We start from the raw sequence: 121,896 nt of genomic DNA on the forward strand, positions 1-121,896 counted from the left end.
CTGGGAGCGGAAGCAGGCAGAGCTCTATGGAAACCGAAAGTTTGCGAGGGTAAACGTCTCTGCCTCACATTTTCGTTTAGTTTTTGTTTGTTAACTAAAACGGAATTTAGTTTTGTCAGTGGACGAAAATGTGGTGAACTTTTCGTTTCGCTTTCGTCACTGTAAAAAGGCCACTGACGAAAATTTTGACAAATGTTTTTGTCAACTAAATTAACACTGGTTGGAAGTTTATGATATTTTTACACTTTAAACAAACCCTTGTGCCGGATGATTTACTACCCTTGGATATACATGTGAATTCTGCAGTTAGTTCCTGAACTGGATGGAGCTTGATTTCTATTTGGTAACTATATGTTTTATGTTCATTCTAAGGATTTGACTTTATGATCAATTCAGTATAAAATGCCTGATGCAGTCAGACTTTTTGCCTTGATGTTAAAGCAAAAAACTTTGACCCTTCAATTTTGCCTAGGTCAGCTCTGCTTTCTTCTAAGATGGCATTCATTAGGAGCTATTTTGAGATCTGCTTTACACACTGTCAAGACTTTAAACCATGCCTCTAATTTTAGAGGAGTCGGACTACTTTGTTTCTTGGGTTTCTGACTTTAGATTTTCTAATTTGACAAATATATACAATATCTGTGTATTCCTAACTTCATACAAGAAGTTACATCTTGTAAAGCTAGAACTATTTTTTTTTACATTAGGACTTCTGACATGAGAAGGTTAAACAAGCCCTTTTTTAAGACAAGGTAATTTCCCAAGAGCACGAGGAAAGACTCCATTAGGTGAATATTTATTTTCCTGAAACCAGATTACTACATCAGCTGGTTCACTCTTTAGGGTAAATTTCTCAAACTTCCAACTCAGAAAGTATTTAAAAATTTACTTTAATTTTCCATTTAAGCATCAAACATTGCAGATGATAATTTGGTTTAGGATTGTAAAATAAAGATAAAGCTTTATTTTAGCATGGAAAGTTTCCATTCTTACTCATCTGTAGTATGAGATTTGCATATGTATGCATTTTGTGATCCTCCTGTGCACGATGTTTTAAAACTGGCTCTGCAAGGTATAAAGATAACTTCAAATTAGAAGAAACAAACAAAAAACAAGCTAGATAGGCCAATTGTGGTATGGTTGAAAACTCAATGTAAAGAATTCAAAAACCTTCTTAGAAACCTAAAGGAAAATCTGATATACCTTGCCATAATTTTAGACAAAGATCCACACACACACAAAAAAAAAAGGAAATAGCCTTTTATCCAGTCAAAATGTGATGTATTGCCTTTTATCCAGTCTGTGATATATTTCCCTGAAGAAGACTTGTGAAATATGTATGTTGAAACGCGTTGGAATTCCACTACTCCACACCACGGTTGTCATCTGTGGTGACCCCAATGGGTAGTGAGATACATCACCTCTTCTCCTACACTCCTTCTTTATGGAATCATTGTTATTCAGTACAGATAATATTTTTACAAAAATTTTGAATTGTTATTATCTATCGATGTGTTACTATTGTAATGATTTTGTATCTTTTTAAATTCTGATTTGTATCAATAAATTGATTTTTTAATTTTCAATCTATATTTCATTGCCTTAAAAATCCCCTTAGAGGTTTCAAAAATTTCAAAAAATTCTTATATGGGATGACGGCAATGACACTTCCATACCACCGAGGTCATATGTATATACAAAATTTTTCAGACCACTTATTCAATTCATTTAGAAAAATGGGTGAATCTTGTTAAAAGTTTTATGAATTTGTGCGAAAAATATAATAGACCCATATAGATTAGATGATAATAGTTCACTGGCACATGAAACATTTAATAATTTAATAGATGGAGATTAATCATCAGACATTTAAAAGCCAGCTATAAATTGCCCATAGACCATTTATTGTACTTTAAAAATCTTTTTTCTCTGAGGTGTGCCCTGAGTATGCTGCTTTTCACCCAGATCCAACGTGTTTGGTGTGGTTTTGCACAATAAAAATGTCATTATGGAAGACATCTGTTTGGTTCATGGACATAGCTACATGTTCCACCAAGTCTTTTACCTGTTATTAATTTTTTTTTTTAATAGCATATATGGCCTGAAGGATAAGGACAAGAAGGAAGAAGGATAAGGACAAGAAGGTTTTATTGCCAATGTTTGGAGCTGTAATAGTCTTTATGATAAAATGGCAGCTGTATGTGAAGCACTGTAGACTGCTGTCCTCAGAGTTTAACCAGCTCTGTAAAGAAGACAAGAAGGAAGGAGAAGGGGAAGCGCCACTAAGTGCAGTATCACAAGAAAGATTTAATGTGCTCCTACTGTTTTTGCCTATTCAGTGCTGCAGAATTAGCATTGCTTACAACTGATATTTATGGTTCTATACCCTTAACAGAACTGTTAACTGTTGATTGCATGCACCCCTTGTGCCTGAACCTCTTGACCCTGTGAAGGAGAAGGACTTCTTAAAATATGAACACATCTTCCAGCTGACTGAGGAGTGTGGACAGTGGAGACAGGCGTTCGGACAGCCCTTCTTTCTCCTCTTTCTTGTTCCTTTTGCTTTCTTTGTTTTTTCTTCCCTTTTTGTTCTCCCCTCTATTTTTTCTTGCACTTCATTTTCATTTAGTTATGTTGCTTACACTTTTTGTAGTGCATTTCGTATACTCATGGCCCGTACCGGCTAGCCGGTGGGTGGTGGCGAAGTATACGTTCTAATATTTCCCCTAGCAGGGTTTTCTGAGTAGGATTGCTGTATGCTTTACAAGAACTTTACAAGAACTTTTATCTTTATGTTGAATGTATACTTTATATTGTTACCCTTTGTGTTGAAAATGACTGGTGGTATAATATTTGGATCCTTTTTATATTTTTTCTTAATGTTTTTGTCTCCTATTCCCTATGTGGACCATATTCTTGATGTCATTCTTTGCCTACAATTTGTGTCCTCTTTGAAAAAAAACTTTAAATAAATATATTGAAACAGAAAATATGAACACATGTCTTTGTTCGTTATTGAAAATGGAACCCATTTTGCGTTGGATAAAACCACTACATCTCTAGATTGATGACATCAAATCGACACTTTTCAAACTCATGATACTTATCAAACTTTATGTTAAGAGACTTAATATATTACCTACCACCATGATTACATCCTCAAAAGAATGGGAAGAAAATTAGAGGTATTCTATTCTAAAAAAAGGTGGGGTATGGTGTGTTTTTCTGGTTTTATAAAATTTTTACTGTGGAAATAAAAGTTCAAAAATTACAAAAAGATCATAACGAAGCAGGAGAGGGAATTCTTCCCCTCCATTTTTATTTCTGTCTGTGCCTCCGTTAGGGAGATTCACCCTCTCTATTTGTCCTGTTGGCCATTATTGAAAATGAAAGTAAAAGAAAATCCCAAATTTTGGGTTGTCCCCAGAAATCTTCCACAGGGGACACCGATTCTGGTTACCTGGAGGGCCCCAAGAAATTCACTTAATTTACAGGGATTTCCTCTCACTTCCTGTTTGAGCTATGGGACAGAAAGTGGAGGGAAATCTTAAAGGAAAGAAGGAAAAGAAAAACCTGACGTGTATAACTCTCCCTTACTCTTTCCAAAATTTAAAAAAAAGTTATATAGTTATATATTTCTCATTTAACCACTTCAATGCGGACACTTTAAACCCCTTCCTGCCCAGGCCAGTTTTCATATTTCAGCGATGTCACACTTTAAATGCCAATTACTCAGTCATGCAACAATTTCCACAAATACAATTTTTGTCTTTTGTTTTATTTTTTAGACAGGGTTTTTTTGGTGGTAATTAATCACCACAGTTTTTAGCTATATAATTGAAAAAATACAGAACATTCTGAAAATTAAATTAGTTTTCTTTCACATACTGTCAGCAGTGCAGTACAGCATCATCATATGACTGTTGATCAGGTGATCATGGACACTGACTGGTGTCAGTATGTAAAACAAAACATTTTTCTTTTTTTTTAACAATTTATTTTTTTATATACTGGGGAGGTAATCAGGATTTTTTTTCTCACTATGATTGCTTATTACAGTAATCATCTGATCACCATTATAAGCAATCATTTATATGAATGGGATTCATTCATGCACCATTGTGTACTATGATTGGCCACAGCTATCACATGGTACAGGTCCCCTGTGATTGGCCCCTGTACCATGTGTTCACTGTAACCAATCGCAGAGATCACAATAGTACACAATGAATGGCTATGAATGAAAGCCATTGTGTACTATTGACATGTGATTGCTGTGATTGGTCACAGTGATCACATGATATTAGGGTGGGCCTGGTACAACAATCTGTCTTCTGGACACAGCAGGTGACAGATCGCACCACTGAGTGGCCCCTAGGGCAATCACTAGGCATGCACCTGGAGGGCATCATATGATGTCCACCTAGGATAGTAGTGCTCCCGCCTGGCCATCATTTTACAATCGGTCGGGTGGGAAGTGGTTAGGCTGTTTGCTGGTAGTTTTGCTTTAAAGGGTTACCACTTCCATGGGAAAAAAGTTTGCAATTAAAAAATAATAATATAGCGTATACAATTGTGACACAAGTCATATTGTGATTGAATATTTAATAAAAATGTGCCTTTCCTTTTCAATCTGCAGCACTATAATTTGCTGTAAAATGCAATGCAATATGGCTACCTGGAGGCATTCTGTACACAGATGGTATACAGAACGCCCCCCAGAAATGTCATTTCTTGCTTGTGTGATTGGCTTACCAATTTTCCCAGAAGTCTGCACTAAGATATAAATCAGATTTTGGGCATCCCCTGCAACGAAAATGTCATTTTTGGTGTGGTACTCTCAAAGGCAAATCACATCTAAAGGGATACAGACCCAGCAGTTTTCCTCATTAGAGCCCTGCAGGTGCAGCAGCTGATTAATGATTATAAAACCACTCCCATAAAGACTCACTGAACATATGGACAAAGACAAACAGCTTTTTCTTCAGAACAAACAAACAAACAATGTTTGTAAAAATCATTGCAATGTACATAGATCACCCAGAGGGGAATGTTTTTTTTCTCAACAAAAGTGGAGTTACTCTTTAAGTTTCATTTATGTCATATTTATTGTGGTTACCTGTTTTTGATGACTAACATACAATCTATAGACTGCAGCAGACACTGTCACATTTTGTACAAATATGTTTATTGACATATCAATCAAAGAATAAAAAAAAATGGCATTTTGTTATGTACCGTAGTATATGTGATTTCCTGAATTTACAAACAATTTACAGTTTTTATGGCAAAAACCTGCATCATTGTTTCATAACCCAGTTTTCTTCTGTATCCCATTGTTCTATTTATGCCACGTAAAATATTTATATGCAAAAAAATAACAAATAACAAACAGTATGCACAAATCACAAATACAATTTAATTATATATAAAACTCCTACAAAAGAGGAATATGTGAAAAGGAATATAATATAAACAAACATTAGGTGGTAGTGACTATAGAAAATAAGGTCACATTAAATTCTTAATTCTCTAAGAATCCTATATATGGACTAAGAATCCTATATAATCAAGTTGTATGTTAGGTTATATATGAAACACATGGTTAATATGATTAATAAATATAATAATGGGAGGGTCATTATAACCACACAGACACACCAATACACAAGGTTCACACCTATCATTTGTTTACAAGAACCTAATTTGGTAATCACTTTCTTTACTTGCATATCACTAGTGATTTTAAGCTTAAAGTGGTTGTAATGTCACTAATCACAAATCCTGGAATCCCCTCTATTACAGAAAGATATAATGTGCAGTATCTATGCTTTTCAAAAATTATGCAGTAAAAAACCTTATTTCAGAGTGCCGCTGTGCGTTCATGTGACCTTTCGGTGCTCTCCTTCCCTGATCTAAGGACTACAGTCGGAGGGGCTGAGATTCTCCATTGGCGTCAGCCGGGAGGAGAGTAGTGGGAGGTCACGTGAGCACACAATGGCGCTCTGAAATAAGGTATTTCGTTGCATAATTTTTTAAAACACAGATACTGCACAGTATATCATTCTGTAACAGAGGGGCTTCCGGGATTTGGGATAAGTGATTTTACAGCCATAACGGCGGGAGAGGAGGAAATGGCTGACACACAGACTCCTGTGCAGGCATGGAGGGAGGGGGAGAGAGAGAGAGACTGACAGAGGCATGTAAACTGACCACGGAATCACGGTCGGCAGCTGTGATTTCCGTGGCCAGGACACTAAGGGGGACACAGGAACAGGCAGGATCAACCAGGTATTTTACTGGGTAGAGAGGGACAAATGACACCGCACAAGCACTATGCTGTATATCCTGAGGAACAGGATCCTTTTTTTTTTTGGTTACAACCACTTTAAAGGAAGTTCAGCTTTATTGCACTGAAAATAACAATTTAACTGGAACTGTGCTAAAGCAATTAAATGAATTTACCAAGCTGCCCTCATTAACATATAAAAAAATAGGGGGCACTGCCCTAACCAGACTGTATGTCCTCCTATATTGAGAAGGGTTGTAGAAATTCTATCAGTGGTATATTATGCGGCGTAAAAACGTCTCTGGGATATAAACACGCACTGCACTTTGGAAATATGAATTCATTAATACTAACATTAAGGTAATAATTATTGACATCACCATTGGTTTAGTACACTACTGAGGCCAAGAAAACATACTGTAAATAGCACAAAGAATTGTGCTCTGCTACTAAAATATTGTTAGCAACAGACCACCGTGCAAAAATACTTTCCGGTTTGTTTTGATTCATCACATCTATGTACTGCAAGGCTCTAAACCTATGTGGCCATATTAGGTTAATGATGTCATCAGCAGGTGCAACTGGGGAATGTCCCAACTGCAGCTGACTGGCCCAGGAATGACAGCGGCCCTCCAGGGTTGGCCACACCCAAGTTTGTAGCAAACTCAAGCTCATCACTAATGTATGTAGTATGTTCACAGTGCCTGATAGTCTTCTATAGTATTACAAATAGCAGCCCTTGTCAGGGAATGCATCTTAGACCTTCTATATTCTGTATGTTGACCACTGCAGCTCTAAACAAGCCAGTCAATGAGCATCTAATTAGGCAGTTGTTGGTGAAAAAAAATAGATGATAAAGGGATGTAAGCTGTGGATACACCCACATTTTTTAACATTTTTCACAGTCAATTTATTAACATACAGTGGGACGGAAAGTATTCAGACCCCCTTACATTTTTCACTCTTTGTTATATTGCAGCCATTTGTTAAAATCATTTAAGTTCATTTTTTTCCTCATTAATGACACAGCACCCCATATTGACAGAAAAACACAGAATTGTTGACATTTTTACAGATTTATTAAAGAAAAACTGAAATATCACATGGTCCTAAGTATTCAGACCCTTTGCTGTGACACTCATATATTTAACTCAGGTGCTGTCCATTTCTTCTGATCATCCTTGAGATGGTTCTACACCTTCATTTGAGTCCGGCTGTGTTTGATTATACTGATTTGACTTGATTAGGAAAGCCACACACCTGTCTATATAAGACCTTACAGCTCACAGTGCATATCAGAGCAAAGGAGAATCATGAGGTCAAAGGAACTGCCTGCAGAGCTCAGAGACAGAATTGTGGCAAGGCACAGATCTGGCCAAGGTTACAAAAAAATTCTGCTGCACTTAAGATTCCTAAGAGCACAGTGGTCTCCATAATCCTTAAATGGAAGACGTTTGGGACAACCAGAACCCTTCCTAGGGCTGGCCGTCCGGCCAAACTGAGCTATCGAGGAGAAGAGCCTTGGTGAGAGAGGTAAAGAGAACCCAAAGATCACTGTGGCTGAGCTCCAGAGATGCAGTTGGGAGATGGGAGAAAGTTGTAGAAAGTCAACCATTGCTGCAGCCCTCCACCAGTCAGGGCTTTATAGCAGAGTGGCCCGACGGAAGCCTCTCCTCAGTGCAAGACACTTGAAAGCCTGCACGGAGTTTGCTAAAAAACACCTGAAGGACTCCAAGATGGTGAGAAATAAGATTATCTGGTCTGATGAGACCAAGATAGAACTTTTTGGCCTTAATTCTAAGCGGTATGTGTGTAGAAAACGAGGCACTGCTCATCACCTGTCCAATACAGTCCCAACAGTGAAGCATGGTGGTGGCAGCATCATGCTGTGGGGGTGTTTTTCAGCTGCAGGGACAGGACGACTGGTTGCAATCGAGGGAAAGATGAATGCGGCCAAGTACAGGGATATCCTGGACGAAAACCTTCTCCAGAGTGCTCAGGACCTCAGACTGAGCCGAAGGTTTACCTTCCAACAAGACAATGACCCTAAGCACACAGCTAAAATAACGGAAGGAGTGGCTTCACAACAACTCAGTGACTGTTCTTGAATGGCCCAGCCAGATCCCCAACTTAAACCCAATTGAGCATCTCTGGAGAGACCTAAACATGGCTGTTCACCAACGTTTACCATCCAACCTGACAGAACTGGAGAGGATCTGCAAGGAGGAATGGCAGAGGATCCCAAAATCCAGATGTGAAAAACTTTTTGCATCTTTCCCAAAAAGACTCATGGCTGTATTAGATCAAAAGGGTGCTTCTACTAAATACTGAGCAAAGGGTCTGAATACTTAAGACCATGTGATATTTCAGTTTTTCTTTTTTTAATAAATCTGCAAAAATGTCAACAATTCTGTGTTTTTCTGTCAATATGGGATGCTGTGTGTACATTAATGAGGAAAAAAATGAACTTAAATGATTTTAGCAAAAGGCTGCAATATAACAAAGAGTGATAAATTTAAGGGGGTCTGAATACTTTCTGTCCCCACTGTATGCGTGGATTGTACTCAACCTTAAAATTTACATCTGCTCAAAGGAAATGAGCAAAACACTGACCTAAATGTTATATTAGTCAGAAAATATTTACAGTTGCACAAAAATAAGCATACCAAAAGCAAATGTTCTCATGTTTTTTTTTTTTTTCTTCATTTTCTTAAGTCTTGATTCACCAATATAAACATTTTGATGTGACAAAATCAGAAGTAGAATTACCACATTTCAGGGAGTGGATGTACAGTGCCACATCCCATATATAATTCGGAAGCAACAAAAGAAGGATCACCTTCAAAAACGAGGGGACTTGTGAAGCACCATACTAAAGTAACAACGCAAGTAAATACAACAATGTATTTATTAAATCCTGTTAAATTAGTGGTGGGACAATACATAACCACCGCAGACAGATTATAAATTAAATTATATGCCAAGGTCATTGAAAGCTGTACAAATACAAATTCTGAAGTGACAGAATCAATATGAGACTGTTTCTTGTGTCCTCTTCCAGCATCAATAGATAGAACAAGAAGAAAGAAACCTCTGACCTCAAATGCTTCCAGCCTTCCTCGTTTTTATATTATAGTCCTGGGCAACAAAGCAGATAGGAGGGTAGGAGGTAGGTGGATACTGGCAGCAACAGCTCACAATCTAAAAAAATGGAGGAAGTGAGGCATGAAGAACAAGTGAACTGTACACAAAGACCCTGCATACTATGGTATGATACCAGAGTAGTGTCGGGGGCTGCTCAAAGTGAGTGCACATATGGGAATGTGTATTCATTTACTCTAGGAAGGGACTAACTCCCGCATTAAACACTTTTGAGTTCCTGTCTCAATGTAACCAATTTTAAGAAGTCGAATAATAATAGTAATGGTGCTAATAATAATAATTATAATAATCATAGTAATTCTTTGAATGTAATAAATAATAGTCATAATAATTCCTCCAGAATAATAATAAATAATCATTTTTATACATTGAAAAAAGAAAAGATCACATGATTTGTTAGATGTAGCATAACTGTACACTTGTAATAATGTATTAAAATTAATTTTTATGCTTGTTTTGAAAAGAATGTGGAAGGGTTAAATTCTCTGTTAGTTTTTTATTGTCTGTGTCTCAGCTGGAAATATTCATCCTCTGTATTTGTCCTAGTGGCCAATGTCTTTGGTACAAAAAGTAACCAAAAGAAACAAAACATGTTGGCTGAGCATATAGTGCTTTATTTTGACCTTGTCAGGTATAAGAAATGTATCTATTGCATTATTTATCAAGTAATATGGCTTGGTTTCTATTACTTCTTAGCTGTTAAATTGAGTACAGTTTTTGATCATTCTCTTTGTATTTGAAAGTTTCGAAGTTATTGAATTGCACAGAACACATTGTAGTTGTGTTTAGAAAATGTATGAGTGCAGTGATTTGTAAGATGTGTTTTGCCCCTCCATCCGTAGAACACAGTCAATCAGTAAGCTTGCCAATTGCATAGTCCTTTCCAAGGTCACATATTTTTTCTCTTGTCATAATACAGGGACACCAGATTAAAAAGCATATTTTTTTTTTGTATTTATATAGGTTTGTATTTTTTTATGAGAGTAATGGGTTTTTGCGTCACAGCATAGCCCATGGCTGGAGCACTGAAGAAACTAGGGTCACAAAAGGTGCTGTGAAGCTAAGGCCTGGTTTATTGCTGGACCATTTTATGTAAGGGACAGCTTTGGCAATACTGCAATGTACAATTAATAATTTGCTTTATTGGGTCACACAAAGAACTTATTTCATTGATCTGACTATCTTGCCATATACATTTAGCCTAGGTTCACACTGGTGCGATGTGGGAACCAGCTAGGTTCACACTTATGCAAATTGATTGCGGTTTTCCCTGCAACCAATTCGCATGACAGGAGATTGTGACCGGCTCTCTATGGAGCCGGTTCACATATCTCCGTTGCGGCTGTGGAGTGGCTTGCACAGGAGTCCTGTGCGTCTTTGGCTCCGTTTCAGCCAAGGTTCACACTGGTGCGATGCGTGAACCAGAGCGATTTCAGCGTCAGTTCTCGCATCGCATCTCTCTCGCATTGCATCTCTCCCGTAGGCAATTCACACTGGTTTCTGCGAACAGCTGTGGGCATCAATACTATGTCAATGCCACCCCCAGATCGGTGCACAGATTGCAGTGTGAACTGTGGATTCGTATAGGAATCTGATCGCATAGGTGAGAACACCCATGTGATCCGATTTCAATGTGGGGAACAAGTCCCTGCACTTTTTTCTGTGCGAATCCAATGCAAGTTCAGCCATACAACTATATGGCTGAATTCACGTTGCTCAGACATCGCATGTAAGCGTCACCTGTTGTGCGAGTACGAATCACATGCAATATCTGAGATCGCACTAATGTGAACCCAGGCTCAGGGCCAAATTCAGGCAAAAACTTGTCCCTGAAAAGAAGAACAGGGATGCACCACTGCTGCATGCCGCATCCATCGGAGGTATGAACCCAGCCTCAAAGGGGAAAGAATATGCTGAGTATAATGCACATGGGCTGTTTATAAAACAATATGAAATTAGCACTTATCTCCATGTTGATATTAAACATTGTTTTCTTCAAAAGGCCATTTTTACTAGCATAAGGAGACTCCAGCTTGGAGAATAGGCAGAAAGAGGGGCAGAAGAAGAGGCCACGGCGTACAAAGGGAAAAAATGCTCGTTCCGCCACATGTCTCGAGTTTGTCTGTAGAATAATAAAGAATAGTCAAAATGCTTTGTTTAGTTCAATGTAAGTGCTTACATAGAAACAGTTTGCTCGATACATGCATTGACGTGCTATACAGTATATAATCAGAAGCATCAGTAAATCAAGGCACCCAATGCCCAGCTCAACTCATCATGATTAATCCACTTTTGGAGTTGGGAACTGTCAAAAAATTGTGTGAATGTTAACTTCAGTTATCCAAAAATTTGTGAAAAGCAAATTTGTGTTCTCTTTGAACACCCTTTGATGCTTTTCACATGATTAGATAATCGAAGTTAAATTATATGTGAACCCTTACCTTGTAAAACAACCCTTTCAGTTTATTATAGTAATGAAAGGCAAAACATTTGTGTGTATATGTATGAAAAAACATTACAAATACCCTTTTATTTCCTTTTTTTATAAGTGATCACGTGCCCTCTGTTCTTAGCTCCATAATGAGCTTTGAGAGCTAGGGGAGGAAAATCAGCAGCACACAGGTCTTCTGGTCTTCCCAGTGAATGACTGAGCAGGGGAAATGAGGGGGAGGGTCAGGACAAGTCTAATCACTGGAGTAGAGCAGGCCAAGTTCCCAGCTTATCCACTAAACTGACTACACTGCCCTTTGATGCCTAGTGTGGTCAGTTTTTAATAGAAAAGCAGAGTGACTGTCAGGAACATGGAATATGAAGTGTTGGGTTAAAGTGTTACTAAACCCACAACAGTAAAATCTGTTTGAATATGCAGCATAGCATGCATGTTTTTCTCACCGTGGAACTTAAGGGGTTATTCATCATCATTGTGTAAAAAGGCTGTTTTATCCTGTATGAGCCTTCCATTCTTACATTGTCTACCTTGGGAAGGCATCACACATGTGGGCGTGTATAAAGGATGTAGTGGAAATCTCCTCCCACCTGACCTCTCAGCACTGGAGAAACTGTGCAGTTTATCACTGATCGTGGTATACAGATCATCTAAAAATGTATATAGTGTCAATGTTTTCATGTAAAAAGAAGATTTATTATCAGGAACCATGAATCAGACCGAGACAGAAGTATAGTTAAATCACACTTGTTTAATAATAATAATAATGTACACAGAGTAAGCGTAGTCAAAACAAGCCAGAGTTCAGTAACCGGATCGGGTAGTTAGCCAAGCAAAAGTCAGAGAGCCAGAGATAAACGTAGTAGTACAGCAAGCAGGATCAGGAGCCAGAAGAAACTTCAGCCGAGCACGTCTTCAACAGGAATGCAAGAGAAAGTCTCTGTGATGTAGACAAAGGCGAAGGCAGAGATCAAGTGAGCTGGATGACTTTTAGTAGGCAGGACTGACAAGCAGAATCAACAACAGCTGGGTAACTGTGGAGAGAAATGGGAGCTGGCAATTAGCCAACAGCTGAGCGGCCAGCTCAGAGATGGAAGGGCTGAGCCCAGCCCTGACAGTACCCCCTTCTCAACGACCCCTCCCCCTCGGAGGAGCACCGGGCTTGAGGGAAAAATGTCAATGGAGATCATGGAGGACGACAGGGGCATGTACGTCCAAGGATGAGACCCAAGAGCATTCCTCCGGACCATACCCCTTCCAATGCACCAGGTACTGTATGCGCCCACAGAACCTACGGGAGTCAACAATGGATTGTACTTCATACTCCTCATGGTTCTCAACCTGTATAGGGTGAGGACGTGGCACCGAGGTTGTAAAGCGATTGCAGACCAAAGGTTTCAATAAGGAGACATGAAACACATTTGAGATGTGCATACTAGGAGGAAGGTCCAAGGCGTAAGCCACTGGGTTAATCCTGCGAAGGATACGGAAAGGCCCAATAAAACGAGGTGCGAACTTCAAAGAAGGAACACGAAGTTGGAGGTTGCGAGATGACAGCCAGACTCTGTCCCCAACGTGGTAGGAAGGTGCAGGCAGGCGTCTGCGGTCAGCATGGAGTCTGTACCTATCGTTAGCATGTTGCAAAGCCTCCTGAACTTGTGCCCAAGTGGAACGAAGACCACGGAGATGCTCCTGTAACGCAGGAATACTCTGCAGAACAAAAGAGTCAGGCAACATGGAAGGTTGGAAGCCATAATTCGCCATAAACGGGGACAATCGGGAAGCTGAATTTAAGGCACTGTTGTGAGCAAACTCTGCCCACGGTAATAGGTCTGACCAGTTTTTATGATGGTCAGAAATATAGCAATGTAAGAATTGCTCCAAAGACTGACTGGCTTGTTCTGCTGCCCCATTAGACTGCGGGTGATATGCAGAGGAGAAAGCAAGCTGAATTCCCAACTGTGCACAAAAGGCTCGCCAGAACCGGGAGACAACCTGACTACCCCTGTCCGAGACAATCACCTTGGGTAGCCCATGTAAGCGAAAGATCTCCCGATCTTTCGCTTACAACTCTCCCGAGTTGGGTAGCTCCACAATGAAATCCATAGACAGGTGGGTCCAGGGCCTCTCTCCATTAGGTATGGGTTGTAGGAGGCCCACTGGAAGGTGACATGGAGTCTTACTCTGAGCACACATGGAACAGGCAGCTACGAAGGCAGTTACATCAGCTCGTAGACTAGGCCACCAAAATTGTTGGGAAATGGCCCAAACGAGTTGATTCTTCCCAGGGTGGCCAGCTGCCTTGGGAGAATGGTAAGTCTGAAGCACGGCAGTACGGAGACTCTCTGGGACAAAGCAGCGGTCACAAGGTTTCTCAGGAGGAGCATGGACCTGAGCAGCAAGAATTTTGTCACCCAAAGGAGAAGTAAGACTTGTGCGAACCATAGCCAGAATACGATCAGGAGGAATCACAGGAACCGGAACCGACTCTAACTTGGAAGTGGAGGAAAATTGTCGTGACAAGGCGTCAGCGCTTACATTCTTAGTCCTGGGTATAAACTTTACAATGTAATTAAAACTCGACAAGAAAAGAGCCCATTGCGCCCTTCTGGGAGAGAGGCGCTTAGCCTCAGACAAGAATGTGAGATTCTTATGGTCAGTAAGAGTGAGAACCAGCACAGTGATACCTTCAAGGAGATGTCTCCATTCTTTCAGAGCTAAAATGATCACCAACAACTCTCTGTCACCAATCTTGTAATTGCACTCTGCAGGTGACAATTTCTTGGAAAAGTAGCCACACGGATGCATAGCGCTCTCAGAGTTAGGACGTTAGGACAGAAGGGCGCCAACTCCAGTCTCAGAAGCATCAACTTCTAGGATAAAAGGCAATGTAGGATCAGGATGTGCCAACAGAGGAGCAGAAACAAAAGCAGCCTTGAGACTCTCAAAGGCCTTAATGGACTCCGGAGACCAACTCTGTGGGTTACCATCCCTTCTGGTCATATCAGTCAGGGGCGTGACCAGAGACGAGAAGTTACCAATAAACTTCCGATAATAGTTGGCAAAGCCCAGGAAACGCTGCAGAGGACATAAACCCACGTGTCGGGGCCACTGTAGGACTGCCTAAAGTGTCTCTGGGTCCATCGAAAAACCAGCAGTGGAAATGACAGGAATTTAACCTGTTCACGATGGAACTCGCACTTCTCCAGTTTACAATAGAGATTGTTTTCTCTTTGTTTCTGAAGCACACGACAGACATCTGTGTAGTGGCTCTCCAGGGACTTGGAAAATATGAGGATATCATCAAGATAAACCACCACACATAACTGCAACAAATCTCGGTGGACATCGTTAATAAATTCCTGGAAAACTGGCGGGGTGTTACAAAGGCCAAGAGGCATTATGAGGTACTCATAATGGCCTGTTCTGGTATTAAACTCAGTTTTCCACTCGTCGCCCTCCTTAATCCGCACGAGATTGTATGCCCCTCTCAAATCAAGCTTCCTGAAAACCATTGCTCCCTTGAGGCGGTCAAATAACTCTGTAATCAACGGAATCGGGTAGGCATTCTTAATCGTGAAACGATTGAGACCCCTATAATCAATATAAGGTCTCAGTTCACCACTCTTCTTCTTCACAAAGAAGAAACCAGCACCAGCAGGAGACAAGGATTTGCGAATGAAACCTCGAGAAAGTGCGTCTGTAACATACTCCTCCATGGCCTTATCCTCCAAAACCGACAAAGGGTAAACCGGGCCATGAGGTGGTATGGCACCAGGTTGAACGTCAATTGCACAATCATAAGCCCAGTGTGGAGGCAAACTACCGGCTTGACCTTTGTCAAAGACATCGCTAAGATCGCGGTACTCCTCCGGCAGGGAGGAGAGTGAAGAGGTGCACAGGACCTTGGCTACCTTCTGGAAGCATGTCTCACTGCATTGTGGTAACCAGGAGAGAACCTCAGCACGGAGCCAATCAAAAAAAGGGGTTGTGCCTCTGTAACCAAGGCTAACCAATAACCAGCGGAAACCTAGGTGAGGAAATAACTTGTAATTGGATTATCTTATGGTGAAGAGCCCCTATGGCCATGGACAATGGAACTGTCTCATGAGTCACATGGGCAGGCTGTAGAGGTCTCCCGTCAAGAGCCTCAATGGCAAGTGGAGTGTCACGCAGCTGCAGTGGAATCGAGTGCTGCAATACAAAGGCAGCATCAATGAACAGGCCTGCAGCCCCAGAGTTGATTAGATTCTGTATCTCGATGGACAACTCAGCCCAAGAAAGGGTGACCGAAACCAGGGGCTTATTCTTCTGGATAACTGGGGACGAAACAACGCCACCTAAGGTCCGTCCATGACAGGACCTTAAGGTTCGGGCGTTCCCTGGACAGGTAGGACAAGACTTCAAAAAGTGACCTGCCTGGACACAATAAAGGCACAATCTCTCCCTCCTCCTAAAGGCTCATCCGCAGAGAGACGCGTGAAGCCCAAGTGCATGGGTTCATCTTCACTGACCGACTCGGTACCAGGAGGCAAGGGAGGTGAGGGAGGCACGGGTGGGACTACAAAGCTCGGAGGCAAACGTACAGGAGGCTTCCTCATCTGGAGTCAATGAGGATGGCAAACGTGATCAACCTCTCCAGCTTAGTGGGTATATCTCGGGCTGCTACCTCATCCTTGATGGAATCCGAGAGACCATGAGAGAAAGCAGCCACGAAGGCCTCATTGTTCCAAGCAACCTCTGCTGCCAGAGTACGGAATTCAATGGCACAGTCGGCAACAGTTTTCATACTCTGTTTGATGGACATGAGGCACTTGGCAGCAGAAGCGGAGCATGCGGGAACGTCAAATACCCTTTTAAAGGAGGCCACAAAGTCAGGGTAACTCAAGACAACAGGTTTTTGCGTCTCCCATAGAGGGATTGCCCAGGCCAGGGCTCTCTCAGAAAGCAAAGATATCACAAAACCTACTTTGCTTCTGTCCGTGGGAAATGCCTGAGACAGCATCTCAAAGTAAATCTCAACCTAGTTGAGAAACCCTCTGCATTGAACTGGATCTCCCCCAAATCGGAACCAGACATACCTCTTATAGAAGTAATACTCGAGGCGGGTGCCTGCACAGAGACTGGCGCAGCAGCAGAGACGGCCTGCAACTCAGGTTGTACCGGAGCAGCCACAGTGGGAGGTTCCAGGGGAGCCGTGCAACTCAGGAGCATTTGTAATGCTATGGCAAAATGATCCATGTGGTGATCTTGCTCATCCAATCTGGAAAAAATATTACCAACAAGTGGATTGACTGTATCTGCTGAATTCATGGCCTTCGCCTACTATCAGGAACCATGAATCAGACCGAGACAGAAGTATAGTTAAATCACACTTGTTTATTAATAATAATAATAATAATAATAATAATAATAATAATAATAATAATAAGGTAAACAGAGTAAACGTAGTCAAAACAAGCCAGAGTTCAGTAACCGGATCGGGTAGTCTGCCAAGCAAATGTCAGAGAGCCAGAGATAAACGTGGTAGTACAACAAGCAGGATCAGGAGCCAGAAGGAACGTCAGCTGAGCAAGTCTTCAACAGGAATGCAGGAGAAAGTCTCTGTGATGTAGACAAAGGCGAAGGTAGAGATCAAGTGAACTGAACAACTTTAAGTAGGCAGGACTGACAAGCAGAATCAACAACAGCTGGGTAACTGTGGAGAGAAATGGAAGCTGGCAATTAGCCAACAGCTGAGTGGCCAGCTCAGAGATGGAAGGGCCCAGCCTTGACATTTATAAGCTGTGTGGGGTAGATGAACTATTTTCATATTACTGGGTTTAGTAACACTTTAAAATATTCTTTAATATACATCCTGATGCTCCACTCACCATCTTTTGCTTTAGCAAGGAAAGAACATGTTACCTGCAAGCCTTGTAGAAACCTGTCCACACTTCCATTCAACGGAGAGCCACCTAGTGGCACTCTATCCCTACCTTTCTGATTTCTGTGTTCATAGTTAAAATGTATGTTCCAGATTAACAGCAATAATGTGTGTAGATATAACCCATCATTGTGCAGGACTACAAGTGATTTGTCACTGGCAAATAAACACACAGTATGAAGAATCCAGCAGTACCTGGGTAACTGTGCAAAATATGTCATTATTTACATATACAGTAGCCATGTTCTGCTTTAGGCAACATATCTACAATTTGTATCTGTTGCTTTAGCAGGATTCTTATGAATCATCTTTAGGAAAGCATTTATTGCCTATGCAGGGCAAACCAACAACTATCTAAGGCTAAAAACAAAAATGTAATATAATGCAGCTTACCAGTCCTCAGATGTGATGGCTTCATTAGTTTTCCCTTTTCAGGATTAGAACATTTTTAGCAAGAATAAAAAACACCTGCTGATCTTGCCAGTAATGCAGTGTGATTTTACCTTCCTTAAGAGAAGAGGAAAAAAAGGGCGCACCAGACTTGTGCTTTATCCTTTGGATATACAGTATTTTATTAAAAGTAGATTAAAGGAAAACTACTCACAAACATCTGTAGAAATCTTGCAATGCAAATAGTCTCCGAATAACAGCAAATGGTCTAAGACAAATGATAAACTCCAGAGGTCACAGAGGAGAAAACAAGGGCCACTGCTGGCTGACGCGTTTCGAAGGAAAACCTTCTTCTTCAGAGCCCAGCAGTGTAACCTCCTTCAGCAGTCCTTATATACAGACAAATGCACCCTCAATCAATCAAGAAAGTCCCAGAGGAGCCTAGAAGCCCCTCCCACTTAAGTGGGCGGCCTGAAGCCAAAAGAATACGCCCACTGGAGATGGCGTTGCCCTTACTACAAGCAGATGCACAACTGATACAGCCGATTGAGAAATGGTGGGCAGTGGATCATTACCATGTAGGCTCGACAATGTAAGGGCATGTAAATACAAAGCCTCATCTACTCGAATTATGGGGCGAAAGGGAGGACTAGTGAGAAAGCTACAATTGGCCTCCAACAAAAGATCTCCCTGGCCATGTCACCATGGCACAGCACACCACCAACAGTAGCCAATCTTACCAGTCGGAGATAGCTGAATCCATAGTGTGGGATCTCCCCCCATATCAAAACTGTCTCTCCTGGCCTGTTCCTAAGTAATTTTTCCTTTTTTCCTTGTACAATAGGAGATGATGGGACGGACCATCGTCAAACACCCCATACAGGCGTACAAGCCAACAGCAGTTAGCACTATAGGGGGAGGGAAGGGAGAGAAATACTCCCCTCATCTCCTATTGTACAAGGAAAAAAGGAAAAATGACAGGTATTGACTTCATTTGGCCTCCATGGTTTTGTCTACAACAAAATGGCGGTGATTTATCGTCCCCGCTAACGTCACCTTTGAGCGGCGGCCGACGCGCAGGAAGTGACGTCAGGCCCGCCCTTCATATTATCTGGACACGGCAGCGTGCGCTCCAGACGTAGGAACTGGCCAGGAAAGACGGTTTTGATATGGGGGGAGATCCCACACTTGGCGCTATGGATTCAGCAATCTCCAGCAGGTAAGATTGGCTACTGTTGGTGGTGTGCTGTGCCATGGTGACATGGCCAGGGAGATCTTTTGTGGGAGGCCAATTCTAGTTTTCTCACTAGTCCTCCCTTTCGCCCCATAATTCGAGTAGATGAGGCTTTGTGTTTACATGCTCCTACATTGTCGAGCCTACATGGTAATGATCCCCTGCCCACCATTTCTCAATCGGCTGTATCAGTTGTGCATCTGCTTGTAGTAAGGGCAACACCGTTGAGGGTGCATTTGTCTGTATATAAGGACTGCTGAAGGAGGTTACACTGCTGGGCTCTGAAGAAGAAGGTTTTCCTTCGAAACGCGTCAGCCGGCAGTGGCCCCTGTTATCTCCTCCGTGACCTCTGGAGTTTATCATTTGTCTTAGACCATTTGCTGTTTTTCAGAGACTATTTGCATTGCAAGATTTCTACAGATGTTTGTGAGTAGTTTTCCTTTTATCTACTTTTAATAAAATATATCCAAAGGATAATGCACAAAACTGGTGCGCCCTTTTTTCCTCTTCTCTTTGACTGTTAGGATACTCCTATCCTTGAGGGCAGCAAGGCCTGTGACATATATCATCACGACACATAGACTGTCTGGTAATCCACTCGTGCACAGGAGCGTTTTTTTTCTGCTATCAAAGTACCTTCCTTAAGACCCTGATTACCTTTGTGTAAACTACCAGTCCCATCAATCCACCATGTAATGTAAATGAACAAATGCCTGAAGGATTGACGTCCTGAGAACCCCCACATGAAGAGAAATGTCTCCCATGGTGACAAAAACCTTTTATAAGTTCTAACCCTTCTCTTATCTAACCAAAAGTCTGTAAAAAAAGTTTTGCATGGAACTGGGGTTTAAAGTGAATCTGTGTCCAGGCTATGGGTGTTCAGGTATTTAAATACTTGAATGTCCATAACGAACAAGCACCAAACGAGCTTTAAAACATGCCCGTACAAGCTCTCTCTGCCCTCTGTAGCTACAGGCACTATAGAGCAATTAAAATTAAACAAAACTCTGATTGAAAGGGTTTTTTGCTGCTGTGATCCAACTTACTGTTAGAGGGTGGCTTCTCTCCTGAGATGGACTAGGGACTATGGACTATTGTACTGTGCAGAGAGCAGTGCACATGACTGTGACTAACGTGCACTGCTCATTCCAAACAAGCGAAAGCGATCGGGTAAAAGAAGAGGTTTGGGAGCTTACCGTGAACTCTACAAGGAGGGAGAAAAACACAGTAAGAAACAATTTCAGGAAAAATAGATGTGAATGTGTATGGAATATTTTGGGGGAATTGGGATTACATGGGTATCATATTAATCCTTTCACAGTGGAAGCAGTTCAAGTCATTCTCTGAGGCTGCATTCACACCTGAGCATTTTCAGCTCATAAAACGCTCGTAAAACGCCCGAAAAAATGCCTGAAAAATGCCCAACAGGCAAAATCCCATTCATTTTAGTGGCACCTGTTCACACCTGAGCGTTTAGTCGCCTGAAGCAAAACGCCTGAAAACGCCTTAAGCTCAAAAAAGAACTTGAGCTTCTTTGTGGCAGATAACAGGCATTTTTCTGCTTTTTACATTGGTGACCTGTACAAATTTGTGGCAAAATCTCAGTAAAGACGCAGTAAAAATAGCGGCAAAATCACAGTAAAAACGCTTGACTTTGAAACTCTCAGGTGTGAATGCAGCCTTAAGCCCATTCTGGCCTTTTAGAGACCCAGTTCTTTGCTGACGTAGCACCCTGATGTTTAGGCAGGGTTGCTATTAAATTTATTTGCCAAGTGATAGTTGCCTTGGCCAATTGTTAGGAGGTCAATTGATTTCACCCCAATTCTGGAATTGCTGCACTTCTCTCTTCTGTCGCTAGATGGCTGGGTATATGGTGACATTAGATAAGACAAGGGCATTGCAAGGACAGATTAGGAATAAATGGGGTGTCTCAGCCAATGGGCAGGGATTTTCTTGGGTCCCTTGGCCTGCTTGAAGAACCTATTTATTTGGGTGGAGTCAGGTGATTGGGTTCTGTGCCACCTGGACGGCTGTCTAGGTGGACGTGTGTTGTATTGCCCCAGGCTGCTAGGCCAGAAACCTGAGGCCTATCCCAGGGACATCTGGCTGCTAGAAGCAGCACAGGGTTGGGATTGAGGGCTTGTAGACCAACCAAAAGTAATGGTTCCACCACCCAGGGAACCAGTTGTGGTTGGAGGTAGAGGAGAAGCTGTTGCCACTAAGGTACCATTCACCTTGCTACCGGAGATCACAGTGAGTAAGCTGAGGCCAGTACCAGAGCAGACTTCTCGCCAGCCGGGGACGGTGAAGATATGGGAAAACCTAATTTGTCAGCAGGGGTGAAACTTGAAGAGTATCTGTGAGTGCCAAGCCAGGGATCCAGCAGGGAAGAAGGGGTGACGTTTGAGGAAGATACTGAGTGCTAACAGTGGAAGCGCTCAGGGGGTCCAGTGGCTAGTGGATCTGAAGTCTAGTGAAATAGACTGGGAGCTCATTGAGTGAAGACACAAGTGAGTGAGTGTGAGGTAAAGAGAACCGTTCGTGTTGCAGATAGTTGAATACCTTTACCGTTAGTAACAGCTACAAGATTGTTGCCATAGGAGACAGCGGTCCTACCTATACAGAAGTGGTGTCCGGGTGGAGGCCTTCACCTGTATAGCTGTCTACCTATAGAAGTCTCTGAGTCTGCTAATTATCTTTGCATCTACCTAAGGGTGTCCTGGTCCTAACCCCTCTCTCCTACAGTTCTGTTTAGGAGACAATAAATCTCTTTGCATTCAAAAAGTGTCTGGCGCCGACCTGTTCATCTTGCATTACACCCACCATGCCTTATAACCCACTCTACACTGAAGGATGTCAGCTCTCCCTAACACTGGAGGTAACTATTAGGCCTAAAGAGGTCTGAGACTTTGCTACACTTACATTAGAGATTAGAAAGCCGGAAAACTGACAAGTGGCTGCTAGAAAGAGGAAACAAGGATAACTGAGCTGCTGTGAAAGCTGACTTGAATGAGTTTGGTGCTTCTTCTGTGAATTTTGAGAGTGCATTGCTTAATAGTGCCTGCCGCTACAGAGCTTTGCAGAAGCTTCTAAAATATATAGATATCTGAATGTCCACAGCCTGGCAACAGGTACACTTTAAACTGTAGAATGCTTTACACATGAAGTAGCAATGTTAATAAATAGTATAAGCTACTATAGCCATAGTAATGCAGTGAATTGATTTGACTGTCCATGGAAAGACTGGCAGGTTTTGTTCTCCTAAAACTGCCATAGTTTTAAAAAGTTGAACCTGACTGACACTGGTCTTTTTTCAACTTTGTTAAACATGTAGCTATTGAACAAGCAGCAGAAGTAACTGCCTCCAGTCCAGCAACTAACCACCCATTACAAACATTAATGCTACCCACACCCTATGTTGGTGCCACCTCAAATTTAGCAGTGCATGAGTGAGGCCTCCTGCACATGGGCAGAAAACAAATGCTGTTTTTAGAAGTAATTTTTATGAAACAAGCTCTATTTCAGTCTATGCACACTGTGGTATTTACATTTGTATTTTGAAGCAGCGTTCAGGGGCATTAAAACAGCCCCATACTGCATACATTCATTTATTCTACTGAATATAATAATAATCTAGCCATTAGAATGAGTTGACACATTCTAAAAACCATGTGCCTGTAAAAGCAAAAAACTAACATTTTTTTTTTTTATGCCAAGTTTTTCTGGCAGCTACTGGCAGAATAATCCAGCATAGATAGGAGAATTTTAATACCTCATGTGCAAGAAGCCTAATGCCGCGTACACACGATCGGAATTTCTGACAACAAATGTTCGATGTGAGCATAGACACCACACCACAAATGCTCCTGGTCACCAGCAACCCCTTTTCAAAATATTAGAATTTCCAGATTATCAGTCCAGACATGATCTGTGAAATGATTGCATTTTTATACATGTTTTCATAATTTCATGCAATTCTCTAACAGCGTTCATCATCTCACCTTTTTGGACACTGATCTTGGCTGTTTGGTTGACAGTGAGGTCATTAGGAATGTTAAGAGTACAATAATATAGGCCAACGTCAGAGGCATTGAATCGCTCAATGTGCAGCTGAACAAGACCACGTGCTGTATAAATAGTGGCTCGGTTGTGATACTTGTCAGTGAAGAAGTTAAGGTTTATTGTAGAAAGAATGATCTCAGGCTCTTTATTACGTTTCAGTTTGAATTCATATTTTAAAGGATTGTTTGTAACGTTCTGATATCGGCAGTCAATCCTTAGTTTTGGACCACGTCCAGTTAGACATGCTGTGAGTCGTGTGATTTTCTGCTCATTGGATGCCTGCAGTACTAAAGAAAAATTTATATCTGTGAATAAACAAATAAAACCTCCTCCAGTTAGCAGAAAGTACATAATGAGATTTACCTTGAAAAGAGCACCTTCCATATATCATGTAACCATCCATACCCCCCAGTGAGAAAGAGGGACATGATAGCAAAAGTGTGTAGTGAAAGAACACACCTCTGCCTCACCAACCTGACCCCCCCCCCCCCCCCCCTTTGCAGTTATGCAGGTCACAAAGAATTTTTAAACAAAAAACCCTGATTAAACCAGGAGACCCCTTAATAAGGGTTAGTTTTAATAAAGTTTTAGGTTGTTTATCAATTTTCAAATATTTATTGTAAGAAAATAATTTAAGCAATACTAATTTAACTAATAATACTGTAAACTATAATAGTAATATGTATTTGGTAAACTTAGTTATTACTACATTACATTACATTACTACAATTTCTAAATATTCTTGTGAGCACTAGCAACTCCTCCTGTTGTATTTAGCGGCTGCCATTATGGTTGTTACAATGCAGATTTTTTTAAATAAATGCATTGAAATTAAATCTTTGGTGCCACTACTATTGCTATGGATGTTGAAAATGCACCATAGTTTGAGGTGGATGTACTCAATGACTCTACAACGGAGCATGAGGTGAGGAAACATATTCAATATAGGAAGTGAACACATAAATATATAGTTCGGGGAATAGGCAGTTTGGCAGGTCACAGACAGGTAAAGAGTGCTAGTAAACTAGGCCAGTAACAACACAGAGCTGATAGAGAGAACACAAGGCAGCTTTTGCTGGTGGCTGACCATCCAACCCTGGGTAACACTATCTTACATAGTTACATAGTAGGTGAGGTTGAAAAAAGACACAAGTCCCACCTATGTGTGTGTAGAAAATAAATAAGTGCAGCGCTATGATTGCAAAAAAAAGGGAAAAATTGTATGTGATTCAAACATATATGTGACAAAATGACACAAACTCTAACATAATAGATGTGAATGGATATTAAGCAATGTGCTAATATAGTGACTGCACTACACACAAATGTCCAAGTTGAACGAAATGATGAAATACAGTCCAATTAGGTTTGCGATCCAATACACATGTGAGAAGTTCAACACTTCTGACCCCAGATGACGGCTGTGTAGTTGAAACGCGTTGGGTGGACCTTCCGCTAACATCGCCTCATGCTTTTACATGCTGTATCAATTTCTTCCAAAGTGTTGAATTTATATTTTTAATAAACCACCTCCTTTTTAAACAGTATCACGCTATGTCAGCCCCCTTTTTCTATTACAAGATACTCTTCCTGTGACAATAAGTTTCCATGCTCCCCGAGACTCCTGGAGCCTCCAGCTAACATCTCATGACCATCTAAGACTGATTGACTGATGGAGTTCCAGGATCTGCTGTCCCCCATTGGGTGGTTTGAACCCAACAAGCCTTGTTGACTTGGGTGGTATATGCCCGCCAAGTCAATATTATCAGGTAAGCCTCCTCCCTCTTTCACGGTGGTGGTGTTTGATTCCATTTTTTTCACTCCAAGGTTCCCAGGAATGCCAGGAACTTCTCACATGTGTATTGGATCACAAACCTAATTGGACTGTATTTCATCATTTCGTTCAACTTGGACATTTGTGTGTAGTGCAGTCACTATATTAGCACATTGCTTAATATCCATTCACATCTATTATGTTAGAGTTTGTGTCATTTTGTCACATATATGTTTGAATCGCACACAATTTTTCCCTTTTTTTTTTGCAATCATAGCGCTGCACTTATTTATTTTCTACCTACTTAGCTCCTTGTCTAGAGCCGTGCCGGCTGCTGGATTGCGGGGTCACAGCGCAGTATACACTTTTTATTATCCACCTATGTGTGTGATTTTATATCAGTGTTACATTGTGACTCGGTTAAATTGATGATAGGCAACTCCTATCCTCATATTGATTAGTGGTTCCAAATTAATAATATCTACTGCAGTAGGGAACAGACACAAAAGATACGCTCAGCATCTTTCCAAATTACTGTTCTGCTTTATTATGACGCAATTGAAGGTTTTTATGCACATGATTACGTAGGTATCACATTAATATTACAATTGTAGGTTTATCATAACAAGGGGCGTTACATAGGCAGGCTTATTCTAATCAGGACTCGAAAGAATGTAAACATTTACTGAAAACATTATTAGTGCTGTTGCACAGTGAGGGCAGTGTGCAATACATACAAAATACAATACAATTATATACAGAACTTAAAAATTTCCATTACAGTCTCCCCTCTTTTGATCAATATTTTGATCACTAACCATACCTGCTATCACCTTTAACCTGGAACCTCCACACGCTTAGGTGGAGGTAGTCCTGGCCAAAGAGGCAAAAAACTCCATTGTGGAGAAAATAATAGCTGAGCAACTTTTTCATTACAAAATGACTTTTCATTGTGAAAAACAAATGATTGATAAGACATATTTACAGAGTACTGGCTGTACACTCCTGTGGCCAGAATGGCCTTCTAGCTTAATTGTTGGCATGCTGACTTATCAGCATATGTAAACACAGACAATTCTACATAAAATGGAAGACACACAAAAGACAAATATGACTTCAACTCGGCTGAACTACTTTTCAAATATATATATATATATATCCCTTACAATTAAAGTAATTGAATAAAAAAGTACCCTAGACTGTGATCACAAGAGGGAAACAAATCAAACACAGAGATTTCTTTAATTAAGTCATTTTTGCAGTGTCTGGTGTGGATCCAGGTGACTTTTCCTTCAAGTTTTGCAAAAACTGTAAATGAAATAGATGCTGTATTGAGTCTCCAAACATTTCCTTATATATAAATGTCTCTTAACAATCCACAAGTCACCTGGCTTTAGTTTTAGATCCTTCCAAACTTTTAGGATCTGGAATTAGGGAGAAAACACATAAATGAGTTTGTCAAAAACCTTAAAAGATCAGCAACATTCTCTGTGAGATCCAAATGGAGGACTTCATTTGCTGAGACAAAATATAAGCAAGTGAGTAACACACTCCCAAACCAAATCCCATAGGGAGAGAGTTCAACATCCCCCTTAGGGGCTTCATAAAATATAAGAAAACATTCAGGCAAAAGTTTTCTAGTTTCTTACTCTACTTTGTCCGCTACATTGTAGACAGTAAGGGGTGTAAAAATAAAACCTCAAAACTTCTATTAAGGACTCTCCTATAAAAAATGATTTCCTCTGTTACTCTCTGTACTTTCTGCACTCTGTACTTACAAACTACTTCTGATAACACTTTTTACTGTGGCCTTTGCAGTAGCATTTGCCACTGGACATCCAAAAAACATGTCCATACAGACAAAATGCATACTCGTAAGATCCTGACTTGGGCATCTGGATATATCTTTTATGTAATCTCTGGGAGGGATGTTCAGCTTTTGGTAACACCTTTGGTAACAGGTAAAACAAGAAGTGGTGTGTTATAAAAACAACTGTGGTGAACCCTGGCTCTATCCGACGCTCATTTACTAAGGCAGCCATAACTTCTTGTGACTGATGACACGGTCCATGTGTCAAGCTGAAGGGAAAAGAGTGGCTGGCAGACATAAATGATCACCTTTTCCAAAGTCCTGTTTCATAAGAAGTTGCCCCCTGTGGACCACTTGTTCTTCTCGTTCTGGGGTCCTTAAAGTTGAATTATTAATCCCAGCTATACTGGGCCAGAACTAGGGTGGAATCTGTGAGTTGCACAGACCCATCAAGTGTCCGGGGCTGTAAATGCAGCATCCTTAGAGTCACCTGGTCTGCTTCCATGTGTGAAAGTTAATATGGCTACCTCAGCAAGAACCTGGAAGGCTGAAAACAGCCGATCAAATTAACTTGGCATGCTTGGTTGGTTTACCTGCCGAAGTAAAAACAAACTTCTGGCCCTTTAAATGGAACCAAAAGCTCTCTATATCTTGACTATCTATATAAATATACACTCTTTTTATAGCTCACAGGCTTTGCTAAAACATGGAGCTCTGCTTCTTGAGCTGGGGAAAAAGGATCCAATGACTTTGAATACAGAGTATCCTTCTGGGTGATAAACTGCATACTCAAATCTACAAAAAATGTAATATCTGGGTCTTCAGGGAGTGTGTCCTGCACTGGGCTCACAGCAGCTGATTCCCACATCAATTTAACACATGTGTCTTTTCCTTTCTTTTGAATAAATGTACGCATTTTTCATTGTTAGATTTGTACATAAACAAACTCATATTTTAAACCTTTCATTAGACAAACATTTAGTTAGCTGTAAATTTGCTGCACAGAATGTCGGACCATTAAAAATTAAATGTTTGACCAAAACAATATCTAACTTTGTCTAATAGCACCTTTGCATAAAAACTGCAGCTCTGATATATCGGGATGAACCCTTCATTACTGGGTCCAGCTTGCATAAATATATTACAATGTCTTGTTTTCTATCACGCTATTTGTGTAAGAACTCCAGTTTCATGTTTCAAAAGACAACTTTTTCCTGGCAATATTATAATAAATGATAACAATACCCTGCGGTCATGCAGAGATGTCCATAAATCCAAAACTATTCTTCTGCTTATACCACTGTACTTACAAGAAAAAGGGGCACATCATTTCACAATCCATACATTCTGCTTTGGATTTCAAAAATAAAAATAAATAAAAACAAAAGGACCAACAATCTGTATGATGGACCAGAAAGCATCAAAAACTATAAAACAACTGGCTGCAGGCGGCATCTATCCTAACAGGGTGTGTGGACTTGATGTGATGGGTCTGTTATATTTAAATTTTATTTAATATTACTCTTACATCATGGACCGCACATCAAGTTTTCATCAAAAACCTTACAATATCATTTTTATAGAAGAACTTCTTATGTATTCCATCCATCTTGGCTTTGTTAAATATTATGGCAGCTTTATTCAAAATAACAACCTCATCTTAATCTTTTTTTCTCTCAATAAGAGCTTATTGTATAAATGTAAAATTACAAAATTGTTATCTTAATCTAAACTAATCCCATTTATTACAAATTTCCCCATTAACCTGGACTTCATTTCCAACCAAAGGTTGTCTAAACCAGTTTCAATATATCTATATTATTAATAAAATTGTTAAACTCATATTAGAAATTAATACTCATTACTACTTAATTTTACTTAATTTCCCTTTTTTTAAATGCACTGTTTCCACTATCAAAGGATATTCAATTTGTGTAATACACAGTTAAATGTAACCTTCATTTTACCATGTTTGGAAAACAGATTCAAAATAATTGTGATCACATTGTTTACCATTAGATTCGTTAACCCTGCACATTTTGTTATAAATGTTTTGTCTAAAAAACAGAAATTGGCAATGGTGTCCTTCCAGCTTATCACTAACCTCTCATCCCAGCCACATTTCTTTCATGAGAGCACAAAGGAGGGGGTCACATCTGCGTACATGACACACACAAGCAATAGAACTAAAGGTTCCAGCATTCGCACACACATACACCAACATACACTAAAATCGCTTACATTTTTCCCATTTGTACACAACACATGCATATCATTCTCTCACTTTCTTTTAACTCTTTAATATTTCCCTGCCTAAATTCTGCTTTCCTTATTTTGTTTAAATAACTTTTATATCTAGCTTCTATGATTCTATGATCAGATGGGGAGCCACAGTGCTCATCCCATCTTCCCTCTCTGACAACATATAAAGTATTCTGTTTTACCTCTCATTTCTCTGTTTCTGATTCTAATAGTTGTAGTGCCTGACCCCAAATTCATCCCACAACTTAACATGAAAATGTCCCTTTCTGTCTAGTGTTAATGTCACCCTTGATCCATCCTGCTCACATTGATAACTGTTTCTTTAGCTATTTACTCTGCACGATTCTTAGTCCCTGTGGACCTTGGTAACCCAGTTACCCAATGTGGATCTCTGTCCACTCTAACCATTAATCTAGGGGCTCAGTATAGGCGGAACCGCACCTTTGGTTCATATGTAGCGCTCCTCTTGCGCTGGGCATTTTTGAGGGTCTCTTACCCTTCATTCCCTTACTTAATTCAATGCCCATAATGACTGGCCAGTCTTTTCTCTTCTCTACGTGTGCCTATACCCTCTTGCCTCTAAACTACTTTATCTAGCAGATGTACTACATATACCTGTGAACAGCACTATTCTTCCCTTTCTTATCTATAACACTCCGATGGACAATAGACAGGGACAACATAACATATAACCACCAATCAATACAGTTCGATTAAGGGGAGTAAAATAGGTACCCTTTGTCCCGAAAATGCCTTACCGATCAAGGAAGTCTGATAACTCAAATGTAAGCAAAAGGCTTACCTCAGCCGGCTGATTATCAGAAATTCCCGGATCGTCTCAAGCTCCTCGTTTCGAATACTCAGGGTCACCTGGAATCCCCTCCTAAGGCAAAGCTCGCCATGCTTGACTCGGTTAAATTGATGATAGGCAACTCCTATCCTCATATTGATTAGTGGTTCCAAATTAATAATATCTACTGCAGTAGGGAACAGACACAAAAGATACGCTCAGCATCTTTCCAAATTACTGTTCTGCTTTATTATGACGCAATTGAAGGTTTTTATGCACATGATTACGTAGGTATCACATTAATATTACAATTGTAGGTTTATCATAACAAGGGGCGTTACATAGGCAGGCTTATTCTAATCAGGACTCGAAAGAATGTAAACATTTACTGAAAACATTATTAGTGCTGTTGCACAGTGAGGGCAGTGTGCAATACATACAAAATACAATACAATTATATACAGAACTTACAAATTTCCATTACACATTGTATATCCCTGTATGTTGTGGTCGTCAGGGGCTTATCTAATAGTTTTTTAAACTATCGATGCTCCCCGCTGAAACCAGCCTGTGGAAGGGAATTCCACATCCTTGCCACTCTTACATTAAAGAACCCTCTACGCAGTTTAAGGTTAAACCTCTGTTTTTGTAAGACAGTGGCCACATGTCTTATTAAACTCCCTTTTGCAGAAAAGTTTTATCCCTATTGTGGGGTCACCAGTATGGTATTTGTACATTGAAATCATATCCCCTTTCAAGTGTCTCTTCACCAGAGGGAATAAGTTCAGTGCCCGTAACCTTTCTTCATAATTAATGTCCTCCAGTCCCTTTATTAGTTTTGTTGCCCTTTTCTGTATGCGCTCCATTTCCAGCACATCCATCCTGAGGACTGGTGCCCAGAACTGGACAACATACTCCAGGTGCGGCCGGACCAGAGTCGTGTAGAGTGGGAGAATTATCGCTTTATCTCGAGTTAATCCCCTTTTTAATGCATGCCCCATAATGTTCTTTCTTTGGCAAACGGGCGAACACCCGATGTTCGAGTCGAACTTATGTTCGACCCAAACAGCGAGCTCATCCCTACCCATAAGGATTCCACCTCCCTAGCTCCCTTAGTGATGTCATCTCTCACATTCACTTGTACGTTATTCTTGATATATAGGCTTACCCCTCCCCCTTTTTTACCCTCTCTATCCCTGCGATAAAGGGTATACCCTTAAATGGTTGCCAGCCAATCTTGAGAGCTGTTGAACCAAGTCTCTGAAATTCCCACAAAATCAAAATCCTCCTCGTACAACAGTATCTCTCAGATAGTCCCCTCGCCTTCAGAACCATTGCCTATCCACTAGGGATGTGGTGACTGTTAAACTACATTTCTCTGTATATGAGGGATTTCTTTCACTTTCAGAACCAGGGACAGTTGTGGAGCTCTACATAGCCCTCAAAAAAAGAATTGCATGCAATCACCTTCTATTATTAATTAACTACCTATTTACCCTCAGACATTTGCTGACACCATTTTGACCTCCAGCCATTTATCAACCCCTTGGATTGTTCAATCAACCATTGGAGGTTAATACTGACCACTTTGGGGAACCCTGAGTTAAACACACTAGAGATTTTTTACCGCTACATTTCCTTTATAATGCTATATCAAAATAGCATAAAAATTATTCAAAAATATAAAAGGTGCCAACCCTGTGCAAATAAATGTGACAGCTGCCCCTTAAAGCGTGAACCAGACTAATGAATCCAAAAATTAATATAAAGTAGGACTAAACTAGATTAAAACTACATACATCCTAAAACTAGCATGTGCTCTTACACACTGTAATAATCACTATTGTGCAATACATTTTTCTTCAAATAAAAATAAAAAACAAAAAAATGCACAAACAATGCACCAAAAAATCACATTAAAAAATGCACAAAAAATTCTGTGAAAAAATCAACAGTTATTAATACCAACATCCTATTAGTGATAGTGCATATATATTCAAAATAAGATGTGTTGTAAAAATGTACAAATTAAATAGGTTTTAAGTAGGTTAAATAGCACCTACTTCATAAAAATTTTGCATATCAAAATAGCAAATGCAATAATTTAGCGGTTGGATGAAAAGTTTAGTGCAGTAAAACACTTTACACTTTTTAAATAAAGGTCTCCATAGAAGACCAAAAAACTGAGGAAAAGAATAGAACAAAGGAATTTAATTTCAATAAAGAACAGCCCCTTCAAATAAAGGACAACTGTGAGCTATGAATTGATACTACTGTTACTGTTTAGCAATAATAGCTGAATTATGTGTTGTGTAAAGGGAATTTGTAAGTTCTGTATATTATTGTATTCCATTTTGTATGTATCGCACACTGCACTCATTGTGCACACGGCACTAATAATGTTTTCATTACACTTTTGCATTCTTTCGAGTCCTGATTTGAATTAGCCTGCCTATGTTACGCCCCTTGTTACCATAAAAGTACAATTGTAATATTAATGTGATACCTACGTAATCGTGTGTATAAAAACCTTCCAGTGCGTCAAATTAAACAGAACAGTAATTTTGGAAAGATGCTTTTAGTTTCTAGTGGAGCTTCATTTTCTTTGGCTTTGGGCCCAAGACTTGCAGGTGACACAGAATGGAACATATTAAATAAAGATAATTGTTAAGGTTTTCAGCCTAATGGCAAATGCTAATGTTTTTTCTTTGCCATGAACCGAAGATTTTTTTTTAAGAGTACCGTGTTTACTTTCAGTTTACTATGGTTTTTCATTGCAGTGCAGATATGAACAATTATAGAAGAACCAGAGTAAAGTTTAATGTTTTTTTAAAATGAATAAATACTTTTATCACAGTTCTGATATCATGTGTTCATGCTCCGGTGTTTCATTTACAGCTGCTCTGAATTCCAGTGATGGTTGTCTAAGCACTATGTAACTTTACTGTCTCAGCACAGTGGCGTAGGGGTTAGCACTTCCGTCTTGCAATATTGGGGTGCTTGGTTTGAACTCAGGCCAGGACAATATCTACAACTGTGTTTTGTGTGAGCTTCCTCCCACACACCAAAGACTTGCTGGTAGGTAAATTGGCCCGAGAATATGAGTGTGTATTTATTGATGGCAGGGGACCTTAGACTTTAGGCTCCTTGGGGTCAGTTACGGATGTAAAAGAATAGTATGTAAAGCATTGTGTAAATTGTTGATGCTATATAAATGCCTGTAAGAAATAAATGTACAGTATCTCACAAAAGTGAGTACACCCCTCACATTTTTGTAAATATTTTATTATATCTTTTCATGTGACAGCACTGAAGAAATTACACTTTGCTATAATGTAAAGTTTTGAGTGTACAGCTTGTAAAACAGTGTAAATTTGCTGTCCCCTCAAATTAACTCAACACACAGCCATTAATGTCTAAACCACTGGCAACAAAAGTGAGTACACCCCTAAGTGAAAATGTCCAAATTGTGCCCAAAGTGTCAATATTTTGTGTGGTCACCAGCACTGCCTTAACCCTCTTGAGCATGGAGTTCACCAGAGCTTCACAGGTTGCCCCCGGAGTCCTTTCCACTCCTCCATGATGACATCATGGAGCTGGTGGATGTTAGAGGCCTTGCGCTCCTCCACCTTCCGTTTGAGGAAGCCCTACAGATGCTCAATATGGTTTAGATCTGGAGGCATGCTTGGCTAGTCCATCACCTTTACCCTCAGCTTCTTTAGCAAGGCAGTGGTCATCTTGGAGGTGTGTTTGGGGTCATTATCATGTTGGAATACTGCCCTGCGACCCAGTCTCCGAAGGCAGGGGATCATGCTCTGCTTCAGTATGTCACAGTGTTAGCATTCATGGTTCCCTCAATGAACTGTAGCTCCCCAGTGTCGGCAGCACTCATGCGGCCCCAGACCATGACACTCCCACCACCATGCTTGAATGTAGGCAAGACACACTTGTCTTTGTATTCCTCACCGGGTTCCTGCCACACACACTTGACACCATCTAAACCAAATATGTTTATCTTGGTCTCATCAGACCACAGGACATGGTTCTAGTAATCCATGTCCTTAGTCTGCTTGTCTTCAGCAAACTGTTTGCATGCTTTCTTGCGCATCATCTTTAGAAGAGGTTTCCTTCTGGGATGACAGCCATGCAGATCAATTTGATGCATTGTGCGGCGTATGGTCTGGGCACTAACAGGCTGACCCCCCACCCCTTCAACCTCTGCAGCAATGCTGGCAGCACTCATACATCTATTTCCCAAAGACAACCTCTGGATATGACGCTGAGCACGTGCACTCAACTTCTTTGGTCAACCATGGTGAGGCATGTTCTGAGTGGAACCTGTCCTGTTAAACCACTGTATGGTCTTATCCACTATGCTGCAGCGCAGTTTCAGGGTCCTGGCTTGCAATGAGCTTTGAGTTCGAGTCGAACCCACGTTCAACTCGAACATCGCCTGTTCGGATGTTCGTTGGAATTGCGAACGTTATGGGCCGTTCGCGCCAAATTCGAGTGGCGCATCATGGCCCATAATTTACTGCGCCATCACAGTGCATTGCTGGCTGATGATTGGCCAAGCATGCACTATGACCCGCATGCTTGGCTAATCACAGCATCGTCTGTACAGAGAGCCGTAATTGGCCAAAGCCAGGGTGGAATATGTGGATCGGAGCTTGTTGTCGGAAATTCCGATCGTGTGTGGGCTCCATCTGACTTTTTCCATCAGAATTTCCGACACACAAAGTTTGAGAGCATGCTATAAAATTTTCCGACAACAAAATCTGATCCTTTAAATTCAGATCGTGTGTAGACAAATCCGACGGACAAAGTGCCACGCATGCTCAGAATAAATTAAGAGACGAAAACTATTGGCTATTGCCTCGTTTATAGTCCCGACGTACGTGTTTTATGTCACCGCGTTCATAACGATCGGATTTTCCGAGAACTTTGTGTGACCGTGAGTATGGAAGACAAGTTTGAGCCAACATCCGTTGGAAAAAATCCATGGATTTTGTTGTCGGAATGTCTGATCAATGTCCGATCCTGTGTACAGGGCATTAGTGTACTGTGTCCTCTGCACAGTGTGCACCTAAAGCTACCTGAAGACAATTGCTGGTATTCTTCTGCTCCTATTAATACCACAGGCAGGCAGCTGCAGGATTTACAGTTAGTGTACTGTGTCCTCTGCACAGTGTGCACCTAAAGCTACCTGAAGACAATTGCTGGTGTTCTTCTGCTCCTATTAATACCACAGGCAGGCAGCTGCAGTATTTACAGTTAGTGTACTGTGTCCTCTGCACAATGTGCACCTAAAGCTACCTGAAGACAATTGCTGGTGTTCTTCTGCTTCTATTAATACCACAGGCAGGCAGCTGCAGTATTTACAGTTAGTGTACTGTGTCCTCTGCACAGTGTGCACCTAAAGCTATCTGAAGACAATTGCTGGTGTTCTTCTGCTCCTATTAATACCACAGGCAGGCAGCTGCAATATTTACAGTTAGTGTACTGTGTCCTCTGCACAGTGTGCACCTAAAGCTACCTGAAGACAATTGCTGGCTGTTCTTCTGCTCCTATTAATACCGCAGGCAGCTGCAGTATTTACAGTTAGTGTACTGTGTCCTCTGCACAGTGTGCACCTAAAGCTACCTGAAGACAATTGCTGGCTGTTCTTCTGCTCCTATTAATACCACAGGCAGCTGCAGTATTTACAGTTAGTGTACTGTGTCCTCTGCACAGTGTGCACCTAAAGCTACCTGAAGACAATTGCTGGTGTTCTTCTGTTCCAATTAATACCACAGGCAGGCAGCTGCAGTATTTACAGTCAGTGTACTGTGTCCTCTGCACAGTGTGCACCTAAAGCTATCTGAAGACAATTGCTGGTGTTCTTCTGCTCCTATTAATACCACAGGCAGGCAGCTGCAGTATTTACAGTTAGTGTACTGTGTCCTCTGCACAGTGTGCACCTAAAGCTACCTGAAGACAATTGCTGGTGTTCTTCTGATCCTATTAATACCACAGGCAGGCAGCTGCAGTATTTACAGTTAGTGTACTGTGTCCTCTGCACAGTGTGCACCTAAAGCTACCTGAAGACAATTGCTGGTGTTCTTCTGCTCCTATTAATACCACAGGCAGGCAGCTGCAGTATTTATAGTTAGTGTACTATGTCCTCTGCACAGTGTGCACCTAAAGCTACCTGAAGACAATTGCTGGTGTTCTTCTGATCATATTAATTCCACAGGCAGGCAGCTGCAGTATTTACAGTTAGTGTACTGTGTCCTCTGCACAGTGTGCACCTAAAGCTACCTGAAGACAATTGCTGGTGTTCTTCTGCTCCTATTAATACCACAGGCAGGCAGCTGCAGTATTTACAGTTAGTGTACTGTGTCCTCTGCACAGTGTGCACCTAAAGCTACCTGAATACAATTGCTGGCTGTTCTTCTGCTCTTATTAATACCACAGGCAGCTGCAGTATTTACAGTTAGTGTACTGTGTCCTCTGCACAGTGTGCACCTAAAGCTACCTGAAGACAATTGCTGGTGTTCTTCTGTTCCTATTAATACCACAGGCAGGCAGCTGCAGTATTTACAGTCAGTGTACTGTGTCCTCTGCACAGTGTGCACCTAAAAGCTATCTGAAGACATTTGCTGGTGTTCTGCTCCTATTAATACCACAGGCAGGCAGCTGCAGTATTTACAGTTAGTGTACTGTGTCCTCTGCACAATGTGCACCTAAAGCTACCTGAAGACAATTGCTGGTGTTCTTCTGCTCCTATTAATGCCACAGGCAGGCAGCTGCAGTATTTACAGTTAGTGTACTGTGTCCTCTGCACGGTGTGCACCTAAAGCTACCTGAAGACAATTGCTGGTGTTCTTCTGCTCCTATTAACCACTTCAGCCCCGGAAGGTTTTACCCCCTTCCTGACCAGAGCACTTTTTACAATTCGGCACTGCGTCACTTTAACTGCTAATTGCGCGGTCATGCAATGCTGTACCCAAACGAAATTTGCGTCCTTTTCTTCCCACAAATAGAGCTTTCTTTTGATGGTATTTGATCACCTCTGCCGTTTTTATTTTTTGCGCTATACACGGAAAAAGACCGAAAATTTTGAAAAAAAATGATATTTTCTACTTTTTGTTCTAAAAAAAATCCAATAAACTCAATTTTAGTCATACATTTAGGCCAAAATGTATTCGGCCACATGTCTTTGGTAGAAAAAATGTCAATAAGTGTATATTTATTGGTTTGCGCAAAAGTTATAGCGCCTACAAACTAGGGTACATTTTCTGGAATTTACACAGCCTTTAATTTATGACTGCCTATGTCGTTTCTTGAGGTGCTAAAATGGCAGGGCAGTACAAAACCCCCACAAATGACCCCATTTTGGAAAGTAGACACCCCAAGGAATTTGCTGAGAGGCATGTTGAGCCCATTGAATATTCATTTTTTTTGTCCCAAGTGATTGAATAATGACAAAAAAAAAAAAAATTACAAAAAGTTGTCACTAAATGATATATTGCTCACACAGGCCATGGGCATATGTGGAATTGCACCCCAAAATACATTTAGCTGCTTCTCCTGAGTATGGGGATACCACATGTGTGGGACTTTTTGGGAGCCTAGCCGCGTACGGGGCCCCCGAAAACCAATCACTGCCTTCAGGATTTCTAAGGGCGTACATTTTTGATTTTACTCCTCACTACCTATCACAGTTTTGAAGGCCATAAAATGCCCAGATGGCATAAAACCCCCCCAAATGACCCCATTTTGGAAAGTAGACACCCCAAGCTATTTGCTTTGAGGCATGTTGAGTCCATGGAATGTTTTATATTTTGACACAAGTTGCGGGAAAGTGACAAATTTTTTTTTTTTTTTTTTGCACAAAGTTGTCACTAAATGATATATTGCTCACACAGGCCATGGGCATATGTGGAATTGCACCCCAAAATACATTTAGCTGCTTCTCCTGAGTACGGGGATACCACATGTGTGGGACTTTTTGGGAGCCTAGCCGCGTACGGGGCCCCGAAAACCAATCAGTGCCTTCAGGATTTCTAAGGGCGTACATTTTTGATTTTACTCCTCACTACCTATCACAGTTTCGGAGGCCATGGAATGCCCAGGTGGCACAAACCCCCCCCAAATGACCCCATTTTGGAAAGTAGACACCCCAAGCTATTTGCTGAGAGGCATGGTGAGTATTTTGCAGCTCTCATTTGTTTTTGAAAATAAAGAAAGACGAGAAAAAAAAATTTTTTTTTTCTTTTTTCAATTTTCAAAACTTTGTGACAAAAAGTGAGGTCTGCAAAATACTCACTATACCTCTCATCAAATAGCTTGGGGTGTCTACTTTCCAAAATGGGGTCATTTGGGGGGGTTTTTTGCCACCTGGGCATTCCATGGCCTCCGAGACTGTGATAGGCAGTGAAGAGTGAAATCAAAAATTTACGGCCTTAGAAAGCCTGAAGGCGGTGCTTGGTTTTCGGGGTCCCGTACGTGGCTAGGCTCCCAAAAAGTCTCACACATGTGGTATCCCCATACTCAGGAGAAGCAACAGAATGTATTTTGGGGTGTAATTTCACATATTCCCATGGCATGTTTGAGCAATATATCATTTAGTGACAACTTTGCGCAAAAAAAAAATAAAAAAAATAAAAAATTGTCTCTTTCCCGCAACTTGTGTCACAATATAAAATATCCCATGGACTCGACATGCCTCTCAGCAAATAGCTTGGGGTGTCTACTTTCCAAAATGGGGTCATTTGGGGGGGTTTTGAACTGTCCTGGCATTTTATGCACAACATCTAGAAGCTTATGTCACACATCACACACTCTTCTAACCACTTGAAGACAAAGCCCTTTCTGACACTTTTTGATTACATAAAAAAATAATTTTTTTTTGCAAGAAAATTACTTTGAACCCCCAAACATTATATATTTTTTTAAAGCAAATGCCCTACAGATTAAAATGGTGGGTGTTTCATTTTTTTTTTCACACAGTATTTGCGCAAAACACACTTTTTTAAATTTTAATGCACTAAAACACACTATATTGCCCAAATGTTTGATGAAATAAAAAAGATGATCTTAGGCCAAGTACATGGATACCAAACATGACATGCTTTAAAATTGCGCACAAACGTGCAGTGGCGACAAACTAAATACATTTTTAAAAGCCTTTAAAAGCCTTTACAGGTTACCACTTTAGATTTACAGAGGAGGTCTACTGCTAAAATTACTGCCCTCGATCTGACGTTCGCGGTGATACCTCACATGCATGGTGCAATTGCTGTTTACATTTGACGCCAGACCGACGCTTGCGTTCGCCTTAGCGCGAGAGCAGGGGGGACAGGGGTGCTTTTTTTTTTTTTTTTTTTTTTTTTTATTTATTATTATTATTTTTTTATCTTATTTTTAAACTGTTCCTTTCATTTTTTTTTTTTTAAATCATTTTTATTGTTATCTCAGGGAATGTAAATATCCCCTATCATAGCAATAGGTAGTGACAGGTACTCTTTTTTGCAAAAATTGGGGTCTATTAGACCCTAGATTTCTCCTCTGCCCTCAAAGCATCTGACCACACCAAGATCGGTGTGATAAAATGCTTTCCCAATTTCCCAATGGCGCTGTTTACATCCGGCGAAATCTAAGTCATAAAATGCTCGTAGCTTCCGGTTTCTTAGGCCATAGAGATGTTTGGAGCCACTCTGGTCTCTGATCAGCTCTATGGTCAGCTGGCTGAATCACCGGCTGCATTCTCAGGTTCCCTGTTGAGACAGGAGAGCCAGAGAAAAACACGGAAGACGTTGGGGGGGGGGGCATTCCCTCCCACTGCTTGTAAAAGCAGTCTAGAGGCTAATTAGCTGCTAGGATTGCTTTTACATGAAAGCCAATCGCTGGCTGAAAAGAATGATACCAAGATGATACCTAAACCTGCAGGCATCATTCTGGTATAACCACTCAAAGTCGTGAATGGCGTACCTGAAGACAAAAAAATGGTTAACAATAAAGCACAGTAAACGGTAAGGTATAAAAAATTGCATATCTGAAAAGCAAACATGATAAAACATAACAACAATAAAACATTGCAGAATAGAATACAGTAAAAAAGAGCAGAACAATAGAGAGAGAATAGAGAGAGAGAACAATAAAACGACAACTATTTTTTTTTTATTTTATATTTTTGTTTGTGTTTTTTTTTTTTTTTTTACACTTTTTTTTGTAACTAACTTTTATAACTGTAACCGGTTCCAGGTTCGGGTCTCTCAAAATGCGATGGCATCTTGGGAGACCCTGTGAAAGTGTGCCTAGTCTGTGCAATGCTGTACCCTACGCTAATACTCAACTAGTGAATGGTAGTGTTCAAAACATTCACCAATGCAAAGACCAGGATTGTCAGGACAGGAGGGACAATAATAGCGAGTGTCACGCCTATATCCGCGCTTGCTGCAGACACGACATCTTTTTTGGGGGGATTCGTTGGGTAGGGGTACTCGGGAGGACATAAAGAAAATGCCTCTCATGCAGCCGACTGCATTTGGTTGGGGATGTGAATGGGGGAAGTACGGGCGCTGCAGAAGTGGTGGGTTCCCAATTAGGATTGGCGAATGCAGCAGGAAGGGCACTATGGACACGACGGGCCTGTGTTTGTCTTCTTGGTGGCAGCGGGACACTACTTGTGCTTGCCACCTCACCAGCTTGAACTGCATTTATGGGACTCGCCATGTCACCAAGTGTTACTGCAGTGCTGGTTTGACTACGACCGGGGTGTACTAGGCTGCTGGTGCTTGCCAGTTCACCAAAACGCTACCAAAAAAACTGTTAGCGATCGCAGGGATCAGGCCTGACTCTGCGAACGCTGCAGTTATGCGTTTAGTGTTTTGTAAGTGTCAGTGATCGATCGATACTGCACTTGGGTGGGCTGGGCTGGGCTGGGCCGGGCGGAGGGGCAAAACGCAGGTGCTAGCAGGTATCTGGGCTGATCCCGCTAACACTGCGTTTGTGGGAACCCTAAACTGCTGGGGACGCTAGTATAGATCTGATCAGATCAGATATTGATCCGATCAGATACTATACCACTAAGGGAGGTGTACGGTGCGTGCGTGGGTGTTAGCGGTACTGGCGCTAACCTGATGCTGCCTGGGGCTGGCGCTTGCCAGTTCACCAAAACGCTACCAAAAAAACTGTTAGCGATCGCAGGGATCAGGCCTGACTCTGCGAACGCTGCAGTTATGCGTTTAGTGTTTTGTAAGTGACAGTGATCGATCGATACTGCACTTGGGCTGGGCCGGGCGGAGGGGAAGAACGCAGGTGCTAGCGGGTATCTGGGCTGATCCCGCTAACACTGCGTTTTTGGGAACCCTAAACTGCTGGGGACACTAGTATAGATCTGATCGGATCAGATATTGATCAGTACAGATACTATACCACTAAGGGAGGCGTATGCTGCGTGCGTGGGTGTTAGCGGTACTGGCGCTAATCTGACGCTGCCTGGGGCGACACATATCACCGCCGGGCGATCAGGGGGCTAAACCTTTATTAGGTAATAAACGGCGGGTCCCCTGACACTATAAAAAATAAACGAACTAACCAGCGTCACCCGTAACGGTTATACGGTGATCAGTGGTGAAAGGGTTAACTAGGGGGCAATCAAGGGGTTAAAACATTTATTAGGTAGTATATGGGGGTCCCTGTCACTATAAAACGCTGACGGCGAACCTAAATATTTACGTTCCTAACTAGCGTCACCAGCGACACTAATACAGCGATCAGAAAAATGATCACTTAGTGACACTGGTGACAGGGGGTGATCAAGGGGTTAAAACTTTATTAGGGGGGGTTAGGGGGGTATCCTAGACCTAAAGGGGGGTAATATTCACTGCCCTAACACTGTAACTGTCACAAACTGACACCATGCAGTAATCAGAAAAAAAAAAAAAAAATACTGCTTGCTGTCAGTTTGTGACGGGGGGGGGTGATTGGGGGGGGGATCGGGGGGCGATCGGGGGGGATCGGGGGTGTAAAGTATGCCTGGCATGTTCTACTGTGTGTGTTTGTGTTGTGTGCACTTACATGTCTTCTCTCCTCGGCGCTGGGACGGAAACTGGCAAGCCGAGGAGAGATGACATCACATCCTCTGCCTGTGTGAAACTACACACAGGCAGGGGAGGATTCCGATTGGCTGGGAGCGATCGCGAGGGGGGGGCCACGATCGGATGGTCTCCCCCTCGCCTCCCGACGCTCCCAGTCAAATGCCGACCGCCGCTGGCACCGGGGGGGGTCCGATCGGACCCCCCGCCCGCGGGAGGCAGATCACGTACAGGTACGTGATTCTGCCTGCCCGTGCCATTCTGCCGACGTATATATACGTTAGGCGGTTGGCAAGTGGTTAATACCACAGGCAGGCAGCTGCAGTATTTACAGTTAGTGTACTGTGTCCTCTGCACAGTGTGCACCTAAAGCTACCTGAAGACAATTGCTGGCTGTTCTTCTGCTCCTATTAATACCACAGGCAGCTGCAGTATTTACAGTTAGTGTAATGTGTCCTCTGCACAGTGTGCACCTAAAGCTCCTTGAAGACAATTGCTGGTGTTCTTCTGTTCCAATTAATACCACAGGCAGGCAGCTGCAGTATTTACAGTCAGTGTACTGTGTCCTCTGCACAGTGTGCACCTAAAGATATCTGAAGACATTTGCTGGTGTTCTTCTGCTCCTATTAATACCACAGGCAGGCAGCTGCAGTATTTACAGTTAGTGTACTGCGTCCTCTGCACAGTGTGCACCTAAAGCTGCCTGAAGACAATTGCTGGTGTTCTTCTGCTCCTATTAATACCACAAGCAGGCAGCTGCAGTATTTACAGTTAGTGTACTGTGTCCTCTGCACAGTGTGCACCTAAAGCTACCTGAAGACAATTGCTGGAGTTCTTCTGCTCCTATTAATACCACAGGCAGGCAGCTGTAGTATTTACAGTTAGTGTACTGTGTCCTCTGCACAGTGTGCACCTAAAGCTACCTGAAGACAATTGCTAGTGTTCTCATACTAATAATACTACAGGTAGGCAGTTGATTCTGCTAGCTGCAGTATAATCAGTATATATATATATATACATCCCAGCTTTGTGCAGCTACATTGCACTGCAGGCCATTAGTATGTCTGGAAGGCCAACAAGGAGAGGCAGACAGTCACAAGCCAATAAAAGAGGGCAAGCAGGCTCTGTGTCTAGAGGCAACAGTGCTGGTCGTGGACACGGTGCATCCTCATCAGCACGTGGCCGTGGGACACGCTTGTCCTTTTTTTGTCAGCTGGCCGTGTTGAGCCGCAACATGCTGAAAACTTGGTAGAGTGGATGACCAAGCCGTCTTCATCCTCCTCATCCTCTCTCACCCAGGCTCAGGGTACTTTGTCTGGCAAAGCAGTTGCCAACGTGGCCTCTTCCCTCGGCTCAATGGCATCAGTCACTCCTTCCCTAGCCCCACCATGTCCTCTTGAGGAGTCCCCCAAACTGTTTGACCACAGTGTTAGGTACATGCTCCAGGAGGATGCCCAGCGTTTTGAAGGGTCCGATGATGGTACCCAGCTGGAGGAAGGCAGTAATGTGAGCCCAGAGAGGGGGTGTCCAAGAAGGACAGCAATCTGGCAGTCATGTTCCCCCAGCTGCAGAATACTGCCAGGTTTGCTCCAGTGATGAGGAGGGAGGGGATGATGAGGAAGTCACTGATTACACGTGGGTGCCTGATAGGAGAGAGGAGGAGGAGGCACATCTACAACGAGGCAGGATGCCCTCCAGGGGCCAGCTTAAGGCAGCACACCGACTGCATGACACCGCAGAGCTCCGCATGTGCAGGGCGCTGCTGTCTCTGCGCTTTATTTCAAAAGTTCTTTGGTGTGGGCCTTTTTTGAGATGAGTGCATCAGATCGCACCGCTGCTACATGGCAGGTCGACATATGTCTTATCAAGCATGTGGTGCCCAAGCGGGTCATGTTTTGGCCATGCGAGATATGTTTGCCAGGAGAAGGAGGCACATCTCCAACGAGGCAGGATGCCCTCCAGGGGCCAGCTTAAGGGCAGCACACCGACTGCATCACGCCGCAGAGCTCTGCATGTGCAGGGCGCTGCTGTCTCTGCACTTTATTTCAAAAGTTCTTTGGTGTGGGCCTTTTTTGAGATGAGTGCATCAGATCGCACCGCTGCTATTTGCAACATATGTCTCAAGCGTATCTCACATGGCCAAAACATGGCAGGTCGACATATGTCTTATCAAGCATGTGGTGCCCAAGCGGGTCATGTTTTGGCCATGCGAGATACGCTTGCCAGGAGGAGGAGGCACATCTCCAACGAGGCAGGATGCCCTCCAGGGGCCAGCTTAAGGGCAGCACACTGACTGCATCACACCGCAGAGCTCTGCATGTGCAGGGCGCTGCTGTCTCTGTGCTTTATTTCAAAAGTTCTTTGGTGTGGGCCTTTTTTTGAGATGAGTGCATCAGATCGCACCGCTGCTATTTGCAACATATGTCTCAAGCGTATCTCGCATGGCCAAAACATGACCCGCTTGGGCACTACATGCTTGATAAGACATATGTCGACCTGCCATGCAGTTCGTTGGCAAGCGTACCTAAAAGACCCACACCAAAGAACAAAGCGGACCTCTCCTTGCTCCTCATCAGCTGGGATCTCCAACCCTACTATACCTTCAGTCCTCTCTGAAACCTGCACTGAGAGGAATGAAGGTGTAGAATTATGTGTGCCACAGCCAAGGTACACCGATGTCAGATTGTACTAGGCAAATTTCCCTGCCCCAGCTGCTGCACCGCCGAAAGAAGTTCACTCTCAGCCATCCACATGCCCAGCGGTTGAATGCTAGCTTGGCTAAATTGCTAGCACTTCAACTGCTGCCTTTTCAGTAGGTAGACTCTGCCCCTTTCCATGAGTTTGTGGAATGTGTGGTTCCTCAGTGGCAGGTTCCCAAACGCTTTTTTTTATGGAAGGTGATTCCAGCATGTGGAAGGCAATGTCTTGGCCTTGCTGGACAGGGCGGTCAGCGGTACGGTGCATATTACCACTGATTCATGGTCCAGCAGGCATGGACAGGGACGTTACCTATCTTTTAGCAGAGAAAAAAAATCGCTCCTGCACACAAGTGGATAAACAGACAAGTAGTGCAAAGACACAGGCCTTGCTGTCCTCAAGAATGGGGAATCCTAATAGATAACAAGAAAAAAAGAAAAAAGGGCACACCAGCCATGTGCATTATCTTTTGGATATAAATTTATTAAAAACAATGATAAAAAGGAACTACTCACAAGCAGTTGTAGAAGATTACACAATGTGAATGTTCATCGACTAGCAGCATGCAGTCTAGGATGAGCTGAACCCTCCAGAAGTCATAGAGGAAGTCATAGAGGAAATCACAAAAATCACTGCCACTGACGCGTTTCAAAGGAAACATCCCTTCTTCCTCAGAGCTCAGCAGTGAACACTCCTTCAGTAGTCCCTATATATGTATGCCTAAATGCACTATCAATGAATCAGAGAGAGCGCTTAGGGCCCCTTCCCCTTATGCCCCTCAGCCCAAACAGTGAATAAATATAATAATGCTAGTAGTAATAATAATAAAAAAAAAACGCCCATTATAGGAGCATAGCTAGACCTTAGTTGCAGGCTGTGGCATACCATGCATATGGTGTGTACAGATGGTTTATAAGAGGACCCTCCTAGTCCATGGTGTCAGGGTGGAAAAAAGTCCCTTCAGTAGCCGCTCATGGCTTCCATAGAATATGAGGAGCCATGCCGTCAGGTCTACAGCATGATCTCTTCCTAGTAGGTGTTGCGTCCCGGAACGCACGCCAGCGTGTTTGCGATCCAGGTGGGAGGAAGGGGTGGGCTAAGCGGCATCCATCACCCGTCAGTGACGTGGGCGGTGGAGGGCTGATCAGCACCATATTGCTGGGGGAAACATTAAAGAGGTCAGAGGAAGACCTGCCATAGCCGTATGAGCAAACCGCTCACCAGGCTGGATGAAACACCATAGCCACCCGGCATCAGCCTAACCACTCGGCCGCCGTGCAGGCAGCAACATGAGCGGGACAGAGGACAATATGGCCCCCGCGAAAAACAAATAAAAAAATAAATAATAAATAATTAATAAATAATAAGTGACACCTGAACACCAAAGGAAAATGATGCCGACGTGAAACGATCACACTGAAGATACACACCGCACATGCAAATCCCCATGCCTGCATGCCATACATGTGCCCACACTGCTGGCCCACAACTAAATCGACCTAAAGCTGTCATATGGGAAGATATCCATCAGAATGTGCATAGGAACATCATGGGCAGGAATGCACCTAGGTAGGGATGGTGCTGAAGGAGGTGAACACATGTTGCACCAAACAATAACATAAAAAACAATAGCTAATAGATATATTATGCTGGAAAGAGATATACAAAAAAAAAGGGAGACATGCAGTATATAATATAATACTAATGATATTAGACCGTGCATATACACTCGTGCACATGTATACATATACACAGACACACACACACACATATATATATATATATATATATATATATATATATATATATATATATATATATATATATATATATATATATATACACACATATACACATACATACGTACATATACATATATATAAATATCCCTCTCCAGTTACTGTGTGCAACATATGATTGTGGAACTGACAATATTGTCAGTAGCAAAAGGATAAACATATTTCATAGAATTGGGAGAATATCATAAATGGTGTCACAATAACAATAACATTAAAAAAATAATATAGTAGTAAAGCATAAAATAATATACTATCATCATAAATATCTTAAAACTTGCTAAAGAGCATACGTAAACGCATAAAACAGAGCAGAGGAAGATTGGAGAGGTGGGTAGGGGAAGGAAAAGTGGGGAGGGAGGAGGAAAAAAGGGGGGATATTGGAGAATCACTAGTGGGCTCTACAATATTAAGTGATTTTGTGAACCTCAGGATCCTCATTAAGTCCCTCGGGGGTCATGCTTCCGAGGGTGAAGATCCAATAGGCCTCGTGTTTGCAAAGCCTTTGGTGTCTTCTACCTCTATCAAGATCGCCCCCAATGGACTCAATCCCAAACACTCTCATACCTGATGGATCTCCATGGTGGGCTTCCTGAAAGTGCAGAGGGACCGGATATTTGACTCGTGTATTGGTGATGTAACATTTGTGTTCGCCAATACGCACTCTCATGGGACAAGAAGTACGGCCCACATATAGATGCTCACACGGACAGATAATGCCATAAACCACGGGGTCCGTCCCACAGTTAATAAATTGCTTCAAATGGTGGACCCTGCCATCCTTACCAGTGACTGTCTTTTTTCTGTGCCACATGTATTGGCATGTGCCACAATTCCTGACACTACATTTATAACTAACTTTCTGGTCAAAAATAGTAGACCACGCACTGGTAGACCTACTCGAAGATTTCCTCACCATACTGGGAGCTATCAAGCTTCTTATATCTCAAGGTTTCCTGTACACTATATTGGGTCTATCCGGAAGGCGCTTACTCGGCACTGGATCGTGCTTGAGAATGCCCCAGTTCTTCCTTAAGATGCTTTGTATTTCAAAAGCTTTGTTAGTGTACTAAGTGGAAAAGCGAGTTTGTATAGTGTCCTGATTGGCAGTGGAGGCAGATCATGGATCATGTAGGAGAGGCTCATTGTACAGGTTGGCATATTTATTTAAGGCAGTCTCAATTAAAGTGGGATCATAACCATTATCTAGGAATTTATTCCGGAGGGTCTCACTCTGTTCCAGGTAGTCACTCTTCTTAGTGCATGTGCGCTTTAGACGGCAGAACTGTCCATACAGAACGTTCCTAATCTATCTAGGATGGTGATTGCTGTCAGCATGCAAAAAGGAGTTACCACTACTGGGTTTAAAATGTGTTTTGGAGAGGATGTTACCATCAGAGTCACTCCTGAGCTCAAGATCTAAAAAAACTAGGCAATCATTACTGATGACGTGGGTGAACTTGATCCCAAAAGGGTTGTCTCTACAGTACTCGAGAAATAGGTGCAATTCCTGATCAGTGCCATTCCAAATGATGAGAATATCATCAATGTATCTGGCAAAGAGGACCAGATTCACCCCATATGGGTTATTGTTCCAAGTGAACAATTCCTCCCAATAACCCATAAAAATATTGGCAATGCTGGGGGCAAACCTGGCCCCCATAGCCGTGCCCTTAATTTGCAAATAGTGCTCTCCAAGAAAAGAAAAGTGGTTATGCGTAAGGGAGTAGTCAACACAGTCAAGCACAAATTTAGCCTGCACAGAATTGAGTGTATCTTCTTTGGACAGATAATGGTTGACTGCCCTTAGGTCATAAATGTGGTTGATTGATGTATAGAGAGAATCTACATCCAGGGAAAGCCATCTATACCTGGGCTGCCATACGTAGTGGGATAGAATCTCTAGCATATGGCTAGAATCCCTAACAAAGGACGGGAGACTTGTCACTATTCCTTGCAAGAAATGATCAATATAGCATCCCACATTACTTGAGACGCTATCGATCCCTGCAATGATGGGTCTACCCGGAGGATCTACTTTGCTTTTATGCACTTTGGGAATATGGTAAAAGTGCGGGGTCAGTGCATGTCTATTATAGAGAAAGTGATACTCATTTTTGGTAAGAACTGCATCAAGTAGAGCTTGATCTATGAGTGATTTCAGATCTTTTGTGTACTCTATAACAGGGTTTCCTTTCAGTTTGATATAGGTATCTGTATCCCCCAGTAGTCTCATTGCTTTGGCTATGTAGTCTTCTCTGTTTTGAATGACTAAACTTCTGCCCTTATCGGCTTTCCGAATGATGACGTCCTGGTTCTGCCTACGGCTATTGACAGATAACCCCAACGGGTCAAGGTGGTTATTGAATTTATTCACTTTGGTATTGGCATGATGAAATGTCGTTCTAAAAGATTCAAGGACCACATCATAAAAAGTCGAGATGTATTTACCCTTAGCCCAATATGGGAAGAAGGAGGATTTTGGTGCAAAGCAGGTATGGACTGTAGCAATGTCACTAGGATGCTCACAGATAGATGATGGCAAGCCACTATGCTCGGCCCCTGTGTAAAGTTCCTCTAAGATATTAAGGGCAGAGTCATCATCTGCACTTGTATCCAAAGAGGAAAAGGGCAATGGCTCTACAATGTTAGTGGTAAGAGAGGGCTTTCTGGTGTCCTTCAATATGTAATACTGTTGAAGCATAAGTTTCCGTACATACTTATCGAGATCAACAAATAATTTGAAAAAGTTAGGGGCACTAGGAGGAGCATAGTTAAGACCTTTCCTAAGTAAATCAAGCTTGGTGTCCATAAACACAGAGCTAAACAAGTTGTAAATTTTAATAGTAGCATGAGTGTATTTTACACTTTGCCTCTTTTTGTGCCTCTTACCTCCTCTTCTTCCTCTTCCTGTTCCTCCTCCCTTTTCCTTGACTTATTTGTTGACAGAGTGCATGGCAGAGGGTTCAATATCTCGTTCTCCATTGCAATCCCCTCTATTCTTGCAACTTCTGTTTCTAAAAAAGTCAATGGCAGTGTGATGTTGGCTATACTACCATTACTAAGATCAGATTCTAGATTCTCTGGAATGGTAAAGGGATTATGAACTGCTATAGAGGGACCCAAAATAACCTCAGGGTCAGTGGCTGAAGTAGTAACCACAGGCCTAGTACTAGGAAGCGGTAGAGAGCCTGCAAGGGCTGTTGGACAATCCCTCCCAAGGAGTGAGGAACTAACAGGTCCTCTACTACGGTCAACTATGTTGGATGGTAATTCTGAGTGAAGGTGCACATTCCCATTCATTCGATCCCTAGTAGAGGGTCGACGTCTGTTATGTGCACCTTTGTTCCTCTTTTTAAATTGATGTTTACTACTCTTATTGTATGATCGACCATTCTTAACGTGGCTAGAGTCATCAGTATAAATAGTACACTGAGGCTAAGATGAACAAACAGCCTGAGATGAGTTGGTGGGATGTTTAGGCTCATTGATGGTGTAATCATTTCTGTTCACCGTATATACTCGCGTATAAGTCGTTCCGAGTATAAGTCGAGGCCCCTAATTTACCACAAAAAACTGGGAAAAACTTATTGACCCGAGTATAAGACGAGGGTGGGAAATGCAGAGGGTCAACAATGCCCATTTGCAGCTGCATGCCTCCCTGCGTCCTGTGCAGCCTACCTGTACCCTGTACATGTGTCCTGTACATGTGCATGTGTCCTGTACATGTGTGTCCTGTACATGTGTGTCCTGTACATGTGTCCTGTGTTCCTGTGTCCCTGTGTGCATGTGCCCTGTATGCATGTGCAGCCTACCTGTGTCCTGTGCAGCCTCCCTGTGGCGATCTCCATCCTCCCTGTGGCAATCTCCATCCTTCCTGTGGCGATCTCCATCCTCAGATGGCGGCCGGCGTGTGATGATAGTGTTCGGCGGCCATTCCACAGTTCATAAGCCGCGCCTCCTCCTCGTCTGTGATAGGCTGACCGCTGACTGCCTATCATGGACATTCTCTCATTCTCATACCACGGACGAGGATGAGAGAATGTCCGTGATAGGCTGTACACTGACAGCTGTTCAGCCTATCACAGAGGAGCAGGAGGCGCGGCTTTTGAAAGCTGGAATAGCCTCTGAACACTATCATCACACGCCGGCCGCTGTCTGCCTGCATGACACGCTGATCATGCAGACAGACGGCGGTGACTCGAGTATAAGTCGAAGGGGACACTTTCAGCCCAAAAAAAAGAGCTGAAAAATTCGACTTATACTCGAGTATATACGGTATGTCTTTATTTTTATTATTATTATTGCTTGACCTATTCTTAGAGTCCTTCAAACCTTTAGCCTTATCGGTAGGAGTCTTGGGCTTTTTCCAGTTGAACTCCCTATTGTTAAGGTAATTCAACCGGTCTCGCTCCAACTTTCCTGATTTTTTACTGATAAGGTTAGTTTCATACACCATCATCTGTTCATTGATTTTAAGATCCCAACTGTCAAATGTTGTGACATCCAAATATGAAGACAGATTCTCTTGTAAAGTACTGATATCAGCATAGATTTTAACTAGGTTGCGTTCCCTCTGGGCAATAATGTATTGCAACCATAGTTAATTACATTCATGTAAACAAGCGATCCATTTAACTTTGAGATCATCGTCAAGAAATGAGCACAATTTAGTGATTCTTAAACCTCTAGGAACTTGTTTGAATTCCAAATATTTCTGTAAGAGCAAAATGTCCCACCATTGTAATATCTCCTTCTCCAGTAGATCTTTCAATTCATAAAACAGTGATATCATTTTGTCCTCTCTCGATGGGGTCAGCTCAACAACACATGCTACATTACTTTCATTGGTTAGAGCCTCAGCTTCAAAGGAGTCAATGCTTGTAGTGAATCCTCTAGCCAATGAGGTTCTTCTTAACTGTCTTTCTTCAATTGATTTGACCATTGTCAGTAAGTCAACTTCCAAAATACTGGTGAAAAACCCACTCTGCAGCTGGAGACCCCAACAAAAGCAACTGATAGCAGAGAAAAAAAATCACTCCTGCGCACAAGTGGATGAACAGACAAGTAGTGCAAAGACACAGGCCTTGCTGCCCCCAAGGATGGGAAATCCTAATAGATAACAAGAAAAAAAGAAAAAAGGGCGCACCAGCCATGTGCATTATCTTTTGGATATAAATTTATTAAAAACAATGATAAAAAGGAGCTATTCACAAGCAGTTGTAGAAGATAACACAATGTGAATGTTCATTGACTAGCAGCATGCGGTCTAGGATGAGTGGAACCCTCCAGAGGTCATAGAGGAACTCACAAAAATCACTGCCAGCTGACGCGTTTTGAAGGGAACATCCCTTCTTCCTCAGAGCTCGGCAGTGAACACTCCTTCAGCAGTCCCTATATATGTATGCCTAAATGCACTATCAGTGACACTATCTGACACACACTATCACTATCTGACACACTCATTGATCCATTGGCCACTACATTTGATACTTGATTGAGTTTTCATAAAATTTTCTTGGTAAATCCAATGGGTTTTCTTATTTTTTAGAAGCACGTGATTAGAGCCAGAGGCTCTAATAGGCTTAAAAAAAAGGGTGGGCTTGGCGACGGGTGTCTTGTTTGCTGCCCCCCCCAGGTTCCCAGATTTGGTTTTTCTCAGTTCTTCCCAATTGCTTGGGTGTGGGAATGGCATGTAGAGTACAGTGACACACATGCATGGGCAATTTAATTGCACATACTGGGGTCAGTGTAGACAAGAGCCAGTTAGCCTGCCAGAATGTCTTTAGAGTGTGGGAGGAGACTGGAGTACACAGAGGGAACACACATTAAGTAGTTTGAAGTTGGGCCTATAGTTTGCGACAGTTAAATTTAGCTGCAGAGCAGTGTAGAGTTCAGAGTAAAGTACCTGTAATAATATTTCACCTTTAACAAAGAAAGCTGAGTTTTCCTTTAGTGTTACTTAGTGATAAATGATTTGCCTGCTTGGCAATCTATAATGGGCTATATGGGCATTGTTCTTAATTATGGAATGTTGGACTGACAGTTGTGGTAACACCTGCCTTGACGTTAACCAGAAGCATGTTGGAGAAGAAGAAACCCTCTATAAAGACTTTGGCACTTATCAGCAGATGAACTGTTTGTGCAGGTTCGTAACAAAGTGTTGAAGATGTAAAAGCTGTGCTTCTTGCATTGTATGATAATGAGAACAGACCTCGGACAGACCCACTATAAAGCCGGGTACACACTATTATTTTCTTTTGTTCAACCCCGTGGGTTAAAGGAAAAAAACTGTCAGCTCCGGTCGGATCCGCTGTACTAACTATGCAAAGTGATCTCTCTGGCTGAGCTGTTGTGTTCTGACACAGAGACGCCCCCCTCAGATGCCCCTCAGGCATTGGCTGAGAGCGCTGAAAGGGAGTTGGTTGGCTGCTGGTTTTCCAGCATGCACGTCTGACAGAAGCTGGCCAGCTTCTGTCGGACAGACTGACTGTCAGGTCTGTAGTGTGAGTCCGGGTTGCTGAGAGGGCGTCCCTTGCGGCCGAGTGCAGCGCTTCCCTGGATTTGATACAGGGGATGCGATGCCCAAAAGGTGCACGGGTTGCCAGGGATACTGCAAGCTGGCTGGTAGGCTGTAAGTAGCTAGAGTGCATTGTGGCAGCCGTGCGGAGAGAAGACTTGAGTAGCAACAGCAGGATAAACCAGGAACAGGGTCCGCAGCCAGGCCAGGGATCAGATACCAGAAGATAGTCTGAGAGAGGTACAGGAACAAGCCAGGTCATACACAGAGGGCAGAGGATTGGAGAGTAGTCAGCCAAGCCGGGGTCAGATTGGGCTTCAGAGGACCACAGGAAACTAACATGTAGGCGGGTCACTTGGGTTATGGGTGAAATGATGGAAGAAAAGTTCCTTATAATCCTTCTATAGAAGTTTGCAAAGCCTACAGACCTTTGTACCCCCTTCTTATCTGATGGAGATGGCCAATCTAGGGTTGCCTGTATTTTGTGGATCCATAGCTTCACCACCGATAGAGATGATGAGCCCTAGGAATTGTATTGATTTCTTTTCAAAGTCACACTTCTCTGCTTTTGCGTAAAGTCCGTGTTTCCTTAGTGTGAGTAATACTGTTTTTACATAAGTCCGATGGAGCTCCAAGGTGGCTGAGAATATAAGGATGTCATCCAGATAGATGATGACGAAGTAGTCAAGATATTCCCGGGAAGATGTTGTTTACGAAGTGTTGGAAAGTAGCCGGAGCATACAAAGCCCAAATGGCATCACCAAATACTCAAAGTGCCCGAACCTCGTTCTGAATGCCGTCTTCCATTCATTGCCCTCACGGATGCGAACGAGGTTGTAGGCACCTCGGAGGTCGAGTTTGGTGAATACTTGGGCTGAACGAAGTCTCTGGAAGAGTTTGGGGACCAGTGGAAGTGGACATCATTTTTTTTTATGGTGATCTTATTTAGTTCCCTATAGTCCACACATGGTCTTAAAGTCTTATCTTTTTTTTCGACAAAGAAAATGCCGTCACCGACAAGAGAGGAAGAAGCCCTTTGCCAGGTTTTCGTCTATGTATTGTCGTAGTGTTCCTAATTCCACTTCAGAGAGGGGGAATATACGTCCAAATGGAATCTCGGCCCCTGGAAGCAGTTCAATAGGACAATCATATGGCCGATGTGGTGGTAGAACATCGGCTTTTCTCTTATCAAAGACGTCCAGGAATTCGTGGTATACCCGGGTTACATCCTGGTTAATGGGGGATACAGACTGGACTGTCAGACAACTGGTGGTATTTCTGGACTCAGGGATGAGACAAAGTTGTTGGCAATAGGGGGAAGTGAACAGGACTTCCTTCTTGATCCAATCGATCTGGGGGTTATGGGCTTGGAGCCAAGGAATACCCAAGATAATTGGAGACATAGGTGAGCTCAAGGCGTCAAAATGTATGAATTCCCGATGGCCATCGGGAGAAGTAATTAGGAGAGGAGTAGTCTCTTGAGTAACAAGGCCAGAATTAGGTAATGTGCCATCTGCTAACGGACTTCCAGACCCCGTTTCTTGTGAAGGAGGGGCAACCTAAGGTTTCTTGCCAGGTTCAAGTCCACAAAGCAACTGCATGCTCCAGAATCGATTATGGTCTGGAGCTGGATCTCTTCTTCTCCCAACTGCAGCGTGATGGGGAGAACAAGTTGTGAGGGAGAAGTCCCGGAAACCGGGAAATATACTGGAGAGTAGGTGGGTGGCTTCTTGGACTTTCTGGGACAGTCACATAGGTAATGCCCGTTTCCTCTGCAATAGAGGCAGAGATTGGCTAGGATACGACGACGTCTTTCATCAGGAGTTAGTGCGGAACGTAACAGTCCAATCTGCTTAGGAACTGATCCAAAGGTGGATGTACTGGCGGGTCTGCAGGTTCGTGATCGTTCAGACTGTCTCTCCAGCAAACGTCGATCCAGTTGGATGGATAATTGGATGCGACCCTCAAGTGTAGTCGGAATCTCGATCTTGGCCAACTCGTCTTTGAGGGATTCAGAGAGTCCTAGGAGGAACTGGTGTAGTAAAGCTGCCTCATTCCAGGCTGTGTCTGCGGACCACCGACGGAAGTCCACGGAATAGTCCTCTACTGGTCGCCTACCCTGCTGCAGAGAATGCAGGGCGGCTTCAGCGGTGGCAGTATGCTGGGGATCCTCATAGAGTTGTGCCATAGCCGCCAGGAATGCGTCCACCGTGCAAATGACTGGACTCTTTTGTTCCCATAAGTTATGGGCCCAGGCCTGAGGTTCATTGGACAGCAAAGAGATGAGGAACCCGACTTTAACAGTCTCTAAAGCAAAAGTCTGGGGTTGCGGGGCTAGGTACAATAAGCAGGCAGTCTTGAAGGATCTGAACTTTTTCCGGTTTCTGGAGAATCGCTCCGGAACGGGAACTCGGGGTACTGGAGGCAGGAACATCATCAAAGGAGCCGCAGAGGATTGTTCATGAGCAGATGACTCTGACAGGTTTTGCAACTTATCCGTTAGTTGAAGATAGCCCTCCTGTAACTTCTGAACTGCTTGGGTCAGAATAGTGGCTTGTTGACACAAAGTCTCTAACGGGGATGCACCTCTGCCGGTCTCAGTCATGGCTGGATTATACTGTCAGGTCTGTAGTGTGAGGCCGGGTTGCTGAGAGGGCGTCCCTTGCAGCTGAGTGCAGAGCTTCCCTGGATTTGATACAGGAGATGTGATGCCCAAAGGTGCACGGGTTGCCAGGGATACTGCAAGCTGGCAGGTAGGCTGTAAGTAGCTAGAGTGCGTTATGGCAGCCGTGCGGAGAGAAGTCTTGAGTAGCAACAGCAGGATAAACCAGGAACAGGGTCTGCAGCCAGGCCAGGGATCAGATACCAGAAGACAGTCCGAGAGAGGTACAGGAACAAGCCGGGTCATACACAGAGGGCAGAGGATCGGAGAGTAGTCAGCCAAGCCGGGGGCAGAGCGAGGAGATAAACAGGAACACAGGTCAAGCCAAGCAGAGGTCAAACCAGGGGTCTTCAGAGTATACAAAGCACAGGAACACAGGAAGCTGTTTGATAATCCAGCAAACTGCAAGTGTCAGTGGCAGGTTTAAATAGGCCGGGGGGTGTGCCCACAAGATCAGGGTGTGTGCGTGCACGCTGACTGCCGAGGTCTGGCTGTCACGCATCTGCGTGCGTGCAGGCGCACGGAAACTCGTCTGGCGCAACCATGACGGTTACTGGCGGAATTGCCCACAACACGGCCATTTCCCTAACACTGACATACACACAGGCCGAACGTCTGCGTTTTTTTTTTAACCAGCCGTTGTCTCCTGACATTCGGCCCGTGTCTACCTGGATTAACATTGTTCTAAAAACCTTGCAGTCAGCCATTATAGAGGAACATATTAAAATTAGGAAATATGTTTTAAAAAATTGTTTAGGCATACTGTGTGAATGGGAACACATAACAAACACAAATCTTTCTAAAACCGAGCTAATAATCTCCCACCATCCCCCAGCTTGTGCGCTCCTCCATGACTTTTTCATCAAGCTCAATAATACAACCATCAGTCCCAAGCCTAATGCCAGGGTACTATATGTAATCCTAGGCTCTGACCTGTCCTTTCAGCTCCAAATCTAATTGCTGTCAAAAGAAGTTAATCTTCGGCATGCGCGGGTGCCTGAGGGAACGGTAATACCGCCTTGGAGCTCAGCTCCTCGGGAGTTCGGACCGGGGAACTACAGGTCCCAGCGGCATGGAAAACTCTACAAAATTGTAGGTAAATCACCCCAGCGCCTTACTCCACATAAAATATGGTACTAAAAGGTCCAAAAAACAAAATTAAATCCGTTAGCAAGTCGGAAGCGGCTCTCAGACTGGCGGCTAAGATGGCGGCGCCGTCCTCCTCCTCACAGCATAGCGCTTCTCAGGCTGGGAATCCTCAGCCTCTCAGTCAAAAAGCACAGGCTGATAAAAACAAAATATGACCATGATATTTATCCTGCTAAAGCTGGGATACAGTCTGACATGTTTGCTACATTTGAAGTTATGTTACAGAAAGCACTGAAACAAACTTCTGACCATATCAAAGATAATTCTGACAAAGAGATTAAAGAAATAGGTCAGAGAACTGGAACTGAGGGTGGATGATATTGACAGTCAAACACAATATTGTATTTCTGAGTTAACAGCTCTTAAAGAGGAAAATACCTTATTACAGACACGTTTGGAAGAACAGGAAAACAGAGACAGACGATCTAATTTACGAATAAGAGGTATACCTGAATCCATTCTAGACCTGCAGGCTACCATTACCACACTTTTTCAAGAATTACTCCCTGACATTCCTATTGATAGGCTTGAAATGGATAGAGTGCATAGAGCTTTAGCACCACGTAAAACCAACGGTCCTCCTAGGGACATAATAACTAAATTGCACTATTACAAAACCAAAAAACAACTGTTATCAGCTGCTAGAAGAAAAGAACCTCTCAGCTTCCAGGGACATACCTATCAGATCTTTACGGACTTGTCTCCTCTTACAGTGGCTAAAAGACGTGCCCTCAAACCTCAATTGCAGGTACTTCTGAATAATCAAATTACCTATCATTGGGGTTTTCCTTTTTGCCTTCTATTCACCCACTTGGAAACTAGATATGTCTGTCGCTCTTCAGAGGACTTACAATCACCCTTAATGGAACTAGGTTTAGTTGAAACAGCCTTACCTAAAGATCAACCTCGCAGACGTTCAACTACTCGCTTACCTCAGCATAAGAAAGACTCAGGCTCCAACTCTTTCTTCTCTTCATATCAAAATCTCCACAAGCGCGGCCGATATGAACAGTCACCGCCTAAAAACAACGATTCAATGGACTGACCTAAAAACTACCACTAATAACCTTCTCTCATTACAGGTTCTCAATTACCGAAGTTCGCTTCTCGGCCTTTTGGCTAAGATCAAGTGTAGTATCGACTTTAGCCCTTAGGGGTGTCTCTGCTTCACAGCTAGGAGGTTGAGAACCACTTGCATCTATCCAAGCTAATTGGTCCTTGTGGGGTACCCTCTGCTCGGCCTGGTAGGATCGTTGATTAAATTCAGCTTCACCTACTTGCTGCTATTGGGTTAGAGGCTTAGCCCCCACAGGGAACGAGATTGCGGTCTTCCCTCCTCCCCCACTCCACATTACTACCTCCGGGCAGTAGATGCTAGAGCCTTTGTAAAGGCTACGAAAAGAGCGAAGACGTCGAGGAACCAGAAGGAAGCCGCCTAAGAACACCTGAAGCGACATCCAACTCCTTGACGATGGGGAAGAGCGAAAAGAAGACCGGAAAAGAGAAGAAGAACCCCATTCCAGCCACTTCCTCCGAGCCCGGGAATGCCGCTGCCTCAACCCCGGCCCCTACCCCGGCCGGCACCAGCCGACCAGGACCAGCCAAGCCAGACCAGCCTGCAGACGGGCTCCCAGCTTTGGAGCCATGGATGAAGCAGACGGTCGTGCTGCAGCTGAAGGAGGTGGACGGAAGAGTCTCCGACATGACCCCGGAGATCTTCGGAAAGAAGATGATCCTGGAACAGGGGTTCAGCAAAGCGGAGACGCTTTCTGTGCAGGCCTTCACAAGAGGTATATTCTTTATAACTTTTGTGTCGTTTCAGGTCTGCAGAAGATACTGGGAGATGGTGAAGACCAGTGGCCCTGAATCCCCTTTCCGGAAGTTCACCGCGAACTGCCCCATAACACAGGACGAAAAGCGGTGACAGTGGCCATGAGGAACCCCCATACCAGTGGAAAGGACATAGCCACCTACCTCCAGAGGTTCTGCACCGTGGTGAAGGACCCGATCCAAATCTTCGATGCCAACGGCTTCTGAATAGGTAAGTGGTCTGTGCTCTGCAAACTGAGGAAAGACCCTTCGGGGGACATCCAGCACCTGCAGCCTTTCTTCTCCCTGGGATCCTCCGCAGGAATCCTTTTCTATCCCGGCATACCCTACAACTGTAACAAGTGTGGGCAGCCGGGACACATAGGTAAGGATTGTACAGAGCTTGCTTGCAAGTTCTGTAGGGTGACAGGCCACGAGACCAAGGACTGTCCGAGGTCCAAAGCCTGCAACCTTTGCGGATTGGGAGAGCATGTCTTCAGACACTGCCCCCAGAGAACCCGGACCTACGCTGGAGCTGTAAGCCAGGGTAAGCCATCCGGGAGGAAGCTGCCAGAAAAACCGAAAGAACCTCGAAAGGCCAAAGGTAAGTCCACCCCCGCCCCTCCTGCCCCTGCCCCTCCTGCCCCTACCCCTGCCCCTGCCCCATCCCCTACCTCCAGCACACCCCCACCCACCCCCTCTGTGCCGGAGGAACCCCTCCCCACCCCTTCCCCCCCAACCTGTCCTCCCTGGAGGACTTCCCCACCCTCCCACCCCCCTCCACCCCCACCAATGGCCCAAGAGGAAGCCGGAAACGTAAGCCAGAGAGCCCAACAGCTGAGGAACCCGCCACCTCCACCAAACGGCCCAACGGGGTCCAACGCGACAGCGATGGACCCGAGCAAGTAGTGGAGGACCTAGAGTCTGCAGGAGAGGAGGAGGAAGGGGAGGAGATCGTGGTCGACCCTGAGCATGACCTCCCCCCCAACGTCCACATCAGCCAGCAGATGATGGAGTCTGACCTTGAGGAGCTGGGCCTGGCCCAGGACACAGGACAGGCAGAAGACGCAACGGAAGAACCACCCCCCCTCCGGGGAGGTAAGTTCGGACCCTTGTTAACTAGACCCTCATACCCTTTTTCATTATGGCTGAGATCTCAATCTTTTCCATTAATGTGAGGAGTATCAAGGATACATCTAGAAGGCAAGTGGTCCTGACCTTTCTTTCAAGTCAGCAGAGTGATGTCTACATGCTTCAGGAGTGCGCCCTTCCTCCATTGAGGAGGTACACTCATCTGTCCTCCCAGTGGACCCTTGGTCCCTCCTACTGGTCCGGGGGTGGCGATTGCAAGTCTGCAGGAGTAGCCATTCTGGTCAGGGGTGGGCGCTTCACGGTTGACTCTATCCTTGAGCTAGTCTGTGGCCGTCTTTTGGTCATAGATGGCTCGTGGGTGGAAGAGCCAGTTAGGCTCATCAACGTGTACGCCCCCCCAGACAAGAATGCGCGGCTGGAACTTTTCCAGACCCTGCGGACCCAACTCGTCACCACCAGAACAGTAGTGATCGGCGGTGATTTTAACTGTCCGATCGAGGAGGATGGGCGCAGCTCCAGCATATACGCAAAACTTGATGCTACTTCTAGGCTGCTCAAGGAGATGATCTCGGAGGCCTCCTTGCAGGACGCCGTGGGATCCATAGGGAAAGGGACCATGAACTATTCGTGGTGCCGACCCGATGGATCTGTGCGTTCCAGGATTGACTTCGTGCTCACTTCAAGAACAGTCAAGCATCGTGAGTTCTCCATGGTCCCCTGCTTTTTCTCTGACCACAGGGCTATTCACTTTCGGGGTGACCTGGGCGAGGGCTTTGCCCGCGGACTGGGTTCCTGGAAGCTGAATAGCACCCTGCTGGAAAACGAGGAACTGATGGGGGAACTCCGGGAGGCCTATGCCACCTGGACGGGGGAAAAGAGATTCTTCGGAAGGGTAAGTGACTGGTGGGAGTTTGTGAAGGTTAAGCTGCGTAGCTTCTTTCAGGCAAGGGGACGCCAGCGTGTGTGCGCCAGGAGGAGGGAACTCAGGAGACTGCAGCGTCAGTTGCAGTCCCTGCAGGACCTTCATCACTGCGGCTGGGACGTTAGGCAGGACCTGGAGGACACCAAGAAGAGCCTGAAAGGACACTTCGAGGAAGAATCCAGGCACATTGTCTTCCGTGCCAAGGTGGAGAATCTTGAGAAAGGTGAGAAGTGTAATTCTTTATTTTTCAGGAAACTTCACTCAGGACACACACCCTTGTCAGAGCTGCGTGACGAGACCGGAACACTCCAGAAGGGGAAGAAGGCTGTGATGCAAGTGGTCAGCGACTACTACACCAACCTCTACTCCCCGAAAGAAACGGACACACAGGCGGCCGACAGGTTCCTGTCAGGTATCTCTAACCAAATTGATCCTGCAGGTTCATCAACCGTCAACGCCCCCTTGGTGCTGTACTCTGCCGCTAAATCCTTTAGGCGGGGTAGGACCCCGGGCTGCGATGGTCTCGCAGTTGAGCTCTATGTAGCACTGTGGGATCTCGTGGGCCCGGACCTGCTTGAGCTGTACGAGGAGATGGTGGTGGAGGGCAGAATGCCTCCGTCACTGAGGGAGGGGATGATCACGATTTTGTATAAGCGGAAGGGGGAGAGATCGGATCTTAAAAATTGGCGTCCGATCTCTCTTCTGAACGTGGACTACAAAATCCTCGCCAAGGTCCTGGCCAACAGGCTGAAGTCTGTCATCGGACAGATCATCCACCCGGATCAGACTTGCGGCATTCCTGGTCGCAGGATTGCGGACAGCCTTGCGCTTGTCCGGGACACGGTCCAGTACATTCATGACCGCCGTGTGCACGCGGCCCTGGTCAGCCTTGACCAGGAGAAGGCCTTTGACCGTGTCTCCCATGAGTTTATGTGCAGAGCTCTGCACAGGTTTGGTCTTGGGGAAATGTTTTGTTCATATGTAAATGTAATGTACACTGACATTTCTAGTTTGGTGCTGGTAAATGGCTGGAAAACTGACCCCTTTCCAATCTTGTCTGGGGTCAGACAAGGCTGCCCTCTCTCACCTCTGCTTTTTGTTTGTTGTATAGAGCTCTTCGCCCGAAGCATCAGACGGAACCCAGAGATCAGAGGGATCACCGCACCGGGACCGGACAGACGGGAGGTCAAGTGCTCACTCTACATGGACGACGTGACGGTGTTCTGTGCTGATCGGCGCTCCATCGACACACTCGCCCAGACCTGTGAGGACTTCGGCCAAGCTTCAGGGGCAAAGGTCAACTGCGGGAAGTCAGAAGTCATGCTCTTCGGAAAGTGGTTCCTGCCTTCTTCTGCACCAATTCCTTTCAGCATCAAGACAGACTTCATCAAAATTCTTGGGGTCTGGTTTGGAGCTGAGGGCACAGCCCTGAAGTCCTGGGAAGAAAGACTGTCAAAGATGCGACAGAAGTTTGGACTTTGGAGCCTCAGAGAACTCACCATCGAAGGAAAAACACTGGTACTCCGCAGCGAGATCCTCCCTGTGTTGCAGTACCTCGCCCAGGCCTGGCCCCCTCGGGTTAACACCTGTAAGGCCATCACCAGGGCGGTGTTTCACTTCATCTGGAGCTCCAAAATGGACAGAGTGAAGCAGGCGGTTATGTTCAAGGAACCCCTCAAGGGCGGTAAGGGCGGGCCCGACATCGCTACACTATTGAGGGTGTGCTTTGCTTGTAACTGCATCCGCAGGACATTGGTGGACAGAACTGTGGACTCTGGTGGTAACTCTATGTCCCGTTTTTTCCTCCTGCCTCTATGGAGGACCCTTGGCTGGGACAAATGGGACAGCTCCATCCCCTACAACTGGGACACCCCTTGGTACTACTTGGACACCTTCAAGTTTATTAAGGAGCTGGGGCTACATGGAGTGAAGCCCGACTTGTGGAAGCCAAAAACTATCCACAAGTTGATCAGAGCATCGGACATTGTTGAGACTGTTCCAGGCCTCCCTTCAGCCACCTGTAAAGTGGTCTGGAGGAATGTTTCTTCAAAGAGACTCACCAACAGGCACAAAGATCTGGCATGGATGGCAATCCAAGGGGGGTTGCCACTCAGGACATTCATGCATGCCAGAAACCTGTGCAGATACAGGCACTGCCCCTTTTGCATCATCCAGGAGGAAACTGCTCTGCACAGGACCTTTGCACAGGACCTGTTGAGGCCCCTGGAACCTGAACTCAAAGACTTTGTGCCACAGACTGCAATCACACACTTTGGTGTGTTGAACGGACTCTTCTGTGGAACTCATTCACAGGAGGACATTGACGGTGCCTGGCGGGTGCTGTGTTGCTTTAAGGACGCTTTATGGTGCGCCAGAAAGCGCCTCATCCACCAGCGGGAGAGGATGTCCATCGAGGACTGTCGCAGACTGGTTCACAGTCTGCTCAGAGACTATCACCTGATGGACTTCAAGGAGGAAGAGGAGGTCTGAAGATTTCCCCATCCCCCCCCTCTCCCCCGTGTATCCTTTGGCAGTTCAAATAAAGCTTCGGGCCTGTGAACTCTTTACTCCCTCCCCTGCCCCACCTTCTCCACCCCCCCCCCATCACACCCGTTGCCCATTTTGAATGTTATTTGACTGTATGACTGGACTTTTTGTGAAATGTTTTTTTAAGTACTGCTTTCAGGGTAATGCGGCGTCATGCATGATGTGATGTTTCGGGGTATTACTACTCTGCACAACACATTAGGCATCATACCGCAGGATGAATGTAATTTATTTGTATGCTTGGCAATGTATTGTTATGTAGTGTATTTATGCGCTGCGTCGCAGTACAGAATGTACCCTGTTTAAGTATCTGTTTTTTGTATATTTTCTTGCAAAATAAAGTATACATTTTCTCAATTACCGAAGTTGGTTGTGGTTTTTTTTTTAACATAACCATTTGTTTTGTTTTTTTTTTAATAAGTTGAGCTTTGATGTGATGGTTATGTTTTACTTAAAAAATCTATTTGACTTTTTTCTCTTATGTCCTTTTTTTTACATATGACATAATTATAAAGCAAAGCATTAAACATATCTCTGCTGGTTTTTTTTCGTTTTTGGTTCCTGTAGTTCTCCGGGGCCGTCCTTCCCATAGGAATTTCTTCCTGCCCCTTTGTTTTTTCCACTTGCAGACTCCTGTTATTTTTATGGCGGACTCTGCTGGTGGACTTGGATCCTCTCAGGGAGTTTTGAAAGCTTTCTTGAGATGCTCCCAAACCCTTCTACTCTGTTTTTTAATTAAGATGTACTACTTAAGTAATGGGTTGACTCGATTGTTCTATTTATTTCTTTTTTTCGTTTTTTTATTTTTTCCTTGCACCTCTATTTCCTTCTGATTCTCAGATTGGTGGTTCTGGCTCACAGTAATTACTGTTTATACTATGATAGATTTATTACCCTGGTTGGTCTATGGCTCCGATAAATGTTTTATCTTTAAATGTACAGGGATTTCATATCCCACATAAACGCACTAAAGCGTTACGATCATTTTCATCTAAAAAGGCTCACATTATATGTTTACAGGAGACTCACTTCACAGGTAAAGCTCAACCTAGATTTCTATCACCCTCATATCCACAATTTTATACTGCCTCCGCTGCAGTTAAGCAGAGGGGTACGCTTATTGGTTTCCATCGTTCCACTCCGTTTAACCTTAAAACACAAGTGATAGATCCGGAAGGACGATATCTACTTTTATCAGGTTATATTTCTGATAACCCTATTACCATTGTATCCTACTATGCTCCCAATAAACGCCCAACGGCGTTCCTTTCTTTTTCAAGTCGAAGAGATTCATAAATTTGAAACAGTTGTCATATGTGGGGATTCTAACGCAACAATCTTCCCGTTTTTAGATAAATCTCCTCCTGGGCCTACAACGGGCACAACAAACCTTACTTTTCAACGCTTACTCACTTCTCATAGTTTGAATGATACCTGGCGCGAAATAAATCCTACTGATAGACGATTTACTCATTACTCCTACCCGCATAAATCCTTTTCACGGATCGATCATATCCTTATCCCATCTAGCATGTTACCAGAAATCATCTCAGCTAAAATTATACCATTCCCATAGACTGATCATTGTGCAGTATCCATTAATATAGCTTCTACGCTCCCTAGATCTCATGACACAACTTGGTGTATGAAAGATTTCATTTTGACTCATCCAATTCTTAGTAAAGAGATTGAGAAATCAATCTCTGATTATTTTATAGATAATGACACAAAAGACATCTCTGCCCTCACACTATGGGAGGCCCATAAACCTGTCATTAGAGGTAGAATGATACAACAAGCTACTAAATTCAAAAGAGAACGCAAATTAATGTTTTCAAAGTTGGAAACTAACTTTAATGACTGTCATCAGGCCTTTCAATCTTGCCCAACAGCTATTAATAACTCTAAACTTGAAAAAGCCCGCCTGGATTTAGATCTTTTTTGACTGATTCAGCTGATAAATCTTTACGCAAACGACAACATACTTTATATCTTAAGGCTAATAAACCGGATACACCTTGGCAAGAAGCTTGAAAATCACACAACACGAAAAGAAACCTATCCTTTTGAAAATATCTAGAGAAGCGTACACCAGTAATCCGGTTAAGATTCTAGAGATTTTTCGTACTAATTTGGCTAAACTATATTCCCCTGCCCCAACATTTGATAAGTCAAAAGCTGATACTTTATTTTCTAGCATTAAACTTCCTTATCTCGATCAAAAACAACGAGATCTTCTTGAAAGCCCTATTACTAATACAGAGGTTTTGAACACTATAAAACTTTTAAAGCTTCACAAGAGACCGGGTCCAGATGGGTTCTCGGCGGCATACTACAGACAGTTTATCCATATTTTTTCACCAATTTTAACTAGGGCCTTTAATTCAATTCTTGAAGGACATTCATTTAGAACAGAGACACACATCTATTGTAGCTATGATTCCCAAACCACATTCTGACTCTTCTTCTTGGTCTAATTATCGTCCCATATCGCTTCTTAATTTAGATATTAAACTATTAGCTAAAATCCTGGCTACTAGATTGAATAAAATTATAGGTCATATAATCCATAAAGACCAAACAGGTTTTTTTCCGAAACGCCAGGCGGGCGATAATATAAGGCGAGCACTCTTACTCATTCATGCAGCCAAAACCAGACATATTCCATCCTGCCTGGTTTCATTAGATATAAAAAAGGCATTTGACTCTGTCACTTGGCCTTATATGGAATATGTATTACAAAAAAGGGGTTTTGGTAACCATTTTCTTACCTGGGTTTCCTCACTATACAACAAACCGAGAGCATATATTAAATATTCTGGGTATAAATCTACAATGTTTGACATAAATAGAAGCACTAGACAAGGTTGTCCCCTTTCCCCATTACTTTTTGCCTTATTAATAGAACCCCTAGCACAACTAATTAGAACAAACCCAGATATTAAAGGTATTGAATTGGGTGGTCATCTGCACAAGATATGCCTTTTTGCTGATGATATTCTTGTTTTCCTGTCTCATCCTCATATATCTACCCCAATTCTACTTAATTTGCTGCATAATTTCGCTCATATTTCTGGACTTCATATCAATCCTTCTAAATCGAATGCCTTAAATATTTCTTTATCACAATCTGAAATTCAACATACAAAAACTGCTTTACCTTTTACCTGGGTTTCAAAACAATTGCCTTATTTAGGGGTACAACTCACCATCTCTCTCAAAGATCTGTTTACAGCTAACTATTTACCTCTCCTGAAACGAACATCAGGTTGTATGAAGCAATGGGCCTCTCTTCCACTTTCATTTTTAGGTAAAATCAATGCTATAAAGATGTCAATATTGCCAAAATATTTATATCTATTTAGAGTGCTACCTATAACTTTACCATCCTATTTTATAAGACTTACTCAACGAAGAGTCCTATCGTTCATTTGGGGCACTACTAAACCTCGTATACCCAAATCTACACTTTACCTTAATAAATTAAGAGGTGGTTTAGGATTACCCAATTTTCTATCTTATTATAATGCTGCTCAAATGGCTCTTCTCCCTAAATACCATGCTACAACCGAAAAACCCCTATGGGTGGCTATTGAAGCAGTGGATACTGACCCTATATTGGTTGCCAACATGTTATGGCTTCGCCCGGTTGACAGAACAAACATATCCAATCCCATAACTAAACACACCTTAGCTATCTGGGATAAGTTAAAAAATTCGCAAAATCTCTAATCCTCGCATAATCCTCTACTTTCATTCCTTGGTAACCCAGCTTTCTATCCTGCATGGAAATTTCCAAGATCTTTTTCCATATGGTCCTCTATGAACCTGAATTGCTTATACAGATTAACTTCTGCTACCACAATCTATTCCTTTCTTGATTTGTGTGAAATCTTTGACATTCCGAGAAACGAAATATTTTGTTATCTACAGATCAAAAATTTCTATGAACCACTCCTTAGTACTGGTTCATCCCTCAATCAAATGATTCAATTTGAACGAATTTGTATGAGCGACCCACACATCAGAGGACTGATTTCATTATTATATCAACAACTGATTGGTAATTCGGAGGATAATTTAACCTCATATACTGCTAAATGGGCACATGATATGAATTGGGTGTTTGATACTAAAGATTGGTCGAACATATGGTTAGCCACTAAAACTTCCTCTCCAAATAGTTATGCTATAGAAACAAATTACAAAGTCCTTACACAGTGGTACCTAGTACCAGCTAGAATAACAAAATTCATTCCTACATACTCACCTAAGTGCTTCAGAGGATGCGATTCGCTTGGAACTCAGTTTCATATCTGGTGGCAATGCCCGATAGTCCAGGAATTCTGGAGGAACATATTTTCAATGGCCTCTAAAGCCCTTGAGGTTTCTATTCTTCCAGATCCTGTTACAGCACTTTTAATTCTCAAGCCCAATACACGTTCTCACACTCAATTCCAATTACTCATTCAAATTACTACTTCAGCCAAACAAACAATTGCCAAAGCGTGGAAGTCTAAATCTCTAATCTTGGCTGAAGCAAAACATAGAATTAATAGAGCATGTGTATTTGCTAAGATGACAGCTATAGCTGATAACAAGATCAATAAATTTCGTAAAATATGGCAACCATGGGTTAAACACCACTACCCTAATGACTTTGACCAATCTTTGTTATTACCTCACTAGTTTGAATATATAACATAAAAATTAATTGTGTAATTCACGAGCCAGACCACCACCACCTATACTCCCCTCTCCTTCCTTTTAGTTTTATTATATACCGGTATATATATATATATATATATATATATATATATATATATATATATATATATATATATTATTCCTATTCTTTATAAGATACATATCCTATTATTGGAAAATGTCATTTTGACTATTTGTCTATGTATTAACTTTCTCCTTCATGATCACATCAATGTATTTTTATAATTTGTAATATTCTTATAGTAATAAGATAAGTTCATACCCCTACTATGTCACTACTTATCTAATCTTGATGGTATACTATGTATTCATATTTTACATTCCTATGTTTATTTCATTTCTTTCTTTATTTATTTAATTATTTACTTTTAATTTATGAAAAATTCAATAAACATATTCAACAAAAAAAGAAGTTAGACTTCACCTCTGTAACATCTCTGAAATTTGACCCTTTTTAACTAATGAAACCACCAAGCTACTCATTTACTCTCTTGTTATCTCTTGCCTTGACTATTGCAACTCCCTTCCTATAAGCCTATCTCTATATAGGCTATCACCTCTTCTGTCTATTATGAATGCTGCTGCCAGACTCATCTACCTTACCAACCACTCAGTGTCTGCCGCCCCTCTCTGCCAAGCTACTGGCTTCAAAATACTAACAACATACAAAACCATTCACAACTCTGCTCCGAGCTACATCAACAATCTTGTCTCCAAATATCACCCAATGGACAATTATTACCCACTCATACATGAGGACTGTGGATAAAAAAATTTTGGGAAGATATCTCCCTGTGGCTTTCAACTCTGCATTTAGTCCCATTAATGCTTCATGCAAAAAGGACTGTATATGGTTAAATGACAAGTAAAACACTTTTTTTTTATTTCAGACATTAACAAAATATATATATATATGTTTTAGGGTACTACTTCAGACTGTTCAAGCAGGCCTAGCACCACTTGAGAAAAATGCATCACTTTTTAATTAAATTCGTTTATGGAAATTAATCTAAAAAAGGTAATCAGGGTGCTGTCTGTAAGAAAAGAGAATAAAATTTCACACCCAAATATGCACTACCAAAGTACACTGTTGCCGAAGTTGTTCTTTAGAACTGTGGTGTAATAGTATGTACAGCTTTAGGTGGTTGTAAGCCTCATGATGAAAAATGAACAAAGTGGGGGGGAGATGGGCGGAGCCTAGCGGAGCAGACATGCATTGTTAGAGCTCCGCACCGCTGAGGAGAGAAGAGAAGGACAAAGCGGAGCCTGCAGGCTCAAAAGGTATCCATTTGAACCTTTTTGCCCCAGGGAACAAACTGTGAAAGTTTGGGCAGGAAATATGGTACTGGGAGGAAGCCGTGGCAGAAATAAAAATCACCTCACAAAGAGCTCACAGGCACTCACTGCAACTAAAGCAGCTCCAGTCACCTCACAAGATACAGCATCAGGGCGCTCTCACAGACAGAAAATGTCACATCAAGACTCTCCATTTGAGTCAGATACAGAACAAATCCTCTCACAAACTTCTCCACAAGCCTCCTCAGCATCCCCAGTAATATTATTACAATTTGAAAAGATGCTTCATAAGGCTTTAAACCTCAGACCAAATAACAAAAAGCCTAACCAAAGAAATAAGAGAGCTGGGAAACCGCACCGCAGCCTTAGAAATAAAAATGGATGAAATTGAAATTACAACCCAAGAAAATATAACAGAATTGGAACAATTAAAAGAAGAGAATTTAATACTTCAAACTAAGCTCGAAGATTACGAAAATAGAGCCAGACGTTCAAACTTGCGCATAAGGGGAATACCTGAAACTGTGACAGACCTGCAATCTACTATTACTGCTCTATTACAAGAACTAAAGCCAGATATCCCTATTGAACGTTTAGAACTGGACAGAGTACACAGAGCCCTCACAGCCAAAAAGAAAGATGGACCCCCACGTGATATAATCACAAAATTTCATTATTACAGAACGAAAGAACAAATACTAATTGCTGCAAGAGAAAAAAAGGAACTTAATTTTCAAGGACACAATTATCAAATTTTTGCTGACCTATCCCAACTTACTATTACTAAAAGACGATCCATGAAACCCCAACTAATGGAACTGCAACGCCACAACATTATGTATCTATGGGGCTTCCCCTTTTCAGTCAGATTTAACTACCAAGGTACAATTTACAGAAGCAGATCAGCAGATGAACTACAACAAACCCTTTTAAAATTAAATCTGACAGAACCCACAAGCAGCAACTCTCCCACACGCAGAAGAATGGCATCATCTTCACCTTCAGGCAGCACCCAAAAAATTTCAGAACAAAATGGGAATCATCATTCTCATAAAAGAGGCCGTTATGCCACATCATCCATGGACCAAGAAGATTCAATGGACTGACATGCTAATTCTTGATATCTCTTCATTTATTATACTAAGAGATGGTTCTCTATAAAAAACCTGTATTTATAACTGAATGTGACTGCATTCTGATAGTCACACACTGTGTGGGATCATGTTACATTCCAGTTATATTTCTTATTACTTCTGATTCATATAGCCTTAGAATATATAAGTGAAATAAGGAAATTCTTGTTCAGTTATATATTTTTAGGTAATAACAATAGATTTATTACTTTTTAGGACAAATATGTTCAATAATCCAGAAGTAATGGAAGCTTTTTCTTTCTTTTCTTAAAACAAATATATTATTACCTAACTAGTTCCTAGAATTATGTTTTTGTTTATTCTAATCTGAAGCAATACAACCTCAATTTTATGAGTTAACATATCTAAACAGTTACATATGAATAAAATATGTAATTGTTTACTCTAAAAGGGTTAAAATCCCAAAATAATTCAAACTATCTTCATCAATACCAAAGTTATTAACAGTACCTTTCTAACTGAATTATTTAGCCTAGGGCAAGACTAACCATATACAACCACCCTGGAATAAATAATTTCAACAAAAACCATATTCTGCACTCCAATTAATGAAACATCATTTTGATGTCTTTTGACATAGCACTTCTCTCCTGTAAGCGGAAGATCCATGTACCCCCATTAGCCCTCCTCATTCTCCCAACCATATTATGTGGGAGTGTGACAAAGGCACTTATTCCCCTGAGAGAGATATTTATTCTCTTTCACGGGCAAATTGTGATTACTTGCAAAAAATAATTTATACAATGTATCATCTAATCTCATATGTTTTTTGTTTCCACCTTACGATTAAAGCTCATTATCAGAATTTATTTGACCTATATACACTCTACCTGTAAACAATATGTATAGTAGGTATAAATCATTTAAATACCTACAAAAGTAACTAAGGAAATGATATATATCTTTAATTTAGGTTTACGTGAACCCAATGTTTAATATTTGAAATTTCATGATATTTACCTATATAAACCCCACTCTAAAACAATGAGCTTACTTTATAGATCCTTGTAAACTTACTTTATGTATCTTTATAATATTGTATACTCAATAAACTTCTTTTGACAAGGAAAAATGAACAAAGCATATCCTTCTATAGTGTGTACTAGCCTGAATCCTAAGCATGGAGTCTGGTTCTTTGATCCCTAGGTTGTCTGAATGAGTCACTGTTAGAACTCTACGCAGACACCTCAGCCTCCAGGGAGGCGGCCACCTCCAGCACAGAACATGTCACTCAGCTCAGTTTTTCTCTACAAGCCTGATAGCTGATTGGATTTCAGTAGCTCACCAGTAGGGATGAGCTTCAAGTTCGAGTCGAACTCATAGCCGCTAGTAGTTTTAAATGACTTTTTTTCCTTTGAAATGTCATTTTGCTGTCAGACTGTTCTAAACACGGGAAACATGCGCCCCTTTACAGGCATACTATTGACACCCCCCAGGTACGAAATTTAAAGGAATATTACACTTTTATTGATTCACTTTAAGCTTTATTAAAATCACTGCTCCCGAAAAAACGGACGTTTTTAAAAATTCTTTTTGCATTAATTCATGTCCCCTGGGGCAGGACCCAGGTCCCCAAACACTTTTTATGATAATACCTTGCATATAAGCCTTTAAAATGAGCACTTTTGATTATTCATGTTTGTGTCCCATAGACTTTAACGGTGTTCGTATGTTCGAATAAATTTTTTGCCTGTTCGCAAGTTCTGCTGCGAACCGAACCGGGGGGTGTTCGGCTCATTCCTACTCACAAGCCTCTATCAGATTTCACAGAGCTCTGTGCTTTAGCTCTGCAGTGTGTGAAATCAGATCCCTGCCTTCTCACTGCTACGAAAAATCCTTTGATCTGTGTATTGTGAATGGCTGTATAGAAGAGATACAACCACTTAAAGGTCTCATGCATTTTTTATGCCTGTAAAAGCACCTCTATGTTAGCCTATGTGACCATGCAAACATAGGTGTTAGGCCTTATGCACACGAGACGCCGGTGCAAACTCTGCTGAACACGTTTTTAAAAGCTGAAACTGGCGTTTAGAAACGCCCATTTTGGCGCGTTTGCATGCCGCGTTTGGCCGCGTTTTACCGCGTTTGCGTCTAGAAGCGTCTGCAGAGCAGAGAATGACATATCTCGGGGCCACTTGGTGCTAGGAACCCCACTAACACAGTGGAACTAGCACTACAACATATCCAAATTTCGGGTTCCTAGCACCAGGTGGCCCGAGATATGGGGCCCCAAAGTTGGGTCGCAAAATGTCAAGCACTTTTCTGCAGCAGAGAATTACATTTTCCGACCTGACTTTGGGGCCCCATATCTCGGGGCCACTTAGTTCTAGGAACCCCAAATTTGGATATGTTATATTGTTAGTCCAACTGTGTTAGCACACTAAATTTGGGGTTCCTAGCACTAAGTGTCCCCAAGATATGGGGCCCCAAAATCAGGTCATAAAATGTTCCTTTAAAAACACTTATAAACGCAAACGCGGCTAAACGTGGTACCAGCGTTTAGCTGCGTTTAGCCACGTTTAGCCGCGTTTGGCGTATGAAATGCGGAAAACTTTTGCGTCTGAACCCATTTTTTTGCTTCTGGAAAAACGAGGTTAAACGCAACTGCCTAAAAACGCCAAAAAACGAGACTGTGTACATGGATACATAGGATAACATTGAATGGGTTCAGGGGCAGTTGAAAAAAGTGTCCAACTGCCTCTGAACGCGAGTTTAACAGCGTCTCATGTGCATGAGGCCTTAACAGGTGTACAATATTTAATAAGAAGCATTTACAGGCTGGAAAAAAAAAGCACCAAAGGCATGTTCTGAGAGAGCTTTTGAGTAGAAAAATGCACGTACGCGTGAGTCTAAATACATGTGTATACTTTTAAAACTATTCCACTAGCCAGAATAAATAATATCTGGCCGGTAGAATACATTTATGCTCAAATGCCATATGCGTATATACATGCGTAAATATGCACATAAACGCCATACAGACTGCCAAACCCATCGGCCTAAGGCCCCACTCACGCTTTGTGCAGTGGGAACGTGTGTTTATGCTTGTCCCCCAAACCTGCAAATAAAAAGATTTCTGTATTTCCCATGCCATACTCAAAACCTTACAAAAACAAAAAGGATGCTTCACTGTACCAGGTTTTTTTCATTATCAAATATCTGGTACAGCAGTGGAGGCTTCCTATATCATATGGGTGACACTGGCTTGCCATCCAAAGGGCCAAAAATGACCATCAAAACTTAGCCCTCATTGAATTCAATGCCATTGGCTCTGGCTAAAGACATCAGCACCAGAACTGCCAGGTGACCATTGGGTGTACATTATTCCACTTAAGAATACTGAACTGGACTGGATTTTATGTTTAAAGATATTTTACGCTTTTAGTTTCCTCTGCGTACATTTGGGGATTGTTAGTCCTAATTTGTGTACTTTATTTGTAGAGTGTAAGTAATCTCTTTTGGGACTTATAAAAACACAAAAGATGCAGCGCTAGAAATAATATGTGAAAACATTGTGATTGGTTTAGCTTACCAAGCTAAACCAATGAGTGAAACCAAAACGAGAGCAGCAATAAGCTCATGATTACCAGAAAAGCTTACTACATGTGACCCAATGCCTTAATTTACGTTCATTGATAAACTGGATAGATCAAACCACTCTCTGAATCATTGAGGAAAATCATTACAGCCATCAGCTGTTGCCTAGGTAGAGGTACTGACTCGTGCCAAGACCGAAAATACTTCTAACAAATCACAGGGGGATTGGAAAACAAGGATTCCAGTGCCAGGTTTACAGCTTTGTACTGTAGTTCATAAAAGATGCCATGAATTTGTCACCTTTGAATGCCCTGGTGCCGGTAAAGGACCACAACCAGATCTTTTGCTCCAAAGTTTGGCAAAATCAAGAACTAGAGACATGACACCAAGTTTTTTGTTTCATATTCCCGAGAACTATCCACCACTAGCTGCTGTTCCGGTATTGTGCCTTTGGTTTTGGGGAGACCGATTTCCCTGAGCTGGGCGAGACTGCCATAACAGCAGTCATTGCCATCTGGTAAGCGGATTATATTACTCACTTAGGGTGTGAAACTACACGGAACATTGCCCTTTCTTTTTTCTGGTTTCTTGCATCTCCACGGATGGGTGTTTTTTCCTTGTTCATTCATGGACTGGTACTTTGATGGGACTTTTCCTTTTTGCATTTTTCACATGTAAAGTTTTATATATGTCTTTGTATTATTGTTCACTAGATTATGTCTCATTCATGGGCTGGTACTTTGATAGGACTTTTCCTTTTTGCATTTTTCACATGTAAAGTGTTATTTATGTCTTTGTATTATTGTTCACTAGATTATGTCTCATATGAATTTTTCACCATTGATCACATGCTGATATGCTTATGAGACTCTGCCTTAGTTTTCTTCAGTCACAATTTTTTCACATATTATTTCTAGCGCTGCATCTTTTGTGTTTTTATATGCACCTTTGGAGTTTGATACTAGACTTTTTCAGGTGCTGGCAGCTTTAATCAATTTATTTTGACACTTATTCACTATTTGTTATTTTTTTATTTCTAGCGCAGCTTCAGCCTTTGGACTTTTTGTTTTCTCTTTTGGGACTACCAATGTATTTAGGGTTCGCATGTAAAGTTCTCATTTGTGTTGTTGCCTAACCTCAGGTCTACATGTTTATACTACAGTTAATGAACTGCAATTGTTTTGCTTTTACACTTACCAAAAAAGAAAATCACCGCTGGCAGCAAGTAATTCATTTTTCTTCTTTGTTGGCACCTGTTTATAATAAGGAAATTAGGATATATTATATTAAATTTTGGTGCACCCCTTAATTGTGTATCAACTTAAATACCTGTAATACAAAGGAGGATGTTAAGCATTGAAATGTAAACATTAGCTGGATTGAATAAATGCATGGAATCAGACTTGGGCTGGCAAAAGAGTATTCTCCCATCATGCCACTATACTCCAAAACAGGGCTCATTCTCAGAGGATGGAGGGACCTCATTTGTTGCATGGTCTCTATACCTATAGAGCTTTTTCACTAAAGGCTGCCCAATATAAGCAATCATTTACATTTTATGGACGGTTCTGCAGGAGCCTTCATTATCCATTATTTTGTATAATGCTTTGTTACTGTAAGGATGTTTTTGGTGCAACACCTCTATAAGTGGCCCCAATTCCACACATTGTCCTCCTGGTCAAAACCAGCCAGCACTCCACTGACAAATTCCTGTATCTCTTCCTTTTCCTATTCCAGAATAGTCTGGCTGAGGACCTTTCCCTGTCCCCAAGTGAAAGCATCAATGACAGTAATGACCAATCGCTAGAGTAATAAATAGGGGTTATGGCGTACTAGTATAAATTCAGTTGATGCAAATATGTATAAAACATTTGTGTATAGAGTATGGAGAGAACAGGTGTGGGACTTTATACAAGGCACATGGGAACAGAGGTATGAGTTGGGTAAAAATTGAAATTTATTAATGAGAAAAAAAGGTTTTACAAAAATTCATACAGTACATAATTGAGCATAAATAGTACATAAGTAATTTTACAAAAATTCATACAATACATAATTAGGCACATGGCTCTGCATATGTTGGCACTCAGCTCTAAGGTAGTATATATTAGATATTAAAAGTGTAATCGAAAACTAATGCATCAAAAATGACAAATATAAATAAATGGATACAAGTAAATAGGAACGTTATATGCATATGGGTTCATGTAGTGTACACCTAGCGGTAGATTGGAGCTCTACGTCGTTACGTCGTTTCGGGGCCTTAAAGCCACTCATCAGGAGCGATACCGAGGTGGTACCTATGAGTTGGGGAAATAGCGGTAATGAATGGTGGGAAAATGCAAGGGAAAAAAAATATATAAGTCATGGATATCATGTTATTGGTAGTAGCTCTAGACTCACAGTAGTGTCTGCGCAAAGGCGACGCGGCCCAAGGTGCCCCGCCAACCATGGATGCCCCGTCCCGAAGCTGAGGGGGCATGGTCCGACAGGCGAGACCAACACAACGAACCCCCCAGGTGGGGTCAAAGTGTGGAGACAAATGTGTGGGTGGGGGGTGGTCCCAAGATGAGGGAGGATAGGCGCTGGGTGTCTGTGTAAGAAGAAAGAAAAATAAAAAAGTAAAAAAGTGTGAGGTTGAATGGAGTGAAAAACTGGGGCAAGGTGGGGTGTGGGGTAAGACAAAAAAAGTGTGGAGAAAACCGGAGAGGGGAAGGGGAAGGGGGGAAAGAGAGAGAGAAGGAGGGAGGAAGGGGGAAAAGGATAGGGGAAAAAGGGAATAAAGAGGGAGAGAAAAGAGAAAAGGAAAAGGGGGGGGTTTTGCAGCGGGGGACTGAAAGTAGGGACAGAAAGTGGCAAGGACAAAAGAGGTAAAGTAAGACAAGGGAGCACGATGAAGGAGAGGGGGAACACAGAAGAAAAGTGAGGAACAACATAATGAGAAGAATGAGAGGGAGAGAAAAGGAAAAGGGGGTGGGTGTTAAAGGTGCAGAAGAAACATACCTGAGCAAGTGCAAGTAGGGGCATGATTGCCGGCTGTGAGATGTGCGGATGGATGGTGAGGGCAGGAAAGACAGAGGAGGGGACCACAACCAGGGGGGACGATGCCGCGGTGAACGCCGCCAGAGAAGGCCCCCAACGTCAGGCACCAGCAGCCCAGAGAACCGGGGGGAGAGCCCCAGACCCCTGCAGCTGGACACAGAGACTGGCCAGCCGTGGGGCGACCCCCTAAACTCATCGAGCGCTGGAGAGTGGAAACCCAGGCATCAGCTGATAAGGCGTCACGCTGGACGCCGAACAGCTGGTGCGGGAGGTGTGACGTCGACGCGCAGTGGGGGAGCCCCCGCCCACCTCCTCCCAAGGAGGGAGGGGAAAACCACAGTGCGCGTCACAGCTTCGGGGAGGGACAAAACAGGCCGGCAGGGACAAACAAAGGGCCCCGTCGAAAACACGCACACACACTGGGAGCAAAAAAAGTTAGGCTGTGACGCCAGGGAAATCCTGGCACAGTATAAGTGACTTAAACAGAAGCTGTAAGTGTGTGGGTATAGAGTCTGGTCTGTCGTATTAAAATGAAATGGGCAAATAGGATTAAGAATTATACTTGGGAAAGATGGAAGTATCAGAGGATGTTTAGAGGAAATGTGTATTGCTCAGTATAGCGCCCATGTGCCTCCATCCCTAATTGTATGGTAAAAGTGAGAACAGCAGGGTGGGACTTTGCATGAGGGTGTAGGGGCCGTTCAAAACCCCTCCTCCATCCCATATAAGTAGTGGAGTATGGAGAGAACAGGTGTGGGACTTTATACAAGGCACATGGGAACAGAGGTATGAGTTGGGTAAAAATTGAAATTTATTAATGAGAAAAAAAGGTTTTACAAAAATTCATACAGTACATAATTGAGCATAAATAGTACATAAGTAATTTTACAAAAATTCATACAATACATAATTAGGCACATGGCTCTGCATATGTTGGCACTCAGCTCTAAGGTAGTATATATTAGATATTAAAAGTGTAATCGAAAACTAATGCATCAAAAATGACAAATATAAATAAATGGATACAAGTAAATAGGAACGTTATATGCATATGGGTTCATGTAGTGTACACCTAGCGGTAGATTGGAGCTCTACGTCGTTACGTCGTTTCGGGGCCTTAAAGCCACTCATCAGGAGCGATACCGAGGTGGTACCTATGAGTTGGGGAAATAGCGGTAATGAATGGTGGGAAAATGCAAGGGAAAAAAATATACAAGTCATGGATATCATGTTATTGGTAGTAGCTCTAGACTCACAGTAGTGTCTGCGCAAAGGCGACGCGGCCCAAGGTGCCCCGCCAACCATGGATGCCCCGTCCCGAAGCTGAGGGGGCATGGTCCGACAGGCGAGACCAACACAACGAACCCCCCAGGTGGGGTCAAAGTGTGGAGACAAATGTGTGGGTGGGGGGTGGTCCCAAGATGAGGTAGGATAGGCGCTGGGTGTCTGTGTAAGAAGAAACAAAAATAAAAAAGTAAAAAAGTGTGAGGTTGAATGGAGTGAAAAACTGGGGCAAGGTGGGGTGTGGGGTAAGACAAAAAAAGTGTGGAGAAAACCGGAGAGGGGAAGGGGAAGGGGGGAAAGAGAGAGCGTGTTTTCGACGGGGCCCTTTGTTTGTCGCCGCCGGCCTGTTTTGTCCCTCCCCGAAGCTGTGACGCGCACTGCGGTTTTCCCCTCCCTCCTTGGGAGGAGGTGGGCGGGGTCTCCCCCACTGCGCGTCGACGTCACGCCTCCCGCACCAGCTGTTCGGCGTCCAGCGTGATGCCTTATCAGCTGATGCCTGGGTTTCCCCTCTCCAGCGCTCGATGAGTTTAGGGGGTCGCCCCACGGCTGGCCAGTCTCTGTGTCCAGCTGCAGGGGTCTGGGGCTCTCCCCCCTGGTTCTCTGGTCTGCTGGTGCCTGACGTTGGGGGCCTTCTCTGGCGGCGTTCACCGCGGCATCGTCCCCCCTGGTTGTGGTCCCCTCCTCTGTCTTTCCTGCCCTCACCATCCATCCGCACATCTCACAGCCGGCAATCATGCCCCTACTTGCACTTGCTCAGGTATGTTTCTTCTGCACCTTTAACACCCACCCCCTTTTCCTTTTCTCTCCCTCTCATTCTTCTCATTATGTTGTTCCTCACTTTTCTTCTGTGTTCCCCCTCTCCTTCATCGTGCTCCCTTGTCTTACTTTACCTCTTTTGTCCTTGCCACTTTCTGTCCCTACTTTCAGTCCCCCGCTGCAAAACCCCCCCCTTTTCCTTTTCTCTTTTCTCTCCCTCTTTATTCCCTTTTTCCCCTATCCTTTTCCCCCTTCCTCCCTCCTTCTCTCTCTCTTTCCCCCCTTCCCCTTCCCCTCTCCGGTTTTCTCCACACTTTTTTTGTCTTACCCCATACCCCACCTTGCCCCAGTTTTTCACTCCATTCAACCTCACACTTTTTTACTTTTTTATTTTTGTTTCTTCTTACACAGACACCCAGCGCCTATCCTCCCTCATCTTGGGACCACCCCCCACCCACACCCCACACATTTGTCTCCACACTTTGACCCCACCTGGGGGGTTCGTTGTGTTGGTCTCGCCTGTCGGACCATGCCCCCTCAGCTTCGGGACGGGGCATCCATGGTTGGCGGGGCACCTTGGGCCGCGTCGCCTTTGCGCAGACACTACTGTGAGTCTAGAGCTACTACCAATAACATGATATCCATGACTTATATATTTTTTTCCCTTGCATTTTCCCACCATTCATTACCGCTATTTCCCCAACTCATAGGTACCGCCTCGATATCGCTCCTGATGAGTGGCTTTAAGGCCCCGAAACGACGTAACGACGTAGAGCTCCAATCTACCGCTAGGTGTACACTACATGAACCCATATGCATATAACGTTCCTATTTACTTGTATCCATTTATTTATATTTGTCATTTTTGATGCATTAGTTTTCGATTACACTTTTAATATCTAATATATACTACCTTAGAGCTGAGTGCCAACATATGCAGAGCCATGTGCCTAATTATGTATTGTATGAATTTTTGTAAAATTACTTATGTACTATTTATGCTCAATTATGTACTGTATGAATTTTTGTAAAACCTTTTTTTCTCATTAATAAATTTCAATTTTTACCCAACTCATACCTCTGTTCCCATGTGCCTTGTATAAAGTCCCACACCTGTTCTCTCCATACTCCACTACTTAATTGGGATGGAGGAGGGGTTTTGAACGGCCCCTACACCCTCATGCAAAGTCCCACCCTGCTGTTCTCACTTTTACCATACAATTAGGGATGGAGGCACATGGGCGCTATACTGAGCAATACACATTTCCTCTAAACATCCTCTGATACTTCCATCTTTCCCAAGTATAATTCTTCATCCTATTTGCCCATTTCATTTTAATACGACAGACCAGACTCTATACCCACACACTTACAGCTTCTGTTTAAGTCACTTATACTGTGCCAGGATTTCCCTGGCGTCACAGCCTAACTTTTTTTGCTCCCAGTGTGTGTGCGTGTTTTCGACGGGGCCCTTTGTTTGTCCCCGCCGGCCTGTTTTGTCCCTCCCCGAAGCTGTGACGCGCACTGTGGTTTTCCCCTCCCTCCTTGGGAGGAGGTGGGCGGGGTCTCCCCCACTGCGCGTCGACGTCACGCCTCCCGCACCAGCTGTTCGGCGTCCAGCGTGACGCCTTATCAGCTGATGCCTGGGTTTCCACTCTCCAGCGCTCGATGAGTTTAGGGGGTCGCCCCACGGCTGGCCAGTCTCTGTGTCCAGCTGCAGGGGTCTGGGGCTCTCCCCCCGGTTCTCTGGGCTGCTGGTGCCTGACGTTGGGGGCCTTCTCTGGCGGCGTTCACCGCGGCATCGTCCCCCCTGGTTGTGGTCCCCTCCTCTGTCTTTCCTGCCCTCACCATCCATCTGCACATCTCACAGCCGGCAATCATGCCCCTACTTGCACTTGCTCAGGTATGTTTCTTCTGCACCTTTAACACCCACCCCCTTTTCCTTTTCTCTCCCTCTCATTCTTCTCATTATGTTGTTCCTCACTTTTCTTCTGTGTTCCCCCTCTCCTTCATCGTGCTCCCTTGTCTTACTTTACCTCTTTTGTCCTTGCCACTTTCTGTCCCTACTTTCAGTCCCCCGCTGCAAAACCCCCCCCTTTTCCTTTTCTCTTTTCTCTCCCTCTTTATTCCCTTTTTCCCCTATCCTTTTCCCCCTTCCTCCCTCCTTCTCTCTCTCTTTCCCCCCTTCCCCTTCCCCTCTCCGGTTTTCTCCACACTTTTTTTGTCTTACCCCACACCCCACCTTGCCCCAGTTTTTCACTCCATTCAACCTCACACTTTTTTACTTTTTTATTTTTGTTTCTTCTTACACAGACACCCAGCGCCTATCCTCCCTCATCTTGGGACCACCCCCCACCCACACATTTGTCTCCACACTTTGACCCCACCTGGGGGGTTCGTTGTGTTGGTCTCGCCTGTCGGACCATGCCCCCTCAGCTTCGGGACGGGGCATCCATGGTTGGCGGGGCACCTTGGGCCGCGTCGCCTTTGCGCAGACACTACTGTGAGTCTAGAGCTACTACCAATAACATGATATCCATGACTTATATATTTTTTTTCCCTTGCATTTTCCCACCATTCATTACCGCTATTTCCCCAACTCATAGGTACCACCTCGGTATCGCTCCTGATGAGTGGCTTTAAGGCCCCGAAACGACGTAACGATGTAGAGCTCCAATCTACCGCTAGGTGTACACTACATGAACCCATATGCATATAACGTTCTTATTTACTTGTATCCATTTATTTATATTTGTCATTTTTGATGCATTAGTTTTCGATTACACTTTTAATATCTAATATATACTACCTTAGAGCTGAGTGCCAACATATGCAGAGCCATGTGCCTAATTATGTATTGTATGAATTTTTGTAAAATTACTTATGTACTATTTATGCTCAATTATGTACTGTATGAATTTTTGTAAAACCTTTTTTTCTCATTAATAAATTTCAATTTTTACCCAACTCATACCTCTGTTCCCATGTGCCTTGTATAAAGTCCCACACCTGTTCTCTCCATACTCCACTACTTAATTGGGATGGAGGAGGGGTTTTGAACGGCCCCTACACCCTCATGCAAAGTCCCACCCTGCTGTTCTCACTTTTACCATACAATTAGGGATGGAGGCACATGGGCGCTATACTGAGCAATACACATTTCCTCTAAACATCCTCTGATACTTCCATCTTTCCCAAGTATAATTCTTCATCCTATTTGCCCATTTCATTTTAATACGACAGACCAGACTCTATACCCACACACTTACAGCTTCTGTTTAAGTCACTTATACTGTGCCAGGATTTCCCTGGCGTCACAGCCTAACTTTTTTTGCTCCCAGTGTGTGTGCGTGTTTTCGACGGGGCCCTTTGTTTGTCCCCGCCGGCCTGTTTTGTCCCTCCCCGAAGCTGTGACGCGCACTGTGGTTTTCCCCTCCCTCCTTGGGAGGAGGTGGGCGGGGTCTCCCCCACTGCGCGTCGACGTCACGCCTCCCGCACCAGCTGTTCGGCGTCCAGCGTGACGCCTTATCAGCTGATGCCTGGGTTTCCACTCTCCAGCGCTCGATGAGTTTAGGGGGTCGCCCCACGGCTGGCCAGTCTCTGTGTCCAGCTGCAGGGGTCTGGGGCTCTCCCCCCGGTTCTCTGGGCTGCTGGTGCCTGACGTTGGGGGCCTTCTCTGGCGGCGTTCACCGCGGCATCGTCCCCCCTGGTTGTGGTCCCCTCCTCTGTCTTTCCTGCCCTCACCATCCATCTGCACATCTCACAGCCGGCAATCATGCCCCTACTTGCACTTGCTCAGGTTTGTTTCTTCTGCACCTTTAACACCCACCCCCTTTTCCTTTTCTCTCCCTCTCATTCTTCTCATTATGTTGTTCCTCACTTTTCTTCTGTGTTCCCCCTCTCCTTCATCGTGCTCCCTTGTCTTACTTTACCTCTTTTGTCCTTGCCACTTTCTGTCCCTACTTTCAGTCCCCCGCTGCAAAACCCCCCCCTTTTCCTTTTCTCTTTTCTCTCCCTCTTTATTCCCTTTTTCCCCTATCCTTTTCCCCCTTCCTCCCTCCTTCTCTCTCTCTTTCCCCCCTTCCCCTTCCCCTCTCCGGTTTTCTCCACACTTTTTTTGTCTTACCCCACACCCCACCTTGCCCCAGTTTTTCACTCCATTCAACCTCACACTTTTTTACTTTTTTATTTTTGTTTCTTCTTACACAGACACCCAGCGCCTATCCTCCCTCATCTTGGGACCACCCCCCACCCACACATTTGTCTCCACACTTTGACCCCACCTGGGGGGTTCGTTGTGTTGGTCTCGCCTGTCGGACCATGCCCCCTCAGCTTCGGGACGGGGCATCCATGGTTGGCGGGGCACCTTGGGCCGCGTCGCCTTTGCGCAGACACTACTGTGAGTCTAGAGCTACTACCAATAACATGATATCCATGACTTATATATTTTTTTTCCCTTGCATTTTCCCACCATTCATTACCGCTATTTCCCCAACTCATAGGTACCACCTCGGTATCGCTCCTGATGAGTGGCTTTAAGGCCCCGAAACGACGTAACGATGTAGAGCTCCAATCTACCGCTAGGTGTACACTACATGAACCCATATGCATATAACGTTCTTATTTACTTGTATCCATTTATTTATATTTGTCATTTTTGATGCATTAGTTTTCGATTACACTTTTAATATCTAATATATACTACCTTAGAGCTGAGTGCCAACATATGCAGAGCCATGTGCCTAATTATGTATTGTATGAATTTTTGTAAAATTACTTATGTACTATTTATGCTCAATTATGTACTGTATGAATTTTTGTAAAACCTTTTTTTCTCATTAATAAATTTCAATTTTTACCCAACTCATACCTCTGTTCCCATGTGCCTTGTATAAAGCCCACACCTGTTCTCTCCATACTCCACTACTTAATTGGGATGGAGGAGGGGTTTTGAACGGCCCCTACACCCTCATGCAAAGTCCCACCCTGCTGTTCTCACTTTTACCATACAATTAGGGATGGAGGCACATGGGCGCTATACTGAGCAATACACATTTCCTCTAAACATCCTCTGATACTTCCATCTTTCCCAAGTATAATTCTTAATCCTATTTGCCCATTTCATTTTAATACGACAGACCAGACTCTATACCCACACACTTACAGCTTCTGTTTAAGTCACTTATACTGTGCCAGGATTTCCCTGGCGTCACAGCCTAACTTTTTTTGCTCCCAGTGTGTGTGCGTGTTTTCGACGGGGCCCTTTGTTTGTCCCCGCCGGCCTGTTTTGTCCCTCCCCGAAGCTGTGACGCGCACTGTGGTTTTCCCCTCCCTCCTTGGGAGGAGGTGGGCGGGGGCTCCCCCACTGCGCGTCGACGTCACGCCTCCCGCACCAGCTGTTCGGCGTCCAGCGTGACGCCTTATCAGCTGATGCCTGGGTTTCCACTCTCCAGCGCTCGATGAGTTTAGGGGGTCGCCCCACGGCTGGCCAGTCTCTGTGTCCAGCTGCAGGGGTCTGGGGCTCTCCCCCCCAGTTCTCTGGGCTGCTGGTGCCTGACATTGGGGGCCTTCTCTGGCGGCGTTCACCGCGGCATCGTCCCCCCTGGTTGTGGTCCCCTCCTCTGTCTTTCCTGCCCTCACCATCCATCCGCACATCTCACAGCCGGCAATCATGCCCCTACTTGCACTTGCTCAGGTATGTTTCTTCTGCACCTTTAACACCCACCCCCTTTTCCTTTTCTCTCCCTCTCATTCTTCTCATTATGTTGTTCCTCACTTTTCTTCTGTGTTCCCCCTCTCCTTCATCGTGCTCCCTTGTCTTACTTTACCTCTTTTGTCCTTGCCACTTTCTGTCCCTACTTTCAGTCCCCCGCTGCAAAACCCCCCCCTTTTCCTTTTCTCTTTTCTCTCCCTCTTTATTCCCTTTTTCCCCTATCCTTTTCCCCCTTCCTCCCTCCTTCTCTCTCTCTTTCCCCCCTTCCCCTTCCCCTCTCCGGTTTTCTCCACACTTTTTTTGTCTTACCCCACACCCCACCTTGCCCCAGTTTTTCACTCCATTCAACCTCACACTTTTTTACTTTTTTATTTTTGTTTCTTCTTACACAGACACCCAGCGCCTATCCTCCCTCATCTTGGGACCACCCCCCACCCACACATTTGTCTCCACACTTTGACCCCACCTGGGGGGTTCGTTGTGTTGGTCTCGCCTGTTGGACCATGCCCCCTCAGCTTCGGGACGGGGCATCCATGGTTGGCGGGGCACCTTGGGCCGCGTCGCCTTTGCGCAGACACTACTGTGAGTCTAGAGCTTCTACCAATAACATGATATCCATGACTTATATATTTTTTTTCCCTTGCATTTTCCCACCATTCATTACCGCTATTTCCCCAACTCATAGGTACCACCTCGGTATCGCTCCTGATGAGTGGCTTTAAGGCTCCGAAACGACGTAACGACGTAGAGCTCCAATCTACCGCTAGGTGTACACTACATGAACCCATATGCATATAACGTTCCTATTTACTTGTATCCATTTTTTTATATTTGTCATTTTTGATGCATTAGTTTTCGATTACACTTTTAATATCTAATATATACTACCTTAGAGCTGAGTGCCAACATATGCAGAGCCATGTGCCTAATTATGTATTGTATGAATTTTTGTAAAATTACTTATGTACTATTTATGCTCAATTATGTACTGTATGAATTTTTGTAAAACCTTTTTTTCTCATTAATAAATTTCAATTTTTACCCAACTCATACCTCTGTTCCCATGTGCCTTGTATAAAGTCCCACACCTGTTCTCTCCATACTCCACTACTTAATTGGGATGGAGGAGGGGTTTTGAACGGCCCCTACACCCTCATGCAAAGTCCCACCCTGCTGTTCTCACTTTTACCATTTGTGTATAGAGTTCAGCAGGAAAACCAAAAAGTCCTCAAATGGAAACTCCGGGGTGAATTATTGCTGATATCCAAACACTCTGTGTAGCACCTCTATGAGACTGAAGAATCTTTGGGAGTACAAATAAAAATAGCAGACGGCGCCACCTGAGAGTAGTAAGTAAGGTACTGTATATTTATTAATAAAAACAGCAGACTGGCAACCCACATATAGCCAGTAAAGATTCGCTTATAATCATAGTTAGGTTTGGGTGGTGTAGATCTCAGCACAGTAGTGAGCCTGATTCCAATCTAGGATAAAGTGTTCAGGGCTGTCATCTGGGTATACCTATAAGGCTAAGAGAACATTACAGTGCGCTAGACTGAGTGTAGAATATAAATCCAGGTCTTCAGCTCAATATTGTCTGCATCAGGTGTGTCCTGTCCCAAAATTCCCAGTTAGGTAGTGATTGTGTTGGTTAATACCAGATACTGGTGGAATCAGGAAGCAAGAAGTAGCTCTTTTGGTTTTGGCCTGAGAAAGAGGCCAGACAGCCTTGAAACATGTTGCAGTTTTCATTAATATTATTAATAAATGTACCTTACTACATTCAGATTGTGTCCTCTTTTTTTTTTTATTTCTGTGACCAATCACTACTACTGTAATGAGGAAAGGGGATGAATCACATGCATTCCTATCCTCTAAATTATTAGAAAGTATTCATTATTTTGGGTGGCTAAATGTAGTAGTGACAGTGAACAGATAGTGAGTATGTGCCGTTGCTCTGAGCCAGGCATTAAAGCAAACCTTTTGCTTTGTCCTGCACTAGGAAAGCACAGCTTTGGTTTATTTGGTTATCTGGGCATCAGTTTCAGATCAACCACAGCTTTCCACAATTTACTTTGAATAGCTGCTTCTCTGGCGAAAGGGTTTCCATTTTGGTAATTTTCCAAAAATGTTGGGCTACTTTTAATAGCTATTTGTTGTTTTCTTTCAAAAAATAAAACCAAAATATTTCTGTTCCTATTTAAATAGTCATTGCCTGACCTTATACAAGCAGTAGAGCTCTTTGTGGTCTTCTATACAGTAGTATGTTTCCCATGCAGCATAATTCCCATATGTTGAGTACACCAGAAACCTGCTGCCAAATGCCTTGGTGTTCTTTATACAATGTACTAGCAAATGTGTGCTCATTGCAGAATGGGAAATTTGAATTAAATGTCTATGTTCTTACAGATGTGTTACAATTAATGAAGAAAAAAACATGTTTTCGAATGCAAGTTGCCAAGCAGGTTGTGAATGCAGATTGTCTGAAGTGATGAACTGTATGTGGGTTTTTTTATACTTGTCGCTGGGAGGGATGAACTGTCATCAGGATGTAGATGGGGAGGGATTTACTATGAATAGGGGGTTACTACAGACTGGCAGGACATGTAGAGTGAGCAAGGGTGAATGCAGGTTAAGGCATGTGTGTGTGTGTCCTGTGTGTGTGTGGGTAATTTGCACTGTTATTATGTGTGTGGGGGGTAGTGGGAGGCAGAGGCGAATGCAGGTTGGGGGAAGGGATGCGTTGTGAGTAAGAGTGTTTTTTGCAGCTTCCCGTGAAGAATGAACTGTTGGGTTGAATGTAAGTTGCCTGGCAATATGTGTTGTAGGAGAGGGAAAAAAATGCAGTCAGAGTGGCGGGTGGTGTGGTCAGGGAGTGGTGAGCTGTTATGGGTGTTAGGTAGCCAGGGAGGAATGCACTGTTACCAGAGGGAGAGGTACCCAGAGGGAGATGTATTTCGTTCAGAGGCTAAAGTGGCTGAGGATGGATACATTGTGATAGGTGGATGAGGCCACGGGGAGGATAAAATGTATTTGAGGAGTGTGGTGTTTTAGGATTAGTGTACTGTTAGGGTAGGAGGGTGGTGAGGTAGCTGGGAAAAGAAGTCCTATGAGCAGGGGATGAGGTGGCTGAAAAAAGATGTACTGTGATTAGGGGTGGAGTGGCTTCTGGGGGTTGGTTGACTGGTGACAGATGTACTGTGATTGGGGATAAGGTGGTGAGAAAGCTGGCAGAGGTTGTACTGTGAGGGGGGCTGAAGGTCCAAACTAGGATGCGTAGTGAATAGGAAGTGGGAGGTGTGGTGGTTGCAGGCAATGTACTCTGAAAGTGAGATTGCCAGGGTGGAAAGCACCTTCAGAAATAAGTGAGGTGATGAGTGAGGGATGTACTATGATGGGGGGGTGGCTGGGGAGGGTGGGTGAGGTGGCAAGGAAGGGGTTGTACTGTAAGTGTTGGGGGGTGTGATTTGGCTGGGGCGGGTTGTAGTGTGAGTAGGGTGAGCTGTTGGGGAGGCTACCCTTTGTCTCTCTTCTCCCTGCTTGTCTGAGTTAGGCACCCCCCACCTTTGGGGGCACCTCTGCTGTGTACAGCATACACATGGGCCCCTGCCAGCTGATGGAGCATCCACGTAGATAAATGGCAGATAGCTTGAAGGCAGAGAGTGGTACAGTGCCTTGAAAGAGTATTCATACCCCTTGAAATTTTCCACATTTTGTCATGTTACAGCCAAAAACCTAAATGTATTTTATTGGGATTTAATGTGATAGACCAGCACAAAGTGGCACATAATTGTGAAGTGGAAAGAAAATGATAAATGGTTTTCAAACATTTTTTGGGGGTATCATTACACGTGGGGGCTCGTATCCAGGATTTTTCGCTACCCTGCAATCAACTCCCCTAGACAGCATCCCTACAAGCACCAGGATGGACCACTGCGATCCAGTGGGATGAGGAAGAAGGCGCCCACTCACATTTGAGCGTGGTGATTGAACTCCCTGGGGAGACCTGGGCTGAAGAACAAATCAGCCAGGCAGTGAAGACGCTGTCCCCAGACAGGAAGGTGTGGGTGATTGCTATCAAAACAGACCATGGGACCTCCCGCACCTATGCACTGTTAGAGTGGAGACAAGGAGTCCCTGAAAGCTTCAAAGGTGCCAGTATGCAATTGGCCAACAAGACCGAGCTTTGTATAATCCATCTGAAGCCTCCAGATGAGGGTCCTACCAGCTCCAGTCAAGCTGTTTTAACTACGGAAGAAGTTCCCTTCCCATCACCTCTGGCCACGATTGGACAAGAATTCTTTGCTGCCCTGGGGGACTTTGTGTCAAAATGTCAGAAAGACCCTCCAACATACTCTGGAACTGGTTATCGGAAGCTCGGGGCTTTCTCTGGAAGACAACCATTGCCTACAGGGGAGGACAACTTTAAAGAGTGGCTGGACCAGGCCACACAAGCCTTGGATGAATGGGAAATTCCTGAGGCCCACAAGAAACAGAGAATCACAGAGAGGGCCTGCCTCAGAAGCCATCCGCAATTTGAAGCTCAGCAAGCAAGATTGTGTTGCCCAGGACTACCTGAACATCCTGCTGGATGTGTTTGGGCAAACTGAGAAGGTTTCTGACCTCATGTACCAGTTGGAGCACACTTACCAAAATGAGGGAGAGAAGCTGTCGGAGTACATGAGACGTTTGGACAAACTGATGCACCAGATCTTGCTGAAAAAGGACCCCCGGAAGGTGAATAAGGTCCATGCCCAGCAAGTCTTGAGGGGTGCCCAGCCCTTGGACCCCAGCACCCTCCTGTTGAGAACACGGCAAGATGGTGGCATCTTTAAGTATCCAGATCTGATCCGGATTGTGTGGGAAGAGGAGGCCATGCTGGAAAACAAAAAAAAAAGAGTCAGAGGTCAGAATCTGTTGTTGGGGTCAGGGTGGCCAGTGCAGCTGAGGGCGACCCCGATGTCGAGCTCCTTAAGATTCAGGTGTCGCAGCTGATAGAGATGATGGCCCTGTTGACCGGCAAGCCCACTGTTCTACCTATCGATGAAGTTTTAGTGCCCAAGAAGTCCTCAAGCTCTACGGTTGCTCAGGTGGAGAAGCCTGCAAACCAAGGAATCTGCTTCAACTGCGGAGGAGTTGGCCATTATCGATGAGTATGCCCAAGCCCAGTGAAGCACAGCGCCAAAAAGACGTCAGGAAACTCCAAAGGGCCCCGGTGAAGGAGTCAACCGGGTGCCCATCTACATTAGCTAGCTCGAGAAAAAGCAACGAATCAAAGAGACCGCAGCAGAAGTCCAAACCCTTGCAGAGGGCTACTGTTGATGCCTCCGAGCGACCCAGTGACCCGCTCCCTTTGACACATGCTACTTGGCATTGGAGAGTACTAATGTACACCAGACTCCCAGAGCTCAACGGAGACTCAAGCCGGATCAGAACTTCTACAAGAAAGGAGTGCGGATACAAGCCACCGAACAGGCCAAGGTTATCACTTCCCACAAATTCCCTGCCAAGCTAGTGGTACCCTCTCTGGCTGTCTCCATCCAAGTAGAGGGAATCTACACCAAGGTTCTCCTGGATACCGGAGCTCAAGTGACCCTCCTCTACAGAGACTTCTATGACCGGCACCTCAAACACAGAAGTTGGAAGAGCTAGAGATATGGGGCATTGGGACTCAGAACTTCCCCTATGATAGCCATCTACCAGTCAAGCTAACCTTGGATCCCTCCATAGCTGGGAAAGCTGAGACCTTTGACACTTTGGCAGTGGTCTGCCCTCATCCACCAGGGGCCAGTAAGAGTTCTCTCATCATCGGCACTGATACTGATTTTGTCAGAAGACTGTTGACACCTCTTGTCCAAGAGCCGGACACTTCAACTACAAGTGTGAACCCCATGTTGAGACAAGCCTATCAGCGCCTGGTACAAGAACAGAAGGCCCCAGCTGAAGGAGTGGGAAAGATCTGGCACTTGAACCAAAGTGAGAAGGTGTTACAGCCTGGTGAAGTGGCCTGTTTACGGGCATCTGTCAAGCTAAATTGGAAACAACCAGGCCCTTTCATTGTCCTTGAAGCGGACAGAGAGAAGTCATGGGAGTGGAGATGATTCCCAAAGTGGTTTCAACCAAAGCATTGCAAAGAAGTCATGGGAGGATCTTGGTCAGTGTTTGCAACATAACAGCCTCGCCAGTGAAGATGCCGGCTCGGATGTTGCTGGGAAAAGTGAATCCGGCTACCCCAGTCTCACCGTCTGATTTGGTGGGGGGAGAAAAGGATGGGATACCTGTCGAGGAGTTTTATCCAAAGAACACTCCTCTCTCACCTGATTGGAGAGAAAGAGCCAAGACTCAGCTCCTGAGATGGCAGGCTGCATTCTCGAAGAGTGAATTCGATGTGGGATGTGCAAAGAGTGCCAACTACCGAAGGATAAGCCGATCAGAGAAAGAGTTTGTCGGATTCCTTTAGGAGACTTGGAAGAACTGCGTGAATAATTGGCAGAATTGAAGAGAGCAGGTATCATCCAAGAATCCTGAAATCCATATGCTTCTCCGATAGTGGTGGTATGGAAGAAGAATGGGTCACTGAGGCTGTGTATTGACTACAGAATGCTGAACCGTTGGACCATTCCCGACCAGTACACCACCCCAAGAATAGAGGATGCCTTGCAGAGCCTATCAGGGGCAAAATGGTTCAGCGTGCTGGGCCTGAGGATCAGGAGAGGACTGCCTTCATTACCCCAGTGGGGTTCTTTGAATTTGACCGCATGCCTCAAGGCTTGTCCGACGCCCCAGCCACTTTCCAAAGGCTCATGGAGAAGACGATGGGTGACATGAACCTGATAGAGGTGTTGGTGTATCTAGACGATGTCATTGTCTTCGGGAAGACCTTAGAGGAGCACGAAGAGCGTCTGGAGAAGGTCCTCAAGAGACTTCATGATGAGGGGTTGAAGCTGTCTCTGGAGAAGTGCCAGTTTTATCAACCCTCGGTCAACTACCTTGGTCACATTGTGTCTGCCGTGTCCACTGATCCCCAGAAGCTGGAAGCCGTCACCTCCTGGCCGAGGCCTACTAATGTGACTGAGCTCAGGTCATTTCTGGGATTCTGTTCCTATTACAGAAGATTCGTCGAGGGATTCGCTAAAATAGCATGCCCACACAATGAGCTACTGAAAAGCAAAGAGGAAGACGACCCAGATCCGACGAAGCTTGTCAGGCCAGCCAGAGGGCCCAGAAAACCCAGAGAGTCTATTCAGGTACAGTGGACTGCCCAATGTGAAGAAGCCTTTAGGCAGCTGAAATGGAGCCTAACAACTGCCTGACCTACACGTTGACGCCAGTCGAGATGGGTTAGGCGGGGTGGTGTATCAGGAGCACGACAGCTACCTACGGCCTGTTGCCTATGTGAGTCTGAGCTTGGCACCCTCCGAGAAGAACTAGCCCACACATAAACTCGAGTTTCTGGCCTTGAAGTAGGCAGTAGTGGATAAACTGAAGGATTATCTATATGGAGCAGAGTTCGTGATTAAGACCAACAATAATCCTCTCACCTATATCCTCACCACTGCCAAGTTGGACGCCACTGGTCACAGATGGTTGGCTGTACTATCAAGGTTTACTTTCAGCCTGGAGTATCGACCGGGGTTGGGAACAAAGAAGCAGATGCGCTGTCAAGAAGGCCCCATTGCTCCACTGACCCTCCAGAAGAATGGGTCTGGCTGACACCGGAAGGGGTACAAGCCTTATGTCAAGGAGCAGAATGCTGCGCTGGAGGAGGATCCAGGGCTGAAGACATTGGAGTTTCAGCTGCTGGTGTCCCCAAATGTTATTGCAATGTCACCCAAGTTGGGGGTGAAGGTCAGCCAAAGCTTTCTAAGAAAGACTTGCGAAGGGATGAGTTTGAAGACCCTCTCTGTAGTTTGTCACTGACTCCCTGAAGGAGGCCCGTCTACTGCACCAAAAGTGGGATCGTCTGCAGCTGCATCAAGGGGTGGTCTACCGAAGGGGCCCCTCTGATGATCTCAAAGAAAGATGGCAGTTGTTCCTACCGGAAAAACATAGGAGAACAGTATTACCTGCCCTACACGACAACCATGGCCACCTAGAGCCCGAGAGGACTTTCCACCTGATGAGGGACCGATTCTACTGACCCTGCATGCGGGCTGAAGTTGAGGGCTATTGCCACTCCTGCATCAGATGTCAGGGACCCATGGAGCTGGTCTTCAGAGTCAGGGACCCATGGAGCTGGTATGTTTTGACTTTCTGTGCTTGGAGCCTGATCTGAGTGGACAGGGAAATATCCTGGTAGTGACTGACCACTTCACTTGGTACGCCCAGGCATTTCCCACAAAGGATCAACAGGCATCCACGGTAGCCAAGAACTTAGTGGATACGTTTTGTACACTATCGTCTTCCCCAATGTATCCACTCTGATCAAGGGAGAGACTTCAAGAGCAGTCTCATCAAGAGACTTTTAGACCTGTTAGGCATTAAAAAGTCCAGAACCACCCCGTACCATCCTCAAGGGGATCCTCAGACAGAGAGTTTCAACCGAACCCTCCTAGATATGCTTGGGACTTTGAATTCAGAACAAAAGCAGCACTGGAGCAAGCAAATAGCCGCTATTGTGCATGCTTATAACAGCACTGCACACAATGCCACAGGATACTCTCCCTATCGCCTGATGTTTGGAAGGGAGGCTGCCAGTAGACTTGGCCTTTGGCACGTCCTTAGACTATACTTAAACAACCTCCCACAGAGGATATGTAGACAGGCTACGGAAAAGTCTGAGGCCTGCCTATGACAAGGCCCAACCTGCCTCAAATGCCCGAGGACAGAGGAACAAAAGAAACTTTGACCTTAGGGTACGAGTGCAGGACTTGCAACCAGGTAACAGAGTACTGCTGAGAAGCCTGGGTGTTCCTGGAAAGGACAAGTTGGCTGACCGCTGTAAGTCACAGCCCTATGTCATTTTCAAGCAGCTGCCAGGACTCCCGGTGTATCAAATCAGGCCAGAAGGAAGTGCAGGACAGCTGAAGACTTGGCATCGCGACCATCTGGTGCCTCTGTCAGAAGTAGTTCATGTGCCACCCCAGACAGATTCGCAGTCCACACCCATGGCCTCTCAGAAATCATAAAAAGTGACTAGGTCTCAGTCTGTGCCTCTAGATGAAGAGTATGAGGACAGTGAGGATGAAGAGATGGGAATGGATTGGTTGTGGCCATCCCAAAGATCAAGGCATGCCACCCCCCTTTTTCTCCTCCCAAGGTGACTGACACCTGGATGCTTAGGCCAGAAGCTTCTGAGTTCATGCCTCTGAGTCTACCTCTTGAAGAGTTGGAAGACCCCCAATCTTCTCTGCTGACAGTAAATCCCGGAGACTTCCCCTCCTTTACTGACGAGGAAGCTGAATCTGCTTTGCAGGAAGAAGAAGATAAAGCTGTTGATGAGGAAGAGACCAGTGTGCTTGCAAATGCAGAGCCTAAAGAACAGCGAGAGTGAAGGGTTATTCACCCACCAAAAAGACTAACATACGACATTCTGGGTGAAAACTCTGAGGAGGTCATCCTCACCTCTCAAAAGACTCTTGAGACGCCTGGATCTTCCACCACAGATTTGGTGGAGGACAACCTCAACTCACCCCCTGGCACATCTATGCGGGTCACACCAGTATCAGTGGCTTTTGTACAGAACAACCTCCCTTCCACTGACAATTGGTGGGAGGTTCCTCTGTCGAATTTATGTCAAGACATGAGCTGTTTGAGCTCTTCTTATACAAATGAAAACTGTTTGATTTCTTGTTTGACTTAACCTACTTTCTCCGCGTGTAACTGTAAAGTCTGTACCAGGTACAAGACTGTCATTTCCTTTGGAGGACCAAGGGTTCTCTAGTGGGGGGAGTGTGTAGACATCCTTGCTGTATTGCCAGGCTAGCCAGGACTTTCAATAAAAAGACACAGTCTGTCAGTTCTGTTGGAGTGGGTTCCTCCCTCCCTTTCTTTTTTCTTCTCACTGTGAGATGAGTCACAGGCAAGACAGCCTACTCTGCCCTTTCCCCTACTTCTTCATTGGCAGAGGAAAGACAGCCCATCAAGGGAAGACTATAGGAGGAGAAAGGAACTGTGGGATATGAAGTCCCAGCACAAAGCAGCCTGACTGACTTTTAAGGTGACAGGACTGCAAATCCCAGGCTGCACTGCAGAGAGTCAAGAGAATTGTGGGAGAGACTATAAAAGTACAGGGCGGACTAGGCCCAGGGCTCTTTCCTGGTTCCCCTCATGTGGACACCATCCTGTCGCTGTGAGAGGGTGATTGCAGCCTACCACGTGGTGTACCACGTTCCAACCTGGATGAGAGGGGTCTGGCTCTGCTTGCTGTTCATCTGACATCCACCCAGTACCACTCCGGTCACCTGTCAACCTGTGTACTGAGCTTCACATCAGGAGATCGATACGGCTGTTCCGAATGTCGCTACATGAGCTACTGTCCGGAAGGCATCGAATCGGCCTGATCGTTGGTGAGAGGGTAGTCGCCCACCTTTACAAATCCTTTCTCACGGTTTCACTGGGACACTTTGCACAGACATCTGTAACTTAGGAATACGTTGCTGAACCTACTTTGAACACTGTGCAGAGACACCTTTAGCTTTCCTCATTTCAAAAAACCTATCGCTTGCTACTACACCTTCTTGGATAAAAGTTAATGAGCTCCTCCATGTCGGTGAAGACCATCAGATCTGCAACGGGGACATTACTGTAATTTCTGCTATAAGGGCCCTTATACCATTGCCTTTAAGTCAGACCTCTCATCAGAGTTAACAGTTAATAGTTTGGCCTGGGGTTCGCCTTTAGTATTGGTAATATCTACAAGTACTCAATAGTTTTAAAGAAGGTATTTACGGATTATCTGTCACTGACTGTATTTATGTCTATTTGCATATTTGTTTGAGTACTATAAAAATCACTTCAACCAAATCCTGGTTGTTTGTCCAGGATCTGGCTGACCAATACCATTTTGAGTTCTTACTGCCGAAGTAAATAGAAAGAAAACATTAATACTTGAACTGTGTCTGTGTGTCATTACTGAGGTATTCTATTAATCACATTAAAAGGTGTGCCAGAGGGTCTGAGGCCATTCCTGGGGTTGAGAGGCAGTGTAACGGACTGAACCAATTTAAGCAGCTCCTTTGGGGGTAGCTCTACACGTGCATTTGTATTCAGTCCCCCTGAGTCAATACTTTGTAGAATCCCTTTCGCTGCAATTACAACTGCAAGTCTTTTTGGGTATGTCTCTACCAGCTTTACACATCTAGAGACTGAAATTTTTGCCCATTCTTCTTTGCAAAATAGCTCAAGATTTGTCAGCTTGGATGGAGAGCATCTGTGAACAGTAATTTTCAAGTCTTGCCACAGATTCTCAATTGGATTTAGGTCTGGACTTTGACTAAGCCATTCTAACACTAACAATATGCTTTGAACTAAACCATTCCATTGTAGCTCTGGCTGTATGTTTAGGATCATTGTCCTGCTAGAAGGTGAACCTCCGCCCCAGTCTCAAGTCTTTTGCAGACTCTAACGTGTTTTCTTCTAAGATTCCCCTTTATTTGGCTCCATCCATCTTGCCATCAACTCTGACCAGCTTCCCTGTCCCTGCTGAAGAAAAGCATTGCCACAACATGATGCTGCCATTTTCCTTCCACTTTACAATTATGTGCTACTTTGTGTTGGTATATCACATAAAATCCCAATAAAATACATTTACATTTTTGGTTGTAAGATGACAAAATGTGGAAAATGTTAAGGAGTATGAACACTTTTTCAAGGCACTGTAAGTATCTGGGAAAAGGTGGATATTACAGTAGACATTTAGCTGTGGGACTACAGCAGGCGCATTGCCATGGTAGTGCGGGGGCATTGCCATGGCAGCCCCAGTGCCTTTAAATACAGTACCTTCCCCAACAGCTGCAGCAGAGCCTCTTCTCATGCCAATCTGTTTATTAACACTCTGATGCTCCATATGTAAGTTATGGATTGGGAACTCAGGACATATCAGTGAGGGCTCTGCCTCATTTCCTCTTGAGTACTAGGCATCTTCAGTGAAGGGAGTGATCACAGTGAGATATGCAGCAGTAGAGGTGTGGGGGTACCTAAGAGTGGAAGGTGAGTCCAAAAATGGGCTTGGTTGTGTTGGGAGTGGAGTTCCTGGGCGTTGGGTATGCAGCATGTTTGTTTGAGGGTTCACTACACTGTAAACACCATACCTGGATTGCATAATACATTCAAATATTTACGAACATAGGTGGCACTACAGATATTTAGGGCCCCATTCACCGAGGGGGATCTCCGCCTATTCCAGAGTATGTTATGCATAGAACACACTTATAAATAAAATATTAAATGGAAGTATTTACAGTGATACCACTCTCCGTTTTAAATAGACCCCCCTTTTTGGATATGTAAGAGGTGCATCTGGCAATGTTATGTAACATGTTTTGTAGGACGGCTGTACTACTCTGTAAATATACTACTGCATAACTGTGTAGGTCAGGGGTGCCCAACATGTGGCCCGCACCGCCCTCTGATGTGGCCCGCCACGTCTTGCTCTGAGATGGCGGGTTAGCAAGCCCAGATCGCGGGTTCCAGACCCGCCATCTCCGAGCATCAGAGCGAAGAACGAAGCTGCCGCTAGAGGAAGCAGAGCCGATGCTTCCTGTATAGCGCCGGCTCCTTCACAGGCGGAGTGACACCAAATGTACTTCCCCTTTGACAGGAAGCATCGGCTCTACTCTCTACAGCAGCCGCATACTTCTGTCACACTAATGCACGGGAACCCGCGATCGTGGACAGCAGTGCCAGAGCCAGCAGTGCCAGTCACCAGTACCAGCCACCAGTACCAGCCACCAATACCAGCCACCAGTACCAGTCATCAGTACCAGCCACCAGTACCAGTCATCAGTACCAGTACCCGCCAGCAGTACCAGTACCAGCCAGCAGTACCCGCCAGCAGTATCAGTACCCACCAGCAGTACCAGCCAGCAGCACCAGTACCTACCAGCAGTACCAGTACCCACCAGCAGTACCAGCCAGCAGTACCTGCTAGCAGTACCAGTACCCACCAGCAGTATTAGTACCCACCAGCAGTACCAGTACCCACCAGCAGTACCAGTACCAGCCAGCAGTCCCAGTACCCACCAGCAGTACCAGTACCTGCCAACAGTATCAGTACCCACCAGCAGTACCAGTACCCACCAGCAGTACCAGTACCAGCCAGCAGTACCAGTACCAACCAGCAATCACCGCCAGCAGTACCAGTACCCGCCATCAGTACCAGTACCAGCCAGCAGTACCAGCCAGCAGTACAAGTACCAGCCAGCAGTACCAACCAGCAGTACCAGTACCTACCAGCAGTACCAGTAACAGCCATCAGTATAAGTACCCGCCAGCAGTATCAGTACCCCCCAGCAGTACCAGTACCTGCCAGCAGTACCAACCAGCGGTATCTACCAGCAGTACCAGCAGGCAGTACCCAACAGCAGTACCAGCCAGCAGTACCAGCACCTGTCCGCAGTACCCAACAGCAGTACCAGCCCTGGAGGACAGCCAGCAACAGCCACCAATTATAACCACCTGGGGGACAGCAGCAACCAGCTGCAGGAATCCTGAAGGAGAAGTGAAGATCAAGGTCAGTTGAGATGCAGGCAAACCGCTGTGCATCAGTGTGAAAGCAGCCTTGGGCCCCTTTCACACGATCAGTCCGATCGGGTCTGCCTGTTTGTTTTTCAGGTGGACCCAATCAGACCCTCCATTCACCTCTATAGAGCGGCAGATGTAAACAGACTCGTGTCTGCTTACACCCGCCTATCTGCAATCCAATCTGCTTAAAAAAACAGAAGGGGATCTGTCCCCTTCTGTCTGGGCAGATCAGAGGGCCCTTAGGGTAGAGCGGGCCGCATCTGTGTCTGCTCTATATATGCAGACACAGACCTGTCATCCGCCCGCTACATTCATTGTGGCCTGCGACCTGTTACCAAGTCGCTTAAATGGCCTTCACTCCTCAAAAGGTTGGGCTCCCCTGGTGTAGGTATTCAAATATAAAGCAGAGCTCCATCCAATTTTTTTTTTTTTTGTTCTAAGTAGAGTGGGAAAGGATTGGGACCTTTGTCAGGATTTTGCTGCTCTCTGTATTCCCATTTAGGAGAAGTCGCACTTCTTGTCCTGGTAACTACACAGGAAATAAAAGAAATTCATCCCACAGTCTGGGATAATCCCATGTTTTGAAATCAGTCGTTTTACCAAATGTCTCCATTGAGAGAGTTCCTCTTTGTTCCTGTTCCAGCATCTGTAGAATTTTAGCTATGATCTAACCTTTTGACCCTTTGGTAATAAGGGTAACTCTTATGCCCCGTACACACGGTCAGATTTTCCGATGAAAAATGTCCGATCGGAGCGTGTTGTCGGAAATTCCGACCGTGTGTGGGCTCCATCTGACATTTTCCATTGGATTTTCCGACACACAAAGTTGGAGAGCAGGAGATAAAATTTTCCAACAACAAAATCCGTTGTCGGAAATTCCGATCGTGTGTACACAAATCCGACAGACAAAGTGCCACGCATGCTCAGAATAAATAAAGAGATGAAAGCTATTGCCCACTGCCCCATTTATAGTCCCGACGTACGTGTTTTACGTCACCGCGTTCAGAACGATCGGATTTTCCGACAACTTTGTGTGACCGTGTGTATGCAAGACAAGTTTGAGCCAACATCCGTCGGAAAAAATCCTAGGATTTTGTTGTCGGAATGTCCGAACAAAGTCCGACCGTGTGTACGCCCTATAACTCTTCCTCACCTTACGTAAAACTAAAAAATCTGGTCGGAGTCCCACTTTGATGCTTTTAGTAAATAATTACTGCCTTTTCACAATTTCCTTAAGATAAAAGAAAACCGTACATGGCTCAAATTTTGGCCAGCTCAGCAAAATCAAGCAGTGAGCGGGTGTCCCCAGTGACCTCACCTGGTTTTAAAAATATCAATTGACAAATTCAAGAAGCCAGGTGGAAAATTGTCATTCTATGAGAAGCAGTTACTGTTTGGGTGTTCAGCCACCCGCAGTCCTGCAGTTGTCGGAATGCAATATCAGGCAGGGGAGATTCCTCCATCCCTGCTGTTTAGCAGGGAAGGAGGAATCTATTTTATTTCTATTAGAGGCCATACACTGGGCAAATGTCTGCTATATCCCGAGGACAACCTATGGGACCAGGTGTCAAAATACAAGAGGCACAGCAGGTGAAAAAAAAAAAAAAAAAAAAATATATATATATATATATATATATATATACATTTCTAATTAGGTAAATATGGCATTTATGTTATGCAGCAGTTATGTGGGGCTTTAGATTCTGTCTTACATTTAACATGTTTTTTTTTTATAAAGAAAAAATGGTGAGATAATCAGTGTCAGAGGGCTCTGCTTCTGAAAGGGAGCTACTTCTTCTGTGCTAGTTTTTCAGGTAATTCATTGTGCTCAGGGGATCCTTTGCCATGCATCAAATATTTATTTGTAAAACAAGGACTGTTTACATATAGAACAGATACAACAACAGTTTAAAATGTATTAGCTTAAAATAATATAATAATAATCCCATAATAATAAAATATTTTTCAGTTTCCCTTTAAAATTCCACAAAGGAGAATCTGTAGAATATGCATAAGCCTTTCCTGTTTTGATATTCCATCCACATACTGGTGCATAATCAGAGCATGGATAATGAACACATGCTAGTAATAAAATTACATTGGTCTATAGAAGCTGAAAGATTCCTACAAGCTGATACATTTCACATAACATTGTAAAAGCATAATGTAAAAAAAAAAAAAAAAAAGCACGTAACAGCTGTTTATGACACTAATCGATTGGAAAATGGTATTTTTTTTACAGACTTAAAAAAAAAAGACATACGAAGAATGCCAGGTGAAGTGCTGGTAGGGGTTTACTGCCCACATTGATAGTACCAGGGCCCTGAGTTTTTCCAGCTACGTCCCCATTTGTGTTAAATCTGGAGGAACCACACCCAATCCCCCCCACTTATTCATTAAATATCCTTGGACAGATAATGCTAGGATTTCTGATGAAATCAATACAGTACATGAAATGAAAAGGCTCATTCATACTTGTGGTTTGAGGGGCAGTGAAAACACACAGTTCAGCCAAGTTTTCACTGCTGCCCCTTAAAGAGGAATTGCAGTCTGCTCACATAATTTATAATTAAAAACATCTTAGTCATTAGTCATTCTGATGCTTCCCTCCAACCACTTTTCATATTATTTTATATATACTGTGATTCTGTACTTGCCAAATATGCTGCAGAAATCTCCCTCCACTGAGTCTGGATGCAACCATTTTAACTGTGGGCAGCTGAAGCTGCTGCCTGTTAACTTCCTGGATTTACACAGACACATAGAGGCACACCCCGCCCTCTGCAGCTCTCATTGGCCCTCTTATGACTCCCCCCCCCCCCTTCCTGGCAAACTCTCAGGAGAGTGAGAGAGAGAGAGCTGTGTATAATGTCCTAATCCTAGGCTAATGACTAGACAAGAAACAGGAAGTGGGCTGTATAAGGTATTTACTGGCAGAAAAAAATGTTTTACTATCCAAAGTTAAAACAACAAAGGCAGAATATTTAATAGATGGAAAGTTGAAAAAATAACTGAAGGTCCGCTTTAAGCTGAAATCACCCTTCAGAGGGGGTAATGCTAGTGTAAACTAGTCCTCTGGAAACGGTGAAACATACACAAATAGGAAGATTCAATATTGCACCAACAGTTTTTAACATTAAAGCGGTATTAACCCCAAAACCAAAAATGTAATATATTGCAGCTTACCAATCATTAGATGTGGTGGCTATATTAGTTTTCTTTTTGTTTTGTCTTTTTTTCCTTCTGTTTTCACCTGTTGATCTGTCCAGTAACACACCTCCTGTATTCGTGAGACAACAATTGGAGGAATGAGAACAGGAGGCACGGCAGACAGCAATATTGTCAGTCTGGGAAGTGGAGGGAGGGTAGTGTTAAATGTATTAGCAGATTTAGATACTGTAACAAATTGAAGCCAAACTCCGGCTCACACTTTATAATCAGTTACAGCAAACAGTTTTTTTTTTCCTTTTGGGATAAAGGTTTTGCGTGAATAAATAAAAGCTGATCATTTTAATGACCCCTACCAGTGTTAGGTGGTTGGTCTCATCCATGTAAACTGAAACATTCTACTGGAGAGCTTGTGAAAAAAACAAAAAAACAACAGACTTGCTAGCTGGATCACCAGAGGAAAATTAAAGAAAGAAAGCCTAAAAAAGGAAACAATGCAGCCATCACATCTAAGAACGGGTAAGCTGCAATATAATAATTGTTTGCTTTTGGTTTAATACTGCTTTAGATCAATTCTCAAAGCTAACATATCAGGACAAGAAGCCTTCATTTCCAAAAACAGGGTCCAATGCAATCTGAAAATTACAGTCACATGGCTAAAATAAAGCTTTTTTTCCCCCTTTTGTTAAAGCTTTGCAAATTGAACTAAATTTGTCACTTCCTGGCTGACAACTGAAATTGTCTGAAGAAAAAAACATTAATGATACTTAGCAACCGGATTGTCCCTTTAATGCTTCATGTTGAGTTATGGGACACTGCAGGGGAGACTTGGAAGAGAAATGGTTCCTTCATGCTATTGCAAGTAATGTCACCTTAGAATGACATTTATCATTAAACAAATCTTCTTCCTGACTGCTCAGAGCCTTCTCATCATTAGACAGCTAATCAGATTACACTTATGGTACCCTACAACATATATACCACTTTTTTACATGCATGTATTTAAAATAAATAAAAGTCCATTGATGATGAATGTTCTCTCTCTGCTTTTTTATATCTTTTAATGTTCCCATGTAGAAATGCCTAATTCTCCTGTGATTCAGTCCATGCAAGAATCTGCGTGTATCTCTGCCTGATAGAAGCATGCTTTACCTTCTTCCCTGAGTCTGTTCATGGGCTCCTTGCAGCAGTCAGACAGCTACCTCCCTCTGCCGCAATGTTCAGATTCTTACTGCAGTGAGGGGAGGGATAGCTGGACCACTTCCAAACAGCAGAGAAGGAGGTGGAGCACTGCAACTTTACAAACAACTGTCCCTGGGATGGTCTGCAATAAAAAGACATCATAGAAATGTAGGTTAACAGTATATCATTTATCTTGGGGGGAAAAAGATATTTTTTTGATTCTGTATTTAACCACTTCAATACCGGGCACTTTCACTCCCTTCCTGCCCAGACCAATTTTCAGCTTTCAGTGCAGTCACACTTTGAATGACAATTGCAGTCATGTAACAAAGTACCCATATTCAATTTTGTATAATTGTTTTGAGACAGATATAGCTTTCTTTTGGTGGTATTTAACCACTTGCCTACTGGGCACTTAAACCCCCCTCCTGCCCAGACCAATTTTCATCTTTCAGTGCTCTCACACTTTGAATGACAATTACTCAGTCATGTAATACTGTACCCAAATGATTTTTTTTGTCCTTTTTTTCATACAAATAGAGCTTTCTTTTGGTGGTATTTGATTTTTTGCGCTATTAATTAAAAAAGACAGAACATTTTGAAAAAAAAAAACAAATTTTTCTTAGTTTCTGTGATAAAATTTTGCAAATCATTAATTGTTCTTCATAAATTTTGTCAACAATTTATACTGCTACATATCTTTGGTAAAAATAACCCAAATTAGTGGATATTATTTGTTCTGCGTGAAATTTAGAGAGTCTACAAGCTGTGGTGCAAATCATAAAAAATTGATCACACCTGATGTACTGATGACCTATCTAATTTCTTGTGACCCGAACAAGCCAGGAAAGTACAAATACCACAAATGACGCCCCAAAATACACTCTGCTACTCCTCCTAAGATACCACATGTGTGAGACTTTTTCACAGCCTAGCCACATAGAGAGGCCCAACATGCAGGGAGCACCATCAGGTGTTCTAGGAGCATAAATTACACATCTAACTTGTTGACTACCTATTACACTTTTGAAGGCCCTGGAGCACCAGGACAATGAAAACGCCCACAAAATGACCCCATTTTGGAAAGCTAACACCCCAATGTTTAATCTATGAGGCATAATGAGTCTATTGAACAGTTCATTTTTTTCCAGAAGTTTTTGGAAAATATGGGAAAAAAATGAAAATGCATTTTTTTTATACAAAGCTGTCCATTTATAAGATATGTCCAACACATAACATGTACATAGCAAAAATGACACCCCAAAATACATTCTGCTACTCCTCCTGAGTATGGTGATACCACCTGTGTGAGACTTTTATCCAGCCTGGCCACATACAGAGGCCCAACATGCAAGGAACAATATCAGGTGTTCTATGGACACATAGCATGCACATACCAAGAATTACACCCCAAAATACATTCTGCTGAGCAAAGGGTAAACAAAAGAATACCTGTGGTTTTGAAGTAGCGCAGTTTTCCACAGGAGGATAGCACTGGTCCAGGCAGCAGGCAGGGACTTGGTCAGCAAAAGCGAACGCAATTGTCCAGGCAACAGGCAGGAAGACTGTCCATAGTCAGTACAGGCAGCAGACAGGGATACTGTACATATACAGTCCAGGGTCAGTACAGGCAGAGATTGTCAGCAGTGCCAAAATATTGGTCCTGGTAGTAGGCAGGAACACGGTCCATGTGGTGTGGTTAGTTCATGCGACAGGAGGCATGATGGCATAGGTCCTACAGGCAGCAGGCAACAGGCAGAAGTAGGGCCTCCTTCAGGACAGAATGGGGACAGGGGCAGAGGCTTCTCCCACCTAAATCTCTTTGAAGCCTCTGAGTCTTCAGACCCTAATCTAGGAATGAGAAAACATCTTCATCCAGAAAAACAATTCTGGAGCCCCTCACATATGTGAGGCCCCTGTGTTATGAATCCCACTAATCCAGTGGCAGGGTACAAGATCAGTCCAAGAGGCAGGCAAAAAGCATGGTCAAACAGTCCAGGGTCAGTCCCAGATCAGGCAGAGGTATGTACAGAATTGGTAGGCAGAAGCGTGGTCGAATAACAAGCCAGGATCGGTTCCAGATCAGGCAGAGGTATGTACAGAATCGGTAGGCTGTACATGGTCGAATAACACAGTGGTCATCAACCCTGTCCTCAGGGCCCACCAACAGGCCAGGTTTGCAAGATAACTGAAATACATCACAGGTGATATAACTTGCTGCTCAGTGATTGCAGTATTCTAGTCTGCATCTCCCCAAGATAATACATAAAACCTGGCCTGTTAGTGGGCCCTGAGGACAGGGTTGATGAACACTGGAATAACAAGCCAGGGTCAGTTACAGAGCAAGTAGTGGCTTAAGGGGTGTGAAGGTAAATGGCAGGAAGTGTGGGTTATGTTTACCATACTTCACTAATAATTTACTAAAGTATGGTAACGGTGGAAACAGTTAACTATGCAGAGGCCTGGTTGGGAAGGACATTGGGGACAATAATAAGTGGTGTCTGTTCTAACTCCTCCTCTGGTGCTCACCCGGCATTTTTTCTGACGTTTTTGGCCTGTTGGTCTGGGAAGGGTTTTATCGGGAAAGTGGCGTTTGGAGAGTCTGCTAATCACATCGGATCAAATGTTTTCTGGTGGGCCCTTGGGGAATATAAGGTTAGTGGTGATTTCCTCCTGGTAGCCAAGGAAGGGGTTTGGGGCTTTCAGTGGAGTTGCGATAGATAACATAGCTGTTGTATATGGCCAAATTAAACAAATAAAATGATACTTTTTCATACCACTGGTATGTTCATCTTGTGGCATGGTAAGGTTCAAGCATTTGGTCTTTGAATTCGACACCCCCCATGAACCTATTGTATTCATGGATACATGTTGGCTTTTGGATTGGGCTATTACTCCCGGTGATCTCCACAAATGTATTATTGTGGATTGAAGAAAGCATGTAGACATCCCTTCTGTCCTTCCACTTCACAGCCAGAATTTCCTAATTCCGCAAACTCACCGTCTCCCCTCTTCTTAACTTCTTGTTGATGAGGCTTTGAGGAAAGCCCTTCTGGTTCGTCCTTACGGTGCCACATGCTGGAGTGTTCTTTCTGTGAAGGTTGCAGAACAGTGGCAAACTCGTATAAAAGTTATCTACGTGCAAATGGTAGCCTTTCTCCAGGAGTGGGTTTATGAGTTCCCAAATGACTTTCCCGCTTGATCCCATATAGTCTGGGCAATTAGGGGGATGCAGCTGGGTGTCCTTCCCTTCATATACCATGAAGGCATATGTATACCCTGTGGCTCGGTCGCACAATTTATACAGCTTCACCCCATAGCGGGCCCTTTTGGTGGGAATAAATTGTTTGAAGCCCAGCCTGCCAGTAATTTTGGTGAGCGACTCATCCACGCATATGTGTTGGTCTGGGGTAAACAACTGGGGGAAGATTTCAGAAAAATAATTTAGTAGTGGCCGAATTTTAAAAAGCTTATCATAATTTGGGTCATTTCGGGGAGAGACATTGGGTCATTATAGTGTAGGAACCTCATAATCATGATATATCTGGTTCTTGGCATTACTGAGGAAAAGATGGGCATGTGGTGGATGAAGTGGGTAGACCAATATGAACGTAATTATTTTTTTTGGTTAGTCCCATACAGAATGTGAAGCCCAAAAAAATCTTAAACTCCTCCACTGTTAGGGCTCTCCACTCATAGGGACGTAATAGGAGGTTGGGTTACATGCTATGAATTGTTGTGCGTACAGGTTGCACTGGGCCACAATTGATGCTAGCATGTCCTCAGTAAAAATTAAATGGAAAAAATCTATTGAGGAAAAATTTTCTGTGTCTACCTGGACTCCTGCCTGGGCAGTGAAAGGAGGAATGTTGGCTTCTCCTGAATTAGGAGGAAGCCACAAGGGGTTCTGAAGGGAATGGGGAAGGCTGGCATGCGACCTAACCCTTTGGGACTAAGGTGACACCCCACTGATACGGGGCCTTTCTTGCCGAGGTACTGTGGTGCTGGTGGATGGCACTGCGGTGCTGGTGGAAGGCACTGCCTCTTCACCAGAACGCCTTCGTCTGGCGGACGGACTATCATCCTCCTCTGAGGCTGTCAGTGTTCCATTGCTTAGGACAGGCTAGGTAGTCAAAGTCAGACTCAGAATCTGAATTTGAGGAGGAATCCGAAGTGGAGAGCTCCCCGTTGCTCTCGTCGGCCACAATTATATTGTACACCTCCTCGGCTGAAAATAATCTAGACATTGTTGGTGGGCACTTATGGCACTGATGACACGTGACACTGATGAGGCACTGATGACACGTGACACTGATGTGGCACTGATGACAGAGGGCACTGATACGTGGCACTGATGACACGTGACACTGATGTGGCACTGATGACAGATGGCACTAAAATGTGGCACTGATTACACGTGACACTGATGTGGCACTGATGCCAGATGGCACTGATACGTGGCACTGATGACACGTGACACTGATAACAGATGGTACTGACAGATGCCACTGATGGCACTGATAGGTACTGTGGGCACTGTATTTACTGTTTTTTCACTTTTGGCACTCACAATCTGCAGCACAGAAGCTCTCCCTCCTCACACGCGGTCTCTGTGTGAGGAGGGAGAGCCAGCAATGAGAGATGATCTCATATGTTTACATTTGAGGTCATCTTCCATTGGACAGGCCGATCGAGTGGTAAATGGCCGCTACGATTGGCCATTTAGCGCGATTTGTGATTGGCTGTGTCCAAGGGACACAGCCAACACAGATTTTCCTTGATGTGCGCCCACGGCGGTGCGCGGGGAACAAGTAAACCGGAAGACATCCAGGGACGCCCTCCCAGCAATGAAGCGTCTCGCTGTAGCCGTCTTTCGGGTATAGTGCGGGAGCGGAGTGGTTAATCACCACTGTTTTTTATTTTTTGCTAGACAAGCCAAAAAAGACCGAACATTTTGAAAAAAAAAGTTTTTCTTTGTTTCTGTTATAAAATTTTGCAAATACGTAATTTTTCTACTTTACTGATGTGTACTGATGAGGTGGCAATGATGTGGTGCACTGATGATGCATACAATGTGCTTGCCGGTTAACAGCTCTCCTATCCTCGCACACAGACATAGCATGGGAGGAAAGGAATGCAGATAACCGGAAAGTCTGTTTACATGTGATCATCTGTAATTGGACACAGCTGGTCACATGGTAAAGGGCCGCTGTGATTTTCCACTGTGCTATCAATATCTATGATCAGCTGTGTCTAAAGGAGCATAGCTAGATGCGCGCCGCAGGTGCTTGGGAGGTGAGCATCTGGGAGGACATCCACTGATACCCTCCCAGAACTGGAAGCCTGCGCTGTAGCTGTCTTTTGACTATAGCACGGACAGGAAGAAGTTAACTGAAGTTAAACAAGAATAGTTAAAGCTGAAATTTAGTATAACCACACAAAATTTACCAGCTAGCCTGCAAAAAAAAAATACCCTGTCATACAATTCTCAGTAAAAACAGAGGTTTTAGTTGCACACATTTGCAAATTAGGGATGAGCCGAACACCCCCCGGTTCGGTTCGCACCAGAACCCGCGAACGGACCGAAAGTTCGCACGAACGTTAGAACCCCATTGACGTCTATGGGACTCGAACGTTCGAAATCAAAAGTGCTCATTTTAAAGGCTAATTTGCATGGTATTGTCCTAAAAAGGGTTTGGGGACCCGGGTCCTACCCCAGGGGACATGTATCAATGCAAAAAAAACTTTTAAAAACGGCCATTTTTTCGGGAGCAGTGATTTTAATGATGCTTAAAGTAAAAAAAAAAAAAGTGAAATATTCCTTTAAATATCGTACCTGGGGGGTGTCTATAGTATGCCTGTAAAGTGACGCGTGTTTCCCATGTTTAGAACAGTCCCTGCACCAAATGTCATTTTTAAAGGAAAAAATCTCATTTAAAACTGCTTGCGGGTTTAATGTCATGTCGGGTCATGGCAATATGGATGAAAATCAGTGAGACAAACGGCATGGGTACCCCCCAGTCCATTACCAGGCCCTTTGGGTCTTGTATGGATATTAAGGGGAACCCCGCACCCAAATTAAAATAAGGAAAGGTGTGGGGCCACCAGGCCCTATATACTCTGAACAGCAGTATACAGGCGGTGCAAACAAGACAGGGACTGTAGGTTTGTTGTTAAGTAGAATCTGTTTGTAATTTTGAACATTTTTAACGTGTTTAGCTCCAGCCAAAAAATCTTTTCTAAGCTTTTTGGAAAACATAGGGAAGGGTTATCACCCCTGTGACATTTGTTTTGCTGTCTTTCCTCCTCTTCAGAAGATTTCACCTCACTTTTTTGTCCCAATGAAAAATGTTTTTTGAAAATTTGGGTTTTTTTGTGGAACAAGGATTGGAAAGCATCAGTGGAAAGGAGAAATTGTTTTCCCATATTAACTCTTACAGGAGAGAATTTCCCTTCCTAGGGGTAGATTTCATCTCACTTCCTGTTGTCTCCTTCCGTTTGCAAGTAGGAGTCGTTTGTAAGTTAGATGTTTGAAAGTAGGGTCCTGCCCTATATACTCAGCAGAAATTTGGGCCTTAGGTGTTGCTGTGGCCACAACACTGTAAGCCCTCACAGGGCCCTGCTGTGAAATATTAGATCAAGAATTGTAATTACATGCCCCTGTTGAACAGGAGCTGAAAAATTAGGCCTTAGGCACTGGTGCTGGTGCCACAACACTGCAACCCCTCACAGACACTCTAGTTGGAACGCAGGAACGAGCCCTGCTGCAAAGTATTGCTTCAAAAATTGTAATTACACGCCCCTGTTAGACAGGGGCAGAAAAATTGGGCCTTAGGCACTGGTGCTGGTGCCACAACACTGCAACCCCTCACAGACACTCTAGTTGGAACGCAGGAACGAGCCCTGCTGCAAAGTATTGCATCAAAAATTGTAATTACACGCCCCTGTTAGACAGGGGCAGAAAAATTGGGCCTTAGGCACTGGTGCTGGTGCCACAACACTGCAACCCCTCACAGACACTCTAGTTGGAATGCAGGAACGAGCCCTGCTGCAAAGTATTGCATCAAAAATTGTAATTACAGGCCCCTGTTAGACAGGGGCAGAAAAATTGGGCCTTAGGCACTGGTGCCACAACACTGCAACCCCTCACAGACACTCTAGTTGGAATGCAGGAACGAGCCCTGCTGCAAAGTATTACATCAAAAATTGTAATTACACGCCCCTGTTAAACAGGGGCTGAAAAATTGTGCCTTAGGCACTGGTGGTGGCGCCCAGAACCAAAAATGTTCTTACAAGCTATCAGCGTGATGATTGAGGAGGAAGAGGATAATTACTCAGGGATAGTCACTCAGCATCAGCATAGGCAGTCTTTGAAGGGATCTGAGATTTCAAAAAAAATTATTCGGTTACATCAGCATCAGGTGCTTGGTAGCTGGTGGTGATCCAAGACTCATTCATTTTTATGAAGGTCAGCCGATCGACCGAGTCGGTGGACAGACGCACCCTGTGATCGGTTACCACGCCTCCAGCAGCACTGAATGTGCGTTCCGAAAGAACGCTGGATGCAGGACAGGCCAGTAGCTCAATTGCATACTGTGCAAGCTCTGGCCAGTGATCCATCCTCAAGACCCAGTAACCCAGAGGATTTTCGGTGTCCAAGTCTGATCTTGCCCCTAGGTATTCCTGCACCATGTAAAACAGACGCTGGCGATGGTTGCTGGAACCGATCATACCTTGGGGCTGCGGACCAAAAAATTGTCTGAACGCATCGGTCAGACGGCCACCTTCTCCACCGCTCCTTCTTTGACTGACCGAAGCCTCAGCAACACGTTGTCCAGAAACAGGAGTTTGTAACCTCCCAGTCTCTGGGAACGCGTTGCACAGACCTTTCTGCAAGGCCTCCCGAAGATGTTTCATCCTCTGCTCCCTCTGCGATGGCAAGATAAGGTCCGCAACCTTACCCTTGTAACGTGGATCAAGGAGGGTTGCCAGCCAGTATTGGTCCTTCTCCTTGATACCACGAATACGAGGATCCTTACGCAGGCTTTGCAGGATCAGGGAGGCCATGCAGCGTAGGTTTGCTGAGGCATTCGGTCCGGAGTCCTCTGGGTCACTAAGGACAACAACGTCCGCAGCCACCTCCTCCCAGCCACGTACAAGTCCATGTGTTCCTTGGGACTGATCCCTTAAAGACTGCTGCTGATGCTGAGTGCCAGGCTCCACCTCCATACTGACACAATCTTCCTCCTCCTCCTCCTCGTCCTCTTCCTGTGTGATCGGCGGGCACGCAGGAACACTGTCTGGATAAAGGGGGCCTTGAGAGCTAAGAAAGTCCTCCTCTTCCTGCCTCTGTTCTGCCTCAAGTGCCCTGTCCATTATTCCACGCAGCGTGTGCTCCAACAGGTGGACAAGGGGGACAGTGTCACTGATGCATGCACTGTCAGTGCTCACCATCCTCGTGGCCTCCTCGAATGGTGACAGGACAATGCATGCATCCCTGATCATGGCCCACTGGCGTGGGGAAAAAAAACCAAGCTCCCCTGACCCTGTCCTGGTGCCATAGTCGCACAGGTACTCATTGATGGCCCTCTGCTGCGTGTGCAGCCGCTGCAGCATGGCCAACGTTGAGTTCCACCTGGTGGGCATGTCACAGATTAGGCGGTTCTTGGGCAGGTTAAACTCCTTTTGGAGGTCCGTCAGCCGAGCACTGGCATTATATGACCGGCGGAAATGCACACAGACTTTCCTGGCCTGCCTCAGGACATCCTGTAAGCCCGGGTACCTGCCCAAGAACCGCTGCACCACCAAGTTAAGGACGTGAGCCAAACAGGGCACATGGGTCATTTGTCCCTGTCGGAGGGCAGAGAGGAGGTTGGTGCCATTGTCGCAAACCACCATTCCTGCCTTAAGTTGGCGTGGCGTCAACCACCTCTGAACCTGCCCCTGCAGAGCTGACAGAACCTCTGCCCCAGTGTGGCTCCTGTCCCCCAAGCACACCAGCTCAAGCACCGCATGGCATCTTTTGGCCTGCGTACTTGCGTAGCCCCTTGAACGCCTACGGAGCACCGCTGGTTCCGAGGAAGAGGCCATGGAGGAAGAAGAAGAGGAGGGGGTGGAGGAGAGAGGTGTGTCACAATCAGCATTTTGGAGGCGTGGTGGCGGAACAACCTCCAACACTACTGCACCTTGTCCTGCATCCTTCCCAGCTGCCAGCAGAGTCACCCAATGCGCCGTGAAACTTAGGTAACGTCCCTGTCCATGCCTGCTGGACCATGAGTCAGCGGTAATATGCACCTTACCGCTGACCGCCCTGTCCAGCGAGGCATGGACATTGCCTTCCACATGCCGGTAGAGAGCCGGAATCGCCTTCCGTGAGAAAAAGTGGCGTTTGGGTACCTGCCACTGAGGAACCGCACATTCCACAAACTCACGGAAGGGGGCAGAGTCTACCAACTGAAAAGGCAGCAGTTGAAGTGCTAGCAATTTTGCCAAGCTAGCATTCAACCGCTGGGCATGTGGATGGCTGGGAGCAAACTTCTTTCGGCGGTGCAGCAGCTGGGGCAGGGAAATTTGCCTGGTACAATCTGACGTCGGTGTACCAAAAGCAGATTGCCCACAAGTACTTGGCTGTGACACACCTAATTCTACACCTTCATTCCTCTCACTGCAGGTCTCAGAGAGGACTGAAGGTCTAGTGGGGTTGGAAATCTCAGCTGATGAGGAGCAAGGAGAGATCCTCTTTGTTCTTTGGTGTGGGTCTTTTAGATACGCTTGCCAACGTACTGCATGGCAGGTCAACATATGTCTGGTCAAGCATGTGGTACCCAAGCGGGAGATGTTTTGGCCACGCGAGATACGCTTGAGACATATGTTGCAAATAGCAGCGGTGCGATCTGATGCACTCGTCTCAAAAAAGGCCCACACCAAAGAACTTTTTGAATAACGCGCAGAGACTGCAGCGCCCTGCACATGTGGAGCTTTGGGGTGTGATGCAGTCAATGTGCTGCCCTTAGGCTGGCCCCTGGAGGGCATCCTGCCTCGTTGGTGATGTGCCGCCGCCTCCTCCTCCTCCTCCTCCTCCTCTCTCCTATCAGGCACCCACGTTGAGTCAGTGACCTCATCATCCCCTCCCTCCTCATCACTGGAGCAAACCTGGCAGTATGCTGCAGCAGGGGGAGCATGACTGCCAGATTGCTGTCCTTCTTGGGCACCCCCTCTGTCCGTGCTCATGTTACTGCCTTCATCGAGCTCAGTATCGTCATCAGAGCCTTCCAAATGCTGGGCATCCTCCTGGAGCATGTACCCAACACTGTGGTCAAACAGTTCGAGGGAATCCTCATGAGGACATGGTGGAGCTAGGGAAGGAGTCACTGATGACATTGAGCTGAGGGAAGAGGCCGCTGCTTTGCCAGACAAAGCACCCTGGGCATGGGTGAGAGAGGATGAGGAGGATGAGGACGGCTTGGTCATCCACTTGACCAAGTCTTCCGCATGTTGCGGCTCAACAGGGCCAGCTGCCGAAAAAAAGGCCAAGCGTGTCCCATGGCCACGTGCTGATGAGGATGCACCGTCTCCACGACCAGCACTAGACACAGAGCCTGCTTGCCCTCTCTTATTGGCTTGTGACTGTCTGCCTCTCCTTCTTGGCCTTCCAGACATACTAATGGCCTGTAGCTGCACTAAGCTGGGATAGAACACCTGTAATTTTCTTCAGGTAGCTTTATATACTGTAACCAGACAAGCCTGCCTGTCAGTAGGAAGATAACAGGAACGGATCTAGCTGAACACTGTGAGCAGGACGCACTGTACTAAATGTAAATAGTCTAGCTGCCTGACCGTGGTACTAATAGGATCAAATAGAACACCTGTAATTTTCTTCAGGTAGCTTTATATACTGTAACCAGACAAGCCTGCCTGTCAGTAGGAAGATAACAGGAACGGATCTAGCTGAACACTGTGAGCAGGACGCACTGCACTAAATGTAAATAGTCTAGAAGATAACAGGAACGGATCTAGCTGAACACTGTGAGCAGGACGCACTGCACTAAATGTAAATAGTCTAGAAGATAACAGGAACGGATCTAGCTGAACACTGTGAGCAGGACGCACTGCACTAAATGTAAATAGTCTAGAAGATAACAGGAACGGATCTAGCTGAACACTGTGAGCAGGACGCACTGCACTAAATGTAAATAGTCTAGAAGATAACAGGAACGGATCTAGCTGAACACTGTGAGCAGGACGCACTGCACTAAATGTAAATAGCAGGAACGGATCTAGCTGAACACTGTGAGCAGGACGCACTGCACTAAATGTAAATAGCAGGAACGGATCTAGCTGAACACTGTGAGCAGGACGCACTGCACTAAATGTAAATAGCAGGAACGGATCTAGCTGAACACTGTGAGCAGGACGCACTGCACTAAATGTAAATAACAGGAACGGATCTAGCTGAACACTGTGAGCAGGACGCACTGCACTAAATGTAAATAGCAGGAACGGATCTAGCTGAACACTGTGAGCAGGACGCACTGCACTAAATGTAAATAGCAGGAACGGATCTAGCTGAACACTGTGAGCAGGACGCACTGCACTAAATTTAAATAGCAGGAACGGATCTAGCTGAACACTGTGAGCAGGACGAACTGCACTAAATGTAAATAACAGGAACGGATCTAGCTGAACACTGTGAGCAGGACGCACTGCACTAAATGTAAATAGCAGGAACGGATCTAGCTGAACACTGTGAGCAGGACGCACTGCACTAAATGTAAATAGCAGGAACGGATCTAGCTGAACACTGTGAGCAGGACGCACTGCACTAAATGTAAATTGCAGGAACGGATCTAGCTGAACACTGTGAGCAGGACGCACTGCACTAAATGTAAATAGTCTAGAAGATAACAGGAACGGATCTAGCTGAACACTGTGAGCAGGACGCACTGCACTAAATGTAAATAGCAGGAACGGATCTAGCTGAACACTGTGAGCAGGACGCACTGCACTAAATGTAAATAGTCTAGATAGAAGATAACAGGAACGGATCTAGCTAAACTGAATACAGTGTATATATATATATATGCAACACCTGGGATGCATATATATACACAATACACTGTAAGTGCAGCTAACTGACTGACTGTTCTGCCTAATCTATCTAACTCAAATCAAATGACACTGTCTCTCTCTCTCTCTATCTCTCAGCACACCGGAACACACACTACACAGGGCCGCCGTGCAGGCGGCCTTATATAGTGTGGGGTGTGTACTAAATCCCCTGAGCCATAATTGGCCAAAGCCACCCTGGCTTTGGCCAATTACAGCTCTCTCTACTGACGGCGCTGTGATTGGCCAAGCATGCGGGTCATAGTGCATGCTTGGCCAATCATCAGCCAGCAATGCACTGCGATGCCGCAGTGAATTATGGGCCGTGACGCGCCACACGAATTTAGCGCGAACGGCCCATATCGTTCGCAATTCGGCGAACGGGCGAACAGCCAATGTTCGAGTCCAACATGGGTTCGACTCGAACACGAAGCTCATCCCTATTGCAAATATATGTGTAAGCCGCAGTACCTACGCCAAGGCTCCTCTGTATACTGTAGTCCTAACTTTTGAGAGTCTCCAAGTTGGAGCACATATAGCAGTGAATATGATAAGGGCAGGTTTCCTCTGCCGGGTTAGCCCCCCATATCAAAATTTTTGAAAAAATGTTATGCAGTTTGTGAGATCTTTGTTAGATCAGGTTAGATCAACCGTTGTTTGCGTTATATCTCACACAGAAGAAGCAATAGTAGCTTCCCTGGCGGTATGATTATGTCAGATTTTTGCATCTCAAAGCGGTACAATTATTTTGCATAGAATTTTGGCTTTTTTTTATTGTAGGCCTGTAATTCTTAGCAATAACACTTAAATCTGTCCAAACAAGAGTCTAATAGATATCCCGGGTATGATGAAGTTTGAAACACAAAATCATGAATTATAATATAATAAATAAATATAAATAATTATAAAAAATAATAATATAATAATAATAATAATAATACAATTAATTTTCCCCCAATTCACTATTGCTTAATGCTGCAAGTGTTCTAATTTACTATCGCTGTTTTCTAGCTGGTGTAAAACCACTTTTGACGTAAAGGGACACTTTTTGGTTGCTATGGACAATCTCCAGTTTCCAGGCAGAAAGAACAGTATATATCATATAAAACTGCATGCAGGGCATTGGACAAAGCACTGGGGACAAAAGGGATGTGAAATAATTTCATACAGTAATGTAATCTGTAAGATTACAGTGTACTGTATGTATTATGATTTTTCACTTTTTTGAATTTGCTGCCGGGCTCCGCCCCCATGCGTCGCGACGCTCGCAGAGAACGGAGCCCGGCACACAGAGGCTTCAGGCGGAGGACAGAGCCCGCAGACACAGCGGGGGGACATCGCAGGATCTTGGGGACAAGGTAAGTACACTGCACCAGGATCCTGAGATGCAATCCCGAGTGAGGCTCTAGGGTTACCGCTAATGGTGCTGAAATTTAACCCACACTCGGGAAAGCCGCCAGGGAGGTTAACATTTATTTGCTGTGGGGGCTAACCTGTCATCAGCCCCCCCTTATCAAAAAATTGACCAAACAGTTAGCTATTTTGGAAGCTATTTGTTAGATCCGGTAAGATCAAGTGGTTTTAACATTAGATCTCACATGGTTAGAGACTTATTAAGTGATTAATGAGGGGTGCTGCCCCCCCCTTATCAAAATTTATGGCCAAAAATCATTCAGGCTAATAGATATTCGTTAGATCCGATAAGATCAAGTGGTTTTAATGTTAGATCTCACATAATTTCACAGATATTCCTCATCAAAATAGAGATATTAGGTGGTACATATGGACGGGTTAGCCCCCGCTTATCACATTTTCTGGCCAAAAATCATTCAGGCTAATAGATATTCATTAGATCCGGTAAGATCAAGTGGTTTTAACGTTAGAGATATTAGGTGCTAGTACATAAGGATGAGATTAGATCTCACATAATTAGAGACTTATTAAGTGATTAATGAGGGGGGCTGGCCCCCTCTTATCAAATTTTCCGGCCAAAAAATCACCACGGCTAATTGATATTCATTAGATCCGGTAAGATCAAGTGATTTTAATGATTGATTATCCATAATTACAGGGATAATATGGATATTTGGTAGCGATGCACGGATATCCATAATAGAGCCGGTGATGAGCATTTTCATGTGTACCAGTGAGGAGTGCCATTGAGCATACCGTGGTATGCTGAAATTATGTGGGACATGTGGGACAGGTGTGTCCAAGCCCAGTGAAGCCTGAAGCACAGTGCCAGAAGATAGAGGCAAACTTCGGAGGGTTCTGGTGAAGGAGCCAACCAGGTGCCCATCTACGGTAGCTGGCTCAAAACCAGTGACACGAAGAGACAGCAGCGAAAGTCCAAACCCTTGCAGAGGGCCCCCCCGTTGTTGCCTCCAAGCAACCCAGTGTTCCGTTTCTTTTGAGAAATGCTGCCTGGTGTCGGAGAGTCAATGCACACCAGACTCCCAGAACTTACCGCAGACTTAAGCCCGATCAGAACCTCACAGAGAGGAGCGCGGATACAAACCACCGAACAGACCAGGGCCACCACTTCCTCCATGCTCCCTGACAAGCTGGTGGGACCTTCTCCTGTCGTTTCCATCCACGTAAAGGGAGTCTACACCAAGGCCCTTCTGGATACTGGAGCTTAAGTGACCCTTCTCTACAGAGACTTCTATGACAGGCACCTCAAGCACCTGCCCACTAGTTGAGATGATGAGGTCCCTATGATGAGTTGTCTCATCATAGGGACCAATACTGATCTTGTCAGAAGGCTGTTGACACCTCTTGTTCTGGAGCCGGGCACTTCAACTACAAGTGTGCACTCCATGCTGAGACAAGCCTGTCAGCACCTGGTACAAAAACAGAAGGGAAAGATCTTGCGCTTGGACCAGTGTGAGAAGGTGTTACAGCCTGGTAAAGTGGCCTATTTACGAGCATCTGTCAAGCTAAATTGGAAGCAAGCAGGCCCTTTCATTGTCCTTGAATCAGATGGACAGAGAGGAGACATGGGAGTGTAGATAATTCCCGAGGTGGTTTTAACCAAAGGGTTGCAAAGAAGTCACGGAAGATCTTGGTTAGTGTCCGCAACATAACAGCCTCGCCAGTGAAGATGCCAGCTCAGATGTTGCTGGGACAAGAGAATCTGGCCACCCCAGTCCCGCCGTCTGATTTGGTGGGGGGGGCAAAGGATGGGATCTCTGTGGAGGAGCTCTATCCGAAGCATACTCCCCTTTTGCCTGAATGGAAGGAAAGGGCCAAGACTCAGCTCCTGAGATGGCAGGTTGCATTCTCCAAGAGCAGTGTTGCCAACCGCCCGTATTTTTACGGGCAGCCCGTAAAAACAGGGCACTTTTCCCCCGCCCGTAAATGTCCGTAGCACGGAAAAAGTGCCAGTAAAAATGGCTGTTACCAGCTCAGCTTGGAACTGCGCATGCGCAATTCCTGGAGATGCCCGAGAGCCAGCTGTCGGGACGATCCGATCTGCACCTCTGAGAATTGCTCTGCCCATTGCTGTAACCAGCCCTCCTCCTGCAGCCCGCCACATTTGACAATATACAACATGTGGGTGTGAGCGCTGGTCGTGTGGAAAAGAATGCCACTTCACGATGTGACTGGACACTATTCCCAGGACACCTGGCACTTCCTAACTGTTACCCACATGCCTGTCTACATGTACCCTTGTGAGTACCTATTTTAAAGATGCATTAAATTCGTTTTTAATACTGCACTTAGAGTGGCGCCCTTGTTGTTCTTTTTTCGCCACATTTGACAAGTAGATGAGGCCAGCCGAAAGTGTGGCTGTGCTGTATTGAGGCGGGCGGGAGTCTGCTTTGCTCTGCTCTGCTCCCTGCACTTTATATTACCAGGTACCACCCTCCCTTGTTCTCCTGGCAACACTGTGACAGAGGAGAGGCACGACTATGGGCTGCATGTTCTAGAGAGCCTGCTTCTCCTCTGTCAGGACCAGAGCAGCTGTGAGTCTGTGACAAGGAGTGAGCCAGAGCAGGTTCTCTGTGATGTCCGCCCCAGCCGCCCTCCCCCTTTTCGGTCAGCAGAACGAGCACGGAGATCAAGGACACACAGACAGGGCTGTGTGCATTCTTTCCTCACCCTTCTACCAGCAGTGGGGGTGGTGATTAATAAAGCAGAGGCAGGACTGAGCAGTTTGCAGAGGGGGACACGGAGTTGCACATAATCATTGTGCAGTAACCCCTAGCAACCGAATAATGGGCAGTAATGTATAGTAACCGAATAGTGCTGGGCAGTAATGTATAGTAAGCGAATGATGGGCAGTAATGTATAGTAACTGAATGATGGGCAGTAATGTACAGTAACCAAATGATGGGCAGTAATGTATAGTAACCGAATAGTGATGGGCAGTAATGTATAGTAACCGAATGATGGGCAGTAATGTATAGTAACCGAATACTGCTGGGCAGTAATGTATAGTAACCGAATGATGGGCAGTAATGTATAGTAACCGAATAGTGCTGGGCAGTAATATATAGTAACCGAATGATGGGCAGTAATGTATAGTAACCGAATGATGGGCAGTAATGTACAGTAACCGAATAGTACTGGGCAGTAACGTATAGTAACCGAATGATGGGCAGTAATGTATAGTAACCAAATGATGGGCAGTAATGTATAGTAACCGAATGATGGGCAGTAATGTACAGGAACCGAATGATGGGCAGTAATGTATAGTAATAAAAAACAAAAAAAAAAATTACGCTGAACTAAAATATAAGCAAGCAGCCAGCAAAGTTCGTTGATAGCAAACAAAAAGTCACATAATAAAATATATTGCGCGCTAAAAGAGTCCAAAGAGATCTGAAGAGTGGGAGGAATCAAATCACCAGACAGAGGCAGAGTGCTGGGCAGTAATGTATAGTATCCGAATGATGGGCAGTAATGTATAGTAACCGAATACTGCTGGACAGTAATGTATAGTAACCGAATGATGGGCAGTAATGTATAGTAACCGAATAGTGCTGGGCAGTAATGTATAGTAACCGAATGATGGGCAGTAATGTATAGTAACCGAATGATGGACAGTAATATACAGTAACCGAATGGTGGGCAGTAATTTACAGTAACCGAATGGTGGGCACTGGGCAGTAATGTATAGTAACCAAATGGTGGGCAGTAATGTACATTAACCGAATGGTGGGTAGTAATGTATAGTAACCGAATGGTGGGTAGCAATGTATAGTAACTGAATGTGGGAGCAGTCTCTCTCTCGCTCTCTTTGGGGACAAAAATTAGGGGAAATCTCTCCAGTTTGACATAGGTGACAAAATACTGATGGGTTACAATAATCCACCTTTACTATACTCAAAATAAGAAATATGTTTTTTGACTTAATATCTACCTTAAATCACATTGCTAATTGCACGTGTAACTTGTTTGCCTAAATACTGAAATTCGCACTTAAAACTGTAATTTTTTAAACTTTTGGAAATATCAGTAAAAACATGGCTGTGCCAGTAAATGTTAGGTGTCGTGCCAGTAAATTTCAGTCTGGTAGGTTGGCAACACTGTCCAGGTGTGAATTTGGTGTGGGGTGTGCAAAAAGTGCCCAATAGCAGATCCATCTCTTCGAGTGCATAAATCGTTCAGGGAAAGAGTTTGATGGATTCCTTTAGGGGACTTGGAGGATCTGCATGAACAACTGGCAGAGTTAAAGAGGGCAGGTATCATCCGAGAGTCCCAGAGTCTATACGCTTCCCCAATAGTGGTGGTACGGAATAAGAATGGGTCACTGAGGCTGGGTATTGACGCTGAACCGAAGGACCATTCCCGACCAATATACCACCCCAAGGAGAAAAGATGCCTTGCAGAGCCTGTCAGGACCAAAGTGGTTCAGCATGCTGGATTTGAAGAGTGGGTATTACCAAATCCCCATGCACCCTGAGGATCGGGAGAGACCATTTTCATTACCCCGGAGGAGATCTTTGGATCTGACCGTATGCATCAAGGCCTATCTGGTGCCCCAGTCACCTTCCAAAGGGTAATGTAGAAGACATGAAACTGATTGAGGTGTTGGTGTACTTAGACGACATCATCGTTTTCAGCAAGACCCTGGAAGAGCACTAAGAGTTTCTGCAGAAGGTCCTGAAGAAACTCCATGATGAGGGGGTTGAAGCTGTCTCTGGAAAAGTGCCAGTTTTATCATCCCTCGGTCAACTACCTTGGTCACATTGTGTCTGCTGATGAAGTGGGCACTGATCTCCAGAAGCTGGAAGCTGTCACCTCCTGGCCATGGCCTACCAACGTGACTGAGCTTAGGTCATTTCTGGGATTCTGCTCTTATTACAGAAGATTTGTCAAGGGATTCTCTAAGACGCTGACCCTGATCTGGCAAAGCCTGTCAGACCAGCTGGAGGGCCCAGAAAACCCAGAGAGTTCATTCAGGAACAATGGACTCCGAAGTGTGAAGTGGTTAAGGCAGCTGAAGTGAAGCCTAACAACCGTTCCAGTTGTGGCCTATGCAGATCCAACCAAGCCATAGGAGCTACACTTTGACGCCAGTCGAGATTGGTTGGGTGGGGTGCTATATCAAGAGCATGACTGCCATCTATGGCCTGTTGACTACGTGATTCGGAACTTGGCCCCCGCCAAGAAGAACTATCCCATGCATAAACTTGAGTTCCTGGCCTTGAAGTGGGCGGTGGTGGATAAGCTGAGGGATTACCTGTATGGAGCGGAGTTCGTGATCAAGACCGACAACAATTCTCTCACCTACATCCTCACTACCATCAAGTTGGACGCCACGGGTCACAGATGGTTGGCTGCTCTATCAGGGTTTATTTTCAGCCTGAAGTATCGA

At 44.2% G+C, this 121,896-nt stretch overlaps 1 protein-coding gene across 2 annotated transcripts; it reads right to left on the reverse strand.

Moving 5' to 3' along the window:
- Positions 1-8,909: 8,909 nt before the first annotated feature.
- THY1 (Thy-1 cell surface antigen) lies at positions 8,910-103,048 on the reverse strand. Of its 2 annotated transcripts, none has more exons than XM_073602552.1 (5): positions 102,936-103,048; positions 101,802-101,895; positions 75,335-75,390; positions 23,449-23,796; positions 8,910-11,573 (listed from the first exon to the last, which is right to left on the reverse strand). In XM_073602552.1, the coding sequence occupies exons 1-5, from the start codon at positions 102,955-102,957 to the stop codon at positions 11,464-11,466; spliced, it is 630 nt and encodes a 209-aa protein (XP_073458653.1). In that variant the 5' UTR covers positions 102,958-103,048; the 3' UTR covers positions 8,910-11,463. The 2 variants fall into 2 exon arrangements, with proteins under 2 accessions (XP_073458653.1, XP_073458652.1); XM_073602551.1 differs by having other exon boundaries at positions 23,449-23,814.
- Between the last annotated feature and the right edge of the window lie 18,848 nt (positions 103,049-121,896).

This window comes from Aquarana catesbeiana, linkage group LG10 (genome assembly GCF_042186555.1).
Source record: "Aquarana catesbeiana isolate 2022-GZ linkage group LG10, ASM4218655v1, whole genome shotgun sequence".
Taxonomy (NCBI): Eukaryota; Metazoa; Chordata; class Amphibia; order Anura; family Ranidae; genus Aquarana; species Aquarana catesbeiana.

Excerpts from the sequence above, each read along its gene's own strand:
- THY1 (XM_073602551.1), bottom strand. The coding sequence starts at position 102,957 with ATGAACAGACTCAGGGAAGAAG. Across the intron at positions 23,815-75,334 it reads AGCGGTGATTTTCTTTTTTG|ATATAAATTTTTCTTTAGTA; the intron begins GTAAGTGTAAAA and ends GTTTATTCACAG. Across the intron at positions 11,574-23,448 it reads CAAGATCAGTGTCCAAAAAG|ACAAACTCGAGACATGTGGC; the intron begins GTGAGATGATGA and ends ATTATTCTACAG.